The 112,314-nt window shown below is 50.2% G+C and overlaps 1 protein-coding gene across 1 annotated transcript; it reads left to right on the plus strand.

Moving 5' to 3' along the window:
- Window positions 1-350: 350 nt before the first annotated feature.
- On the plus strand, window positions 351-111,432 carry ARK2C (arkadia (RNF111) C-terminal like ring finger ubiquitin ligase 2C). The gene is made up of 8 exons (XM_047764186.1): window positions 351-459; window positions 96,192-96,507; window positions 98,658-98,768; window positions 104,525-104,654; window positions 107,770-107,874; window positions 108,345-108,440; window positions 110,015-110,121; window positions 110,622-111,432. Exons 1-8 carry the CDS (start codon window positions 399-401, stop codon window positions 110,737-110,739), a joined length of 1,044 nt encoding a protein of 347 aa, XP_047620142.1. The 5' UTR covers window positions 351-398; the 3' UTR covers window positions 110,740-111,432.
- Window positions 111,433-112,314: the final 882 nt, after the last annotated feature.

A 112,314-nucleotide genomic window follows, 5' to 3' on the forward strand; every position in this document is an offset into this window, starting at 1 on the left:
CCCGGCCGCGGGCCACCGCGATTGGCCGCCGGCTCCTTCTCAGCCGTCACCCCTCCCTCCCCCCACCACCCGCGCGCCCGCGGTCCCCGCTGTCCCCCGCGGTTCCGGCGAGGCCGCGCCGCGCTGCGCTCCGCTCCCATTGGCTGCGCGCGCCTTTGTGTGGCGGCAGCTGCGGCCCCAGCGCCTTTGAATGTCGAGAGGGGCCGGGAAGGGAGCCTTTCCATGGGCCATCTGTCTCCCCGCCAGCCGCCGCCCCACCGCCGCCCGCGCCCCGCGCTCCGCCTCCCGCCCCGGCGGCTCCCGCAGCCCCGCCGCCGCCAGCGCCCGCGCCCCGGAGCCGCGCCACAAAGGGCCCGCGCGCAGCCGCCGCCGCCGCCGCCGCCGCGCGAGGAGCCAGGATGGTCCTGGTCCACGTCGGCTATCTCGTGCTTCCAGTGTTTGGCTCTGTGCGAAACAGAGGTATCGCTTTTTCCTTTCGGGGTCCGCTTCCGAGCATGGATCGCTGCGGGACCAGGGCGGGGGCGGGCGCCGAGGGCGGCGGGGGGCTCAGGGTAAACCCGCGAGGACGCAGAATGAGCGGTGGCTTCTCCCCTCTCCCTTTGGGGGGGACCTCCGAGTGTGGAGGTGGCCACCCTCGTGGGAGCTTTTGCGGTGAAGTTAGGGTTTGGCGGATTGAGTCCCTCCCTCCCTCCCCAGCCCCATTTTTTTTTTTTAATTCTTTGCGGCGGACGCGGTTCCCTCAAATCATAGCCCCTTCCCCCCAATACCTAGCCCTGTGTGAGCGAAGGACGGAAAGAGATACAGGACTGTGTGTGTGTGTGTGCGCGCGCTTGTGTTTGTGTGTGTGAACACACTTGGCTTTCTGTGATTTTTTTTTTTTTTTCCTTTCAGGTGTATGTGTGTTTCGTTTTATTTGTGTTTGTGTTTCTCCGTTATTTGGTCATTGATACCAATGGCTGGTTAACTGGGATCTGGCATCTGCCCTATCCCGCGCCCCAGCCCCCACATGCTCGTGGGCACTTGCACGACTTCCCGTCCCATCTTTTCCTCCTCTTTAACCCTTTTTGTGTATCGCCCTTGTACTCCCCATCCCACACCATGGTCTTTGTATGACAGTTGCATTTTTGGGTTCAAGATGCATGCGTGTGTGTGGTGTGTGTGTGTATGTGTGCGCGCCAGCCGGTGTGTGCGCTCCTCGGAGAGTCAGACATGCACTGCTGTGCACCCCTTGGGCGGGCCGGAGAGGGGTGCCGGCCCTTGGGTGTTGGGCTGTGTGTGAGGATAAGGTGGGACGCTGCCCCCAAGCCAGGCCTTTGCCCCGGGCAGGCGGGCAGGCGTTGACAAAGCAGCAGGCCGGCGCAGGCTTTGTTTTTAACTGTGATCTACGGGGTGTGTTTGCACGGTCCCCTTTCCCACATCCCCTTTTCCTTACATTCTGCTCCAACAGCTTAATTTTCCCCTCTTCTCCCCACCTCACATTGCTTCCATTTTCTTTTAATCAGAAACTCCCACCTCCCAAAGCAAATCCGAGATGCATTTAGATTCATTTTTTTTTTTTCTCTTTTTGTATTCTGCCTCTGGACTCACATTTCTCTTCTTGGAAATGTTTCTGTTATCCTCTCCCACTCCACGTCTGCTTAAATCCCTGCTGGCTGAGGCCCTCCCCCACTCCCCTCCCTCACGCACAGAATGATGTCTTCCCTTTGCGACCAGGGCTGCTGCTCCACCAAGTCCGAGTGGGGGGTGGGGTCGCGGGCCAGCGCTTTAGTGCACCCCAGGGGCCCTATTGGACAAGAGAATAAAAAGCCCAGCCCTCTTTCTTCCAGCCCAGCTGTCCCCAGCCCCTCGCCTCTCCCCAGAGCCTACAAGGCAAGGTTGGCCCTCTTAGGCCTGTTTGAACTGCAGTTTTTTTTGTGTGATGATAGAATGATGACATTCTGCATTTATCAAATCTTTTTTTTTCTTCATTGTGTAGCTCAGTGAATGGTCAACTCGCTGCTGTGTGCGCTGTGACCCTTCTGCCTCCGCATTTAGCTGTATTGTGACACCCCTCTTAACCATCTCCTGTCTCCATCTGAGGAAGGCATTGCTATTTAAGCGGCAGTATCCCCTATCTCAGGCCAGCTTAGCAGTGGGGGGCCGCGGGTGGGGTGGGTGTGTAATTATAGGAGTAGGGAGGGTTGGGTGCACTAGCCCCTGAAATGCCAACCCCTCCCCAAGACACAATTATATCTTATTACTTGGCATTTCCTTTTAAAACGGGTGTGGAACATTACACTAGGCAGAAATTCAAAAATGATTAAGAAGGATGTTGAGCCTGAAAGTATAATTATCCTGATTAAATCATTATCATCCTCATTAATACCACCGATCTCTAAATACCATTGCAGGATGCTGATTCCATGTTTTGAAATTCAAATTGCTCAGCTGCCTTTAAATTTTATTTTTAATAACTGCCCCCCCCCAAAAAAAAAACCCGCCACCCAACAAAGCAAATTCTGCCAGTCAGTCAAAGTTTACTTTCATGGCAAACACGCCCATAGGAAATGTAAGAGCTGAGGGTTAGTCGGGCTGTGGGTAAAATTTAGCAGCATGTGATAAGAATTCATGACCTTCTGATAGAGGATACTAATGCTTAACCCAACAAGATCCTAAATCACAATCTTCTTGTAAAACTATTAGGTAGCTTGCCAGCTTAAATCTGTTCTTTTTAGTTTCCATTGTAGTAGTATAGGATGTAGGCCATTTCAGAATAGATGTAGAGAAATAACCATTTTTGTATCTTCATCTTGTTTAGCCGAGTACATTGCACTGTAAATCCCTGTTAAGTGGATTCCTTTTGCTTTGGCTTGGAGGCTGTAGCACCCCATTTCCCACTTATCTGGGTGGCCATCGGCTAGCTTCCGGGCAGCACCCAGGCATAAGTGAAGAGGTTACCTTTAGTCAGGGGCCAAAAAAAAATAAAAAATAAAAAATATATATGTATATATATATATATATATATATATATATATATATCTCCACGAAAAATTGTGATGAAATGACGGTTGCTGGTACCCTGAAAATTTGATGCAAGCAGGGTCCTTGGCTTAAGGGAGAGCCATGGCCGTGGTGTCTTAATTGTTTAATTGTGCAATATCAAGAGCATCTTTGGACATCCGCCCTGGCCCTCAGAGCTGCCCCTTTAACAGCCGGCTCCCTTCTGCTCCCTCGCTGGCTAGACCTGCTTGAAAACTCAAACAAAACAGCAGCAATAAAGAAAGACTAAGGCCCCTACTTCGAGGGCCCTTCCAAAATAAAGTCCCAAGTGGCCTCCCCAGATTGCCATTTGGCAATCTGAAAAGAAAGAGAAAAGGAGAAAAGAAAAGGAAAAAAAAAAGATTCCCCAGCAAAATGGTTTTCCATTAAACAGGGATAGCGTGTTCTGCTGTGCTGAATTACTTCCTGTTCTTATTTTGTGGGTAATTTTTTCTGTATCAGATATCCTTTTGGTTGTGTATCTTTTCACCTTTTCTTGTACTAAAACTAAAGCATGATCTGTATTTTTTTACATCCCCCCAGTTGACAATGTACAGCGCTCGGTTAGAGATGTTACTCTGCTGAAACGTACTGTGCTGTGTAGCCCGGGCCATCTGCTCATTGTACGCTGCTTTTGTTCTGTTGCCCTTCGGAAGCATGGTGGGCCCAGCCTTTTTTTTTTTTTGTATCGTGTGCATGACGACATTGTTACACACAGAATCCACTAATACTAATATACAATCTCTCAATAAAGAACTAGTTTCCTATATTAACCTAGTGTGCTTTTTCTCTTGCTGTTTTCCCATTTATTGTCGTATCCTGCTCTTTAGATTCCCCCCTTGCTTTTCTATCCCCACCCTCACCCACCCACCACTCCCACCTCCCATTGTAAGATTTGAGTGAATGCCTTCTGTTTTGTTTTTTTTTTTTTGTATTTTTTTTTAAATTTTTTTTCGTGGCACAGATATGGTGACTTTAATCTCATCTAGTCCATATCTTTCTATAGTAGGTGTCTTGGGGCCGTGAGTTGGGGTGGTCAGTTGTCCTGTTACACTGAAATAGCTCTCCTGCATAGAAAGAACTCCTATCTTTGGCCACTTGGGTTCCCACCTAAGAGCCTTCACATTTCATCCTAGCTTCCAAGTTACTTGGGCACTTGGTTTATGATGCTGGCGAAGAGATGGGGATCTAACACTTAGGTGGAGAAAAGGGATACTGTTCTTAACTAGCAATCTTGTTGCATTTCAGACTGGCATTAAAAAACAAACAAACAAACAAAAAACCCAACCATTTTTAGTTGTGTTTTAACTTTTCTTTTTATCGTTTCATTGATTTACCGTCCTTAGAACTCATGCTGGGGGTGACATGTTACATGTTCCAGTTGAAGCTGTGATCTGGAATTTTAAAGTACCCTCTTCTATGTGCGTATCTAAATGGTTGAGACCTGCAGTGTAAGTTTTGCTTTGAGATCCTGCATAAGGAAGATGTTTGAAACAGAAACCAGCCGAGACCACTCCCACATTCATCCCAGGGATAGCAGCCTGACCTGCTACTGTCGGAATAAGAGGGTCTGTGCCCTCTGCAGACTGTGAGCCAGTTAAAGCTGATTACAGCCTAGTTTCCTGACAGCTGCCTCATCTGTGGCTGGCAGTTCCCCTCTCGAGAAAGAAAGCCAGATCTCTGCCATTGTCAAAGTGTGTGTATGTGTATGTTTGGTGGCGAGGGAAGGAAGTCAGGACCTACCCCAAAATTGAATTGGAAGAAGAGCCCTTAAAATATATCTTTTCCCATAATTACGTTTGAGGAGCCAGTGGAGAGGCATTTTTTTCCCCCAGAGTGGCACCCAAATTCAAGCATTTGTCAATTACACCTATTCAATTTCAGCCTAGAACAAGCCTTGCTAAATGAAGCATTTTAGTCTCTGAGGAAATTAGTTGATGAAAGAAATTCACGGTTCCTTCAAAGGGTCATCATTTTGGAGCCTCTCTTCCTTGGGCCAAGGTACCTCCTCCTGCTCCCGGGGGCTGTCTCTCAAGCTTGCCCCTGCCCTCTGCCTGAGATCCTGCCCCAGGCAGGGGCACCCCAGCCTGACCACAGTGCTTCCTAGACTTCTTTGTGGTTTGGTGCGGCTTTCCTCTCCCCCATGGCTGCCCCTTTCTGCTCTGGCCCTTTGTTCTCATGCTCTCTCCAGCCCTGGTGGGAAAGCTGAGCTGATTTACTGTGACACATGGACATCCATGCGGGTTCCCAGCAGAGGAACTGCATGCTGTAGTTTGTGCAGGAAGGGATATGCAGGCCCTCGAGGATTTGGTTTCTCCCTGCTCCTTCTCCTCCTCCTCCTTCTTTTCTTTTAGTTTTCATGAAACTTTTAATTTGGTTCTTTAGTTTGAGAAAGCAAAATAAACCATCCCTCAACCAACCTCAACAGTAAGGAAAACTACTCCACATCAGGTGATGGCCCTCATTTTTGTCCTAGAGAGTAGGGACTCACTAGATTGCTATTAACCAACTCTAAGATTTTATTTCTTTAAATTAATGTTATATGTGTTGGAATTCTTTGGTCAGGACATTTCGAGGATGGTTTAGTAACCTGGTAATAATACAGAAATTTAGTGGGTTGGAGTTCCCACTGTGGCATCATGGGTTAAGAATCCAACTGCAGCAGCTTAAAGAATCTGGTGGGTTAAAGGATCCGATGTTGCCACAGCTTTGGCAGAGGTTGCAGCTGTGGCTTGGATTCAGTCCCTAGCCTGGGATCTTCCATATGCAGCCATTAAAAACAAAAAATTAAATTAAAAAAAAGAAAGTCAGTGCATTAATGGGAGTCATGTTTTAGCAATTTATCAAATACATACTATATTTTTGCCAGATTGTCAGAATAAACATATTTATCTGAAGGAGCCTTTCCTCTGATGGATGGTCCAGTCATTACACAGCCATGGTACATTATAATCTGCTCTCTCAGCCAACGGACATGTACATTTAACTCTAAGATTTTGGAAAAACCATCTGTTTTTATACCAGACTTTGTAATAAGGTGGAATGCAGTTCTTGTTTATAATTCTTCTTTATGAACAAGAGAACTTCTCTCCTGAATCTAGTATCAAATAAGGCTCAGTTGATTGAAGAGCTTTCTTAAAATTAGTGAGCTTTCTATAAATTAGTGAGTACTATTAATCACTCAAGGTTAAGGTGGAAGGCCACCAAGATGCTCCAATATGCAAATAACAGAGGAGTTCCCATTGTGGCTCAGTGGTTAATGAATCTGCCTAGGAACCAGGAGGTTGTGGGTTTGATCCCCGGCCTTGCTCAGTGGGTTAAGGATCCAGCGTTGCCGTGAGCTGTGCTGTAGTTCACAGATGTGGCTTGGATCCTGAATTGCTGTGGTTCTGGTGTAGGCTGGTGGCTACAGCTCCGATTGGACCCCTAGCCTGGGAACCTCCATATGCTGTGGGTTTGGCCCTAGAAAAGACAAAAAGACAAAAAACAAAAACAAAAACAAAAAAAAACAGAGACTAGACCATCTCTTGCCTCTCTTCCTTTTGTAGTTTACTCAGCTCCTGCATGAACTCCCACATACCCCCATCTTGAAACAAGTAGTTGGAAAACGTAATGGTTTTCTGGGCTAGGGAAGCAACAGCTCCTTGCTGGATCCAACTTCAGTGTGAAACCCTGGCCAGGAGACACAGGCCCTTGACTGTGTCACTCAGGGAGTGACTTCGGATGTCTTAGTCCGACCTGACCATGGTTGCTCAAATATGCCTTGGTTTCTCAGTGCATCTGAATAGCTCTTTAAAAATTCTTGGCTTAACATGACATGAATGTGAACTAGCATTTATTGGTATGGCTTGGCCACAGATAAACCAATATACTTCTAAGAATCAGAGGCGAAGGCTTACCTTAGAGAAGCTTGGATTTTCTGGATCATTTAAGAACTGAAAGCAAACATTTATAACCCCAGAACTGAACCACTTGAAATGTCTGCATTTTCATGTATTCGGTCATTCATTCATTCACTGACTCACTTGTTTGTCCATTTAGTTAGTGAGTGCTCATTGAATATGACTTGGGTCGGAGGGAAGGGGGATGTGAAAGCAGTATAGGACCTGCATGCCTGCCCTCCTGAGGCTTATGCTGAGGCTAGGAGATGAATGCATGGGAAACCAGATGCTATTGAAGACCTTCTGTGCCATGGTACCCAAATGAATGGCAGGACATCCTGATTCACGGTGAGGTGGGAAGAGCTTGGAGCAGTCCAAGGGTTGAGTCCTGGCCCAGTCTTGACCCGACAGAGTAAACTTAGGCCACTGCTCTGAGCATCATCTCAACAATGACTGTCCTTATCCCTACTAATAGGGTGTGTGTCGACTCAAAGGCACTTGGCACAGAGCAGGTGCCTAAGGCCTGCTGGGTGGCTGCCCTTATTTCCACAACTGTGGGAATTTACTGGCCAAGGGATTTAAAGTCAGGAATGACTTACTGAGGAATTGGGGTTGAGATGTGCCTTGGGGTTGAGATGTGTTAGGTATGCAGGAGGAAGAGGACTGAGGACTCGAGGTGGGGCTGGGGAAAGAGTGAGGCTTTGGTCAAGGCTGGGTGGCTTCTGCTGATTTAGCAAGAACAGAAAGTTCTTATGAGGAGACATGTCTGTGTGTGTGTGTGTGTGTGTGTGTGTAGGGCTATGTGTGTAGGCCTATTGCCTTGCACAGCTACAAGAGGCACTGGGCCCACTGTTCTGTCTTTGAATGATTCGACCAAGAGTACAACTCCAGGAGCTAAGCAGCATGAGGTTGGGAGAATATGGGAAAAAAAGGCTGGAAGATATTCTGAAGCTAGTTTCTGAAGACCTTCGGAAGCTCCAGTGGAGTTTGGATTTGCTCCTTTGGCCGCCAGGGGCTCTCTGGGAAGAGTGGTGTTTCCATGACTTATTCTGGCAACTGATGACAGAGGGGTAAGCCCAAGGGGCTGAGCCAGGGAGGAGGCCGTGGGTGGGCTTCCAGGAGTGTTGGAAGCCCAAACTAGGGATCTGGGGAAGGAAAAGGGAAACTCACAGGAAGGGCTGTAGTATAAGAGGAAGTAGGCAGAACTGAGTCCATGTGGAGTGGCTGAGGGGCAGGGGGTGTCTGCGGGTACCTGGGACAATGTAAGACCATGAAGACCAGCAGGGAAGATGGGAAGAACAGACAGTTTTGGGGAGAAGTTAGGTCCATGTGCAGATAAACAGAATTTGGGATGCTGAAAGTGGCAGAGGGAAGGGGTCCGTGGCAATGTCTTGGGATTTCAGACCCCTAGTACCGGGATGGAGTAGGAAATTAATTCCAATAACAAAAATTTCTCATGTTTCCATGACACACCCTTATAAAACTCTCTGCCATGCCTTATTTGGCTCTGCCCAGGTAGCTTTAGTCATGCAGGCCATATACTCGGCAACCTCGCTGACAACCCTGACCCTCCCTCCCTGAAAGCTGTGTCTCCATATCTCAGTTTGAACAACTTTGATCACATTCTCCTCCTGAAAGACCCCAAGGTAGGCAGGTGGCAGGATTACTGCCTCCACAGATTTGCAAAAAGGTCAACCCTATCCACATGAGGAGGAGATGGAGGGAGCCCCCTTGGGTCGCCGAGTAAGGGATAAGGGTGGGGCAGGGGTGTGGCAGCTGGGGACCAGGGCAGGGATTCAACGTCAGGATGGGTCTCTTCTGCAGAGAGCAGACTTCCCCTGATTCCAAGCTCTTTCTCTTCTCTTCTCTTATTTCCTCTTCCACACAGCCTGGGAGGAGGTAACTGGGGACCAGAGGAGGCAACTGAGGCCAGGGGTGGGGAAAGTCGCCCCTTGCGCGCCCCCAGCTAGGAAATGGCTGAGCCAGAAGTGGACACCAGGTGACTGGCTGGCTGGCCGCATCCCTGTGCTGGCTGAGGCTCCCTGCATTGTCCACCACGGCCTGCACACTGGTAGGAATCCTCTTGAAACCAAGACAAGCACTGGAAAAAAACCCCTACTCTTCCTCCATGTCTGGGGGTGGGGGTAGGCTCCAATTTGTCCAAATTGGGAGAGGCCTCTGCGCAGCTGGCAGCCGGCCAAGCAGCAAGGTCGGTTCCACCCCCAACCTGGCGTCCCCACCTCCTGGAAGGGGAGGCTGAGAGACAGGGCAGGTGCATGGGGAACCAGAGATGCCCCTGGGTGGGAAATGAGCCGGGGCCAGAAATGAGTGAGTCCGTTAGCCTGCAGACTCCGGCTCTGAGGATGCCTGGCTGGCTTAACCGGGATGGGGGACTGAGGACTGTGCTGATTGCCGCAGAAATACCCAGTTGTCACTGCGCCTCAAGGTTCTCAAGTCCTCAGCACGTCTCCCATGCCTTCTTAGGTCATCTTGATGTCTTCGTAGATTCTATCTAGGTTATATCACAAAGTAATAGACTCGCATTTTGGAAAGTTTAGAAAATCAACCAAAACGGGCAAAAAAATCGCTTACAAGTCTTCAGTGATCACTTTAGTGAAAGGCCCTCCACGTTTTTGTTCAAACACGTACACGCATTTTGTGCAGTGCTGTAAACACAGCAATGTATACTTTTGCATTCTCCAGCTTTAAAAATTTAGCAGCCGGAAAGCCTTTCCATGTTTTGCTAGTTGTCTTCACGAGCATCACTTTGAATGGCTGCACCATATTCCACTTGAAGGGTGGCTCTGCGCTCAGGCTCAGGTGGTGTGATGCAACCAGCCATGCCTGCTGGTCTCCTTGCCACCTCCCCTGGGCTGCTGTTTGGCTCTGAGCGGGGAAGGGGAATTAGTGGAATCTGGCAGCTCCCAGGCCTCCCTGCTCACTGCCAGTCCCCTCCATCAACAGGCCCAAAGCGGGGAAAGGCAGGACAGAAAAGAGGACCAGAGGAAGGATGATTTGAATACATTCTTCTGAGAGCTGGGTTCTGGCCTTCGTTTTGCTACAGACCCACTGAGATCTTGAGTAAGTCAGTTTCCTCTGCTGGGTCTCAGTTTCCCCATCAGTCAAGAGGGCATTGTTTCCACCTTACAGGCTTGTCACCTGAAGCGAGAAGCCAGCCAGAGGCAGCAGCAACAACAGTTTTTTAGGAGCTGGTGCTGAGACAGGCCGAGCAGGACCCTGGGCACAGCCCTGCTTCAAGGCACCTCTGCCCATAACACCCCGTGGGCCTTGTTGGCCAGTCTGATTGCTCTGGGCCTGAGCTTCCTATCTGTCAAGGGAGATGACTGGCCTAATTGCCCCTTCCTGCTTCAAAAAAACTGATATCCTCTTGATGAGGGGAACTTATTTTCACCACCTTTTTGCCTTTTCCCTGGGCAGCAGCTGAGTGCTCACTCGGTGCTCAGTAGAAGGACCCAGACGCCCTGTGCACGGAAGGGGACAACCGTGACTCCTGGTGGCTCCATCTCAGGCAGTGAGCACAGGGAATTCTGAGCCTCGGTTCGGCTGCTTCTTGGAGCTGCTCGTGTTCTTGCTTGGCCTCTGAGCGAGAACTTCCCTGGGGCTTCACTGCTTACCAATGCTGTCCTTTCCTTTAAACACCTCCCTGAGGTGTGCCACCATGGGGCAGCAGGAGAGCCAGCCCTCTAGGAAGTCACCTGTGTGTTGCGTGTTCCATGGGGCAGACCAGTTCCTGCCCTGAGCAGGGCTCAGCCGCTCCCCCAGGAAGGGGGGAGGTGGTGGCCACTGTTCACCCCGAGTCTAGAAGAGGAAGTGGTGGCTGCTGACTCAGCACCAGCCTGCGGAGTGGAGAGGGGGTGGAGGAGCTCTCTGAGGCCGGGAGGAAGTCAGAATTCAGCCAACACCTGTCTCAAGGAAGGGCAGGAAGCTTCTGAACAGCTGCTCCTCCTTCTCTGGGGCTGTGGGTGGGAGGGAGGGGGGCGGAGGCCCTCTGGAGGCTTCCCCTCCCCCCATAGCCACCATGTTGGGCTCCAGCTCTCGTCCCCCAGCTGCCAGGGCCTCCAGGCCACCCCCTTTTCATGGCTCCGGGCCCCCCACAATGCCGCCTGCCCCTGCCGCCCTGCACGTGACTCCCCTCCTAGAACAATTACTCTGCTCCCAAACTCTGTGGGTGCTAATGGGTGAATGTTGCTACCTCCCAGGGCTGGGGATCCTGGCCTTCCTTAAGCCAAAGGGTGGGCTTCCTGTGGCGCCCTCAGTCTCCATGTGTTTCTCTGGGAGGCGGGAGCTGGCCTGCGCAGGCCTAGCCCTCCACCAGCATGGCCCTGCCCACCAGAGCTGAGAAGTCCAGAGTCCCCTCCTTCAAGGTGTTTGGAACTGCTGGTCACTCCTGGCCCAGCAGCGTGTGTGCCCAACTTGTCACTGAGGGAGGGAGACAAAATAGGCAGCTGGGCAGAGCCTCAGCCCTGTTTCAGGGTGTTTGTCATCCGAGACCCTCGTGGACACCAGGGCAGGGGGCCCAGGCTTGGCCTCACCTCTGATGGACGCCCACCTCTCGGGACATAGGAAGGAGTTGGGCAGGAGGACATAGGAAGGAGTCGGGCAGGAAGATGGGTTCAGCCCGCTGGTCTGCAGGGAAGCTAGGCCAGGGGGCAGCTCCTGCCTGATTTCTTTTGACTGAAGGGCAACGGAGGCTGCCCCAAGCAGGGATGCTGGGAAGCAGGGTGGCCCAGAGGCAGAGCTGAATTCAGAAGGGAGGGAAAGCATAGGTAGTAAGAGGCCTTGGGAGGCAGCTGGGAACCCTGGGCCCTGAGGAATTCAGCCTCACCCCACCCAGGAGGAGTAGGGCTGCAGGAGGGGTGAGGGGCAGAGAGGTCACAGGGTGGGGGGTGTGTGTGTAAAGGGAGCAACAGCCATCAGCCCTCACATGGGCAGGTGAGCCAGGAATTGATGGAGAAGGCGGAAGAGGAGCCCAGACACAATACTGGGCTGACATTTCCCCAGCCCATCTGCATCCCACTCTGAAGGGTCTCTGAGCGGAGAGCTTCCCCCAGGAGAGAGGTGGAGGAAAATGGGGGCAGAAGGATGGGAGGGTGGGAGGAGGAAGTTGGGGACATGCGCTCTCATCACTGTCCCCCATATCTCAGCAGGAAGCACCCATCTTTTAGGCCCTCACTAAGTCTGTGCTTGTGCCTGCAGAGTCCTGCCTTGTGCTTGCCTGGGTGGGTGGGCCTGGCCCTCCCTCTGGGAGCATCCAGACTGGTTGGGAGATGCACAGATGTGCAACAGACAAAGGGAAGAACCCTTGACATGGGGCAAAAAAAGTCCTTGCCACACGCAGAATAAACAAAACAAGGTTTTCAGGTTTTTTTTTTGCTAAATTTGGGTAAAAGGAAATTTTTGTATAAAACTAAACAAGGAGTTCTCATGCCACCAGTTATGAATTTTGCATTAACTTTTGCGTGAAAACATAGGACATCAATGACAAATTTCATTGGGGCCGTCCAGGCCAGGCCACATGTCCCTATGGCTGGGAGGCTGGGGTCATTTCACACCCCTCTGACACTTAGGAAGATTGTGAACCATGCTCTGGGTGGTCCACGATCTCCTATTTGCGGAAGTGGAACCCAAGCCTGTGCAGTGGCGAGTCACAAAGCCAGCTCCTAAAGGCCTCTGTCAGGACTAGGACACAGGTGACTTAACCCTGAGGACCAGTGCTCTTCTTGGGTCTTGATTCAAGGCCACCTGGAGGTGGCCTGAGCTCCAGCAGGATGATCAAGGGGCACTTTGTTGGGGGCCGGGGGCATGACTGGGCAAGGCTGAAGATAGCATGGCATTTAAATGGGCCCAGGGAGGAAGGGCGGCATTTCAACACAGTGGCCGATTCACATGTGTCCCTAGTCTGCAGAATCAAAGCCAGGAGTGGAGCCATGGGCTGAGAGAGGAGGGCAGCAGACTGAGACGAACCCCATGAACAGATGTGGAACGGGGGCCTTCCTGTGGGGGACATCAGCAGGGGGCTGTCCCTGATATTGTAAGGACTCTGTATTTCCCATTGTGGTAAAATATATGTTGCATAGAATTTGCTACTTTAACCACTTTATAGTGTACAGTTCATCATGTTGTACCACCATTACTGCCTTTTACTTCGAAAACTTTTTCATCACCCCCACAGCAGAAACTCAAGGCCCCCTTGACCTTGAGGTCTGCTCCCAGGCCTCCTCCGGGATGATAGGGGAGACTAAGGGGTAGCAAGGAAGGCACAGGTTTGGGCCTCAGGGCTCAATCCTGGTCTTGCCACCTCATTTGGATGACCTCTCTGACCTTCAATCTCTTTATTGGAAAAAATGGAGATACTTATTAATACCAGTGTCATGGGGAGGTAAGGGTGAAAAAGACAGTTAGGATACACAGAAAGTACAAGACACATGAAACCCTAGGAAGCGCTTAGCAAAAGATGGTCATTCTCCAGATGAATGGGTTAAGAAGATGTGGTACATATACACAATGGAATACTACTCAGCCATCAAAAAGAACAAAATAATGCCATTTGCAGCTACATGGATGGAACTAGAGACTCTCATACTAAGTGAAGTAAGTCAGAAAGAGAAAGACAAATACCATATAATATTACTTATATCTGGAATCTAATATATGAACCTATCTACAGAAAAGAAACAAACTCATGGACATGGAGAACAGACTTGTGGTTGCCAAGGGGGAGGGGGAGAGAGTGGGATGGACTGGCAGTTTGGGTTAATAGATGCAAACTATTGCATTTGGAGTAGATAAGCACTGAGATCCTGGTGGATAGCACAGGGAACTATATCTGGTCCCTGTGGAACATGATGGAGGATAAGGTGAGAAAAAGAATGTATGTAGATGTATAGCTGGGTCATTTTGCTGTACAGCAGAAATTGACTGAACATTGTAAATTAACTATAATAAAAAAATCTTAAAAAAAAAGATGGGGAGTTCCCATCATGGCTCAGCGGAAATGAATCTGACTAGAATCCATGAGGATGCCTGTTCCATCCCTGGCCTCAATCAGCAGGTTAAGGATCTAGTGTGCTGTGGCTTGGTGTAGGCCAGTGGCTACAGCTCTGATTTGACCCTAGCCTGGGGACCTCCATATGCCGTGGATGCAGCCCTAAAAAAAAAAGGTCATTCCCAGCCCCCCCACTCCCTTGTCCCCTCTGAACACACGGCCTCTCCCTGTTTGTTTGGGCCTGAACAGTCTAAAGTGTTGAAAGGAGCACAAAGGGGACAGATGAGAAAGGGCCGGGCATGTTTCAGCTTCACTGGGTAAGAAGTTACTGACCATCAACTTTGGCCTGTGGGCAACCAAGGCACAGACAGCGTCTGGCCCGCACCCTAGCTAGGGAGACCCCTGCGCACCCCTGGAGGGGTTGGAGAATTCACAGACTGGGCTGCACTGGGAGTCAGGCCAATGATCTTGCTGGCTGGAAAGCATGGCTCAGCCTGGAGGCAGCTGGCCAGAATTGGTGCCTGAGTATGGGGAGTCACTGGGGCCTGGCAAAGTCAGGAGGGCCTCCTGGAGGAGGCAGATCTGAAGCTATTCCCTGAAGAGGGAGTGAGCCGAAGTTTGCTACTGGGGGAGCTATCAGACCAGCCTGCCTCCTGAACCTCTCCCATGGAGGCCCAGATCTGATCCAAGAGGCGAATGTTCAGAGTCCTGTGGCTGTCACCTTGTCTGATTTTTTTCTTTTTTTTTTTTCCAGAACATCAGGCCTTCTCATCTCATTGTCATCCCACCCATGCCAGTCTCCCTCTTCCGTGCTATCCCTTGGTCCCGACCATTTCCTCTATAATCCGCTGCCCCCTCCTGCCCTCTGCCCAGCCGGACTGCCTGAGTGCTCCCACAGGTCAACCTATCATCCACAGGGAGGGCCACACAGAGGGGGAGGCTGCCCGCAGGGGGCTGGGGGTTCATTGCCTTCGGGAAATGATTCTGCTTCCTGCCAGGTGGAGTGAGGGTCAAAAGGGACAGTGGATGGGGCACACCCACCATGACTCCTGGCACAGAGCATGGAGCTACGCTTATTAGCATATGTGGCTTCCTGCTAGGGTGTCGCCACATGCAGAATCCCCTGACTGCTATTAAGAGGCACTTTGAATTTGATATGGAGAACAAAGGTTAGGGGAAGAAACTTCTCTGAGCCTCAGTGTTCTCATCTGTGAAATGAGAACAGTCCTAGTAACCCTTGCAACAGGCTTATAATGAGGGTCACGCATGATCACAGATCTGTTCAGCTGACCTACTGGACATGCACCGAGTGTCTGCACTGGACCAGGCGCCCTGCCATGTGCTGGAGACTCGGGGATGAGAACAACATGAGCAGCAGCAGGTGCACAGGTAGCACTTGCTCTGTGACAGGTGCTCTCATCAGCACTTTAAAGAGATGGAGTCTCGTGGGAAACAGACATATGAACCATTGGGAAAGTCTGATTTGAGATACATGCTGGGTGTTCTCACAGGAGAAGCTCAGGCTGAGCTGAGTCTTGACGGATGTGTGGGGCTGACCAGGAGGGGAGGCAGGGGCAGGCTATCACAGGCCAAGGTGCTGAGGAACTGAGTACTGCAGAGGGGATGGGGGGAGGTGGTGAATGTCCTGTGGGGTAACTGGGCCCTTGTCATTCCTAATTGTCCACAGAGCAATGTTGCCTGTTGATCAGCATTGCTGGGGGCTGATTGGCCTTTGTCAAGAATGACAGGCAGGGAGTTCCTATTGTGGTACAGTGGAAACAAATCCAACTAGTATCCATGAGGATGAGGGTTCGATCTTTGGCCTTGCTCGGATCTGGCATTACCATGAGTTGTGGTATTGGTTGCAGATGCAGCTTGGATCTGGTGTTGCGATGGCTGTGGCTGTGGCTGGCAGCTGCAGCTCCTATTCAATCCCTGACCCGGGAACTCCATATGCTGCAGGTGCGGCTATTTAAAAAAAAAAAGTTTCTGCAAAAGGGTTATGTATTCCAACAACTTGGAAAATGCTGCATAGTAGACCCCTGACTCAGGGAGTCTCAATGTCTATTAGCTTATTAGCTCCTAGAATTATGTTTTGAACTGGGTGCACAGTTTGGTAAATGCTGATCTGGAGGCTGGGTCATCTAGCTCATGACTGGCTAAAAGCAACACCTTATACTGAGGGAACATCATCTGAGATGTCTGAGTCTGAGAAAAAGGCCCAAAAGAAAAAGATGGGTCATCAGTGGGTGACTGTTTGTCTCAGATTCCCCCCCCTCCACCAGTCCAGCCTTCCCCCCAGCAGTGCCATCCTTACCTGCTAAAGAGAAGGTGCTAAGATCAGGAGGTCACTGGGGAGCCGGTCACTCACTCCCAGAGACACCCTTGCTGGCCACCCAGAGAACCTCTGCCAGTAGCCAGGTAGCTGCATTCCCTGGAGGAACTCCGGCCCCTGGAGGGCCTGGGCCAGTCTGCTCAGGACTTCCCTCCCACCTTCTTGTGTTTATGACCTTGTCCAGGTTCCTTGGGTGGCTTTCTGCCAGTCCTCACCCCCACCGTGAAGCCACAGCTACATTTGATACCGCACATGGCACTCGATGTGCACGTAATTGTGTATCTAGGTGCTCAGCCCAACATATGCCCCATCCCCACACAGTCCCGTGCCAGACACCATTACACACTCTCACACAGGTCTGCACACACTCGCTTACGTCAGCAATCCACACACTGACACTTGTAAACCTCTGTGCTGGACTAGAACATGCAGCACAGCACAGATGACAACAGAGGCACACAGCCACTTGCCACTCATGTGAATACACACAGGGACAACTGTGATACCCACACACGTTATCTCCGGAAACACAAGCTTATGTGTCTCCAGATGGAACTCCTTCCCCTTCTTTCTACTGACATGTCTTCTGAGCCCCAGGAGGTGGACACCGTCCCTGAATTCACACAATTTATGTCCCAACAAGGAGGAGTTCCATTGTTGCTTAGAAGGTTACAAACCTGAGTAGGACCATGAAGATGTGGGTTCGATCCCTGGCCTCTCTCAGTGGGCTAAGGATCTGGCATTGCTGTGACTGCAGTATAGGTCGCAGACGCCACTCGGATCTGGTGTTGCTGTGGCAGTGGCTGTGGCTGGCAGCTGCAGCTCTGATTTGACCCCTAGCCTCGGAACTTCCATATGCCGCAGATGCAGCCCTAAATAATAATAATAATAATCCCAACAAAGAGATGGAAGCCTTCAGCCAGGGTAACACCATCTGGCCTGAGCATAGTCATGTGCACCACCAGGCTGGCCGAGTTCAGGAACGTATGCCTGTGTCCTCAGTTGTCACAGTCCTCAGGCTCTACTGTCTCCACAGGCCTTTGTGGCCCAGGAGGAGCAGTGGCCTGTGTGGGCTACGGAGGGAGGCACTGTTGATTTGCTGTGGTCTCCACTGGAGCTGCCCAGTGATGGATGAAACTAGTGTCACATAGCTCCTTTGGGATGGGATGCCAGGTGGCCTGGGGGCTTTGTGTAGGAGGCCAGGCTCCAGTTGGAGTCGAAGGCTGAGGTCCAGGTCAGTAGGAGGTGAGAAACCGGAGGGTACCCAGGTAGGAGGCCAAAAGGGGGGCACAGAGGAGAGAGCACAGCTCGTGGCCCCCAGCCTGAGACCCAGGGCAGTGGTTAAGGGGGCAGCTTAGGCAGAGGTGGAAGAAGAGAGGTGGAGACGGGAAATGGCCAGCAGCCCTGCTTAGCTGGGGTCTCCACCCTGAATGTGGTCCTAACGCCCAGAAGACTCCTCAGCCAGGGCTCATCCTCTGTGTGCGGGTGGCTAGGGAATTAAATAGACCATGTGGTATTAATGGTGCCGCCCCGTTTTATAAAGGGCCCTAACAAGCTGGTGAGCCAGGCACACTCAGTCTTATTTACGGCCGTTATTATTTCTCTGACATTGAGATTAATTTGACGATAGCTGTTTATAAGCTCTTCTATCATCAGATGGGCCCATTACCTGGGAGGAGAGGAAGGCTGGATTTAATTTGTGAATAGTTGCTGGATTCTCCTGTTCCTGGAGTGCGTGTGGGTGTCACAGCCATAAATCATGGAAGGCACCAGCAACACTGAGACCAGAGGTCCGGGAGGTGCCCGGATCGCAGTCTGCTGGAAAGGGATGTCCCAGCAGGTGGCTGGGTCTGTAGACCTGAGCGGCCAGGTGGACACACGTCATCCATACTGGGAGAGACCTGGGACATCACCTGGCCAAGGAGCTTCAGACTCTAGAGTCTACACCAAGTAAGAATCAACTGGAGGCTTGGTAAAACAGATTCCTCTAGATCTACAGGGTCACCGTCTCTTGGGGCTGGGGTTTGGGACTTTCCTGAGTCTGGAATTTTCTCAGAGGAGGCCTGCCCGGTATAGTCCTGGCTCCATGAGCCTTACCTGGGTTCCCCCTGCTCTAGGCACAGCCTCCTTCCCTGGGTGTCCACAGAGAAAAGGATGGGAGAAGGGCTGGCAAGAAACAGACCCCAGGTGAAAAGCTAAGCGGTTGGGTGTGAGCAAAATGGTAACATCAGCAAATGCTGTCTTTTTCCTCCCACGGAGCACAGCCCCACCCTGCACTGCCACCTGAGGCTGTGAGACCTTCCGCATCAGCTCAGGAGGGGCACGTTGGGGGCTTCCAGGCACCGTCTCTCTGTCTCCTTATGTTGATCTTTGGGTTACTTTTAATTAATTAATTATTTTTTTTGCTTTTTAGAGCTGCACCCGTGGCACACGGGGGTTTCCGGGCTAGGGGTCTAATTGGAGCTACAGCTGCCAGCCTACGCCACAGCCACAGCAATGCGGGATCCGAGCCCGCATCTGCAAACTACACCACAGCTCATGGCAACGCCGGATCCCCAACCCACTGAGAAAGGCCAGGAATCAAACCCATAACTTCATGGTTACCAGTTGGATTCGTTTCCACTGTGCCATGATGGGAACTCCTGGGTTACTTTTTATTAAACCCAGTTGAAAGAGAAGAAACTGAGGCTCGGGAAGGGGAAGTTTTAAATTTCACGGCCTGGATGAGTTCCTGCTGTGGCTCAGCAGTAATGAACTTCACTAGTATCCATGAGGATTAGGGTTCGATCCCTGGCCGCACTCAGTGGGTTAAGGATCCAGTGTTGCCATGAGCTGTGGTGTAGGTTGCAGATACGGCTCGGATCCCACGTTGCTGTGGCTGTGGCTGTAGCTGTGGCCGTGGCTGTAGCTGTGGCCAGCAGCTGTAGCTCCGATTCAACCCCTAGCCTGGAAACTTCCATATGCTTCGGGTGTGGTCCTTAAAAAAAAGTAAAAGTAAATAAATAAATAAATTTCATGGCCTGGAAACTGAGACTGGGTTTCAATTGAGCTGGGACACCAGATCCCGTGTATGACAAGAGGCAGTATTCCCACCCTGGGGACAGGGCCTGGCCGTCGAGCTGCACACACTGGACTCTGCATCCCTCCACAGACAGTGAGTCTATGGTGTGTGAGGGGACAGGGTCCTTGAGAACTCGAGGTAGTCAAGGGGTGCCCCTGCTCCTGAGTAGTCTTCCTCCATGGGGGCTGCCTTTCGGGGGCCCCTAGAGCCCAGTGCCACCGATCTTTATCCACTTGCGCTCTGGCAGACCCTGCCACTGCAGGCGGTGGGGGAGATGGTCGTGGGGTAGGGGGGACTGACTCACACACATAACACCTGTCCTGTTGTCATGGAGGTTGGGGCCATGGCCGTGACCTTGCCCCTTGCCGTTCCTTGCAGTCTGGAAGGCAGTCTTATGTCCTCTGCCCTCCCAGAACCTGGCCTTTCCTCTCCCATCACTGAGTCACCTCTGCAGGGATCTCTGGGCACTTTTGAGCATCCTTTAGGCCAAGCATCCCCAGTTCCTCTGAGGTCTTTAGTTCCATCCAGCTGCTGACCTTGATAAACTCCAGCTTGCCAAAGCCCATAATATGGGAAGGAAGCCAGTACGGACTCCCATCAGATGCCCTCATTTCTTAGAAAATGCACATTTCTGCTGATGTAGCCCAAGTTTGCCTCGGATGTTTTGAGCACACATCTCCTTATTATTGAGGTCAATTTATGCAAACCTGAACTCTCAAATCTGGTAACACCTGTTTGGAGACACTATGTCTTCACCTTGTGGAGTTAATTTATTTGGGTGGGTATAAGTCTGGCTCTGGTGCCAGAGACTCAAAATAAAAGTGGCTTAAAGGGGGTACCAAGTGTTCTCTTGTGACACAGTGGGTTAACGATCCAGCTCTGCCACTGCAGTGAATTGGGCCACTGCTGTGATCTGGGTTCAAACCCTGGCCCAGGAACTTCCAAATGCTGTGGGCGTGGCTGGGGAACAGGTCCCAGCTGTCTCAGAATGGCCTGGAGTTAGTAGTCCTGGGTAGGCATGGGGGGCAGGTGTTGATGTCAAGGATGCAAGAGCCTCTTCTCTTCTTGCTCCACCTTCCATGGGGTACAGCCCTTTTCTGCATGTCCAGGATGGTTCACCCCACATCCACTTTCTAAGCAGCAGGAAGGAGGAAGAAAGGGCAGGAAGAGTATAACAGATTGCTGCTTGGCCCCCCTGATGGTTACCCATTGTCCAGAACTTGGTCATATGACTGCACATGTTTGCAAAGGAGGTTGGGAAATGTAGTTTTTATTCTGGAAGGCCATGTGCCCAGCTAAATTTGAGGGTTCTCATACCATAGAAGGAGAGAACAAATATTGGAAGACAACTTAGCATCTCTGCATCAGTTGGTTCTTAGTACCTACAGATGAAGCCTTATATTGATCCTATTTACATATTATCCTATGAGAGAAACTTATGGTCTCACAAGCAAACACCTTGCCTTTGGAAATGAAAAAAGGATTATCCTTGTGTCCACTCCACTGAGTTTAGTGTCGCAGTGGGTGGGGCTAGCATGCCCTCCATGGCTTCACTGAATAGGCAAGGACAGGTGGCAAGGCAAGAAGTAAAAAGCCAACAAGGTCCAAACTGGTGTCAAACCACTGACCTGTGTTGATGTGATGTGCTCATTCATTTACTTACCAAATTCTCCTTGTTGCCCTGGTAACTAGCTCCCGTTTTCCATCTTGTCCACAAGAATACAGTAGCATTTTCGTGCTAAGCATGAGATTGTAAGTGTGAATTGGCCAGGGTGTAGCCTACAGACCCTTGACAGACACTGTGTGTCCTTAGGCCACATATGTAACCTCTTGGAGCTTCAGTTTTCTTACCTGAGAAATGGGGCTGTAATCATGACCCATCCCTTTGTTGTGGAGGAGATTCAGTGAGAATCCACAGGCACTCACAGGGCCATGTCTGGAGTAGGAGTGGAAGCTGCCACAGGGGCAGGTTGGCCTGGGGGTGCAGAGCACAGGCTCTGGGTCAGGCTGCTGGGAGATTGAGGCTTCATTGTGAGTGGTATATGGGACACATACAGCTTTAGCAGGTGCCTGGCAAGGGATAGGCACTTGGGGACCGCTGGTCTGCTCCCTGTCCCCTCCCCTGCTGCCACAGGCAAGGAATGTCACCCCATCCCTCCACAGATGGCTGGTGGAGGCATGGGGGAGGACTCTGAGAATCAGAGCAGAAGTGCCTGCCAAGAATACCGGAGATGCTGGTGGTAGGGAGACCTAGGACTCTGGCCCCTCAGGCCAGCACGGTACCTACTGTCCCAGGGTCCTGCCTCAGGTGCTCCCTGAGGGAAGATTAGAGAAAGGAGATTTGCTCTCCAGAAGTGATAAGCAGACAGGGAAATCCCTCGTGGGGGGCACAGAGGCCTGAGGCTGGGGGCCTGGCTCCTGGGGTGCCTGCTGCGTAGCCTGGCTGGGCCCTGGCCACCAAGACCCAGCTCTTAGAGATTTTATTAGAAACCCAGAAAGGCAGGGCTAGAAGGAACCCCCAAGGTATCCAGCCCTTCCAAGCACCCCCATTTTACAGGAAACAGAGACCCAGAGAGAAGAGGTCATGGCCAAGGGCACTGAGTTGGGGGGAAGACCCAGGCCCCCACCTGAGTCCCTACTCTCACTCCTGGACCAGGTGCAGGGACCAAAAATTCTCTGTGCCGCCCACGTTCTATTCCTCCTCTTCCCCCAGTTAGGAACCACTCTGTTTCTTCCCATTGCCCTCCTTGCATCCAGTCCAGGAAAGGCCAGAGAGGGGCAGGGTTAGCAGAGACAACAGCAGGGGGCTGGGAGACAGCTTAAGGGACTAGCTGTGATGGGGAGGGAGCCTCACAGGGTCAGCAATGGGGCCTGAGCTCCCATGTCAGTCCTGAGGCTCCCTGGTGTGTGCCGAAGGGCAAAAGTAGGCAAACAGAACCAGCTCCCAAGGTTAAGGTGGAGATTAACTGATATAAATTTGTCAGCTCTTCAGATGCAAAGTTCCATTCACTCAGGCTGAAAAGATGAGGTTCTCATGCCCAAAGCATGGGACAGGAGGGAATGATCCGGGTGCGCAGGCATCCAAGTTCAACAGACAATACAGAGTCTCCTTGTATCTTACAAACCAAACAAGAAAAATCCCTTTTTTTTTTTTTTTTTTTTTAGGGCTGCACCTGTGGCACATAGATGTTCCCAGGCTAGGGGTTGAACAGGAGCTGCCAGCCCACGCCACAGCCACAGCAATGTGATCCGAACCACGTCTGTGACCCACACCACAGCTCATGACATCACCAGATCCTGAATCCCCTGAGTGAGGCTAGGGATTGAACCTGTGTCCTCATGGATACTAGTCAGATTTGTTTCCAGTGAGCCACGATGGGAACTCCCATGTAGGAGAAATCTTGAGATGTCTTCATAGCTGTTCAGAATATTTCTGGGGCTTCTGCCTGACAATTAAGGGTTTCACAGAACACGTCATGACCATTGGTCTCAGCATCGGTAAGATCCAAGTCTCAGACCCTTGCTATACCTACATGTTTCCCATCTCTGAAATGGGGATGCATCTCCTAAATGCCCATGTGTCCCAGTTTAATTACCTTTAAGCAGTCTTTTGGTGGTTCATAAAATGATGGTGCACGTGAAATTGATGGCATCTAGCATGCTTTTTATCTGCTTCCTGTACACAGAGCTTTGGGGGCTGAAGCTAAGTCTGTGGAACCATCAAAGGCAAACCTCATGCCAAGTTTGGGATTCATAAGATCTCAGTTTCTCTCTCACCATAGACATCCCCCTTTATCTTGTTTTTGACATTTCACGATCTCTCACACTGAAGGACTCAAGGGGGTAAACATATCCTTGAGGACCTGGAAGTCAGTGAATCAGTAGCCAGGAGTCCCGGGACCGCTCTGAGCTTTGTTACCCTCTCTGGGGGCCTTAGGCTCCTGGCTAGTCCAAGGGGAAGAAATCTTTCTGCCTCCAGAAAGGAGTTCAGGGGTTGGTGAGCACCTCAGGGAAACTTATTGTCTGAATAGTTTTGGAAAGAAGAGATGTGCCCTGGAGTTAATATTCTAGGAAAAATGCTAACTTCTTTAGCCTTCCCTCTCTCCCCAAACCAACTGTACAAACCCCCTCCCTGTGCTTCTTCGAGGACCATCAATCTTCTAGACACTCAGTTGACCCTTCTAGAAGGCCGAACCCTCCTTCTCCCACTTTTCCAGCAGCTACAGTCTCCTGGTACCGCAGGATGTCCCTTCTCCTGGTACCCCAGCTGCTCCTGCATTCAATGCCTGCCTGGCCTCCTCCCCTCAACTGTGCTGCCTTCAAACCGTCCCTAAACCCAGCTTTGCACACCTGATCCAAAGCCTTGCATGGCCCCACTGTGCCTGCAGGACCCCTGCATCTAAATGCCTCATACTGCCCCACCTGGGCATGGGTGGTAATGACATGATGAGGATGACACAGAAGGACCTCTGTGTTGATGGAAACATGGCCAGGTGATAGGGGCTGCTGAGCCAAGGCCGCAAGTCTTGTCCTTGGCAGAGTTGTCACGGCCCTTGGCCCTAGGCCCAGAGGAGGTTTGCTCAGGGCAGGACCCTGGTCCAAATTGCTACCCCTCATTCTTTCCTTATCTATTGCTTAAATATTTATTAGGCCTCTACTCTGTGCCAGAAACTTCTGAGCCAGGATTCAGACCCAGGTAGGGGACTCCAGCATCTGTGCAGAAGCTGAAAAATTGGCTTTACCTTCCCTCCTTTCATTCGTTTGTTTATTCATTCACTTATTCACAAATGTTGATTGAATGGCCCACCCTGCTCCAGGTGTATCCTAGGCACTGAGGTCACAAGAGTAAGAGGACAGTCAGGACCCCTCCTGCAACTTTAGGGAGCTTACATTCTAGTGGGGGACAACAGCAGTCAGCAAATAAATAAGCAGGTAAATAGATAGCATGTAGCAGGTGACAGGGGCTCGAGGCAGAATAGTGCAGGGCAGGGGGCCAGTGATGCTGGGGTGGGGACAGGGGGAGAGAGAGGGGGAGCTTACATTATGTCCACACTCAGGAAGAGCCCTGTTGTCTGTGATCTGTTTACCAAAGCCTTGAACTTGAGGGCAGTGAGCGACGGAGCCCAGAGGATGGAAGGGGATGAATCCTGCCTCCCTTGTTGTGGCTGGGGCTTATATGGCTGCTTCCTGTCTCCTGATCAAGGACACTTTTGGTCCTCCCTCTGTACCAGGCACCCTCCCACTAGCTCTGGGAGGTAGAGATTCTCATGATCCCCATTCCATAGATGAGGAAGCCAATGGCTCAGAGAGGTCACCAAAGGTGACAGAGTTGGTAGAGGTGGAGTCTGGATTCAGACCCAGGACCCTGGCACTCTGTCACCCTGGCCCTAGATGCCTCTGTCACACCCCTGAGCCCGGTGGGTCTCTGAGCCCTGAGACCAGGCGCTGCCTCCCCTCCCCCACCCTTATCCTTCAGTAGGGGTGCTGACTGGTGATAAGGCATCCAGCACAGCCTTCAGAACCTTCTCGATACATTATCTCTCCGCGGCCCTTCTACATGGTAGGAGAACTGACTTACCCAAAGCTATTTACTAATTAATGACCAAAGAGGTTTGATGACTCTCCTCTTCCTCATCTTCCTCCCTCTGTCTGATTTCTTTGCCCTGAAGCTTCAGGGCTCCTGGCAGGGCCATTGTGGGGGCTGGGAGGAAGTGGGAGCACAGTAGCACTGTCCATCTTCTCAGAACCACCTCTAAGGACAAGGGGTGTGCGTGCAAGCAAGAGAGTCTTCCTGTGCATGTGTGTGCCTATGTGTATGTGAGTGCATGCAGGTGTGTGCATGGGCGTGCACAGGCGTGTATATTTAAATTCCACCAAGGATGTCCATGACATGGGCAATTGAGGGTTGAGAGGGTGCCCGGAGGGTCAGCATCCCCTGCCAGGGCTCTGCCACCCCAGGCCCTTCTCAATGGCATTGCCATTTGCTCCTCTCACAGTGTCAGCTCTCCGCCCCCTGAGGCCCTGACTCTATTCTAGACCTTAGTCACATCTGGTCATGGTGCAGCTGTCAGAGGTTTTACACTCAGAGAAAACTGAGACCCCAAAGATTAAAGCCTTCCTCCAGAGCTGGACGGAGCTTTGGGCAGAAGGTCATATTCTGTGTCTTTGGGCTGCAGCATTGATTTCAGGTGGGGACCACTGGCTTTGAGTAGTTTATTTTTTTACTCTTATGGCCACATTTGCAGGATGTGAAATTTTCCAGGCCAGGGGTGGAATCTAAAAGGGACCCACGCTGTAGCTGTTGCAATGCCGGATCCTTTAAACCACTGTGCTGGGCTAGGGATGAACCTGTACCTCCACAGCAATCCAAGCTGCTGCAGTTGAATCCTTAACCCACTGCACCACAGTGGGAACTCCCAATGGTTGCCTTTCTGAAGTATGAATCCGTATCTATAAAAATACAGATTTGTACATTTTAAATGCAAGTTAAGTACAAGCGAGTGGTTTTGTCATTAAAGAAGAAAGACATCCAGGAGTTCCTGTCATGGCTCAGTGGTTAACAAATCCGACTAGGAACCATGAGGTTTCGGGTTCGATCCCGGAACTCGCTCAGTGAGTTAAGGATCCGGCATTGCCGTGAGCTGTGGTGGAGGTTGCAGAGGGGGCTCGGATCCCGTGTTGCTGTGGCTCTGGTGTAGGCCGGTGGCACGGCTCCAATTCGACCCCTAGCCTGGGAACCTCCATATGCCACCGGAGCGGCCCTAGAAAATACAAAAAAAAAAAAAAAAAAAGAGAAGAAAGACATCCACATGGGGGCAAATTAAACACTGTAGACGACTCACTGCTGAACAGTATGTGTTTCTCTCCTGCTCCCCACCTGGCTTTTGCCCCCAGGCCCATCCCCAGAGGCAATGGCTGTAGTACTCAGCTTTGATCCAGTAGCAAGTGCTGCACTAGACCCGGCATCTGTGTGCCTGTACAGTGTTGAACAGAACCCATTAGGTCTCTGCCCTGTGGAGCTTATGGTCTAGTGGCGGCAACTGGGAGTAAAGAAATGACCCACAAATACATGCATAATAGCAAAATGTGACAAGGTCCAGGCATGAGAAGAATGGGATGTTGGGGGTGGGGGGCGGGGGAGGAACAGCAGCAACAATGTCCTTTGGGTGGGCTGTGCCGGAGGTGTCGGTGGTGGAGGGATGAGTCCCAGGAGATGCTGAAGGAACCCTTGTCAGGTCCGGGGATGGGGGCCGGGATCTCAGGACCCTCTCCACTCACTTCTCACTTGATGCCTGAGGCCCAGAGAGGAGCAAGACCCTTCCCAATGTTTGGGGGTCATCATCCAGTTAGAGAGACCGGACATGATAAGGACTGAGTTGGCTTCCCAAGGCGGTTGTGACAAAGAAATGGGGGGATCTATTTCTGCACAGTTCTGGAGGCTGGAAGTCTGAAATCAAGGTGTTGGCAGGGCCAGGCTCCCTCAGAAAGCTCTGGGGAAGATATTTTTCTTGCTTCTTCTGGCTTCTGGTGCTTGCTGGCCATCTTTGGCATGTAGATCCATCATTTAGACCTCTGTCTCTGTCGTCATGTGATGTTCTCCTGTGTGTCCCTGTCTCCACGTGGCCTTCTTACAAGGTCATCAGTTCTTGGGTTTAGGACCCACTCTGACCCAGGGCAACCTCATCTTAACTGGATCACAGCTGGAAAGACCCTATTTCCAAAGAAGATCCCATTCACAGTTACCAAGGGATAAAGACTTCAAGGTCTCTTTTTGCTGGGACACAATTCAACCTACAACAAGGATGAGGCAGGCAGGTCCAGGGAGTGGGACAGCCTGTGAGGGCAGCGAGGAGTCAGGGAAGGGGGATGGGCTGGGCAAGGCAGGCTCCAGGGCTTGGGAGGATCCAGGTATACGGGTAGGAGGGCGGAGAGTGAGCAGGTAAATGAGGAAACGAAGGCCAAAGTGGGATGCACAAAGCACACACAGAGCACAGGGAAGAGGCTCCCAGGACTGGCCTTCTCGGACTGTGAGTCCAGAAAAAGGAGGCTGAGGTGATTATGAAGCCTGCAGCGTATCCTAAAGGGAACACATTGTTCCTCCCCTGATGGAGGTGATGGGGCTCCCTGTATTCTCAGCTATCCTCTGTGACCTTTTTCCTAACTTGAGCTGGCTCTGGCTTTCAGGTACAGTGGCTACAGGAGGAAGAGTGACTGTCATCTGGGCTCTGGGATGAGCTCACACATGTCCCCAAAGCCCGGAGCCTCTGGCCCTTGATTGCCCCTAGCAACCAAGACGGCCCCTTCCTCCTATTCTTACACTCACCCCAACCAGCTTTTTTTTTTGTCTTTTGACATTTTAGGGATGCACCCGCAGCATATGGAGGTTCCCAGGCCAGAGGTCTAATCAGAGCTGTAGCTACTGCCCTACGGCACAGCCGCAGCAGTGCCAGATCTGAGCCACAGCTGCGACCTACACCACAGCTCATGGCAACACTGGATCCTTAACCCACTGAGAAAGGCCAGAAATCAAACCTGCAACCTCATGGTTCCTAGTTGGATTTGTTTCCACCGTGCCATGATGGGAGCTCCCCCAATCGACTCCCCCTGCCCCCTTTCCTGCTCACACACTAAGACGGAAGCCTGAAGGTGGGATGACCTTCACCTTGTCATCACTGTGTGCCTAGAGGGGTACTGTTCAGAGCACGCATGCAAGAAATATTCTCTGACCTAAAGAAAAACAGCGGTGAGGAGTTCCCATGGTGGCTCAGTGGGTTAAGAACCCAACATAGGATCCGAGAGGACATGGGTGCGATCCCTGGCCTCACTCAGTGGATTAAGCATCTGGTGTTACTGTAAACTGGAGTGAAGGCCACAGACATGGCTCTGATCCCGAGTTGCTGTGGCTGTGGTGTAGGCCAGCAGCTGCAGCTCTGATTTGACCCCTAGCCTGGGAACTTCTGTATGCTGCGGGTACAGCCCTAAAAAGAAAAAACAAGAGAAAGAAAAAAAGAAAAACTGCAGATATATGAGAGAGAGCTGACAGTCACATATTCAAGTCTTATCCCTGTGGAGAGCCAGCTCCCCAGCTGTTCTCACACACCCCACTGTGTCGGGGCGACTGGTCCCAGGTCCCATCACCACCACTGAGCTGATGAGATGCTTGGGTAAGGTGCCTCCCCTTCCTGGGCCTCAGTCACCCTCTCAGTAGTGTGCAGGTGGTAATACCCACTTCACAGGGCTTACATGTGAACAGCTGTCCACTAGAATTATGCAACTTATTTCAGCCCGGCCATCTGCGCCCTTGCTCTGCAATCTGAGCCCTATGCTAGGCCAGACGGTGCACAGTGGACCCTCCACTGCAGAGGGTCTGGATCCTGCACAAGGAGTTAACAAAATGAGGAGCACTATAAAGGTGGGAGTTGTGCAGGCAGCCCTGAGAAGGCATGACTAGGATTTCAGCTGGTTCAAGAGTCAGTAGAGCCCTCCTGAGGAGATGGCCTATGAGGAGGAGTTAGCAAGGCAGAGGGTGGGAGGAGAATTCTCAGCAGGGAGACTAGCATCTTGGAGGCTAGAGCTCATGGCCTGTCCTAGAAACAGGGAGCAGTCTGATGCAGCTGGAGCAGAGAGAGCAAGGAGGATGTGAGGACTGAGGCCAGAGAGCCCAGATGGACTCCCGTGGAAAGGCCATTTTATTAATTGCTTAAGAATTTGAGTGCAGGAGTTCATGTTGTGGCTCAGTGGTTAACAAATCTGACTATCATCCAAGGTGACACAGGTTTGATCCCTGGCCTCGCTCAGTGGGTTAAGGATCCTGTGTTGTCGTGAGCTGTGGTGTAAGCTGCAGACATGGCTTGGATCTGGTGTTACTGTGGCTGTGGTGTAGGCCAGCAACTACAGCTCCAATTTGACCCCTGGCTTGGGAACCTTCATATGCTGCAGGTGCGGCCCCAAAAAGCAAAAAAAAAAAAAAAAAAAAAAAAAGAAAGAATTCAATTGCAGCAGGTCAGGTTGCTGTGGAGGTATAGATTTGATTCCCAGCCCTGTGGAGTTGGTTGAAGGATCTGGTGTTGCTGCAGATGTGGTGTAGGTCAGAGCTGCGACTTGGATTCAACCCCTGGTCTGGGAACTTCCATATGCTGTGAGCATAGCCATTAAAAAAAAAAGTGGTAACCTTGCAGTTCCTGTTGTGGCTCAGTGGGTTAAGAACCTTACTAGTATCCATGAGGATGTGGGTTTGATCCCTAGCCTCACTCAGTGGGTTAAAGGATCTGGTGTTGCCTGAACTACAGTGTAGGTTGCAGACACAGGTTGGACCTGGCATTATTGTGGCTGTGGCATAGGCCAGCAGCTGCTGCTCTGATTTGATCCTTAGCTTGGGAACTTCCATATGCTGTGGGTGCAGCCCTAAAGGGGGTGGGGGAGAGCCTGGCAGGAGCAATCCAGAGTGTCAGGCAGCCAGTCTGCTATTAATTGCTCTCCCATTCATGACTTCCATTCTCAAAGTCATTCATGGCCCATTATGGCCTCTAAAGCTCCAGCCTTTGTGTCTGCATTCCAACTTATACAAAGGAGGAAGGGATGGGAATGCCTTCTCTAATTAAGGCACTTCCTAGAAATTGCACATACCATTTCCATTTAAATCCTATTGGATTTAAAGATCTTAGTCATGTAGTCATACTTAGCCTCAAGGGAAGCTAGGAAAGTGTCTTTATTCCAGACAGTCGCAAACCAGCTAAGAATGAGGGAGTCTGTTGTGATGGAAGTTGGATATTGGGGATAACTCAGTATCCACCATAGTTACCACGTTTAGTATTTCAATTGATGAGGGCACTCTAGGCCCAGCATATCACAAGATGCATCACGAATCCATATGCTGTCTTCACAGAGGGGCTTCCACCTCACCCCTCCAAATAGATTCCTTCTCCCTCCCACTAATGAGGTTCATTCAAAGCTGTCCTCTTCTCCTTCATGGACCCTCCTTCATTACCAAGGATGCTGAAGCTGTGGCGGTCTTCATGGCTGCTGAGATGGGAGGAGGCTGGGTGAGACACTCTTGAAGATCCTTTTTAGCTCAAGTTTCTATGATCCTATTATCTACTTCATGCCCCGTTTCCCCACTTGTGACTAGCCATGGAGGAATAGAGGCTGTCCTATGGACAGTGCATTCGGCTGGCAGTGAGGCCCAACTGGAAGAGTGGTCTTCCTGCTTCTGTGGGAACCTGGGAGCCCAGGGTTCCTTAGGAAAATGCAACTGGCATTCCAAACAGATTGTTTATGAACACACTCTTGAGACCAGGTTGCTTGTTTCTTTTTCTCAAAGACATTTCCATGGCGATTCCTGGAAAAGAAGCCTTCCTCTTCTCTTTTGGGACAGAGGAACCAGGTAGCACCAGGCTAAAGGTCCCTGCATTAGGAAAGTTGTCAGAGCTGCCCCCGGGGGGTGCCAGAGGTGGGGGTGCACTGGGAGGAGACCACCCTGCCCACCGGGCTGCCTCTGATGAGGTTGGGTGTGGAATTCTGTGGGAGGTGGTGCTGGGCAGGGTCAGGCACAGGAGGAGTCAGGCTAGGCCCAGGGTGCTCAGGCTGGGAGGGAGCTGAGTGCTGTCCAGGATTGGGGTGTTCAAGCCCCAAGGGGACTCCTTGGGGACATCTAGGGACTGCAGAGCTGTAGAGGAGGCTATAGGAGAGCCCAGGGGCAGGTCTTCGGCCCCATAGCAGGTGACCTCCCACTGGCTTTTAAAGTGGGCTTCCACACACATTACCTAATTGGAGCTGCGGCAGCTGGCCTATGCCACAGACACAGAACATGTGACCTATGCACAGCTCAGGGCGATGGCGCATCCTTTAACCCACTGAGTGAGGCCAGGGATGGAACCTGTGTCCTCATGGATACTAGGTGGGTTTAGTTATCACTGAGCCACAACAGGAACTCCCCACAGACATTACCTTTGAAGGAAGGTCTCTGTAACTAGAAAGCACAGGACTCCAGCGGGCCCCTCCGTGAGCAGCTGTTTGGATACAGGCAGGAAAGAGGACAGCCATTTGCCCCAGATCCACACTGCTCACTACTGCCTCTGCCACAGGGCATGGCCTGGGTGCAAAGTCCTGACAGCCCCCTCCCCTACCCAAGTGCAGCTAGGAGGCTCTGGATGGAGGCCCCTGTCCCCGCCCCTGCTGGCTTGTAGGCAAACTAATCTCCAACCTTCCCTGGACCTCAGTCTCGTGCACTGGTAAGTGCGGGGGCTGGGTGAGACACTCTTGAAGATCCTTTTTAGCTCAAGTTTCTATGATCCTATTATCTACTTCATGCCCCGTTTCCCCACTTAAAGAAATTAAGAAATAGGGCAGCATTGAAGATAATAGCTCATTTATGGCCCCGAAGGATTTCAAAGGCATTTACAGTGTGCAAGCGAAATGCCGCTGGAGATTGGCGGTAGTTGGCCTGCCTCTGGCCCGGCTCTCACCCTCTCCCCACTCAGAAGTGGGTGTGCAGAGGGGGGGCCCCAGGCTCTAGGTCCAAGGGGATAGGAGGGTCAGTGGGCAGTGGCTTCCCCCTTCAAGGCCAGTCTTTTCTCCAGCAAGCCGTGCAGTGCAGCCCATAACCCTTGGGATGAATTCTTGAGGAGGTCTGGTTTTCCTTTAAAGTTTTTGTGAAAAAACTGGTTTCTACCCAAGATGGCCTGGGTTTACTTACTTACTCTTAACCTTGAGCCAGCTGGACAAGTCTCTCGGGGCACTCCTAAAGGAATAACAGACTTTTCCCAAGAAGCTTGTCTTCCAGGAGAGGGTGGGGGCTGTGTGTGACTAGAGGGTTCCCCTGGCTCCAGGGACTTGGCGCGCTCACTAGCACTACCTGTGGCTCCATCCTCCTATCTTCCTTTGACTCATGCTCCAATCTAGAAAAGCCTGAATGCAGAAGCAACCAAGTAGATGTGACACAGCTACCCCTCACTCCATACACAAGGCTTTGGAGTGTAGGGGTGGGGCTGGATGTGATGGGGGCGGGGCGGACCGTGATGGACAGGTCTAGACAAAAAGCGCTTAGAATGCATGAAGGGAGTTAGAACAAGTGGGCAAAGCTAGCACAGAGGGGCTGGCGTTGGATGCAAGGGCTCTGGGCTGCCCAGAGGGTGTGTGAGAAAAAGGACAGCCTCACAGCTTTGCTACCTACAGATGCAGGGTCATGTGGCCTTGGCCAGTGGAACTTTGGGAACCTGCTTCAGTGAGCAAATAAGAGGGATCTGTGATAACCACACCAAGTTCAAGTGAACATAAGTTGTTGTGTTCAAAGTGCCTGATAAATTTTTCTTTCCCATAGTACCCTCTGGTCTTTAAATGACAGACACTCAGCACCCCAGAGTTGAAAGGAATTCAGAAGAGTGTTCACTCAGCCCCTCCATCTTTTCTTGAAGGGGAAAACATCACAGGATGAATTAATAGCAAAGGGCGAGTCACATCCAGGGCTCTTGTGTCAAGTTCACAGAGATCTTTTCAAACCTGCAGAACAAGCATAGAGTTAGACAGAGGCTGGCCTCTGCTGCGCCCAGGATGGAGGCTCATGAGGTCCTGGGCCTTGCCTCATTGTTCCCTGCTGCATCCCCTGTGCCTGGCTCAGGGCTGACAGAGTTAGTGCTCAGTATATATTCATTGACGAAATGAATGGGGATTACAACACATAAGAGGGGTATGAATAGCTGTGGCTTTGCTGTGCTGTCAGCCAAGAAATTCCTGCCTTCTCTGGGCTTTGTATGTAGCCCTGAAGATAATTACTCTTAATTCTTCAACCTCTTTTGGCCACAGAGGAAGCCAAGGCCCTGTGTTCTATCCTGGCAGAGTGGATTCTATTCTAGGTCTTAAAAAGGTTGAAAGGCACACACCACAGTGCCCCAGGCAGATCTGCTGTTTGCAGAGCTCCAACTTTCATGCGAGCCATGCCTGCCCAGAAGTGGTGCCTGGATCTGACTTTTCTCAGCACATTTGCTGCTCCCCGACTTGAGGCACCCCTGACTCAGGATTCATCTTTGGTCCCTGGGTCCCTGACTCACCCCTGCACATGCTCCTCCTGTGTGCTGGTCGATATCCATTCTGAGCACAGCTCCTTTGTGGGCCCAGGAAGGGGACATAGAAGAGCAGGTGGTCAAGTCACAGCCCAGTCCATGGGTGTCCTGATGGCAGGTGGGGGAGCTATGACTGTCATTGCCATGGGGAGCTGGCCTTGTCTTCCTGGCCTGGCTGCAGGCTCCTTGACGGGGAGAGAACATGCCTCTATGCCTCCCATTTCCTTAGACTATCTGAGTGGAAATAAAAATATCACACATGGGAATTCCCATTGTGGCTTAGCAGAAACGGATTTGACTAGTATCCGTGAGGATGCGGGTTCAATCCCCGGCCTCGCTCAGTGGGTCAGGGCTCTGGCAGACATGGATCAGATCTGGCATTGCTGTTGCTGTGATGTAGGCTGGTAGCTGCAGCTGTGATTTGACTCCTAGCCTGGGAATTCCATATGCTTTTTAGGTGTGGCCCTAAACACACACACACACACACACACACACACACACACACACACACACACACACAAAACAAAAAGCCCTCAAGAATCACCCAAAATGAGTTTTGGGATGGTCTAATACACACTGAGAGGAATAGTTACAAGGTCATAGAACCCATATTCTAAAGTGACTGCAGAGAGGTGCTAGAGGCCCCTTGGGGATGCCTTCTTGCACAAAGCAGAGGTAACAACTGGCACCTGTGATGCAGGTCATTTCTTTGTGAGACACCCTCCTCCATCACCTGCTTGGTTCCTAGGTTTGGGGATTGGTTTACAATTGGATTTTGAGGCCAAAAGAGAGGCTGGAGGTGCTGTGGAGTCTCCTTTCATGGTTTCACATGGTTGGCCTTGGCTTTCTCTGGCAACCCGGGCTTGTGAGCCACCTGGGGGCCCTCAGGAGCATAGAAGCACCAGGATAAGCAGGGTCAGTGGGTCTCTCCTTGTACCTCCTGGTTGGGTTGCAGGCTGGAGACTCAGGAGGTTGACTGGCCATGTTTCCTGGCCCTTTAGAGTGATTCTGAAAGTGGGAAAGAGACCCCAGCTTGGGATTCAGGAGAGCTGGGCCCTCTGGTCCCTGCTGCATCCCCCAGGTTCTCAGGGCTCTGTCTCTGACAAGAGAAGTGCAGATGGATTGGGGGGGTCTCTGGGATTCCCCTTGCTGCAAATGCTCTACAAGCCTCTGAGTCTTATCCCTGCTTTATCACCTTCTCCTGCTTATCCTGCCATGTCCTCTACCAGCTGCTCCCTGCCTTTGTCAGAAGAGAGGGAAAGGAGGAGTTCCCTGGTGGCCTAGTGGTTAAGGATCTGGCATTGTCACTGCTGTGGCTCAGGTTCTATCCCTGGCCTGGGACTTTTACATGCTGAGGGTGTGGCCAAAAAAAAAAAAAAAAAAAAAAGAAGAAGAAGAAGAAGAGAAGGGAGGGCATTGCTCTTTGGAAACAGACCTGGATGCTGAGTGGGGTGGGGGCGGCGGGGGGGCTTGGATGACATGTGGCCTGAGCCTAGGACTCTTCAGAAACCCATCCCCTGTTTGCCTTACCTACTCCACACCCTGTACTCAGGTCACGTAGGGTCAAGGTTTCAGGGGTTCTGTTTTGTGATGATCAATGTCCTTCTCTAGAAGTCTCTGGAGGAGATTTTCTATCCAAAGAGAACATATGTGGTTGTTTCTTCACAAGGATGTGGGCCCTTGAGCTGTAAAACTGGCCAGGGTAACTTCTCTTTTGTGACCTTGGACATCTGTCTTTGCTCTGGGGTTCCATCTCTTCACTCAGTAATGGGGACCTCTAACTTCATGGCTAGCTGGCCCTGAGGGTGCAGGGTGAAGTCGAGGGATAAGAACAAAGGCAGAAGAGGTGTGAGGCAAGGGGATGGCCCTGAAGGAAGTTAAAATTATTCGCCAAGCAAATGTTCTAACTCGTGAACCAACCCAGGGGGATTGGTACAAGTTGGGGTCTAACAGAGAGATAACTCTTGCAACACAAGCTTAAGCCCTCTGGAAGATTGGGGTGTGATGCACTGAGAGCAATGCCGATGTTACCACATCCTGGTCCCCAAGCCCGGCACAGCCCTGGAGGATGTCCAGTTCTTCCTAAAAGCACTTCAGACACTGTAGGTCATTCTGTGATAAGCCCCTGAGAACTTGGTAGGGCCATGGAGAGTTGTTCCCTGATTTCCTTATGCTCTTGGTAAATGGTGGGCCCAGCAGTGCCTTCTGGGGGATCTAATTAAGCATTGGAGCACTGAGAGAAAGAGTTGGATTTCTGAAAAGCTTCTGAACTGAGAGAAAGGTTCAAGGGCTCAAGTGTAGCTCTGCCTTGAGACAGTTCTCTACCCTTCTTAGTCCTCAGATTAGGTTAAATTAAATCATTCATTCATTCACTCATTTATTCACTCTTTTGACACACACATATGAACTGTCCTCTATATGTCAGGCGCTGTACAAGAGGCTAGGGAAATAAGAGTAAGCAAAACAGTCTTGGAGAGTGAAAATGCAAGTTTAGCAAAAAGGCCTTCTGTGTCCTGCTGGAGAGAATGGATTTGCTGGACCTGGCCTAGGGTTCAGTCCTCCTGTTGGGCTTCTGGGAGTCACACCAAGAGGAAACTCATCATATCCTTCATTTCCAAGAAAAAGCAAATAAATCACCGAGCAAAACAACACTGCAGACCTTATAAAGCAAACACAACAGGAAGACACTGGGGTTGGATGGATGCAGGGCTCCTCGCAGGCTGCCTGTCTGCTGGGAGATGTGAGATCTCTCCTTAAAAACGCTGAGTTTTGGGGGTTTTCCAGGACCTTTTGGGATTTAGCTTCCGATTCAATTGGTTTAACCCGCTCCAGAGGTAGGGTAGACCAGATGACCCTTGAGGTCTCCATCTGCTTTACAATTCAACCATTCAGGGATTTTTCAGGATCTGCGCTCAAACTGGAGGATTGTATTAATGTTTGGCTCAGGTAGAGGGGAGTACCTTGTCCATAGTAGTGACCTGGAAAGAAAGTGGGTTCCTGCTTGGAAGAAAAGTAGCTCTCTGTTCCATGCATCAGAGCCAAAGCCTTGTGCTGATTTTCTCCGAGGCAGGGTAGGGTTTGTTCTTGAATGACATGTGTCTATTGGAGCCATTGCCTGGAATCCTTTGAATCAGGCAGTTTCAACAAAAAGGTGGCCCCCAACCTTGGCCTTAAAATTTCCATTGCGTAAAGCTTCCAGCATGGAGCAAGATGTGTTTGTATAACCTCTGGCAACACACTCTACCAAACTGGCCTTTGTTTTCTCCCTGCCAGCAGCCTGCAAATTTGTGCTTCAGCCAAGACCAGACCCCAGCTCCCCTGAGTATCAGATCAGAGATAAGCTTCTCAAGTCTTCTTGAGCATTAGCATCTTCAGTGCTTTAGACAAATCAGATCACTGGGTTCTCCATCATATCTATGGCAGCTGGCCTGGGGTGGGACAGGCATCCATACACTATAACCATCTTCCTAAATGATTTTGATGCCCAATTAGGGTTGAGGACTCAGGACCAGCAAGTCTCCAAGTGTCGCCCCCATAGCTGTGCCCTCACCTGGGGAGTTTGAACATGCAGGTTTCTGGGTCTCTTCCCCAGAGCTACTGAATGAAGAATCTACTCTTAGCTCTGATGCACACAAACAGTGGAGAACCACAGCATGAGACCTTTTCTGCTTCCCTAAATTTTTTTTTTCCTTTTTTGGTTTTTTGGCTTTTAGGGCCGCACCCACAGCATGTGGAGGTTCCCAGGCTAGGGGTCCAATCGGAGCTGTAGCTGCTGGCCTATGCCAGAGCCACAGCAATGTGGGATCTGAGACGCATCTGCGACTTACACCACAGCTCAGGGGAACGCCAGATCCTTAATCCACTGAGCAAGGCTAGGGATTGAACCCATGTCCTCATGGATGCTAGCCGGGTTCGTTAACTGCTGAGCCACGATGGGAACTCCCCATGAACTTCTATTTGCCCTTGTGCTCATGCAAGGAATTTTATTAGAAGTCCACTGTGGGTTCATCCCTGGAGATGCTGGTTATGCCTGCCTGGTGTTGGCTGAGACTGGCTTGGGGCATGAGGTCCTGAAGAGAGAATAATAATAATTGGTTAGATCACTCACTCTCCCCCATCTGCCTCCCCCCGCCCCAGCCCTCCCTGTGTACATCAACACCTAAACTCCCAGGGCTACCTGGTGGGAAATCAAGACTTTTGGGACAGGACCTAGTCACAGAATAGAGAAGCAGGAGGAAGCCTGTGAGTGTCTCCATCTTCCTTAGGGATGGGGGACCCAGGTCACCTTGGTCACAGCTTTGTCCATGGTGCCCTCAGCTGTTCAGTAGAAGCCAGCAAGACCCTCTCCTGAGACAACTCTGGTCCGCAGTCCTGTTCTCTTCAGGACAACTCTATGGAGCTGAGTCTTTTCAGGCACACAAGGATCATGAAGCACTTACTGTGTATCAAGGCCTGGCTGTGAATAAAGAAGTGATCAGCCTCCAGAGTCTGGAGTGACAACTCCACCATTCACTGGCCGAGTGAACTTGGGCAAGTCACTGAATTTTTCTGAACCTCATGTTTGCTCATATCCATTCAACCAACAGCTGTTTATGAAATACCCACTCACAGCGAGCTGCCCTTGGGCATATGTCATTTCTGAGAGCTGGGCGCAGAACCCTGGATGGGCCACATCAAGAGGAGTCCTGGGGACAAGGGAGAGATCCTTTAGGGTAGAACAGGGGACTAGTATCTACACAGGAGAGAACCAGAGGGCAGGGCTGGTGGGTGGAGGGTTGGCTGGCAGATCCTTGCAGGCGGGACTGCCTGACATGTTCATGGAACCTGCTCCAGAATGCACCAGGTCTTGCCTGGGATCTTTCAGAGCATGCTGATCAGGGCGGCAGCCTAGGTTTTGGGAGGGAGCCTGGGTGGAGGATGGGGAGCTAAGTTTCGCGCTGACCCTGCCTCTCACTTGCTGTGCATTCCTGGGTAAGCCACTTCTTTTCTTTGTGTCTCAGTGCTGGGAGTCATAAATCTGCCACTGCCCCTTCCAGAGGCCCACGTGGGGACCCCCCAAAATAGTGCACAGGACAGCCTGGAAAGTGTACTTTGTGATGTCAAGAGTGTCATCCTGGTGTGGACCACCTGTGTGAGCTCACCTCCCTCATATTCTAGCCTGTTTTGTCCTGGAAGAGGGGGCCACCATCTATAAACCAGCCCACATTACCATGGCAACAGGAAGCTGGAGCCTTGGGAGGGGCTGGCCTGAGGGGCAAGGGCTCTCCTGTTAGGACCTGGTGGAGGGAAGACAGGCCTGGGAAGCCCAATATCTCTTGCTCTGGCTCCAGGAACAAAAGGTTCTGCTGCCTCTGGCTGAGCTGTTATATCCATCGTTTTAAAACCCTGTACATTTTGAGAGGGACAAGATCAGTGTGTTTCCTTTATTCTAATCACACTGCAGTGCTATTATGTAAGGGCTGTGTGCTGTCCAGAAAGCCTCGGGGGCACAGGGAAAAGGAAGTTTCTCACCTCTGCACCCTCTACCTCTCACTTCTTTTCCCATAGCCTCCTGGGCACCGCTTGCCCCACTGAGGGAGGGGGAGACTCATGCGCTGAAACAGGAATTACGCTCATGTGCGCGCGCACGCACGCGTGTGTTTGTGTGTGTGTGTGTGTGTGTGTGCAGGAGGATGTGCCTTCTCACACACACTAATTAGAGCAGAAGGGCCCTCTGCCCCACTCATTCGGCCCCTGTGAGACTGTGGTCTCCTCTAGGGCCTCTGGGGCTGTGACCTTGATGCCAAGGCTCTTGGTCTGGTGTGACTAGTGCTCAGCCTTGGGGAATGGTGAAGCCTGCCAGAGCCTGGAGAGTCTAACAGTGCATGTGTCCTCAGAGCTTCACCCAAACTTTCTAGGCTTCTATTACTCTTTCATCCTGACAAGAACCTGTGAAGATGGCTGGCCCACTGGGTAGGTGAGGAAAGTGAGGCCCCCCCCAACCCAGGGGACTGAGGGACCAGGGGCATAGCCAGCCAGTGGAGGGCTTGGTTCAGGTCTCCTGATTCTCCAGTGGCCCACAGTGTCCTGGCTGGGAGGACTGGCCGAGTGGATGCATCCTACAGAATAGGTCACCGCAACGGAGTCTCTTGCTGTTGATGACCCAATAGACAATGATATGGTGATGAGAGCAAGCAGAATGCTGGGGACGTGGAGAGCTTAATAAACCCTTACTGTTGCTAGGGATGGGCCTGAGCATTCTTGCAATGGCTCACCGGCTCCATGACAGCCTGCAGTGACCGCCCAAGCAGATGCAGGTGTCCCCAGCCCTTTGGGTTCCTCCCAGGACTGGATCCTCCTCTGCATCCAGGGCACAGGAGGAGTTATCTGTATCACACATGTGGGAAGCGGGGCTCAGAACGGCTTTGGCCCCGAGGCCAGTGGTCTTGAGTGTCCTGGCAGCTATCTGCTTCTCTGAAGCAGATGGACAGTTGCTCCCACAAAGGGGATGTGTGGTGCCCGTGCTGTGGTTCCCATGGCAAACTCAGGCCCCTCCTGTTTCTAATTAATCCTGGTGTGCTTTTCTCCCCTCGGTGCAACCCAGCCAGGTTGGGGCATTCTCATCATCCTGGCTTCCCCCTACCCCAAGTGCCCCCCAAAATAACTCCATTTTAACCATTTTAAGTGCACAGCTCAGTGGTGTTAAGTACATTCACCTTTTTGTGCCACCATCACCATGTCTGTCTCCAGAAGTTTTTCACCTTCCCAAACTCAAGCTGGTCCCAATAAACACTCACTCCCAGTCCCCTCTCCCCCATCCCTGGCAACCTCTCTTCTACTTTCTGTCCCTATGAGTTTGCCTCCCTAGGAACCACACATTAAGTGGAATCATACAGTATTTGTCCTTTTGTAACTTAGCTTCTTTCACTTAGAGTGATGTCTTCAACTTTCATCTGTGTTTTACCATGTGCCCCAATTTCCTTCCCCAAAAAGCAGGTCTTTTGCCTTTTCTTTTGCTCTAATTCTTTGGTTTTTAAAACAAACAAACAAACAAAAAAACCCCAGGAGTTCCCATTGTGGCTCAGCGGGTTAAGAACCCGACTACTATCCATGAGGATGAGGTTTGATCCCCAGCCTCACTCCGTGGGTCAAGGATCCAGCATCGCTGTGAGCTGCAGTGTAGGTTGCAGATGTGGCTCAGATCTGGCACTGCTGTGGCTCTGGCGTAGGCTGGTGGCTACAGCTCCGATTCGACCCCCAGCCTAGGAACTTCCATAAGCCGCAGGTGCTGCCCTAAAAAACAAAGCAATGGAATCTTCCTCCAGCTATTTTCCTCCCCAAACAAAATCTTACTGGAGGCCCAGTACATTAGGCACACAAAGCAATGGTGCTCTGGCTGAAGGCGGGGAGAACCAAGGACCCTGCACCATGACTTTTGTGTCCCTGAAGCCCCTTTCCAGGAGCTCCTGGGCATACCACAGGGCTTCTGCCCCCATTGCAGCTGCACATCCCAGAAAGGGCGTGGCAATTTGATTGATGGTGGACCCACATGATGGGGAGGGGGACCTGGACCTGGGTGCCTTCTTGCCTCCTTCCCTTTCTTCCTTACCGCCTCTTGGTGTCTCTGGGCCCCAGCCAGGACCTCTGGACACCTCTAACATAAGTGAAGTTCAGAGAAAGTTAAAGGCATCATTCATCTGGGGGATTTGGAGTTTCTTGCAAACCTCCTGGGCTGGGTTTATCTGTGTCTCCTGGTGGGAGCCCTCTGCCTCCTCTCCCCTCTGACCCCACTCATCTCTCTTTTCCACCCATCTCTCCTTATCTTCAGGGTCTTTGAGCTCCCTCCAGGCTGCCCTGGCCCCATTCTGTTCTGCTCCCACCAGCCTCATCTATATACGAGCTCTAGACAATGCCGTACCTTTTCACCAAACATTTCACGGCCAGAGTTCCATTTCCTTAGCATCTTGTGAGTATTAATTAACTGTAGTATTAATTGCAGTATTAGTTGCTGCATGAGTTTATGCACTCTGGGGAGCTCTACGTTTGTCAGATGACTCTTGGTTTCCCTGTAGTTTTATGAGGTCTGGAGCACACAGAATTTCAGACGTCAGGGGCCATATTTGGGAATAGGAGCCGCACACGCAGTAGAGCACCTTTCAAACATCCTCAAATCCATCGCTGTAACCATTGACTGCCACATCACACAGTGGTGTGTGGATCACCTACTACGTGCCAGGTCCTGGGCTACGTGCCTGGGAAACAACAAAATGAGCTTAGACCTGCCCTCAATGATTTGGGGCGATACTTCGACTCCTTTTGATTTTCTTTCCTTATCTCAAAAATGGGACAATAATCTCTCCTATCGCTATACGGGGATTATGTGAGAGGGAGCGTGTGGAGTGTTTCAAAGGGGACCACACAGTCACAACCAGCGCTGGCCACTCTGGGTATCACCCTTACCTGCAGCTGAGGGGCCAACAGGCTCCTCTGTGTGCCTGCTCTTAGGGTCCTGGCTTCAAGGGGCAAAACTGTCCTCTGTGCTTCCTGTCTACTTTATGTCCCTTCTAAAATTAACATACAATAGGCAGGGAACTGATGTTAGTTGGGTACCTCCTCTGTGTCAGAATCTCTGTGAGGTGTGTTAGCATGCCCACCTTAATGACGAGGACAAGGAAGTTCATGATGCTTCAGAGCATGTCCAGGACGACATGGTCAGGACACGGTGGTGGCCACAGCCAGGCCCCGCCTGCCCAGCGTTGAATGTCATTCTTGGCAGGTGAGGAGGAGGAACATAGGCATAAAGCAAACAGTAGATGCAGCCCTTTGGGGAGATATTTTTGTCAGGGGTGTCTTTTTTTTTTGTCTTTTTGTCTTTTTAGGACCACACCCGTGGCATATGGAGGTTCCCATACTAGGGGTCAAATTAGAGCTGTAGCCGCCGGCCTATGCCACAGCCACAAAATGCCAGATCCGAGCCACATCTGTGACCTACACCACAGCTCACAGCAATGCCAGATCCTTGACCCACTGAGTGAGGCCAGGGATCGGACCCGCACCCTCATGGTTCCTAGTTGGATTTGTTAACCACTGAGCCACAATGGGAACTCCTTGTCTGGGGTCTTTTGAAGTTTTTCCTGGGTGTGGGACCTCACCTAAGTGCTGGAATTTTAGACCAAAATATGTGGGATGTTGCAAAATCATGGCCCTGTACTTGAAAAGGAATTTCTTTGGGGGCCTCGATCTAGCTCATTTGAAGTTAGTTCAGCAAGCACTATTCAAAAATCTTTTATGAAACTTTCCACAGAAAAGAAAATCATGAACTTGGAAAATAGACTTGTGGTTGCCAAGGGGAAGGAGGAGGGAGTGAGATGGATTGGGAACTTGGGGTTAATAGATGCAGACTATTGCCTTTGGAATGGATTAGCAATGAGATCCTGCTGTGTAGCATTGGGAACTATGTATGGTCACTTATGATGGAGCATGATAATGCAATAAAAAAGAATGCATACGGAGTTCCTGTCATGGCGCAGTGGTTAACGAATCTGACTAGGAACCATGAGGTTGCAGGTTCAATCCCTGGCTTGCTCAGTGGGTTTAGGGATCCGGCGTTGCCGTGAGCGGTGGTGTAGGTTGCAGACGCGGCTCGAATCCTGCGTTGCTGCGGCTCTGGCGCAGGCCAGCAGCAACAGCTCCCATTAGACCCCTAGCCTGGGAACCTCTATATGCCGCGGGTGCGGCCCTAGAAAAAGCAAAAAGGCAAAAAGACAAAAAAAAAAAAGAAAAAGAAAAAAGAATGTATACATGTATGTGTAACTGGGTCACCATGCTGTACAGTAGAAAATTGACAGAACACTGTAAACCAGCTATAATGAAAAAAATAAAAATCATTATATATATAAAAATTATTACATATATAAAAATTTTTTTTTATGCATAGGAATTGGGAGAGACTCAAAGGTGCTAAATCTAGCCCCTGTCCCTAGGAGCATCTAGGCTCCTCGGAGGTGGCGGGGAGACCCAGGATTTGCATGCCATTGCCTCTCAACTCCAAGTCAGCACACGGTCTAACAATGGATTATTTTGAATTGTGAATATATTTACAGGCAAGATCTTAAGAAGGTATAGATTGTATCACATTTCATTACATCTTGAGTAGATAACTTTTAATGAAAAGAAGAATGTTTCATAAAACCGCGACTGGAAATTTGACTTTTAACATCATCCCTCCTTCCCTCCCTCCCTCCAACAGTTATTTATTGGAACTTGTTATGCACTAGACACACAGTGAATAAGGAGCTTTCAGGGAGCTGAGGGAGACAAATAAGAGGCAGCATCAAATCTAAAACTAAAAAACGTCTATTAAAAAAAAGCAGGAGTTCCCATTGTGGCTCAGTGGTTAACGAATCCGACTAGGAACCATGAGGTTGTGGGTTCGATCCTTGGCCTTGCTCAGATCCTTAGATCTGGCATTGCTGTGAGCTGTGGTGTAGGTCACAGATGTGGCTCGGATCTGGCATTTTGTGGCTGTGGCTTAGGCCGGCAGCTACAGCTCCAATTTGACCCCTAGCCTGGGAACCTCCATATGCCACAGGTGTGGCGCTAAGAAGACAAAAAGACAAAAAAAAAAAAAGCACTATCAACATTGCTCCAAAATCACTATGCATGGAAATGTCACAAGAGCCCCCCAGATGGGTACTCAGTCAAATGTAGGACAGGGAGAGGTTGGAGGAAATTTTTTGGGAAGAAGTAGTGTGGGAAAGACAATAGTGTTTTGGCAGGTGAAGGGGTGGAGGATGGGAATGGGGGCTGGAGAGAAGGTACCAGGTAGAAAGAAAACTCTACAAATCAAATGTATGGGAGATTAGAAGCAGGTGTAATTAGTTTTGCTGGTGGGCAGAAGCATGGGAGATAGACAAAGGCTTTAGGGAGGGGCAGGTTTTTGGGACTCTGTGGAATAAGTAGGAGTTCAACAAGCAAAAGTTGAGAGCACTCTGGACAGAGGAAGTAGCCTGAGCCAATAAATGCATTGCATATTAGGTTGTGATGTTCAGGCCACCACATCTAGGGCAAAGAGTACAAGAAGGTGGGACCCAGATGATCAGACATCTGAGAGGAAGATCTGGGGCAGGAGGACTTCCAGGTGATGGTGGGCTGCACGAGGGAGGTTATGCAGGAATGGAGAGGTGGAGTGGGTTCAAGAGGCATGTGGCGAGATGGTGGGAGGACTTGGCAGCTGGTAAGTCTCAGTCGTTGAGAGGTGAGGCCAGTGAAAGAGAACCCAGGGTTTTCATTTTAGCTAGTTGCTCTGCCAGATCCCAGTGTGGACTTAATGCTCCAAGGGACCCCCAGCCATTTATCAGTTTGCATGGAGGGAGCAAGCAAGAAGGCATGGTGTTGGAAAGTGAGATAAGGACCCCACATGGTCCCCTGGGCGGCCCAGCTCCAGTCTGAACAGTACCACACGATAGTTTCCCCCTTTGCCCACAGTACAGATGAGAAAACTGAGGCTGGGAGTCTGTGGAAGTCCACGTAGCAGATAGGGTCAGCGCCAGGCCTAGCCGTCAGGCTCCAAGGGCACATCCTCAAACCACACACACACTACTTCTTCCCAAAAAATTTCCTCCAACCTCTCCCTGCTGTAGATTTGACTGAGTACCCATCTGGGGGGCTCTTGTGGCATCTCCAAGCATAGTGATTTTGGAGGGGCAGGTTGAGAAGTAGCTGCCTTTTTCTTCTCTTTCTCTAAATCACCATCCAAATTGGAAAGGCTTCAGGGAGCCTGGGGGAGGCCTGAGGGTATTTTGCTGCTGGGTATCTTAACTTCCCTCCCCTCCCCTTCCGCTAGTGCTGCTCAGATGGATAAAGAGCTGAAACTGGTCCTATGACAAGTGCAGGGACCCTGGTGCATGTATGTGGCTCTCCTGCTCCTAATTAGGACTGGAGTGATGGGGGGAGTGAGGCCCTAAAGGGCGGCAGTGGCACCTGGTTGTGCCACGGAGGTGAGGGGAGGTAGGGAAGGAAAGAGAAGGCTCTGGGGCCCCATGTCCTTGCTGGGAGGCACAGTCACCCCACCCTGCCCCCTGGTTCTATCCCGTGATAAGAGAGGATCTGGAAATGCTATGGCCCTAGCAACATAGGGCCATAGGGTCATTCAACCAAGGAAAACCCTCTCCTCTTCCTTTGGGAGGCATCTAGTTAGTCTAGATGATTTAAAAAAAATACTGGCTATATTCTCTGTGCCATCCACTATATCCTTGTAGCTTATTTATTTAGGCCACGCCCATGGCATGCATAAGTTCCCGGGCTCAGGATCAATCCTGCACCATAGCAGTAACCCAAGCCACAGCAGCGACAATGCTGGATCCTTAACAGCTAGGCCACCAGGGAACTCCTAGTACAGATGATTTTTAAGCTTGTTAATTCCACTTGATCCCACTTTGACAAACACAAAACTGCCTTTTTATATTTAATTTGAAATTTAACAGAATAAATCAATTTCACAGGAAAAAGTGCTGGCTTCTTTTCAGGGCTGATACCTCATCCTCTAGATTCTAAGAGGCCTCTTCCTATTTGTCTTCCTCCAACCTTACCCCATGCCCTATCCTTCACAATCCATTTTACAGGTGAGGAAGTCCAGAGAGGTTGAGTGACCTACCTGAGGTCACACAGTAATTTGGCCTCTGGGCCTGGACAACAGCACCAGTCCTCATCTTCTTCTCCTGAGCCCTTCTCTTTTCACCAGGCCCCCATGGCAAGCTTCCTCCTTTAGACCACCTTCCAGATTCTTCTTCCGGCTCAAGGCCTGCTAACTGTAAAGGTCTGACCTCTCCAGGGGTGGCCACAGTTTAACTCTGGGGAGCTAAAGTGCTTTCTGAATCTAAAGGATATGACTCAGGTAGTTCTTTTTGTGGCTCAGAAGGTTAAGGACACTATGTTGTCTCTGTGAGGATGCAAGTTCAATCCCTGACCTGGCTTAGTGGGTTATGGACCTAATGCTGCCGTAAGCTGCAGTGTAGGGGCAGATGCGGGCTTGGATTGGATCCAGTGTGGCTGTGGCCTAGGCTGGCAGCTGCAGCTCCGATTCCACCCCTAGCCTGGGAACTTCCATATGCCTCAGGTGTGGCTGTAAGAAAAAAAAAAAAAGAAAAAAGAAAAAAAGGAGTGTGACTTTGGACACAGATGGGGAAGAGGAGCTTGATGTAAAATTTCTATTTCAGGGTCGCTATAACATGTTGCCCTGTGAGTACTGTTACTGAGCCAACTGTAGGAGGAGTTGTTCTCCCCAGGGGTCCTTGGTCTCTTGTGAGTTCCTGCCAGCAATCCTGCTTGCTGACCTCATCTCAGATGGAACGGGAATATGAGGGAAGCAGAGTAGGGGTCCAAAGGTAAAGACCATCCCACACTGAAACTCCTCCTGACCCTTGGTCTCAGGTTCTCTTTACCCAGGAGCTGTGTTGTTTGCTCGCTACAGATTTCAAAAACAGCTTACTCTCTGCCACTGCTTCCTTTCAGGGGATGGAGGGGGACAGCCTTGAATCTGGCCTCCCTCTCCATCTCTGCTTCTGAGTGTTGGTCTCCTCCTCTATAAAATAGGAGAGAGGGGCTGGAGAGTCTTTCCATTGCCTTTGGCTCTACTGGTCCCTCTCTCAGTGACTCCTGAGGAGAGGGAGGGGAACAGGGACAGGGAGAGGCCACCAGTGGGAGTTCAGGAAACTCTCAGGAGACAGGGGCTGCCCTTGGGCGGGGCTGCCCTTGGGCAGAGATGGATCCCTGAGGAGCTTGTCCCCTGGACTGCCTACCTTGTTCCCCCACTGACCTGGGTAGAGGTGTGCAGAGACATCCTCTGGTGTGAAGACCCAAAGGACCCTGCCCGAGGTTTCACTGTAGTGATGACAGTGACAAACCCAGGTGGAGACTAGTAGCAGTATAATCTCAATAATGGGCGCTTTCATGGAGCGTAGGGCTGGCAGGCACTTTACTCAGTGCTTTACCAATGTGAACTCCGGTCAGGGGACTGTCAGTCCTCAAGCTGGATGATTCTGAACCTGCTGCCTGTTGTGGCAAATCTCCTGTGGGTAGGAGCTGGGGACCAGTGACTTCTGAGGTACCCCATTTCCAGTATCTGGGATCCTGGAGCTCCGAACCCTGTCTGGTACCTGGGGCTGGTGCTTGTGGGTGGTGCCCATTAGCTAAAGGGGAAAAGGCTGGAAGGCAGAGCTGCCCTCCTGGGTCAGGACCCAGTCACACACTCTCCAGGTCTCCTCTCCAGATCCTGGGTGGAGAAGGAAGGAGAGGGACAGAGGGCCTTACACAGATCACAATGCCAGTTGACTTGCCCTTCTTTTTCTCTGAAACAACTTGTATAGAACATCTTTGATTCTTGAGTTTCTCTGGCCATGTGTGGGAATGTGGTGAAGTTTTGGGCTCCACACATCATTGGGTCTCAGTCTCCACATCTGTAAAATGGGGACAGGGCTATCGCTCTGCCCTCCCCATCAAATGAGCGCAGGGAAGCCAAGCTGGTCTGAAGTCACTGCCAGGCTAGGCACTTGTTATGCTATCCACAGCTGCCACCAGTTTTCCATCCAGACTTGCTGCTCCGGCTCTTGTCTCCAAGGAGCCAGGCTCTCCCATCTCAGGCCACAAGGGTAGGTCCAGCCCCAGGAAATAGTGTCCTGTGCTAAGAGAATGCTGGGCTTCTCAGCTCCTCCCTTCTTCCCCAGCTGCCTCTTGCCCAGTGCTCCCAGCGCTCTGACCGCATCAAGGTTTAGACCCTCTCAGGCCCCTCCCAGTTCCAAAGAGGGCTCTTGGTGGGAAAGAACATCCTATAAGACTCTTGGGAACAAAACTCTTGTGGTGGAATTCCAGGTACCAGCAGGGAGAAGGTACTTTTGGAGAAATGTACTTTCCTTGGCTCCGGTTTTAGGATTCTGCTCAGGCACCTGCACTGCACTGAGACCCTTTCCCTCAGGTCTCAGGGCCAAGGGGCTCCTCAAAGTCTCTGGAGCTCAGCTTCCAGAGGTACAGGGAAACACTTGTGTGGATGGTATAGGCCCTTCTTGGTGCAGCCTCAGTCTGTGGAGCCAGCCGGCTTTCGGAGGCTTGGTTTTGAAATAACAGGCTATGAGGATTTTCAAAGGCAAGGTTTGGCATCTGAGCAGCTGGGTCCCTGGCACCACAGGTCTCTTCTGGACCAATAGCCTCCCCTCTTCCCCAGAAGGGCAGGCCTTGGGAAGGCAGAGGTCCTTCAGACCTGCAGCTGGAGAGGAAGTCAGACATTGCAGTTAGGGCCTCACCCCACAGGCCAGGTCTGGCTTCAGATTCATTGTTCAGCTCGGAGCCCTGGGCCAGACCTCTGCTGCAAAACTGTGTCTTTTAGAAATGAGATGAGGAGTTCCCATCATGGCACAGCAGAAACGAATCTGACTAGAAACCATGAGGTTGCGGGTTTGATCCCTGGCCTCGCTCAGTGAGTTAAGGATCAAGCATTGCTGTGAGCTGTGGTGCAGATGTGGCTGGGATCTGGCATTGCTGTAGCTATGGCGTAGGCCGGCAGCAACAGTTCTGATTAGACCCCTAGCCTGTGGTCCTCAAAAGACAAAAAAGACAAAAAATAAAAAATAGAAATGAGATGAGAATTTTTTTTTCTTCCAAAGAAGAATTCCTCCCCTTGTTTGTCATTTCATGTTTTAAAAGGAATTAATTAATACACCTGTTGAGTGTCAGTCATTTTCCCATTGTTTGTTTTGCCTACTCCTGAAGGTAGGATCCTGTCTACCCATGAATCCCGGCAGGCTCTGCTGACAGTTGCAGACTTAAGTTTCAGGCTTTTCAAACTATCCTCCATCTATTGTCCGGCTCCTTTGATGTCCCTCAGCCCTGGGAGTTGTGAGAACCTCTGTGTGCAGGAAAAGAAGGAAGCTGATGGAGTGTCAGCATGGCCAGGTGGACCTGGGCCAAGATACCTCACTCTCTCCACCCCAGGGCTGGCGCTTCATGCACGCTCCCTCCCATGGGCTGGGTTGGTTTGTGGCCGGGCTAGGGCTGGGAGCCCAGCTTGCACCCTCCTTCCTCTCATTGTGGATGCTCTCTGGATGAGGCTGAGGGTCCAGCCCAGCCTGGGAGAGGAGCTGGTGGGTGAGACAGACCTGGGCTGGACAATGGCTGCAGAGAGGGAGAAACATCAGACCCTGTTCAGCTGTGGGAGGCAGATGGCATTGGGGGCTGAAGACACAGGGTCAGCCCAAGATTGTGTCGAAATCAAATTTTCAAAATGTTAAAAATACGATTCTCTTACAAATATATAGTGAGCATGAGCTAAAGATTTATTATTTATTTATTTATTTATTTATTTATTTATTTATGTCTTTTGTTGTTGTTGTTGTTGTTGTTGTTGCTATTTCTTGGGCTGCTCCCGCGGCATATGGAGGTTCCCAGGCTAGGGGTTGAATCGGAGCTGTAGCCACCGGCCTACGCCAGAGCCACAGCAACTCGGGATCCCAGCTGCGTCTGCAAACTACACCACAGCTCACGGCAACGCCGGATCATTAACCCACTGAGCAAGGGCAGGGACCAAACCCGCAACCTCATGGTTCCTAGTCGGATTCGTTAACCACTGCGCCACGACGGGAACTCCTAAAGATTTATTTAAGTCATTATCGAGGGAGCCAGCAGGATGATCTCTCTCTCTCTCACACACACATGTACATGCACATGCATGTGTTAATGGAAAAAAAAGAACACTGAAATAATATTAGATACACAAAATTAGATACAAAACTGGTATGTTGCATTGGACAAAAAATTATTTCACCCTTATCAATTTCCTAATAATAACATCTAATTTTAGTAATTGGACTCTACCCATAGTAAGTAGTAAGTCAAGTGCAGTTATATTTCCCTAGAAAGCCAGACGACTCAGGCAGGCTTGTTAGATAGTGATCTCCAATGACTTTGAAAAGATGCTTCTTTTTGCCTTATCCAAAATTTTGGGTATTTTTCCTTGACAGCAGACAGACACAGGAGGTGAAACTGAGGGGTGGCTACCTGAGAGAGCCCAAGACGAAGATGGCCCAGCAGGTTTTTTTGGTCCAGGGCTTTCACCCTCCCTTTGGGCCCTACTCCACCCTCCCTCCATCCAGAATCCCACTGTGGTTATTAGAACAGCATAGGCACTTTATGAGGGACAGGAGCTGGGGATGCTCAAGAGCTCACTTGTGGATCCCTGTCGATGCCCAGATTCCCCGTGGTCCCACAGGTTGGGATGTGTGTGCGCCTGTGTGTGTGTGTTTGTAGGATTCCATTTCCTTTTGTCACAGGGCCCTTCTCCTGCAGGGCCCAGCCTCTGGGCTTGGGGCTCAAGGGCCTCTTTTTTCTTGAAACATTTCAGGCCCCTAATTTTTATCCTCTTTCAAATCCATTGCTCTTTCTTTGAATTTTTCCCATAGACATTCCCTGCCACCCTCCTCCTGCTCCGCTGCACAGGTCCACACATGATGTCTCCTAAATAAGCAGACACATGTACTCAGATGCCCTGGGAAGCAGCAGGGCCTCCAGGAGAGAAGGCCTGTCTCTGCCTTCTCCTTCTTTCCCTTGGGACTAAGGCTGGCCCATTCCACCCTTTTGCATGAATTATAAGGGCCAGGCACATACAGATGCGTCAGCCATCCCCCACCCCCCGCCTCCCGCCTTGCAGGACAGCTCTGTGCCTGGCACAGATGGCACATCTGCATAGAGTGACCCCACTGCCGTCCCCCCTCCCCATCCCATTGGAGATTTCCAGAGCAGTGTCCAGGGTTCCTTTTAACTTCTTGGGAAGCTGTCCCAACGGGAGATCATCCAACTCATACTGGCATATGTTCCCCAAGATCCTGCTCACCACACACGTGCCAGTTCTTTTCTCTTGGGTTGGAGACTATGGTTGCTGGGGTGATGTGATGTCTGGGGCCAGGAGTGCACATCCTACCCCACCAATTACAGTTTCTTCCTGTCTCTAAATTAAATTGCACAGAAATGAGAGTAACATGGTGTGTTTTCTTGGGAGATGGAAGCAGTGGCGCATCTTCATGATGGGGTGTGAATGACTGATGACACATGGTCTGGTCTGGAGGGCGCTAAGCACTGGGAAGACTCGTGTGTGTATGCATGCATGCTATACATGTGCAGGGAGAGGTCTGAAGAGGAAGCGCTATACAAAGTCATTGAGGCTGATACTGGGACTTTTCCAGGTTGGCTCTGCTGACCCTACCTAACAGGGAAATGCCCCTGGAGCCACTAAATCCCTAGGCTGAAAGCACTGCTCCTCTCTGATGATGGCTGGAAGGGAGGTGAGCCTTATTTTAGAATGCACAGAGAGGAGTTCCCGTTGCCGATCAGAGGTAATGAACCCAGCTAGTATCCACGAGGACACAGGTTCCATCCCTGGCCCTGCTTGAGTTGCTCTGGCTGTGGCTGTGGCTGTGACTGGCTGCTGCAACTCCGGTTTGACCTCTAGCCTGGTCATATGCTACGAAAATAAAATGCATAGAGAGGGAGTTCCCATTGTGGCTCAGTGGGCTAAGAGCCCAACTAGTATCCATGATGATACGGGTTTGATCCCTGGCCTCGCTCAGTGGGTTAAGGATCCAGCATTGCCACAAGCTGTAGCATAGGTCGCAGATGCAGCTTGGATCCAGTGTTGCTGTGGCTGTGGCTGGCAGCTGTGGCTCGGATTCGACCCCTAGCCTGGGAATTTCCGTATGCCGTGGGTGTGGCCCTAAAAAGGAAAAAAAAAAAAAAGCACAGAGAGAAAATCTAAATACAAGTCCCACAACCCCTCTGCGTGGTGACTGTCAACCCTCACCCTCTGGTGTGTGAGCTGAGCACCCACCACGTCCTCCCTGATCTTTACCACCACCCAGTCCCCAGCCTCTTGCTCCACTCCTGTGGTTTTGGCAGGACCCCCTGGAGGTAATTAATAGATAAATAAGTGTTTGCTTTCCTCTTGGAAAAGTTCTTTCCTCCCTCCTTTGTAAGTAATAAGTGTTTCAGCAGAGCACCAATGAGGTGTCTGGGGCTGGAGGAGTTGCTGATATTAATACTCACCAAGAAGACTGTAATCTTGTCTCTAGAACATGAAGGATGAGCCAGATGACATCATGATGGTATCTGCCTGCTCTGACACTCTGGCTCACTGGACCCCATGTCCACAGGAAGGAGCTTCCCTGTCATCTGGACCTGCTTCTCAGTGGTTTTGCCAAAAAAGAGGTCTTGGGGGTCCACCCATCTCCTTGGCAGCAAGCACCTTGGCCCATCCGTTCAGGAGAAATGTTCTCATGGGTGAGAAGGAAACGGGTAACCCTGGTGCCAGGGTTTATCCTCCTTCTCCTGGCTACCTCAGGGTCCACACTGGCCAGGACATCTGAATAGAAGGCTTCCCCATCCTTGTACGAGGACCTGGAGACTCTGCAACACTGGCTGCTCTTTAAAGTATTTATCCATCTTGTCATTATCATCAGCATCACCTCTGGCATTTGTGTAATCTGATGGTCTACCAAGTACCACCATAGATGCGGTTAGAGGCATAAACTCCCGCTATGATGGGGTTGTGGCCGATGTAACCATCATTGTTCAATAGGAAGCAGTAGCTCAGAGAGGTTAATATCCATTTTCTTCTAAGGCCAATAAGTCCTGGGGCCAGTTCTAGAATCCAGATCTCTTTCTATGGCATCATATGTCTTGATCCCAAATCCACCCATCTTCCATTCATCCATCTACCTAACCAACCACCTAACCATTCATCCATCTATCCATCCATCCATTCATTCATCCATTCAATAGAAAATTATTAAAAGCCCATCTTGGAGTTCCCATCGTGGCGCAGCGGAAACGAATCCTACTAGGAACCATGAGGTTGCAGGTTCAATCCCTGGCCTTGCTCAGTGGGTTAAGGATCCAGGATTGCCATGAGCTGTGGTGTAGGTCGAAGATGCGGCTCGGATCCCGAGTTGCTGTGGCTCTGGCGTAGGCCGGCAGCAACAGCTCTGATTAGACCTCTAGCCTGGGAACATCCATATGCCACTGTTGCAGCCCTAAAAAGACAAAAAGACAAAAAAAAAAAAGCCCATCTTATGCCAAGCATGTAGGATAGAGTAGTAAACGAAAACAGGCCTGCTCCCTGCCCTTCATTGTTGCCAGTTAAGTGCCAGTGCTCTTCTCTGTAGACAGAAAGATCCAGGGTGTAGGGTGGGAGCCTGGACATGAAGACCTCAGAGGAAGATTTTATTTCCCTTCCTACACTTCCCCTTCCTTCATCCACAGCAGACTGGATCTAGGTCCTTTGGGGGAGCCCTGGACCTTCTGCTTTCTAGAACCTTTGGCAGGTGAGCAGCGTTTGGGTGGCAGAGGAGCAGCTAAACACTAACCGAGGGGAGGAAGAATGCTGATGGGCACCTCTGGGTGCTGGCGTGGACCAGGCACTTTGCAAACACGACTCATCAAATTGCATTCATTTTTCACTGCATCCTTGAGTGCAGGCCAGGTCAGGGAGGCAGGGGTGGGACCCAGTGGTCTTTCGCTGTGATATCCTGCCACACCTTGTTAGCATAGGGCCACAGTTTGGCCAGCTCAGCAGACAAGTTTCCTGCTGTCTTGGTTGTTCTCACCTTCAAGTGTCCACCTGAGGCAGGTGTGAGAAAAGACAGACAACCAGGCCCCACCTCTCAAGGGTTCCACAGTGGGCATGAGAGGTTAGCATAGGCCCCTACATTAAAATAAAGCCACTATCTTGACCCCTGTGTTATGCTTCCTTTGTGGTTCTGAGGCCACCCCTGGGGGTGGGAAAACAGCTTTTCTCAGGACAATGGATGTTTTTGGAAGTAAATCCACCAGGAAAGCAGCACTTAGCTCTGGGGCCAGAGAATTTGTACAGAACTTGTGATATTCCAGGACTTGCGGGGGAGAAATTTGGCTGCTCTTTGGTGCCGAAGTCCCCTTGAGGCTTTACAAAATGTGGAAACTCCTGTGCTTCCAGCTCCACCTCAGTGCAGATCTGAATGGTGGGAAGTAAGGACAGAATCACCTGGTAGGGGGTGTCTGGAGCCCAACTAGGGGGTCACATGGTGGTGCAAGGGCCCAGTGGAAGCAGACAGAAACCCAGGCAACTTCCCTTGGGGTGGCCAAGGCCAAGGGAAAGCCTTCCATCCCCACCAGCGAGGACTTCTGAAACCCAGGGTCAAAGTCCCAAGAGCAGACTCTTGAAGCAGAAGGTGACCTTACATGTTATGTAGTTACAGGGACAGCCACGGTGGGGCACACAGGCTGCCAGCCAGGCTCCCAGGACAGGGGCAGATATCTTAACTGACCAAGGCAGATTTCCCCCCAAGCCTGGAGGCAGCATCAGAATTCTTAACAGAGCACCGCAGGCCAGGATGCTCCAAGATCCGAGTTGGCACATGGGTTTCATACAAGTCTCTTTGCCATTCCTGATCTAGATCACATCTCCCACTTGACAAAGAAGAACGGGAGGCCCGGAGAGGGAGAGAGGCTTGCTCAGTGGTCATTAGAATGTTGTTGGGAGGTGAAAGGAGGTAGCTGTGTAGCAAGGTGGATTGTCGAGGGGTTCTTGGGTCCTGGCTTGGTGAGCTTGACATATCCTGGAGGTAATATCACCTCTAACTTCAAAAGTCACTACTCACTGTTGTATTACAGGCTTGGAACTTTTTTTTTTTCTTTTTAGGGCCGCACCTGTGGCATATGGAAGTTCCTGGGCTAGGGGTCAAATTGGAGCTGCAGCTGCCGGCCACAGCCACAGCCACAGCAACACAGGATCCAACTTGACCTACGCCTCAGCTCATGGCAATGCAGGATCCCTAAACCACTGAGGGAGGCTAGGGATTGAACCTGCATTCTCATGGATATTAATCAGATTCTTAGCCTGCTGAACCACAGCGGGAACTACAGTCTTGGAACTTTTTTTCAACCCACTGTTTCCTAGATGCATTTGGTTGCAGGACATTTTTGTGGCATAGAAGCTGCCCAGTCCTGCAGAACAGTTTGTTTCTGAAACAAAGCATTGGCATTCTGGAAGCTGCAGTGTAGGTTGAAGATGCAGCTTGGATCCACTATTGCTGTGGCTGTGGTGTAGGCCAGCAGCTGCAACTCCGATTCAGGCCCTAGCTTGAGAACTTCCATGTGTCACAGTCGTACAAAAAAAGAAAAAAAAATGAGTGGCTCTTTTGGAAGGTGGTTTTAAGGGGAAAAAAAGAGAAAGCTCCATTTCCCAGAGTGAGGAGTAAATCTAGAGAACTCCAAGAGAAATGTTTGTATGGAGAGGTGGGGGTGGGTGAAAAGTTAACACCCTACTTGGGGTGGTCAAAAACAGAGCTAAGAACACAGAGGTTAAGAAAAAAGAAATGAAAAGACACAAACCACTGCAATAGCTATCATGGAGCTCATGTACTTAACTCTGGGGTCCAGTTCCTTACATTTCTTTGTAGTTTATATAGTTTCTGGTCCACAATAGATTGGAAACCACCAAGGGGCAGGGGAAGGATTGGCTTAGGGAAGGGATGGGGACTGAGACATCTTGTCCCATTACTCACCAACAGGTGACTCTGACCCAAGGAAACAGGGAGGGGAATGTTATATTTAATCCCTAAGGAGCTAGGAAAGCTAAGTGTGTGAGCCTTGAGGAAAGGTTTCCATCCTAAATGACGGAGACTAAATGGAGACATTTCTGTTTTGGGAAAATTCCACTTAGGCGAATTGTTCTCAACAAGACTGATAAATGAAACATGACTGGAAGTTCTCAACACTGTAGATAAATTCCTATGGGCCATATTATGAGCAGACACATCATGTTGCAGGAAGCAAAGCATGTCGGAGTCATCTGGTTCAAGCCCTTTGTCTCGTAGGCGCAGAAAAGCAGGTGCAGTGGGAGGAGCCACAGTCAGAGACCTACAACTGATGGAGGCAGGATTGTCTAAATCTCCCCCATCTCCTCAGCCAATGAGCCCCTCAACCTTCCCTCGCATCTTCAGACCCTGTAACCTTCTTTCCTTTTCCTGCCCCCCACCCCCGTCTCCCCAGGGTGGGGTTGATGCAGGAATGGGGAGATAAAGCCAGGGTAGGGGGTCTCTCCAGAAAAGGACTCCATCAGCTATCACTGGTCCAATGAAAGATGACAGCGATTGGAGCTGGGTCACTTCCTCTCTGTCCTCTGTGTCCTGAGGTGGTGTGACTTGTTTCATAGAAGCTTTGGCACGTACATTCTATTTCCAGTAGAACGCAAGTGTCTTAAAGCAAGTGAAGCTCCAGCTTTTTACACTAACGCTTTTCCAAGGGATGGGGATAGGCCAGTTTCTCCTATTCTACCTCACCCTCCCCCCAACCCCGTATAGGGCAATGAGTCCATCCGTCCCATCCACGGTGCTGAGACTAAGCGGAAACAAAGGGAATACCGAGGGCAGGGCTCAGAATTGCAGACTGACCTGTGGCTCCACAGGGGTTTCGTAGGTCCTTTCCCCCACCTGTAGACTGGGGACCTGTAGAATGCCTCGTGGGGCAGGAGGATGGAAAGAGTCTATGAATATAAATCATTAAGGTAGCACTCAGCTGGAATGGGAGGGATTCTTCTATTAAAGGGGTTCTTTATTGACTTGAAACACCACCATTCATGAATGTGTCATTGAAACTCTTGAAAGCAATGAGCACAATGGAAATACTTCGCATTTCATAATGGTCTAAAAGTGTGATGGACTGGGTTTGAATCGGGCTCCGCTTGGGCCAGCTGGTGGCTGTGGATGGGGGCTTCTAGCTCACGGGGCTGAGGACAAAACGGGGGCCACCGCTTCTTTATTCATTTTGTTCCAGGTTACTGTTCACAAGCGCTTCCTCGGGTGTTGTATTCACATGAATTGTCTCATTTAGTCTTGAGGCAGTTCCGTCATGAACTTGCAACAAGTAAGCTGGAGCCATCGTTTTGGTGGCTGTGTGTGTGGCCCGCTGTCTGTCAGCGGGAAGGACATCACAGCTCATGGCCAAGCAGAGAGGCTGGCTTACCGTACGCTCTCGCTTCAAGGTGGGGATGGCTCCAAGAAAGGGCAGTGTTTTAAAGTCTGATATTCTAGAAGATACTCGCACGGCTATAATCCTGACAACATCTGGTTATGTTTGAGGAGAGCTTCTTGGTGTGAATTCTCCCAGCTCTTGTTCTGAGCGATGGAGGGCAGTCCTGGGTGAGGGGGCTGCATCAGGGCCCTGGAAAGGTGAACAGGTGACATCCTCCTCTTTGTCAATAGCTGCCCAAACAGGGTCTTCCAGAAGGGGACCCCAGGCTGTACTATCTCTCCCTCCCAGGGTTTTAGAAACCCAGTCTTCTGCTAGAAACCTCTCTCCTCCTTTCTCTGAAGCCTCATGCTCTGCCTGGGCCACACCCCCTCCTCACAGTCCTGGAGCTGGACCTTAGGCTGTTTAACTCATCAAAGTGTCAGGTCTCCCACATGTTGTCCCCTCACTCCAAATGCTTCACCAACCTTGATGTATCCTGCAGGTTCTAGGGCCTTCCATCCAGAGGAGTCATGTGCCCAATCCCCAGGAGTCTTGGCTACAGTGCAGAGGTCAGCGGGGAGAGAGATGGTCCAGTAAGCAGAAAGGACTGTGGAGTCATGGTCTGGAGAGTCTGGAAGTCCTGAGGATGCATCTTGCTTGCCTGGGCTGTGGTGTCTGCAGACCAGGGTGCAAGCCTGTCTTTGCCCCTTACTAGCTGGGCAATCACTTAACCCTTCTGAATCTTGGTTCATGTGCGGCTGGTAGGGATCCAGGTGGGAAACGGGGAACAGCACCCCAACTTTCCTCTTTGGCTTCCTGTTGCCCTGGGTGGGGGAGGGGGGGAGTTGGGAGGTGGGAGGTGGGATGCACTCCTCCTGCAAACCAGACCTCCAATGATTTCCTTCTTCCAGAACCTTCTTCTCACTTAGAAGCAATCAGTTCTCACTTGGAAATGACTAGGGGTGGCGAGGCAGATGGGGGCCCTCCAGCAGAGGATAGACTTTAAACAGGGTGAAACATAAACCTAAAGTGATCAAGTGCATGCCTGCTTTCACCGTGGAAGCACAATCTTTCTGGGGCAAGCGTCAGAGATCCAGCCTGGCCATGGAATCCGTGTCCCAGCCCCCACACCAGCTCACTATCAAGACTGAGATGCCTCTCCTTCCAGCCTGCCAGGTGTCGCTGACATTGGATTAGTCACTCCTGGGAGGCGTGTCTTTCCTCCTCCCTCCGAAATAGTTGGCTGACTGACCCCCAAGTGATGCTCTGAGACCTCAGCTTCCGTGGGTCATGGGTCATCGTCGTTCCCTCCCCCATGCCCATGCTCACTCTCATTTACTGTTCAGCTCAGCTCTGCTCCCACCGCTACAGTGGAGGGGGTTTCTGCAAGACCCAGTCTGATCAAATGGAAGGTGGTTTCAACCGGCTTGAGGTGTATTCATAACAAACTAAGTACCCCCTGTAGGGGCGGTTTTTTCCTACTTATTTCTTATCTGGGTTTAATAGGCCCTGCCACAAACTATCCCAAATCCAAACAAGCAGTAATCCAGAGAGACACAGCTGTCCCTTCACATCCCCAGTGCTGCACAGGGACAGCCATGGATCCTGATACATGGCCCTATGGTTGTTTCCGCAGGATGAAAGACCTCTGAATCAACCATGTAAAGTTCCAGTGGATTTTATTATAGGCTGGGTCTTTGAAAACAGGCCCTAGGAGAGGATGCAGGGCAACTGTGTGAACTTGCAACATTCAATTAACATGGAATTTCATGTACAAGGGGCTCAGGCAAAGCCTCTCTTAGCTCGTGGGGACAGCTACCCTTGGGCTACAGAAACTCAGAAAGGTCATTCTCCCATTAGAACACAAGCTGACACTTAAAATCAGTCCAGACTAGGTAGACTCCTATTTTATGAGTCTTTAGGGCAGATGGACTCAGACAGAATGTAGACCAGCTACCCACCCAGTTTGCTATCGCTGTTTTTACTTGAACCCCAAGGAAGGGCACAGGGGTCCTAGGCCCCTGCTTCTCCAGAGGTCTGTGTGACCATCTCCACTGCTGCTTGCTTGCCATGTGCCAGGGACTGGGGCTAAGGACCTCGGGGTTTCTCTGCTTTGGCATCTTGACATTTGAGGCTGGAGAACTCTTTCTCCAGGGGCTGTCCTGTGCTTTGTAGGATGTTTAGCAGCATGCCTGGCTTCTATCCACTAGATGTCAGTAGCAGAACCTGTCCCCACCCCCACAACCCCCCACTTTGTAACAAGCAAAACTATCTCCCCATATTGCCAAAGGTCCCCCAAAGGGCTAAATCACCCCCTCCTGAGAACTGCTGCTTTACCTATGCCATCTCATGTAATTCTCAGAGCTGTCCTTTGAGGAACCAGCTTTGCCATCATCCCCACTTTACAGATGAATCTGCCAAGGCTGAGTGATTAAAGTGACTAAGCTGAAGTTGGTAAATGGCAGAGCTAGTACTCAAACCCAGGTCTGTCAGACACCAAAGTCCATGATTTTACTATAATTCCTGACTTAGAGGATGACATCAGGTTTACTCTCAATGGCGCTCAGGATCTCAGCTAGCATTTACCCAGGGGAATGCCCAAGCTGGGGTTTGGGAGAAGCGAGCTAATAGGTGGCACTCAGCACAAGGATCCCAGCCCTGAATTCTCTCCCTTTACCTGTCTGGGGCCAGGTTGGAATGGGAAGTAGCTGAGGGGTAAACCTGCTTTTTGTCTGCAGTAGGTTGGCTGGAGGGGCGCGGGGGCTTGTGTCAATATCTAAAGCCGTAATCTGCTGTGTAATGTCATCCAACACCCAGTGGCTGAGAACAAAACCATTTATTATAGCTCGAAGTTCTCCTGGAAGCCTGAACATAGTTCACCTGGCCTCATGGAGGCTCAGTGGGGCTTCTGCAAGTGTGGTTTCCCACTCTTAGCCTGGGCTCTCCTACCCAGCTATGGTTCTTGGCCAGGAGCACTGGGCTGCTTTGTCCTCTGAGATCTCCTCATCCAGCAGGTTATCTCAGGCTTGCTTACATGGTAAGCAAGAATTTGAGAGAGACAGAGAGAGGAAATGTGCAAGCCCCTCTGAGGCCCAGGCTTTGGACCAGAAAAGTTACTTCTGCTGCTTCCTATTGGCCAAAACAAGTCATGAAGCCTTGCCAGTTCTAGGGTAGGGAAATCGACTCAGCCTCTTCCCTCACCCCCATTTTTTTTGGCTGCCCCATGGCTTATGGAGCTCCTGGGCCAGGGATCAGATCCAAGCTGCAGTTGTGACCTAAGCGGCAGCTGCTGCAATGGTGGATCTAGCCCACTGTGCTGGGGGATCAAACCTTCATCCCATTGCTCCCAAGCTGCTGCTGATCCTATTGTGCCACAGTGGGAAGTCCTCAACTCAGCCTTTTAATGGGAGTGGCTTCAAAGCCACACTGCAGCTGCAAAGACGGCAGCTGAGGCCATCTTTGTCTTCCTTCTCTCTGGTGCTCAGCTGGCATCCAGCTCAGCTTCTGGAGGCCCAGGCCCGTCAGTGAGAGAAGAAGGGGAATGTTAGCAGGTTCAAGCCCCAGCAGAGAGTCTAGCTGTCTGGCTCACCTCTCAGCTTGGTGAGCGCTTTGAGGATAGGGAGTTTGTTCACTCCCGAGTTCTAAGAATCTAGCATGTGCCTGGCACCCAGTGGGTTCTCAGCTAATAGGCTGTTAGATATGAAATTAATTCAACGACTACACATCAGCTCAATTCAACAGAACTTGATTTCAGGCATTTTTTTTTCAAGCACCTATTGCTGGTTGAACTCATACCCTATTTAAGCCAACAGAGTCAGAAGGCTGTCCAGTTCTCAGCCTGGCCATTAAGACCATGAACCAAAGGTTGGCAGGATTGAGGGGGGGTCCAGAGAAGGGATGCAGACAGCCTTGGAAAGTGTTCCTTGTAAACTGTATCCCTGTGACAGCCTGGGCGATCCGAGGAAGGGCATGGTGGAGGCCTGGGGTTCTGGAAGCTCTTCCCAGGTCTTGGCACTGGGTGGTTTGGGTGGATTTTCTGCTGCTTTTCCAAATGGCTCAGTTTAGTCAAATCCAGCGGGTGTCTCAGCAGCCTGCTGGCTTCCCGTTTCCTTTGAAGGTCTGAGAGCTCTGGGAGGGAAATCTGAGGCTGTGCTTGAGATTCACCGCAATGCCATCTGCATGGGGAGGAGGGCAGAGGAAGAAGATTGTTTCAAGGCCCAGGTTCTTAGAAACAGGAAGCCACCTCTGCCAGGAGTCACCGAGGTTCGCCTCAGAAGTGTCCCTCCTTCCTGCCTGCCAGCTTGGGGGAGGAAGGAAGGGACCTTCATTAGATGTCACTCTACCTTCGACCTTGCCCAGGGTCAGGAGTGGGTGCTGGAGGTGAGAGGTAAAGTGGGATTTTTCCAGATCAGGGAATAATCAGACCAGTGTGCGTGGTTTCTCAGTGGTGACTAAGGGCAGATGTCAGCAAGTCAGTCACTTGGGGTAAGGTGTGTGGAGTGTGTGTATGTGTGTGTGGGAGTGGTCATGGGGAGGTGGCAGCATGGGAGGAAGGAGGCAGGGAGAAGGAAGAGCAAGTACCAGACCAGGTATTAGTTGTTAAATACCTTCAGGGCGCCTGAACCTTTGCCAGAAGCTGTGGATGGCCCCATAGAAGGTACCCAGCTCCCTGCCCTCAAGGGGCTCACCACTGTGGGCACATGGATCTGGTACAGGTGAGACCACTGGATAGCAATAATGGACCATGTCCCATGAAGTGTCAGATGGTGTGGCCAGAAGGGACACAGAGGATGGAGATCAGGGAAAGTTGGAAGAAGAGGAGGGTTTGAGCTGGAGAGACAGTGTAGGGTTGGTGGGTCTTGAATTGCAGGGGGGGCCACCTGCTATTGAACTGAAAGCATCTCTTCCAGCCCCAAGACTTTATGGAGACTAGTGGGCTTAAAGCCGCTGCTACCAAGGGGTCTGAGACAGGAGAGGCTGAATATTCCCTCCCTCCTCCATCAGTGCTCCTGGGTGGGTGTTGCTCTGGCTTCTGTCCTTCCTCCTTGGATCCCCATCTCACATGAGACATGTCTCCTATATCTAGTTGCTGCATAGGACACATGTGAAGGGCAGTGGTTCTGAAATATCACTGTGCTAAAGCAGCTCCCAGGAGTCGTGTTGGGGCATGTGGGCTCCAGAGATGCCCAGTGAATCTACCACGGAGCCTGGGAACCTGCCTTTTAACAAAGTCCCTGGAGGCAGTTCTGACCTCTGGGAGGACCACCAGAGCCCTTGGAGTCGTAGACTGTTCCAATGAAAGGCATCGCTTTACAGGTGAGGACGCTGAGATGCAGGATGAGGACATGACTCGCCCAAGGAGCCCTGATTAATAGCCCCTCAGAGCGCATGCGCAGATTTTGTGTTCACGTCTCCAGCTTCTCGTCCCGGTTCCCGTGCGTTCCTCCTTCCTGTCCAGGCCCAATTCTTATTCTGCTCACCCACCACTGACCGTTTCTCTCATTTTCTCTCAAATTCCCTGATACCAACCCCTCCATTCTACACCGTGGTTGGCTTCTCCAAAGCACGTTTGTGTATACCTTCCTGCAAGGTGGCTGGGACAAGCGACTTCACTCCATTTGACAGATAAACTGATGCTCACAGAGCTAGTGAGGGGCAGATATAGGATGAGACTCCAGTGTTCTGATCTGCAGATTCCTGGGCAGGGGGTGGTGCTAGGCCCTCTGGCTCCCAGAGAAGGCAACCCCAAACCTCAGGCTGGACCCCCCATTTCTTTTCCTCACCTGGCTTCATTTCTGGTGGTTGACTGCCCTGGCCTGACTTTTGAGAATGGGCTGGATATTTCTCCCTTCACAGCTCCTCCTTTCCGATCCTCTTATTCTGCCATGTGGGTAGTCTTTGCACTTGGGCTTGGCCAGCGTCTTTGTGGAGAGCCAATCATTTACTTCTCTGGGTCCCCACATGTGGGACCGGGAACCCAGCAGGGTCCCAGAAAATGGCTGTGATTTTGTTATGGACTCTGCTGGCTTCGTCCTGACCTGCTAACAGAGGGTTGTCATGGCCCCCATCCCCTCTCTGACTCAAATCATATGGGGACAAGGAAACAAGGAAAAAGGGCTCCTGTATAATGCTTTTTCTAGTTAGACCCCCTGTTCTCACAGACCTCAGCTGTTCAGAACACTCCTGTTGTCTGTGAGAGTGGTGCCCTGTCTGCCAGGAATGCTCTGTCATCTCCCAGGGTCTCAACACAGCCTAGATGCACCAGCCTGACAGCAGCCTGCCACTGCTCCTGTGATGCTTCTTCCTGCCCCTCCACCATTTGCATTTCCCCTCTTGGTCTTCTCGTAGAATAAAATATGCTGGTAAGGGGCTCAGGATTAGGCTTGGAGGCATTTAACCCCCCTCCACTTTTGGAATTCCCATTGTGGCTCAGTTAAGAACCAAACATAGCATCTTGAGGATGTGGGTTCGATCCCTGGCCTTGCTCAGTGGGCTAAGGATCTGGCATTCCTTCGAGTTGTGGTGTAGGTCTCAGAGGAAGCTCAGATCCAGTGTTGCTGAGGCTGTGGTACAGGGTGGCAGCTGTATCTCTCATTGGACCCCTAGCCTGGGAACTTCTGTATGCTGCAGGTGGGTCGTAAAAAGAGGAAAAAAAATCCTCTCCCTGGGTTTATTAGGAGAGCAGGTTTGGGATGGGCAAGTGCATGGGTGGGGGATGGGCTATAAGAGAAACCAAAGACAATGGAGACAAAGATTGTCACCATCAAAACTGAGCCTTTGGAGTTCCTGTTGTGGAGCAGCAGAAATGAATCCAACTAGGAACCATGAGGTTGCAGGTTCGATCCCTGGCCTCGCTCAGTGGGTTAAGGATCCAGCATTGCTGTGAGCTGTGGTGTAGGTCATAGACACGGCTTAGATCTGGCATTGCTGTGGCTGTGGCATAGGCCAGCAGCAACAGCTCTGATTGGACCCTTAGCCTGGGAACCTCCATATGCCACGGGTGCGGACCTAAAAAGACAAAAGATTAAAAAAAAAAAAAAAAAAACCTGAGCCGTACATTGGAAATGCTGGTAGGCCAGATACTCCTACAAGGCAAGGAGGGGTGTACTGTGCAGGCTGCAGGCTGGGAGTTCCAGGGCCATGGGACATGAACCTGGAACCCTGAGGAAGGCGAGGGCACAGGAAGACTGGGCCCCCAGGGGTCTGCTTGGTCCTGCTCAGGGGTGAGAGCAGAGCCAGCTAGTAGGCTGTGTCTGAAAGTGAGGACCTGGGGTGTGGGTCCATTCCCCAGGGAGCCACCACCTCACCTGCCATACCAGCTCAGGCCTGGCCCAGGGCCTCCCAGTCAGCTCTGTAGGCTGCACCAAACACAGCATAACCAGACTCTAGCAGAGGTGGTTGGAGCGTTTCTCTCCACCTCCACTTTTCCAACCACTGTCATTCAAGGTCATTTTTCCCCTTACTGTGGGATTTTTCAGATCTCTCCATGTCATTCAATTAAGAATATGAGTTCTGAGAGTTCCCTTCATGGGAACCCCCTCAGTGGTTAACGAACCTGACAAGGATCCATGAGGATGCAGGTTCAATCCCTGGCTTTGCTCAGTGGGTTAAGGATCTGGCATTGTCATGAGCTGTGGTGTAGGTCGCAGACATGGTTCAGAGCTAACATTGCTGTGGCTATGGCATAGGCCAGTGACTGTAGCTCCAAATTGACCCCTAGCTTGGAAACTTCCATATGCCTCATGTGTGACCCTAGAAAGCAAAAAAAAAAAAAAAAAAAAAAGAATATGGGTTCCTTGTACTTAAATTCTGTAATGGAGGGCGCAAAAGGACCTGAAAAAGCATCTCATCCTCTTCTAGATGGGACAGTGACTGGCCTGGGGCCACCCTACTATTGGGGTGGCTGGGCCTGGGCCACATCTGGCTCAGGGGCCAGAGCGAGGCAGTTGTGAAAGAGCCGGGTCTCATCCCATCTGAGATCTTCACACTAAACGTTCTTTAACAAATGCCAGGCACCTGCAGGTCTGCCATTTAATTAACCAGGAACCATGGCATCGGCCCAGTGGAATTGGACTGCTATGGGACCTTAGAATCCAGGAGGCCTTGGAGGGGTCACCTCCTCTGGTCCCCAAATAGGTCAGGAAGACCCATACAGGGTCCAGGAGTCTGCCTGACAACAGAAGTCTCCTGCCAAAGTGGGGCGGGGGGGAGGAATTTACACTGTGGGGGAGGCATCTACTTTTAAATGCTGGAGTCAGGGTGGGGGGCTCTTAGTAAGATCTATTTACGCAGAAAATAAATTGGAAATTGTAAATCTGATGCAAACTCAGAAAAATCTCTTCTTGCTACCCAACAAGAGACACTGGATAGAAATTTAAGAAAAGTGTCCCTAGTTCCCTGTGACTCAGCGGAAACAAACCCAATTAGTATCCCAAGTGATGGGGATTTGATTCTTGGCCTTGCTTGGTGGGTTAAGGATCCAGCATTGCCGTGAGCTGTGGTGTAGGTCGAAGACTCAGCTTGGATCTGGTGTTACTGTGCCTGTGGAGTAGGCCGGCAGCTGCAGCTCTGATTCAATCCCTAGCCTGGAAACCTCCATATACTAAAAGTGTGCTCCCTCTTGCCCATACCCCAAAAAAAGATTGTCAAGCCTTTTCAAGTCAAGCCCTATGGCTCCTGTTGAGTTCATCACACTCAAACCCATGGCTCCGGTTCTCTTCGGCACCATCAGGCAGGCCTCCCCTCTGGCCCCCGGACAGAGGTTTTGAACAAAGCCTTGGCTTTTTTCCATCTATGGCAGTGATATTTCATCTAGTTGGTTTATTCATGCTTCTAGGCCATTCGACTCTAATTAAAGCCAGAGTTCGTCACCTAGTAAAAGATCCATCCCTCCCAGATTAGAATATATTCAAGCCCGATGAGCTGACTACAGAGCTTCAGTCAAGCATCTGGTAGAAATGTGGACAGGCCAAGGCTGAGCACAGATGCCTGTGGTATGCCCTGGGGAAAACCCACCTTCCCTCTTGCCCCCCACAACTACGCCCTTCCATAACCACCTCCCCACCTTCCTATAAATTGACATTAATCAACGCTCCTTGAGCCAGCTCACCTAAGTGTACTATCTACAACCGAGCTACATTTCTCGTTGTTATCTACCAACATTTCATAACAGTCTAACTCAGTTTTCTCACTCATTTACTTCAGTGGCTATTTATTGCATGCTTCCTTGTACAATGTGTCAGATGCCCAGTGAAAATCAGACCCATTACCCTCCGATGTTCTTTATCTCCCAACCCCATTAACCCTGTCACAAAAAATCATTCTTTAGGGAACTTACTGGCCCTTGAGGATGATCCGTCCCCTCTTGATGCTCCTTAAAATCATCACAAGCCATTTTAAAATCCAAAACACATTTGTTCAAGGTGTTTTATATTCTAATTTAAAGTTTCTTTCTTTTTTTTTTCCCTTGTGGGAGAATTTAAACACAATTTACCATCTGAAATGGGTGCCCCTCTGCTGAGATTCTTGGTTCCTCAAAAATTGCTCAGGAGTTCTGAGGTTATAAGTTCTGAGGTCACATCTGTCAACTTGTGCTGCCCGGTAATTAAACATGGTTGAACGACGTAGTTCAGTGAATGTGTTGAACTTCACCAACTCTTTTGAACTTAACCAAATGAATTCTCACTAAGTGATTTGATGGATGTAAGTCAAGGACAGGAGAAAGGGTGACAGAAGGAAACTAACAAGTATTAAACACTTGTTTTGTGTCAGGCATACAACGCATTGAGTACTCATCGTATTGTTTCATGCTTACCAAACTCGATGAAGGAGAGACTGTTAACCCCATTTTTGTATTGGAGAAATAGGCTGAGAGGCTCAGAGAAGTTAAGCGGGGTGCTCAAGATCACACAGCTGGTATAGCTATGTGATGCAACTCCGGTTTTGTTTAGCTTCAAAGTCTGGATACTGATTAGCAATGAGATCCTGCTGTGTAGCACTGGGAACTCTGTCTAGTCACTTATGATGGAGCATGATAATGTGCAAAATAGAATGTGTATGTGTATGTGTAACTGGGTCACCATGCTGTACAGTAGAAAAAAAATGTATTGGGGAAATAACAATTAAAAAAATAAAGGCCAAAAAAGGAAAAAGGGTCTGAATATTTTTTATGATCTTGTAGAGCTGAGCTTAACTTTAAGTATAATACGATAAAACCCCTTTTTGGGGTGGGGTTGTGGGGATGAGGTTCATCATAGCATTCCTTTTTCTGTACGAGCCAACTTGTACAATGAGCTCATTATTTTGGAAGCCATTTACTGTGTACAGTATGGCGGACACAGACATTGAGTGACTGGTTGAGTGTCCCCAAGCAGAATTTTTAGCAGACAGCTCAGCTTGCCTTCAGCTCCGTGGGCTTCCCAGCAGTACCAGTGCCTGTGGGAGGTGCCTGTGGCAAGAGAGTAGTCAGGACTGCTGCTGGGAGGCTGCTGCTGGGAGACGCCAACTGGGGTGTGCAGGGCATGGAGGCCTGATGGGAGAAGGGGCTGGCCAGGGCCAGAGCAGTGGACAACAGGGACAATGAGAGCCACAGGCATAGCTGAGGCATCAGGTGGGAGCAGGGGGTAGGAAGGTGCCAGTAGTCTGCAGGAGCCGTGGAAACAACCGAAGTGGGTGAGGGATTGGACAGAAAGGTTGGAGGAGAGAGCCAGAGAGAAACCCTTAGAAGTTTCCTGGGACCCTGACCTTGGCTTTGTGTCGGGTGAGTTCTGCCTACCCCGAGGATGGAGGCTCAGGTGGGAGGAGAAATCAGTGTTTTGGAGGAGTGGAGTCTGAGGTGTACTTGGGACATGCCAACAAAGGGCTCTTAAATTCTGGGCTGGCAGGAGAGATTTGGGTTTACTGTTATGCGGGCGAATGTTTTGTAGTTATTTGTATGGATGACCTTCCCCGCAATAAGCCTCCCACAATAAACCAGCATTCTGTGAGCTGCTGCCTGGAGCTGTGCACATGTGTGCACCCTTGTACATGCACCATGCACAGCTCACACATGCATACACAGCCACACATGCATACACACGTGCGCCATTACACACTCATGCACGCGCACACACACACCAGCACATTGGTGCAATTCCCCCCCACTTTCCTCACACACTCACCTACTAGAACACATTCCCACACACTGTGTACACCCTCACACCTATCCACACCCACATTCCCCTCAGCCACGCTTATACACTCCCTTCCTATACATATCACACATGACCGGACACTCACACAGCATGTACACCCTCACCCATTCAGGCGACCTATTTACACACTCATCCACACCCGCTCACCCCACTCATTCACTCGCACACAGGTAGCATTACTCACCCCCTCCCCCACCCATGAGCTGCTCCTGCTATGTCAGGCCAGCCCCTCCCCAGCCTCCTGGGGGTTGGCTGCCATCTGGGCACTGAGTGCAGGGCAGAGGGACAGCTCTGTAGTCAGGGTCCCACTTGGGGTGGCTCCCAACCCCTAGTTGCCACTGACCCCATGGGAGCAGGCTGAGGCTGGCTAACTGGACTTGAACCCTCTAGGGACTCATAGCCCTTCAGTCCTTCTTAATCCCAGGCCTCCAGGAAATACGAGACAGGGTGTCCCTGGAGTGAAACAAAGTGTGGGAACTAGAATTCACCAGGAGCCTCTTGGCTGGCTCGTTGGATACGAGAAGGCTGGCTTGCCCAGGTCACCCTGCCCTCGGTGGCAGCTTAGGGTCTTAGAGCACCAGGTTGTGGGGTGGGTGTGACCTGGCTGACAGGGTTGGTCAGGGAGGGATCAGAGCTGAGCCCAAGTTTTGAGGTTGGCAAAGGGCCCACATACAGCAATGAGCCCCTCAGGTTCCCATCCTGTCCCCACTGGCTGGCCGGGTGTGGGCAGTGAGGGCCATGTCAGGCAGCTCCAGGCACTGGCCTGTCCAGCCCAGAATCCTGATGCTGACTGAGCATGGCTGTTTTTCCTGACATCATCCTCATCCTGTCCCCGAGCAGCCTAGTTTCCCTTTAAAAATGACTATTTATGGAGTTCTTATTTTAAGAGTTATCTAAAACCTCGAACCTGGCTTTTGCCTGCCTCTGCCACCTCTGGGGCGGGGGACATGAGGACTATAAATTGCATCCTACCACATACAGCTGGGCCTCCTTTGATTTGCCTCCAATCCCCCAGTGTTTGAGATCTATTTGAAGTCCTAGGATCCATGACAAGGGCTACGGCCTCCCTTTCCAGGGCGCATGCGTCCCTTACCTCACAGGGCCCAGCATCTAGCAGCTGATCTACCCAGCCCTTCGGAGGTACCAGGTTTTCTCTCCCAGCCAGTCTCCTGCCATCCCCTGCAAGCGCTGGTGGTGGTGGGATTAGCTTATTCTTTCTTTCTTTCTTTTTTTTTTTTTGGTGGTCTTTTTAGGGCCACACCCATGGCGTATGGAAATTTCCAGGCTAGGGGTCGAATTGGAGCCACAGCTGCTGACCTACACCACAACCACAGCAACAAAGATCTGAGCTCTGTCTGTGGCCTATACCACAGCTCACAGCAATGCCAGATTTCAACCCACTGAGCGAGGCCAGGGATCAAACCCGCATCCTTATGATTTCTGCTGCACCAGATTGATTTCCGCTGCACCACAACGGGAACTCCCCACAGATGGATTTTTAAAATTAAGAGCAGGGAGGCACTTGCTGGGAGCTGGCACTGAGCTGGATGCCTTGAGGCATATCAGGTAATTCCTGCCTTGAAGGAGCCTACTTTCCAGTTGGGGTGACAGGATCCACCCAAGAAAAAGCTAGGTGACATCACAGGTGTTGTGTCATCACTGGCTGCTTAGGAGAGCCTTGCTTACTGAGAAGCACAGAGATGAATGGTCTTTTTAGCCAAAGGGTGACAAAGACCCAGTGGGGGAGGTCAGAGAAGCCTTCCTGGGAAAGGTGGGGTGGTGGCTGAGCTTTAAGTCTTTGTAGATGGATGTTGGGGAGGGGTTATGTTTCAGACTGGGGAAACTGCCAGGGGAGATGTTTGGAGCAGGGAAAAGCTCCCGTATGTTTAGAGGCCTGGCAGTAGCTTGGTGAGGTAGGGGTGGTGGGCTTGAATCAGATTTGAAGGGTAGCTTCTGACCTGGAAGGAGTAGGGACCCAGGGAGGCATCTGATAAAGATGTTGCCATGCAGGCTGCTGATTCAGGAGAAGGTGAGCAGATGGAATTGCAGGTCTGCTTTGAGGAACAATGAAAGGGCCACAGGAGATGGATGTGGGGAGTCTGCTAAAGAGCAGGACTTGCCTCTCCATCCCTTGGCCCCATCTCCCTCCTACCCAGAGCCAGAGCTGATCTTGGGTCAATATGACTGGTATCTCTAATGAAGTTCAACTTCCTAGGTTCAAATTCCAGGTCTATCCCACTAAAGCCCACCAGCCAAGACCACCAAGAACATACCTTTAGCCAAACAAACCAGGTGTATTAGCCTGCTGCAGCAAGGGGGGGCATACACCACAAGAGACCGTGGGGCACCTCAAAAGGAAGCATTAAAGAAGGGCCACTTATGGAGTTTGGGGGCTGGCATTAATTATGGCACGATCTTGGTCAGAGTTGCTAAATCAGGGCCCAGGTGGAATTGCCAGAAGTCATATCTTTAGAACACACAAGCCTGTTTGGAATTGCTGTCAGATCAGTTTGTCTGTGGTCTTATCTTGGAACATATGGGTGTGAGTGAGCTGGTGTCAAAAGAATTTGAGCTTAGATAGTCTGCGCTGTGCCATTTATCTGTTTTATGAGTCACTGCACAGGCCTTTTTTGCAAGGGGTGGTTTCTGTTTCAAGTCTTAGTTCCCTATTCACTGCCTAGCAGCCCTCAGGCCCATTTCCCACATCAAGTTTATCTGAGGGCAAGTTTCTTGCCTTTGCTGTGCCTAGGTTCCCTCACTAGTTAAGTGGGAATTATAACAGGAGTTACAACATGGAGTCCTGAAAATTATAGGAGTTATTATATGGGAAGCACCTACCAGAGCCTGGCACACAGCGTGTCCCATATAAATGGGAGCCATCATTATAACCACAAGCCTTTAAGATGGAGAAAAAGATTTTTTTCCCTCTTTTTATGGCTACAGCTGTGGCACATCGAAGTTCCCAGTCTAGAGGTTGAATCAGACCTGTAGCTACCAGCGTACACCACAGCCACAGCAATCCTGGATCTGAGCAGCAGCTCATGGCAATGCTGGATCCTTAATTTACGGATGGAAGCCAGGGATCAAATCTGCATCCATCCTCAGGGACACTATGTCAGGTTCTTAACCCACCGAGCCACAACCGGAACTCCAAGAAAAAGAATGTTGATGCCTTCAGGGCCCCCAAAGAAAAGATAGTCTGCAAGTTCACTTTGCTCTTAAGGGCACAGGGGTATGAGATATTTTGACTGAACGGAGAGGTTATCACGATCTAAAAAAAAAAAAAAATAAGTCTTCTTTGACTGGTGTCATCTGAGTAGGTGGGAAGGCAGGAGATTAAAGAATGCTTTGAGAAGTTCCTGTCGTGGCTCAGTGGTTAACGAATCTGACTAGGAACCATGAGGTTGTGGGTTCAATCCCTGGCCTTGCTCAGTGGGTTAAGGATCCTGCGTTGCCGTGAGCTGTGGTGTAGGTCGCAGATGTGGCTCAGATTCCGCACTGCTGTGGCTGTAGGTCTGTGGGATGGGCCGGCAGCTGTAGCTCCAATTGGACCCCTAGCCTGGGAACCTCCATATGCCGTGGATGCGGCCCTAGAAAAGACAAAAAAAAAAAAAAAAAGAATGCTTTGAGATTAGAGGCACACTTAATAGGTAGAAATTACAGTGCAGTGGAGGGACTTCTGCCCTGGGTCTCAGGAAGCCTGTGTCCCTGGGCCCCAGCACAGAACTCCACTCTGCCACTCATTCCTCGCCTTGCATCTTAGCCTCTGCACTTATGAATGAAGGGTTCAGAGCCCTTACTGTCTTCACTTCACGGCATCCTGGAGATCACGGTCATTCTTTCTCATGACTATACAATATTCCCTAAATACAGTTTGCTATTGATGAATGATGGGTTTTTTTCAGAAATTTGCACTTCCAAACAATTGTGCACATTTTGGGCACATATCTTTAGGAGTTGTATGTATTGACCTGTAAGATGACGAGTGGAGTATCCTGTTGACAAGGTTGTGCATTTGTGATTTTCATGGCCATTGCCAAATCACTCTCCATAGAGGTAGCACCAAATTAGAATCCTACTGCCAAGTTGTGGGCCCTGCTGTTTCACTTATATGGTGAAGGGCGGTGGGTGGGGTGTCTTGGTGATTCCTCCCATACTATCCACCTCTAAAGTTACATGATGTCAGGCTCCTGCTCTGCTTCCATCCCTATTTCTCTCTCTCTCTCTCTTTTTTTTTTTTCATTTTTTAAGGTTTTATTGAAGTATAGTTGATTTACCATGTTGGCATCATTTCTGCTGTACAAAAAAGTGCTTTCGTTATAAACATACATACAGCCATTCTCTTTCAGATTCTTTTCCCACATAGATTATTATCACAGACTATTAGCTCTCTGTGCGATACATGCTCCCATTTCTTGAGGCACCAAATGCTTAGCTGGGCCTGGCTTCATGCTCTCCAGCTGGTCCCAGAGAGAGAGGGAGAGAGGATGAGAATGAGAATGAATGAATGAGAGAGTTCCAGGGGCTCAGTGTCTCACTGGTGATGTGCCAACAACTGTCATCATTCCAATTTCTGTGTCCATGCACCTGGTCCCCACAGTCAGGAAGGAGGAGGAGCAGGCCAGCCCTCTGTGCATGTTATGGTGAAGGTCAGAGCCCCTTAGGAAGTGAGACTGAAGGGTAAACTCACCTCCAGGGTTCTGCGCACCGACTTCAGGATCAGGCTCATCACTTGTTAGCATTACTCGTCAGACTCCAGATACTTGGTGGAATTTTACCCCAGGGAGGTGCTCATGGGGCCTAGAACTTGGTTGTGACCTGGAGCCCCACCCAGAAACACTCAAATCTGTCACCAGTAACCATCCCTGGGCTTAGCTAGGGGGAGGACTTCCTTGACAGACAAAACAAATGGAACTCTGTCACAAAGGAAGTGTAAACAGACCCAAAGAATGGAAGTGCTACTGTCCCCTTCATTTTCCTCATTGGTGTGGCGTGTGGTGAGGTCACTTCATTTCCTCTATTGTCTGGTCTAATAAAAGTGATCAGGAGTTCCTGTCGTGGCGCAGTGGAAATGAATCCGACTAGGAACCATGAGGTTGCAGGTTCGATCCCTGGCCTCATTCAGTGGGTTAAGGATCTGGCATTGCCTTGAGCTGGGGTGTAGGTAGCAGACACTGCTCAGATCTGATGTTGCTGTGGCTATGGTGTAGGCTCTGATTGGATTCCTAGCCTGGGAACCTCCATTTGCTGTGGGTGCAGCCCTAAAGAGCAAGCAAACAAACAAACAAAAAAACCAGTGATCAGCAAGTAAGCCCTGGGTTTTTCATACATGCCTTTGTGATCTTTACAGGACCCTTCATGTGTGCACATGCATACACACACTCATTAATCAAACATCTCCTGGGCACCAGTGTGTGTCAGGTGGCAGTCGTGTGTGGGTGGCAGATGACCAAGACCCTGTTTCCACTCTGGGGAGGGTGCTAAGATAAGGCTCGTTGTGACAAAGCACAGGGTGGAAAGGGACAAGTGTCATAGGTGGGACATGCCACACGTCCCCGACGGTTCCAGGCACTCCCCTCCTCTCCCAGCCATAGCTTGATTTGCATTCTCTGAGCATCCAATAATCCTGAGAGTTAAGGAAGGGAGAGAACTGGAGTAGAAAGGAGAGGAAGCTCCATGTAGAGGGTGAGGTGAGGCCTTGCAGGAGGGCTAACTCAATAGGGTCATTGGCAAGTTGCTTTGGTTGGGTGGGTTTGCTGAAAGACAACAGCAGTGACATTGGCTAGAGAAGGAAAGAGACATATTTCCTAGAGGCCCCTGCACTTAGCCTTTGCGGATGAGACATGCCATGTGGCTGTCATTAATAGGACATGTGGAGTTCCCACTGTGGCGCAGTGGAATCAAATCCGACTAGTATCCATGAGGATGCTGGTTCGATCCCTGGCCTCGATCAGTGGGTCAGGGATCTGGCGTTACAGTGAGCTACGGTATAGGTCACAGACTTGGCTCAGATCCTGACTTGCTGTTGCTGTGGCTGTGGTGTAGGCTGGCAGCTGCAGCTCCAATTTGACCCCTAGCCTGGGAACTTCCATATGCTGCAGGTGAGGCCCTAAAAAGCAAAAAAAAAAAAAAAAAAAAAAAAAATAGGACACGTGCTTCTGGGTCAGTTGATTACTTCTCACTCTTGCAGGAAGGGGGTTGCATGGAGCCATTTTCATTTTCCTGCCAAGCTTCCTTTACTACTGATTTATTCATTTCAATGCCCCTTTGTTAAGTACATACCGTGTGCCAGCAGTGAACTAGACAGCTGCAGACTTGCTTCATGGAGTTGGCATTCTGGGGGTTCCCAACTGCAGTCAAGAACCCATCCTAGGGGAGTTCCTATTGTGGCATATCAGGGTAAGAACTTGACTAGTATTCACAAGGATGCAGGTTTGATCCCTGGCCTTGCTCAGTGGGTTAAATATCCGCATTGCCATGGATTGTGGCAGAGGTCATAGATGTGGCTGGGGATCTGGCGTTGCTGTGGCAGTGTCAGCTGCAGACCAGCAGCTGCAGCTCCAATTCAACCCTTAGCCTGGGAACTTCCATATGCCGCAGTGAAGCTGTAAAAATTAAAAAAAAAAAAGGACGATCCCAGGGAGGGTCACTTGGATCTTCGTGAGACATCCTACTAGTGGAATCTCAGGCATGGGTCAGATGCTTAGGACTGTTCACCCAATGTGAACAGAAGTTGGAATCAAGGAAACCAGATTCAACCAAGTAGCTGTATGTGCCCTGATGTTGACCTTGGGCTAGGCTGTGTGTTTATGTGGTCTTTGCATCCCCTTGGTCCCTTTCTTCTGGACATTTGCATGCCCCCTGGAGAAGGAGGGGCTGGGGGACCATGGTGTCCAGCCCCCTGGAGTGGCATTCAGGACGCCAGGCTCCCTGGGCTAAAAGCTTCTTGTCAGCAGAGTAATTGGATCTGACTTACAGCAGGCGGGGAGCAGAGGTATTCGAGTCAGTCACGCTATTTTTAAACGCCCTCTCTCCCCCAAGTGCAGATCTCAAGCTCAGTGGGAGAGACGGCTCGTCTCATCTTGGAGCCTTGGGAATCAAAGCACAGCCCCCTGTCCCCAGGTTTGAGTCTTCCCACCCCCATCCTTCAAAATCAGATCTCCCACTGGATGACTGTCTGTGAACCCTGCCATGACCATGTGTCCTGGCGGGGGAAAGGTTGGACTCCAGGGGTCTCCAGGTGGCAGGGGACACCTCCTAGTTTGGGTGGACTGCTCAGCTGGCTGGAGGCAAGCCAGCCATCCTGGTCTCTTGGTTGCCTGGCAGCCTCAGAGGCTCACCACTAAGCTTGCAGGCAAACATGTCCCTGCCCGTCGGCTACTGTCTTTGACTCTCAGTAGCAGCTCACAGCTGCCTGTCAGGCTCTGAAGACAGCAGGAGTCAGCAGAGAACAGGCACCCTCCTGTCAAACCTCCCTCTGGGAGCTGAGCTCCATCCTGTGTGCAGCCCAGGGTGTGGAGAGGGATCCCGGGAGCATGGTGCTCACTCATGTTGCTGGTGAGGCTGCCTCATTTATCTGCTGCTTCAGGGTCCGCCCTGTAGCCGGAGCCCCTAGTTGAGGGGTCTCTGGACCACAGGTTGGCTGTGAATTGTTCCCCATCCAAGACAGGAAGGGTGATTGCTGGCAGGCCTGGCCTCCCCCCAGCTCTCAGAGGAGGACAGGCCATCTCAGGCAAGAGCTGTTGTGGAACCACTTCATGGGACATAGTGGCCAAGCACACTCCTTCCGTGCTTCAGACATCACACCCCGTGGGCTAGGTGTTATGCAAAGGCCCCCAAGAGAGCCCCTGGCCAAGGTCACTGACAGGTCCTCCTCATCTGACAAGGGCTTTCAAACCTCCCAGAATTCCTAAGGCCTTTGGCTGCAAAAATTGAGGGATGCTTCAAGTTGAATGCAGCCCTCTCTCTGAGAATCTGGAGAAATTTCAGTCCTTCCCGCCTTAGTCAGAGGGCCTGCAGGGAGTAGGGTAGGCTGGGCAATACTCTCCTAGAGCTCATTGCTTCGGGTGACAGGTCTCAAACTCAGTTTTTAAAATTGTTTGGTTAAAACATTGCAAGCTGGGAACCCCACCAAGGCCTCTCCTCTCTTGAGTAGAATTCGAATAAGGCGGCTGCCTGACCCTGTCCAGGGGCCCTGATTCCCAAGTTCACACTCCAAGCACCTTTTATAAGGCAGCATCGAGGGAGCCCAGTCTTATTCTGAAGTAGACATGTGGTGACCTCCAAGGGGCCCCAGGAAGACCCTTTCCACCGGAGGGTAAAACTGCTGTGGCTCTAGGGCCTCCTCCCACTTTCTCAGCAGATCCCAGTTATAGGTTCAGAGTGGGACTGGAAGGCACTCTATGGAATCCTACAGAGCTCTACAGAACTGACCCCTAAGTCCAGCTTGGAGTTAGTCCCTTCACCTGGGAGGTGTGACAGCAAGGCATTTACTTTCTTTGTGCCACAGTTTGCTTGTCTTTTAAGTGGAGAGAGACAGAGTTGAAATTTGGGGAGGAGAGGGGGAGACGGTCATAGGAGGTCCTGGGAATCTGGGTGAAGACAGGAGGACGAGGAAGGGGACAGAGCAACCCTGAAGGCTGACCACCTCTTATTTTGCTATATGGACATTTTTAATTTTATTAAAAATAAGCTGCTCTGGGAGTTGCCATTGTGGCGCAGTGGAAACAAATCCCACTAATATCCATGAGGATGTGCGTTTCATCCCTGGTCTTGCTCATTGGGTTGGATGGGGACCTGGTGTTGCCGTGAGCTGTGGTGTAGGTCGCAGACATGGCTCAGATGCCACTTTGCTGTGGCTGTGGTGTAGGCCGGTGGCTACAGTTCTGATTTGAACCGTAGCCTGGGAACTTCCATATGGCTTGGATGCAGTTCTAAAAAGCAAAAACAAGCAAACAAACAAACAAAAAAACTACTCTGTATTTTAACAACCACATAATATATACAAGTGGCACAAAGGGATGTATATAGACAGAGAAAAAATATTCCTCTTCCTCTTCTGCCTCCAGCCACCCAAATTCTCTCCTCATGATAACCAGCATTGGTAGACTTCATAGGTCTTTTCAGAAATCATCTGTGTATTTATGTTTGCTACACATGTGCTGTCATCTAAACCTCACAGTGTGATTGGAGCCATTGCAGCAGATTCTCCTCATATATGTGCTTGTTGTAACATTTTTGATGCTAGGCTTCATGTGTGTAGGTAATTTTATAATTTCCAAGGTACTTTATCCCAGGGAATATCAAATGACTCCATGACCATCCTGGAGGTAGAACTAGAAATATCCCTACACCCATTTTGGGAAGCTGAGATTCAGAGAAGCTAGGCTACTTGCCTAAGGCCACACAGCGAGTAAATGATAAAGGCTCCCTGAAATACAACTTGCCTGATCGCCAACAAAGGAATCCCACTGCTTCTTTCAGGGAAAATATTTCACTCCTCCTATATTATTTTGGATATAAAGCAGGTGATTCATAAAAAAAAAAAAAATTGACCTGGTAAATCAGGACTGTGTGTAGGCATTGCTAATAGGTAGGCCTGATTAATCCCAGCAGGCCTTGGGGCAGGTTGTGGGTATTAAGGCCACAGTTGTCCTCTACAGGCAAGCATGAGCACACATGCACTCACATTCAACCCCCCACCCCCTCCCCCAGACCCCAGAAGGACAAATAACATGTGAAGTCCCTTGCTCCTCAAGCTTCCCTTGTCCTGGTATAGAGGGAGGGGTGCAGGGGTAGCTGGGAAGGGCCTCCTGAGAGGCTGTTTTGCCCCCAGTAAACATCTTCATTTTGTGTCGTTACCGCCTTACAGATGGGGATTGTGGGTGGGATCCCTGAGGCCTCTAAAGAAGCTGGGGAGGTGGGCCTTTACTCTTGGCTCTTGGAATCCCATCCCCCCCACACACACACACACTAGCTTCAGAGGACAGCTGGAGCCCTGGAGATGGAGACAGGTGCAATTTCAGGGCCTGAGAGAGTTCCTGTGTCTCTTCAAAGTGCCCCTTCCCCGGGCCTGGATGAACTTGGCCGGAGTTTAACTGACATTGGTAAAAAGTCCATGTGCGACCTGGCCTAAAATCACCAGCAATTTGCCTAAGGATCTCCCCTCCTCAGTGTATTTGGCCCTTTATTGAGAACGTATTTTGATGACGGTGAAAGAAAGGCAGGTTTGGAATCAGAAAACCAGGCTCCAAACTCCCAGCCCTGGACCAAGTGATGTTGGGTTAAGCCTGCCTAACCCTCTGAGCCTCGATTCATCCATCTCTAAAATGGGGATAGTCTCATAATTCACTGAGCTGGATGGTGGTGGGGCTGGCTGAATTTGCGAAATGCTTTGTAAGAGGTGACATGATGATGGAGTTCCCATTGTGGCTCAGCTGTAACAAATCCTACTTTTATACATGAGGATTCGGGTTCCATCCCTGGTCTCGCTCATTGGATCGGGGATCTGGCATTGCCGTGAGCTGTGGTGTAGGTCTCAGACTCAGCTTGGATCTGGCGTTGCTGATGCTGTGGTGCAGCTCTGATTTGATCCCTAGCCTGGAACTTCCATATGCCACAGGTGCAGCCCTAAAAAGTAAAAAAAAAGAGGTGACATAATGGACTAACATTACTAAGCGCATCCTAAGGGACCTAGAGCACCCGGGGTGGGAGGAAAGACAAGGAGGGAAGTAGAAAACAGTACCCAAGGCCCTGGAAGTGGACACCTGCCCTGGGTGGGAAAGTCAGGACACCCAGTGCTGCACCAGCTGGCTATTCAGGGCTAGGGATTGTCCTCAGCCCTTTTGACTTTGCTGTTGGCATTTCCCCTGTTAATTAACATGTCACGGGGGTGGAGAGGAAGAAAAACTCAAAACAATTGATTTGTCTATTTGCCAGCACATCTGGGAAAAGGCTGGATGTGGGAGGTCAAAAGAGGCTAAAAATCAGTGCTTCGTGTTCTAGGAAACACACGGTTCTGTGGGTTTCAATTCTCTGTTACTATCACTGATGAAAGCTCTAGGAAGCAGAGGTTTGACTGCAAACTCTGGAGGGTGTAGCAGGCTGGGTGGGGATGGGAGTGGGCTGAGGGGGTGGAGGAGGGGCATTTAAAGCTCTTCTGGCTTTGTCATTGGAAGGGTGACTTGAGGACCTGGCTGGTGCTTGAGGAGCCAATTAATAAGTCATCTATCAAATGAATCCATCCATCCGTCCATCCATCCACCAAGTATTCCCTGAGCATCCGGATTCCATCTAGCCCTTTCCTCAGGGTGCTCTGAGTGTTGCCAGGGAGAGAAGACAAGGATTTTGCTCTCTAAGCATCCGGACTCAAATTCAAAACAATTACAGCATAATTAAAAATTGAGTCTCCACCTCAATAAATGGCAACATCATCTGTATCCGTTAGCAATTTTCTGTATAATAACCATTCCAGACCTTGGCTTTAAAACAACAATCATCTACTCAGCTCAAAATTTAGTGGGTTGATAATTTGGGTTGGGCTCAGCTGGGAGTTCTTTTGGTCTTATCTGGGTTAACATATTTTTGCAATCAGCTGGGACAGACCAGTCTGAGATGGCCTCAGTCGGGAGTTTAATCTCTGCTTCTCCTGGTGGCTCATCCCCAATCGGTTGGCCTGGGCTTGTTCATGTGGTAAGACGCAGGGGTCAGAGTAAGAGTGGAAAGGACAAAGTTCCTTGAGGAACAGGCTGGGGTGCTAGCATGATGTCACTTCCACTATATTCTATTGGCCAAAGTCAGTCATAGGGCGAAGCCCAGATTCAGGAGGTGGGTAAATAGACTCCACCTCTTGATGGGAGGAGTTACAAAGTCATCCTGCAAGGGGTGTGCTTATGAGGAAGGAAAGATTGGGGCCACGTTTGCAAACTGTTTACACACTCTCTTGCTAGTTGCTCAGGATAAAAGATCTAAGTCCTGGTTCTGTGCATTTCACGTTCTATGGCCAATCCATCAGCAAATCTGGTCTCCTCTACCGTTGACATATGTTTCAGATCTGACTACCTCTTTTTCTCTGCTCTTCCTAGTCTGGTCCAAGGAACAACCATCTCTTTCTTGGTAACTACTTCTTACCTTTTGTCCTTATAGCCTGTTCTCAATACAGCAGCCAAAGTCGAGTCAAACTGTCATTCTCTGCTCAGACACCTTCCTTTGGCTTCTAATGTCCCTCGGAGTAAAAGCCAATGTCTTATAATGACCAATGAGGTCCTGCACCATCTGTTCCCCTGAGCCCCCAATATTTATCTCACCTAAACTCCTAGCCTTTTCCCTATCTCTCTCTGCTTCAGCCAAACTGTCTTCCTGATATTCCTCGAAGTGCCAGGCACGTGCTCACCACAGGGCCTTTGCACTTGCACTTTGGTCTGCTTGGAACACTCTTCTCCTGATATATTCATTCTCTTTTAGCTCTTCATGCAAAAGAGTCAGTGAAGGCTCTTCTGGCCCACCCTATCTAAAAATTAAAGCCTTCTACCTCCTCTGCTCCATCTTCCAATCCTGTCTCAGTTTCTACATAACTCCCTTTTTTTTTTTTTTTGGTCTTTTCTAGGGCTGCACCTGCAGCATATGAAGGTTCCCAGGCTGAGGGGTCTGATCGGAGCTGCAGCCGCCAGCCCACGCCACAGCCACAGCAATGTGATCCGAGCTGCGTCTGTGACCTACACCACAGCTCATGGCAACACCAGATCCTTATCCCACTGAGAGAGGCCAGGGATTGAACCCGCAGCCTCATGGTTCCTAGTCGGATTTGTTAACCACTGAGCCACGACAGGAACTCCCTCTATAACTCTTATCTTCATCAATAAATGACATATTTTATTTTTATTTCTTTAAAATATATATATATAACAATTCAGATTTGTTTTACTTTTTTATTTTTTATTATAGTTCATTTATAATGTTCTGTCAATTTCTTCTATACAGCAAAGTGACCCAGATATATGTATATACACACACACACATTCCCTTTCTTATATTATCTTCCATCATGGTCTATCCCAAGACTGGATATCATCCCCTGTGCTGTACAGCAGGACCTCATTGCTTATTCATTCTAAATGTAAAATAGTCTGCATCTACTAATCCCAACCTCTCCATCCATATTTTCTTATAAACAAGTGTCTTCTAGACACTTACCGTCTAGATCAGCACTGTTCAATAGAAATATAATGTAAGAAATAGAGTTAAATTTCTCTAGCAGCTACATTAAGAAAGTAAAAATAAATACATGAAATTTATTTTAATAATATATACTATTTAATTCAATATATCCAAAAGGTATCATTGCAATACATAAGTAATTTGCAAAGTTGTTAGTGTTTTTTTTTTTTCCCATTATTTTGTTTGCACTAAGTATTTGAAGTTTGGTTCCTATTTTACACTGGCAGCCTATACCAATTTGGACTAGCCACATCTCACATTCTGGAGAGTCCTACGTGGTGACCACCCAGGCCAGTGCAGGACTAGACCATCATCCCACCAGGGCATGCATTTTTGACTGTAATGACTGTAATTCACAACTGCATCCCAGCACTATGACAGTGCCTGGTATGTAATAGGCCATGCAGTAAATACTGGGTGAGTGGATAAGTCAAGTTTGAAGTCAAATGCATGTGGCCAGATAGCATCAGACCCAGAAAAGACTTGCTATCTGGCTGTCTTCATTCGCAGAGCTGCTGGGGCAGAGCTGCGCAAGAGATAAAAAGTCAGTCTTTCTCTCCTGGCCTTGCTATCTCACTTGGTCACTTCCGTGATTTTTTCCCATGCCATCTGGACAGACGGAAGGCCGGGCAAGGTCATCCACACCCAACATTAGGGATTCAGTGTGCTGCTGTCCTGGGGATATTTTGCGTCTTAAAAGCAGGTGTAAAGAAGAGCAACGCTTAATCCAAAGCAATGACCCCCTCCAGGAGGAATCTTGGCTCCAGTGGGAATGCTATGACTACTGACCCATGAGTCTCTCTTGTGCCCCCAAGTTCACCCCAGGAGCAAGGGGCCAGCTGGGGTGCTTCCGTTGGTTGGGGGGGGTCTTGGGTGGTCTGTTGCTGGATGCCCTGGCCACTGTCCCCTGACTGTCATTTCACTGTAGACCGTGTTTGGGGCTTGATGGGGAGCAAGGGGACCTGGGAGAAGTAAGTCTTCTCTGAGCTGTTCTCAGCAGCCAACCTGGTGGATGGTGAGAGGCACTCATCCTCTGAAGGTGGCATCTTGTAGTTGTCACCCTGTGGGTGACAAGGTACGGTGAAATGCTATGCACTCATTTTACAGATCAGAAAGGTCCAGGCTGAGCTAGGAAGTAGGGGCCTCAGCTGCTCTCTTAGGCCCAGTCTTGTTCTGTGGGGGCTCTCAGTCCAATGGGGGTAACGTGGTCAAAGGGACACTGGCCTGAAATGATAACTATGCAGGACACCAGGTGATGAGCCTAGTGGACCGGAACAGAGCTGGACCTGGCCTGCCTGAGGAGGGCTGGTCATGCCGAAGGAGGCAGATGTCATCACAGGCCAAGCCACAGACACTGGAAGGGCGAATAGGGTGAATGAGGTGACTTGAGGGGGGCTTTGCTCTTTTAGATAATGTCCGGGGGCTGCTAGTTCTGAGGTACTGATGGCTCAGCCTTTTCCAGGCATCTTTTCCCTTCTGCTCTCCTCTCTGTCCCCTTTCCCCCTTTAGATGTCTCCCTCTCTCCTGCATTCCCTCCCCCCACCCCCACACTCTCACACACAAACTCTCTCTCTCTCACACACACACACACACACACACACATGCATACACACACATTGTGCACGCCCCACGTCCCAGGGCGCTAGACCAAGATGCCCATGGGCAGTAATGGTTGGGAATCTAATAGAATTGCCTCTGGCTCCCTCTGAAAACAAGCAGACACCCACTCACTGGTGGAATTTGATTTTGGGGCATGGGGAGGCCGGGAGCTCCCCCAGTGCCTAGACTCACTGGCTGCCATCTGAAATCCCATTATTAGGACTTCATGATGTGATCTTGCTCACACGTGACTGCTCCTGGAAAAAGCCATCATTACACATCCGTCATTGCCTGTCACTGTGAGCAGGCCCTGAAAGCTGGGCTGGGAGCAGGGCAGAGCAGTGTGACAGAGGAGCAGGCAGGAGAACATGGAATCAGAAGAAGGAGATTTTCCTGGGGGAGAGGGGAGGCGGGAGGGATGAAGTTCCCCTCAGCCCCACCCACAATATCCAGAAGGCGGGGCTTTGTCCTGCAAATCTCAGTAGGTGGAGTCCTGGTCGAAGTGGTTTTCTGAACTTGGTCTGTCTGTTTGGGGCACCAGGCAATGCCAATGTGAGATGAGCCCAGGAGCCACCCTGGCACAAAAAAGTTATTGGGGGAGCTCTCGTCATTGCTCAGTGGTTAACGAACCCAGCTAGTATCCATGAGGACATGGGTTTGATCCCTGGTCTCACTCAGTGGGTTGAGGATCTGGTGTTGCTGTGGCTGTGGTGTAGGCTGGTGGCTACAGCTCCGATTAGACCCCTAGCCTGGGAACTTCCATATGCCGCGGGTGTGGCCCTGAAAATACAAAAAGACAAAAAAAAGTTGTTGGGGATTGGGTTTTTTTTTTTTTTTATTTACTTTAATCTTTATCAAGAATATTAGAAGATTCCTTGAACTCTTGACCTAGGATTAACTCTATATGGTTTACAAGAAAGCTAACCAATGCCATCAGCAGTGCAGACCCCTCCTTCCTCGGCCAGGAATGGCAGGGGGCTTTCTGTTCTGGGTCTGAAACCACTTCTTCCTCTGGGTTTGTTGGTTGTGAGTCCCACTGACCACCTGGTGAGCTGGACCAACCAAGTCCATGCTGGACGTTGCAACTAGGTCCCTACAACACATTGAAAGGATCCCCCATCTTTCTGTCTGCAGTATGTACCATGTCAGTCTTTGACTTCCTTGAATTACATTTGTTCCTCTGCTACCTTGCAAAGCCTCCAGGGCAGAAATGCTGGGAGGCAGCTGTTTTGCATACTCCCAAGATTTTTAGTAAGGTGCTACCTCCCATATGTTCTACGGTTCATTTTCTTTCTTTCTTTCCTTTCTTTCTTTCTTTCTTTCTTTCTTTCTTTCTTTCTTTCTTTCTTTCTTTCTTTCTTTCTTTCTTTCTTTCTTTCTTTCTTTTTCTTTTTGCCTTTTCTTGGGCCGCTCCCGTGGCATATGGAGGTTCCCAGGCTAGGGGTCAAATCAGAGATGTAGCCGCCAGCCTGTGCCATAGCCACAGCAACGCCAGATCCTTAACCCACTGAGCAAGGCCAGGGATCAAACCTGCAGCCTCATGGTTCCTAGTCAGATTTGTTAACCACTGAGCCATGACAGGAACTCCCAATGGTTCATTTTCTTCCCTTCTTTTCTTTCTTCCTTCCTTCCTTGAGTCCTTACTATGCATTAAGATCTGTGCCAGGCACTAGGAATACAGGTGCATGACATAGAGCCAGCTTCTGCCCTCATAGAATGATGCTTTCTGTCCATAGACACCCTCTTAAAAATGCCCTATTATGACTATAATGGAAATGTTTTAATGGAGCTCCTTGGCATTAGATAGAGAAGAGATATCTTCTGGGATGAATGATGCCCGGAAGACTGTCCCATTACCCACAGGCACTTTCTTCTTTAATTGCGTCCTGTCTCTAGCCAACCTCCCGCTTCTCTTCTCGGCTACCTTCCCTTACTCCTGGTCTGTGACCACAGTGGAGCTAAAAACTGGCCCTTTGCTGCTTGCTGGAAGTTTGCTATTGAATTGTCTCATGCCTATGGGCAAGTAGGCTTCCTAGGGATGGAAAGCCCCCTCCCATCAGTGCTTTGAGAGCCAGGAATTCAGTTCCTCGGAAGAAGCTGAGCTTTTCATTAGAGATCAAAGGCTGGCCCTGGGGAAGCATTCACAAAGCTGCTCTTGGCTGTAAAGAAGCCCTCTGGGCATATCATTTCCTTTCTAGGCCCCTTGTGTTCTCTGTAGGTCAGGGAACCAAACCTTGCAGAGGGAGGAGGAAAGCAGACCTCTGGCCGCTCAAAAGCTGAGCCAGGGAATAGGCTTTTTTGGACTCATCAACTGGAGCAAAGAGGTTAATTCTATTTACCTGGAGTATGTAAGGAAGCCAGGAAGAACATCTTAGGATGCTGGGTTCTAGGAAGATGACCCACTGGGTTCTGGGCATATAACCCATTTTCCATATTCATCACCTGTTATCTCTGTAGTTGACTCAGAAAGTATACCCCAGCCTCCTGGTCCTGCCATTCAGACCTCCCACAAAATTTGTCCCCTCCTCCACCTTTCCTGTATCACTTCTCCCAGCATCCTGCATCTGAGTGGCTCGCAAAGAATGCATTACCCAGCAACATGAAACTTGAATGTGCCCCCAGCTGGAGAAGTCCATAGAGGCCCTTGGGGGGCTCAGAAGATGCAGGAAATGAAGTTCTGAGCTGCATCAATGCAGAGGGGAGAAGAGGCTCCTGGGGCCATATTGAGTAGAGGAGGGACTCTGTCTTTGGACTCCCGCCTGTGGCTTGTTTTCTGCTTGCTGCCATGTTCCTTCCTCCTTTCGCCATCACCCTAACCAGTTTCTATGTCTTCATGAACCAGTTTGCTGGCCTGTGCTCAGCAGGGCCTGTGCTCAGCAGATGATACAGTGAATTTACATCATCTCCTGGGGGGCATAGGAGGGGCCCTGGAGGTGCTCCAGGCCACCTTCCCCTCTTCCACTGGGCAGCTAGACAGCCTCTGCATGGACACCCCAGTGGTGGGGAACTTTGGAGAACAAAGTGAATTCTAAGAAATGTCTTCCTTATGTTGACTTTAATCTACCAGAAGAGCAAGTCCCTTTTCCTGGAGCTGTTACCTGACTCAGAGTCTCTGCTCACACCAGATCCCTCAGTGGTTCTTCCTCTCAGACAGCTCCAGTCCCCTCCCAATCCTGGTCTCCCCATCAGACTCCAGGTTATCCATGTCCAGGTTAACATAAGGTCCCCAGAATTGGTGCCAGGACCCAGAAGTTTCCTCTATCCCTCCTCATCAGTTAAAACCTATGAATCAGAGAGCCTAAAGCCTTCTGCATCAGGATTGCCAGAAGCTCTGATGGGATTGCCTTGCAACAGGAGCACCCAATACCAGAAAGACCTTGCCCTACCCTGCAAAGCTGGGTCTTGTCTGTGGCATCTTCTTAGGTGGGGAAGAGGCCTGGGCTGCTGGCCAAGGTGGCTTGGGCAGAGCCCAGGCAATGTCACCCACCATGGCCATTGCTCAGCATCTCTCACAGAAGAGGTTCAGACTGCTCCCCATGGGCACCAGTGGTTGGTCCCTTGTCACCACATAGCCACTTCCTTAGGAAGGAAAGGCTTTCTTTTGGGGGGAGCTGGTGATGGGGATGGGGTTGGGGAGGGGAGGGGAGACTGCCAAATCCTGGGCAGGTGGGTTACCAAGTGTGGATGGGTGGTGTGGGCATTGAGGAACTGGGTGCTGGGAGGGGGGACTCTGAAATGGCAGCACGGGGATGGAGCACACTGTACGAAGATAGAGGAAGCCTGGACACCAGTCCCAACTAAGCCATAACTACCTGAAAGCACCCTCCCCCCCAATTCCCAGCCTCCTCGGGATCCTCATCCTGCAGAACAAAGGCTGTGTGAACTCCAAGCCTCATTTAGCTTGAATATTCAGTTTCCATGATGAACTGTATTTCCTTACCAGCTAATCTAACACTTAGCTTTTCTAAGATAATGAAGGTTTTCCTTCTCCATTTCTTCCCTCTTTTCTTCCCACTGCCCTGCCTTTTTCTCTTCACTTCTCTCTTCCATTCTCTCATTCTCCACCCCACTCCCCCCACCCCACCCCCCGCCGTCGTCTCTTGGAAGTTTTCTAAATCCTTCTAAGAACAAAGGACTTTTACTGCATGGAATTTATCCTGAAATCACCCTCTTATTGCATTATTGGAGCTAAAGTTCATCCACAAATAAAATGCCAAGTATAATAAGCAAAACAACCAATTCAGTGGCGAGACAATGCTCTCATCCGTCTGGGAGATTCCATCCAGGAATTAATATATGCCCTGGGTGGTTGAGGTTGGACAGAATGTGACAGCCCTAGGAAGAAGGGTATGAGGCTGGGGGACAGGCAAGGGCCCTGGGTCTGGGAGGGGGGTGAAAAGGAAGGTCATAGGGAACAGTGAGAGAGGGAGAGGCCGGAAGGGGCCTTTAGGCAAGGGATGAAATGCTCAGACATGACATTAAGGTGATGTGGCCACCATTGGAAGATGGATTTTGAAGGCAGTCCTGGTCTACCTGCCCGTCCCTGCTTTGGGCTCACTTCAGGTGCTGGACACGGCACAGAACACAGGCTTACTCAGCTGCAGGTGGGACAGGAGACCTGAGCCTGGGCTATTCCACTGGGGAACCCTGGTGGCAGTCACAACTCAGTTTGCAAGGTCTTCCTTTCAACTTGGCTTCCCTGAAAACAAGAGGAGGGGCTGGGTCAGAAGAGGCCTGCAGCTGAGAGACGTCAGCAGGGTGTGTGGGATCAGGGGCCATTCCAGTGGGTCACAGTCTCAGAAAGTAAGGCCAGGAGAAGCTCAGTGTTGCTAGGTCTGACCGAAAGGGGAGGCACCCTGGCCTCTGGGATGGCGCCCTTGAACCAGATGACTCTGCTCGGCTTCGAGAGCCTCTTGGGGGTAGAAATCTGCTTTCAGAAGATTGATTTTTCTCTGCAGCTTGAGAGCTGGCTTTTCAGAAAGGAGCAGACTCTGACTCCAGCCTTAGGAAGCACTCAGCAGGGACCCTCCCGGCCTCCCCGCTAACTGGCTATCCCTCTACCCTAGAGCCTTGGGGAGGGAGTCTCTTTGGCTCTCCCCTTCTTTCTGACCCTGCCACCTGCCCCCACAGCACACACACACACACCAGCATCCCTTCCCCCTCCTGCCTTCTGTTCTGCCCCCACCTCTGGGGGAGACCGAAGCCAGTCAATGAGCTAAGGACAGTGGGAGCCTGACACCTGCGAAATGGCCTGGGAGGATGGGACCCTCCAGCTTTCCTGGAGACCTGGGAGGGATCCATTCCCATCCTGCTCTCCTGGGGTCCTGCATCCCCAGGCAGAGAGCTGGACGTTCAGCTCAGTAGACTGGTGGGACTGCAACCTTGCACCTGAGGTCCCTGTTGGCAGGAGGTGGTAACAACCCGGGTGGGGCTGGAGGCAAGAGGCCCACCCTTGTCCCTGTCCTTGCACTGCCTGCTCTTCCTCTTTCCTCCTCCTCTGAGGGTTTGAAGGCAGTGCCTTTCAGCCCTGGAGTCTGGAGGATGAAAACCCTTTACTCGGGGTGACCATGTTGGTGCAGATTAAAACACAGCTAGATATTCCTCCAGCTCAGGATGCTGCCTGCTCCAGAGAAGCCTGTCAGACCACATGGCTCTGTTGTCTCTACTGCTGTTTCTGGCTTTCTCACTTCTCAGCCTGTCCTGACTCCTGCCCAGCCCTGAGGCCCCTCTGGCCCCCTTGTCGCCATTCCCATTGTCCCCAGGCCAGAGGAAACCCCGACTGGCCCAGCGTGCCCTCCAGGTGGCCAGGCTCTGTTTCTGCCCTGCTCTCCTCCTCAGAGAGGGTCCTTCACAGCTACCTCGGCTTTATCAAGCCTGCTGCTTCCCTGGCTCTGTCTTTCCCTCCCACTGACAACTGGCTTTCAGGAAAGACCTCAGTTCAAACCTCTGCTCTGTCATTTACAAGATGAGCATCAAGAAACCTTCCAGAAACTCAGATCTCTGTCATCTCCACCCACCTTGCCCACAGCCCTTGGGCTTCTCTTTTACCTTCCCCTCCCCATGGGGCTGTGTGGTTCCTGCTGTCCTCTGATCCACCCACTCTCCAGCTGCCAGCCTCTTTGGCTCCCTGCCCAGGAAGCACGAATCAGCCACCAGTCTTGTGGAGCGCCTGTCGTGTTCCATGTGTGCCAGGTGGCCATTAGGCGAGCCCCGCAAGTTGCCCTCCCCCTGCCCCAGCTGTGCAAGGCCAGACGTGGGTTTCCTCCCGCCTCGCTCAGGCCCCAGCCCCTGCTTGAAGGTGCTCCTAGCTAGGTCTCAGGGGTCCTAAGAGCATCAATTTCCAGAATTCTAAGAGGCACCTGTTTTTCTTCACATTTCTAAAACTAATTTGTGTCTTAAACTGGCTGTATTTCCTTAATGTGGTGCTTCTTTTTTCTTCTGAATGACCCCTCTTTTTCCCCACTCCCTAAAAATGTTATTTAGTTCATGATGAATTTTCCAACTGATGGCATTTTGGCTCTGGGGAAATAAGATAAATGCATAGCATATTCAAAGACATCTGGAGATTATTATTATTTTTTTAACCCAAAGGAGTAACTCTGATGGGAAAAACTGTAGGTTGTCCATTGATGGTGGCCTTTGGGGACGTAAGTGTTGTTCAGATGTCACTGGCCATTGGCTTGTCACAGGCCCAAGGTGACCACCCTCAGAACGTCACTCCTCTGGTTTTAGAGCCCAAATACAGCAGCTGTTAACCTGCTACTTTAGACCCTACAGGACAGCTTGCTGGGGAAAGTCTGGGGCCCCAGAAGGGGTGTCTTCTGGCATTAATTCCCTCTGGGAAGGCAGGGCTGAGGACCCTTTGGGGATGGATATGGCAGGAGAAAGGGCCACACAGTCCCAGAACAGAAGTCAAAGGACATTTGCAGGTAGAAACTACTTGAACTATTACGAGACAGAGACTTCTGCGGACTTTTCTCTTGCCACCCATCCAGGAAGGGGCAGCTGTTCTCACTGCTCAGTGCATCAGCTGGTGGGCACAGATGTCAGGAGAGTGGAAACTTCTCCAGGCTAGGCTACTGGTCAGTTGTCTCCCTCATAGGCCTCCATACAAACTGGAAGGACCACCCCCCTTGCAGGGTAGGCGCCATCATGCAGAAGGGGCTTGTAGCAGCTGCTGTTCCTGGCAGTGGGAGAGGCACTCAGTGCCCAAAGGGGACGATGCTGGCCATCTCTACCGGCCCTGCCCTGGGTGCTGCAGCTTTAAAACCCAGAGCTCACCCAGGCCCTCCTTGCCACTCTCTTTCCCTCTCAATTCAAACCAGCCAAACTCAGTGATCAGTCCCGTTGAGGCACCCCTTCTCCCTCAGTCCCTCCAGTAGCCAGTCAACCAGGTAGACACTGAGTGGCAGTGCCAGCGAGGTGCGTGGGGGATCCAGAAAGAGTAGAACATGAAACTCAGCCAGCTGGGGGTGGTGAGTGTGAAGAGACAGCTCAAGGTAGCTACTGCCAGGTGCCAAATGAGTGGTAGCAACAGGGCGTTCTACAGGAACGCAGAGGAGGAAGGCATCCTTGGGGGTTGGCGGGCAGGGGAGGCATTTTTGGAGGAGCTGAGAGATGACCTTTAAAGACGGCAAAGGCAGCCACAAGCGTGAGCAATGGCTCCTGGGTGGGAATGTGTGTGGAGTAGCTGGAGATTCAAGTGGACCGATGTGGATGGTGGGGGGGGGGGGCGGTGGCAGGCTTGGCAGGGCGGTGGGGATCAGGAGGATGGAGCTTGAGCATCAGGCTAAGGGGTGTGCATCTTAACAGTGAGCAATGCAGGCTCCCCATCTGAAGGCAGACCAGTGACCAAACTTAGCTAAAGTGCTTTGCTCTATGTACGGAGGTGGCCTTTTTCCTTTAGAGCTGCTGTGTCCAACATGGAAGTCGCTAATCACAAGTGGCTGTCCTAATTAAGAATGTTGTAAGTGCAGATATACATTGGATTTTGAAGACTTAGGTATGACAAAAATGTAAAATAGCTCAATGATTTGTTACATTGTTTTCATGTTGAAATAACATTTTGGATATACTGAGCTATATGCTACATATTATTAAAATTAAACTCGCCTGTCTCTTTTTACTTCTTTAAAGGTGGCTACTAGAACATTTACGATGACGTATGTGGCTCACGTTGTGATTTAATAGACAGTGCTTGATCGGAGTCCTTATAGTAGCCTTTTTCTCTTTCTTTCTTTTAGTTTTATTTTTTTAATTACTCAATGAATTTTATTACATTTATAGTTGTACAACGATCATCACAACCCAATTTTATAGATTTCCATCTCACACCCCCAGCGCATCCCCCACCCCCCAACCTGTCTCCTTTGTACAGTAGCCTTTTTTTCAACACTGGGGATGAGCCAGAAATACTTTTCATTTCTACTTGGTCTTGCAAACACTTATCTTTAAAAGGTTTTAAAAACATCTATCACTGGAGTTCCCATCGTGGCACAGCAGCAACTAATCTGATTAGGAACCATGAGGTTGCGGGTTCGATACCTGGCCTCACTCAGTGGGTTAAGGATTTGGCGTTGCCATGAGCTATGGTGTAGCTTGCAGAGGTAGCTCAGATCTGGTGTTTCTGTGGTTGTGGTGTAGGCTGGCAGCTGTAGCTCCAATTAGACCCCTAGCCTGGGAACCCCCATTTGCAGTGGGTGCGGCCCTAAAAAAAGACAAAAGATAAAAAATAATAAATAAAAGCATCTATCAGTGACATGCATGTCATTTACCAAGTCAAATAGCACCAATATAAGACACATTTGGTAAAACAGCCATTGTCCACCCCTCGCCCTCCCACTCCAGTCCCATTCCCTGAAGCTCAACACTTCCAACTCTTCAAGCATTTACTTCCTGAAATACATAAATTTACTAAGTAGCTTTCTAAATAAATTCTGATATGGCTATTTGTTGATATTTCAATTTTAACCTTGTCTATTTTCTTACTATTATGAAAGAAATGGCCTTTTTTGTTTTTCTTTTTTCTTTGTCTTTTTGCCTTTTCTGGGGCCACTCCCGTGGCATATGGAGATTCACAGGTTAGGGGTCTAATCGGAGCTGTAGCCACCAGCCTACACCAGAGCCACAGCAACATGGGATCTGAGCCTCGTCTGTGACCTACACCACAGCTCATGGCAACCCTGGATCCTTAACCCACTGAGTGAGGCCAGGGATCAAACCTGCAACCTCATGGTTCCTAGTTGGATTCGTTAACCACTGAGCCACAATGGGAACTCCTTTTTTTTTTTTTTTCTTTCCTTTTTATGGCTGCGCAGCAGCACATGGAAGTTCCTAGGCTAGGGATCGAATATACAGCCACAGCAATGCTGGATCAAAGCCATATCTGCCATCTATGCCGCAGCTTGTGGCAATGCCAGATCCTTAACCCACTGAGTGATGCCAGGGATCGAACCCGCATCATCATGGAGACTATGTCGGGCTCTTAATCCACTGAGCCATTATGGGAGCTCCAGAAATGGCCTTTTCTATTCTAAAATAGTTTTTTAATGCTTGATGTGTTATTAATGTGTAAATATTGTTCACTGCTGAACCAAGTAGTGCATAATCATTACACTTTCTTGCCCAACTTTTTCTCTTCCTGGAGGTAATAATGGACTGCTTACTATGACAGCTTTACAAATTCTTACTAAATTCTTCATAAAATTGGAAAATTCCTTTAAATACTATTTTCAAATGGTCAAACCTAATGATGATCCTATATTTTTTATCCCCCCTTCCAGATACTGCCTAAAAACTCCCTCCCTCCTGGCCCCTTGAAATGGTTGCTTGGAGGCCCTGCACAGCTGTGTGCTTGGGAAACCCCCTCCTCCAAATGACAGTCTCTATTTCTTTGCTCCTTTCTCTTGGTTTTCAACAGTACCTCTTTGAGAAAGGATGTCAACAAGGTTAAAGTATTTTTTGAGACCCTCCTTGTTTGAAATGGCTTTAGGAATTCCCATGGTGGCTCAGTGGGTTAAGAACCAGACTTAGTCTCCATGAGGATGCAGATTCGATCCCTGGCCTTGCTCGGTGGGTTAAGGGTTGGGTGTTGCCATGAGCTGCAGTGTAGGTCACAGATGTGGCTTGGATCCTGCACTGCTGTGGCTGTGGCTTAGGCCTAAGCTGCAGCTCCAAATTGACCCCTAGCCTGGGAACTTCCATACGCCACAGGTATGGCCATTAAAAAGAAAAACAAATGCTTTATTCTATTCTCGCACTTGATTAATAGTTTCGCTGTGGTGCAATGGGATAAGCGGCATCTCTGGAGCACCAGAACATGGGTTTGATCCCTGGCCCCCAAAGCGGGTTAAAGGATCTGGCAGCAGTTGCTGCAGCTGTGGTGTAGGTCACAACCATGGCTTGGATCTGATCCCTGGCCTGGGAACTCCATATGCCACAGGGTGGCCAAAAAAGAAAAAGAAAGAAAGAAAAAAATAGTTTGGCTGGGCACAGAATTCTAGATTGAAAATTCCACTCTACCTGGAAGGCATTTGCTCTACTGTTTTCGAGCTTCCAATGTTACTCTCAAAAAATATCAGGCTATCCTGCTTCTTGACCGTTTGAATGGGAGCTTCAGAACTGCTTTCTCTCTGGAAGTTGTCAGAATCATCTCTGTCCCCACTGATGGACATTTCCCAGTGAGATGCCTTGGTGTGGGGTTCTCCCCATCCCTATTTTGCTGACCAACCAGAGGGCTTTTTCTATCCAGAAACTGAGCTTCAGCTCTTCTTTTTCATGATTTTCTCCTTTCTTTCTTCTCCTTTCTTTCTCTCTCCCTCGTCAAATGTGGAATCTTCTGACTGAATCCTTTCAACCTTGGCATCTTTTTCTTCATCTCCTTGTTTTCTTTCGCTGCTTCCTGGGAAATTTCCCCAGTGTTATCTTCTGTTGACTTTCAGATTTCACCTCCTATATTTTTAATTTCCAAGAGCACTCTCATTTTCTCACCACCCATCTGAAAGGAGCTTGTTGTTGGTTCCTGGACCCAACATCTTATTTTTCTGTGGATATTAAGTATAGTGTTTTGAAGTTTACTTTTTTTTTTAACTGATCCTTGCATTACTTCTGTTCCTCTGAGTTTACTTTCTTTTTTCGTTTAAATTTAGTATATTTTCTCACTCATTTCATCTTGTAATCTTCCTCAAGAGACCAGTCATCCTTGGCTGCCTGTTCATATTAGAAGTTGAACTAGGAGTTCCCATTGTGGCAGAGTGGAAACAAATCCACCTAGGAACCAGGAGGATGCAGGTTCAATCCCAGGCCTCGCTCAGTGGGTTAAGGATCCGGCATTGCTGTGAGCTGTGGTGTAGGTCGCAGACGCAGCTTGGATCTGGCATTGCTGTGGCTGTGATGTAGGCTGGCAGCTGTAGCCCCAGTTAGAGCCCTAGCCTGGGAAACTCCATAGCCACGGGTGCTGCCCTAAAAAGACAAAAAAAAAAAAAAAAAAAAAAAAGACAAAAAAAGAAAAGAAAAAAAATTGAATTAAAGTTTCTAGAAGCTCTGTGTGTGTGTATGGACCTTTCAAATTATGGGCTTCATTATGGAGTGGCCAGTAGGGATCCAAGCTTTTTACTATGGTCCTCCCAACCAGAAGGATCTGTAAAGCTCTTTCTGGGACCAGATTCCAGCCTGGGGCTGTCGGGTGTGCAGGGGAGGGGCACCTGGATGGCAGCATCCTCTGAACCAAGTGGCAGAAGGAGGCAGGGGTTTCCAGGGTTCCATGTAGACTTCCGCTTAGCCCCCTGTTTGAAAACAGTGCTGCTCCCCTGCTCTCCTCTAATGGCTCAGTTTCCCTGCAAAATGCCAGGGTGAAGGAGGGGCAGTCATTTCCCTGCATGGGTCTCTTCATGCAGACTCGCAACCAGCCTCCCTGTGCTCAGTGCCAGAATCGCTCCTGCCTTCCAAAGGAAATGCCACCTCAACTCCTGACCCTTCCAGCTCGTGTGGCAAAATCTGTCCACTCCTTATTGACGGCTCCTTCATTCCGAGCTTGGTTTCCAATTTCTCAGCTCTGCTAATTCCTCCATCTGCTTTCCATCTTCCAAAAATCTGTTGACATGTGTTGCCTGCTGATGTCACCTCTCTTGTTCTCTCTGTCCTTGGCTGTTTATGTCCTTTGCTCTCATTTCAGTGGAGTTAGAGAAGGAGCAGGTATGTGTTGAACTTGCTTCATTTAGCAGGAAATCTCTGTAAACATTTCTGGGGTCCACTTTCTTGCCTTATTAAAAGACTACAGTGGGTTAACAGTCTGGTGTTGTCACAAGCTGCTATGTAGGTCCCTAGGCTGCAGATGAGGCTTCGATCTGGCTTTGCTGTGGCTGTGGCACAGGCCGGCAGCTGCAGCTCTGATTTGACCTCTAGCCCAGGAACTTCCGTATGCCACAGGCCCGCCCCACCCCCACCCCCCAAAAAAAGGAGAAGAAAAAAAGAAAATAGTAAAAATGTGGAGGGGTCAATAAAGTTGATGGGAGAAGAGAAATTCAAGAAAGCCAAACTCCCTCCAGGAACCTTAAAATTCCTTTAACACCTGTGTTAATTTTTAAAAGGATGCTTAACTATTTTTTAAACAAAACACTCTTCCCTCCTCCAACACAATGTACAGAGCCTTTACTAGGCAGCACTGATGATGACCATTTGTATATAAAAATGACATTGCTGTGTTCTAATGGAAGTCTTGAGTTGCGCCGGCTGCAGGGTGGGGGTGGGGTGGGGGAAGATGGGGTCTGTGGGGGAGGGGAGCAGGGCTGGTCTTCATGGAGTGTTTGTCATTGCTTCTCCAGGTGCCCCCTTTCAAAGGTCTCAGCATCCTCACGCTACCTCCTGCCGCCACTTCCACCTGGGCCCCCCGCAGCCGCAGCAGCTCGCTCCCGACTTCCCCCTGGCCCACCCCGTGCAGTCGCAACCGGGCCTCAGCACCCACATGGCCCCGGCCCACCAGCACAGCGGCGCCCTGCACCAGTCGCTGACTCCGCTGCCCGCCCTGCAGTTCCAGGACGTCACAGGTCCCTCCTTCCTACCTCAGGCCCTGCACCAGCAATACCTCCTGCAGCAGCAGCTCCTGGAAGCCCAGCACCGCAGGCTGGTCTCACACCCCAGGTGGGTGCTGCCTGCGGGGGTTGGGGGGAGGCGCGAGGCGGGGCCTGGGGGTGTGGCCGAGGGCTGGACCTCTGGCTTCTTCCGCGCTGGCTTGGGCCACAGTCACCGAATGGGTCTCTGCCAGAGCCAGCTTTCGCTCCATTTAGAAGCATGTTTCAGGCAGTGAGCGCTGCCTTAACCCGACCCGGGTTCCCTCCGTTGTTAGTGTGTGTCCCTGTCACGTTGCCCAGGTGCGGAGACAGGAGCTAGGAATCTGGTGGGCTAGGATGCTCACAGTGTGGGAGACTAGACTGGGGACATCTCGGGTTCCCTCAAGCTTCATGATCACCTGATTCTTTTTCTTTTTTCTTTTTTTTTTTGCCTTTTTGTCTTTTCAGGGCCGCTCCCGCAGCATATGGAGGTTTCCAGGCTAGGGGTCGAATCAGAGCTGTAGCTGCCGGCCTACGCCACAGCCACAGCAACGCAGGATCCAAGCCACATCTGCGAGCTACACCACAGCTCATGGCAACACCGGATCCTTAACACACTGAGCGAGGCCCGGGGTCGAACTTGTGTCTTAGTGGATTCTGGTCGGGTTCGTTAACCACTGGGCCATGACGGGAATGCCTCGGGACCATTTTTCACTCTGTAAGCCTCTGTTCACGTGGGTTATGAATAGTGATACCTATTAGAAATAAAAACTGAGAAATTTAAAAATACTTATGAGTTCATTTAAAAATAACCATAACAGGAGTTCCCATCGTGGCTCAGTGGTTAACGAATCCGACTAAGAACCATGCGGTTGCGGGTTCAATCCCTGGCCTTGCTCAGTGGGTTAAGGATACGGCGTTGCCGTCAGCTGTGGTGTAGGTTGCAGACGCGGCTCGGATCCTGTGTTGCTGTGGCTCTGGTGTAGGCCGGAGGCTAAAGCTCCGATTGGACCCCTAGCCTGGGAACCTCCATATGCTGTGGAAGCGGCCCAAGAAATGGCAAAAAAAAAAAAAAAAAAAAAAAAAAGACAAAAATAACCATAACAAAGTTACATGTTAATACCAGTAATGTGTTTCTTTTTAAAATATCTGTATGTAAATGCAGTGAAAGAGTGACTTCTTTTAAAAGTGACATATTCACAAATCTCTTTAATGCTTGGTTTAATAGAAGATAGCTATGTTCTAAAGTCTGCTTCTGTATTGAAACTGGGACCGAATCACAAGTCATATAGTTTCTGGAAAATTCCATTGTTCGCTTGTGAGAGAATGAAAGTGAAAAAGCGAATAACAGGAGTTCCCACTGTGGTTCAGCAGGTTAAGAACCCGACATAGTTTCCATAAGGATGCAGGTTCTATCCATGGCCTTGCTCAGTGGCTTAAGGATCAGGCGTTGCTGTGGCTGTGGCATAGGCTGGCAGCGGCAGATCCAATTCAACCCCTAGCCAGGGAACTTCCATTTGCTGCAGGTGCAGTCCTAAAAGAGAGAAAAAAATTTAAAAAGCAAATAACATAGTAGTATTATTATGAAAATCATTTTGACCTCGCAAACCCCATGAAGAGGTCTCAGGGACTGTCAGGGGGGCTTGGAGCACACTTTGAACATCTCTAGATTTGATGATCACTAAGACCCTAAACATCCAGGTCTGTAGATGTTGGGGTGCCAGGGACAGAAGGTGAGTGTTGTAGGTCAGAGGGAGGAGAGACTACCACATCTGGAGTGTTCAGGAGGTCTTCCTGGAGGAGGTGGCTTTGCCCTGGGCCATGAAAGCTGGGAAGAGTGTGGAAAAGGGTGGAGGAGAAGTGAAGAGCATGGTGGGGGCCAAGGGAGTGCCCAGATGTGGGAGAGCCTGCAGGAGGCAGATATGTACATCTTAAGGACAGAGGGGAATGGTAGGGGAAGGCGTGGAGGAGGCAGAAATCCTGGGTGGGACAAGTGACCTGCAGCAGTGACACCCAGGGAGAGGCCTTAGTCTAGTGGGCAGCCCGGAGACAGCAGCAATGTCTGAGTTATCTGCTGCTGCCAGAGTTTGCTGCTTCCTTGGGGTTTGGGAAGAGGGCCGAAGGCCAGCTCTCCACACACAGGATGTGGGCTTCGGCAGTGGGGGGCCGCTCAGCACTCCTGGGAGCTGGCCTGGCCCCGGGCAGTCCTAACACCATGGGCCCTCCTCCCTTCCCGTGCAGGCGGAGTCAGGAGCGTGTGTCTGTTCACCCCCACCGCCTCCACCCCAGCTTCGACTTCGGCCACCAACTCCAGACACCTCAGCCCAGATATCTGGCTGAGGGCACTGACTGGTGAGTCTTTGGTGTCCCTGGGGGAGGGAGGAGGGTCTTGCCTGATCCATGGAGTTCCTATTTCCTTCACTTTAATGATGTAGGAGGCCTACTCCTTACGCCCCAGCTTTTGCCCTGTCTGCCTCCACCCTCGAGGCCAGATGGCCCTCCAAAGGGCCTGGTTCAGGGATGAGCTCAAATGTGGCTGAGTGCCATCATGTGCCCGACCTGGCAGGGGTGGAGGGGACAGGGATACAAAGCATTTCCCCAGCTCAAGTGAGGGCTGAGAGCCAGGGCTCCCTGGGAGGAGGACAGAAAGGAGAGCCTGCCAAGCTAGGGTGATCAGGGAAGGCTTCCCGGAGGGGGTGGGCCTTGAGGAGTCCAGAGAGAAGTGCCAGGACATGCCCACCAGGCAAAACAGGCCCACAGAGACAGAGCCAGCTGCACTGGTGGCAAAGACCAAGGAGATTGGCTGGGGAGAGGGGCTGAGGGCTTGGATGTGGTGTCTCTGTGGGCAGTGGGCCCCTGTGAAGTCTTCCCATGATCCTCACACTCAGGCCCAGGGTCTTTGTTACCCTGGGATGCAGTACCAAATCATGGATGTGGTACAGTTTGGTTTTGGATCGCTGGTTCTAACTCAGGGGAGGGCTGGCCTAAACCAGTATTTGGGTTTAATCCAAATACTCCACACACTTGAAAAAGACATGTAGTGCACAAAAGTATTTAGAGGTAAAGGGCATCATGCCTGCAACTTATTTTTAAATAGTTTAGGGGGGAAAAATCCATGGAGAATTGTGTATCTGTATATGAATGGATGGATGGATGGAGAGAAGTAAATAGAAATGCAGTAAAGTGGTAAAACTTTAACACTTGGGGAATTTGAGTGAACAGGTATCCAGGAATTCTTTGTGCTGTTCTTGCAAATTTGAGGTAAATTTAAAAAAAAAAAAAGAATGTAAAAACAAAAAAACCTCAGCAGAAAGGAATGGACTATTTAAAAAACAGATGTGCAGTGGTGTCATTACTCAGCCATTTAGGCAAGCTGGCATGGGCAAGGGTTGCTCTGGAAGTGGCCCAGGACTGGACACCCAGGAATGGTTCAAAAGGGTAATTCTGGTTGTGCGGTGGCTGAAGGGGCTTTGAAGTGCAGGAAATGGTTGTTTTAACAGGTTCCGTTGTCTGCAGCCCTCCCTAGTGCTCAGGTTTTGTCTGTTAGATTCAACACTCCCTCAAAAGACAGACTGCAAGGTGGCCAGCTTCAGCCCAGCCTTTTTCTAATTAGCAGATTCAAATTCAGAAGATTTAATTGTTGTTTGGATGAAATTCTGTCTCTCAGCGGGCAAGTCAATTCGATTTCATTCACTCCAGCCCACAGAGCACCCAGGGTCCTTGTGAGCGGCTGAGTGACCTGAACAAACACACGGGGTCCAACATGGCAGGTGGGACGGGATGGGTGATGTGGGTGAGGGTGGTCCTGATGACATGTTAGGAGGAACTGTGGCCCCTCCAGCTTGCTTTATTTGGCCAGATCTCCTGTTCTTCTCACTCATCTCAGTGTTTCTGCATTCCTGACCCCTGCTTGCCCCGAGAAACATAAAAACTGCTTGAGGAGTTCCCGTCGTGGCTCAGTGGTTAACGAATCTGACTAGGAACCATGAGGTTGTGGGTTCGATCCTGGCCTCACTCAGTGGGTTAAGGATCCAGCATTGCCGTGAGCTGTGGTATAGGTCGCAGACGCGGCTTGGATCCTGTGTTGCTGTGGCTGTGGTGTAGGCCGGTGGCTACAGCTCCTCTTGGACCCCTAGTCTGGGAATCTCCATAAGCCGTGGGTGCGGCCCTAGAAAAGACAAAACAAAAACAAAAACAAACAAGCAAAAAACAAAACTGAGGCTTGAGAGCCCCAGCAGGAGACGATGGGAGGCCCCTGCCCTGGGCCTGCCGGGTCCAGCCTGGGCCCTTTCTGCTTGTCCCGTCCCCACTTCCCAAGTAGGAAACCCTTTTCAGAGGAGGAGGCAACAATTTCTCCTCCCTTGTAAGGAGCTCTGTTCCAGCAAGTGCCAGCCTCGTGGTGACGAGGGGCTTTTCATAATTGTGATCGTGCCAACCATGTCCCCACTCAGTTCTTTTCCAGGGAGGTCTCTTCTGCCAGGATGTGCAGTCTGGAAATTAGATGACAGGAAATGCCTTCTAGGAGGGGCTACTCTCATCCTCTGCAAGGATACCCCCTTTTCCCTTTTTTTTTTTTTTTTTTTTTTTAGGGCAGCACCTGCAGCATACGGAAGTTCTCAGGCTAGAGGTGAAATCAGAGCTGCAGCTGCAGGCCTACACCACAGCCATGGCAATGCCAGATCATAACCCACTGAGCGAGACCAGGAATTCAACCTGTGTCCTAATGTATACTATGTCAGGTTTTAAACCTGAGACACACAACAGGAATACTCCCTCACCTTTCCTTTAGACAATCATCAGAAACCACTGAATTCTGCCCTAGTCATTCCAGAAATTGGCACACCCAAGTGCCCTTGTCCAGCCCCAGGCCCGAGGCTGCCTAGTCTTCCCCTCTTAATTTAGGAGATTCTAGCCCTACCTCAGCAGCAGCTCTCAGCGGAGCATTCTGGCTTGAGAGCGTGTGGGAGCAGCAGGCCTTGGGGGATAAATCCCCCTGACACATGTCCCCTTTTCTGACCTTGGTTCAATAACTTGACCTTGACCTTGAGCTCTTGCTCTAGTGTCTTCATCCTCATCGTGCTCCTCTGACTCAGTGCTGGCTTCACAGTTCCAACTCTGCTCCTAGTGCAGACCACAGCCTACTCTGCCACCCAGCCCTAACCTTGCCCGGACACACGGGATATGTGAGAGAGGGTGGTGGATGCAAGAGCCTCCTACCAGCCTCCCCCTGCTGGCATCTCGGCAAGAGCAAAGGATCCTTGTTTAGGGATCATGGGTTTGGGAAGAGATTTTTCAATGAGATGATAAAAGGAGGTCCCAGAGCCCACCCAGGCCCAGCGCAGACAGATCACCCCTCTCATCTGAGGACTGAGGTTGCTTTGCCTCTCAGTTAGCAGTCCTGGAATTAGAGCAACTCTGTTCCTAGTTCCTTGGGGCTTTGCTTTTGGTAGAATTGCCTGGACATCCCTCTAATGCTTTTTTATCCTTTCATTGTTTAAGGTTTTATTGAAATACAGTTGATTTACAAGGTTATGAAAATTTCTCCTGTACAACAATGTGATTCAGTTACACATGTACACACATTCATTCTTTTGCAGATTCTTTTCCCACATAGATCATAACAAAATATCGGGTAGAGTTCTCCATACTATACAGCAAGTCCCTGTTGGCCAATCATCCACTATACCTCAGTGTGCTTATGTCAGTTCCAACCCCCAGTCCATTCCTCCCCCCTCCCCAACCTGTCCCCTTCATTAACCATAAGTATTTCAAAGTCTGTGAGTCTGTTATGCGAATAAGTTCATTTGTATCCTTCTTTTTTTTTAGATTCCACATATAATTGATATCATATGATGTTTGTCTTTCACTGCCTAACTTCACTTAGTATGATAATCTCTAGGTCCATCTGTGTTGCTGCAAATGGCATGATTTAATTCTTTTTTATGGCTGAATAATATTCCATTGTATATATGTACCACATCTTCTGTATCCAATCCTCTGGTGAGGGACATTTAGGTTGCTTCCCTGTCTTCGCTATTGTGAATAGTGCTGCCGTGAACATTGGTGTGCGTGCATCTTTTTAAATTATGATTTTCTCCAAAGAGATGTCCAAGAGTGGGATTGCTAGATCACATGGTAGATCTCCATTTCGTCTTTTGAGGAACCTCCAAACTGTTCTCCATAGTGGTTGTACCAGTGTATATTCCCACCAACAGGGTAAGAGGGTTCCCTTTTCTTCACACCCTCTCCAGCATGTATTATTTGTAGACTTTTTGATGATGGCCATTCTGGCTGGTCTCTCTGCTGCTTTCAGTCTGCTGGGTTCCCTGGAACTGTTGGGCAAGTGCTAAGAATCAGATCCTCTACTTCATAAGGTGCCCTGTGGAACTCTTTTCTCTGAGGCAGGTCATAGGATGAGCCCAGGCAAGGGTCAGAAACCCTGGGTCCCCTAACGGGCTAGCCCAGGGCCATGGACAAGACGCCCCCTTTCAGGCCTCTACTGGGACCTGCAAAAATGAGGGCTAGACTAAGAGGATTTCTAAGTTTGCTTCCAAGTGGCTCTAAGAGTTACCTCATTTCCCACATGACAGACTCAGCAGGAGTTGTTTCAGGGATCCAGGATGGAAGCTGAAATTCCTTTAATGCTATATAAAATGTCTTTTTTTTAAATGTATTTGTTGAAGAAATCAGGCTCTTTCTCCTGTAGTTTCCCTTTATCTGGATTTTGCTGGTTATGTTCTGGAGGTGTCACCTCAGACGCCCCTGGGTTTGCGATGCTCCCGGCGCACTGGTGCTCAGATTGCAGCTTGAGCCAATTCAGCTTCAACTTTCATTTTCCGGCAAAAACACTTCACACGTGGTGCTGTGTTCTCCCAGCAGAAAGCTGGTAGTCACTCCTGTGTGAGGTTTGTAGCAATCGATGATCTTGGCCCAGATCCTTTATTTTTTTATGGGATGTGAAAAGGTCAGAACAGAACAGTCAATGATTCCTTCTTCATTTATTAGCTAGGATACTTTTATAACAAGGCAGGATAAATGTTTAGTCCTTCTTCTCCTTCTTTCTCTCCTTCCCCTGCCCCTCCTCCTTCTCTTTCCCCTCCTTCCCCCTCCTCTTCCTCCTCCTCCTCCTCCCCCCTTTTCTCCTTCCCCTCCCTCTCCTGCCCCTTCTCTTCCTCCTCCTCCTTTTTCTTCTTCTTTTGGCCAGGTCCAGGGCATGTGGGAATTCCCTGGTCCAGGATTGAACCTGTGCCACAGCAGTGACAATAGCAGATCCTGAACTGCTAGGCCACCAGGGAACTCCTTTATTAGTTTTCAAAATGAGCATCCTGGCCTAGCATCCCTAGCATCTTTCAAAGGTGATGGTTTTCTTCAGCATCATTTCATTCTCATGGATGTGAACCTATTTGATGTATTTTAAATGACTGCAGTTGTGCTAATTGCTACAAAAATGCCCAAACTCCGCCAGTGGAAGCCTTTTCAGAATGGTTCTCGAATCCTTTTCACCTGACCTTGATAATGTCCTTGCCTTCAGTTATGACTAGATGCTTAAATCTCATTTTGAACCTTTTTTCTTAGTCCTGGACATGAATGTGGCCCTTTTCCAAAGAGCCCTGCTTCCTTTTCCATCGCATTACTAAATTTTGAGGTGAAACGAGTTTTCAGTACATTTCGGAGTGGGGGTGGTTGTCCAGGAGAGCTTTCCTGTGTCCCTCTTATTTTCTCAACATGGTAAAAGCAGGGCCTCCCTTCACTTTATCTGGACTCCGTCCTTCCTGTGCTCTGTGCCCATGCCTGGCTTACTGGATTCTTCTTTCAGCATCTCTCTCCAGAATGGGCTCGGTCTTGGAAGGGAGCATTGGAGCACTCATCTCAAGTAGTCTGAGACGTGGACTGGTAGAGTTATTTCTGCTCCCTCTCGCAGAATTCTTCCTTTCCTGAGTCTCACTTTCCTTGGCCATAAAGACAGGGGAAGGGCTAGGGAGATGGAGTCCCTAGGTGCTCTGGCAGTGTGACTGATTCTACTTGATGGTCTTGATGTCTGAGGTCCCCTCTGTGACCTGATGGCTGAATCACCCTTCCTGTGCTTCACTGTGGCCATGTCCCCACAGGGATCTCAGTGTGGACGCCGGCTTGAGTCCCACTCAGTTCCAGGTGCGGCCCATCCCTCAGCACTATCAGCATTACCTAGCGACTCCTCGAATGCACCACTTTCCCCGAAATTCCTCCTCCACGCAGATGGTGAGTGAGTGGCTCTGCCTGAAACTGACTCCCTTGCTGCCTGTTGGTGCCAAGGGTGGGCTAAGGCCTGTGGCTCCCCTGTGCCTTGTCCTCCTGTACCCTGTCCCCCGTGCCCTGCCCTCCTGTGTCCTGCCCCCCTGTGCCCTATCTCCCTGTGTCCTTCCCACTGGGCCCTGCTCCCCTGTGCCCTGTTCCCCTGTGTCCAGTCCGCTTGTGCCCTGTCCTCCTGTGCCCTGTCTCCCTGTGCCCTGCCCCCTGTGTTCTGTCCCCCTATGTCCTCTCCTCCTATGCCCTGCCCCCCTGTGCCCTGCTCCCTGTGTCCTGTCCCCCTGTGTCCTGTCCTCCTGTGCCCAGTCCCTTATGGCCTATTCCCCTATGCTCTGTCTCCTGTGTCCTGCTCCCAAGCAAGTCAATTGCCACCCTCCCCTCCTAGCTCCTATTCCAATCAGACTTGAAGGGGAGAGAAAGGAAAGCTGCTGGCCTAGAAGCCAGTGCTCCTGAAAGGGGTGGGCAGGGGGCTGGGGGAGGCAAAAGGGGCTGCATGCCCAGCTGTGGCTGGGGGGGAAGGTTCAGGGCTAAGAGCAGGCAGGGTAGTCTCATTTAGTTAATTTCTTGGGTCAGTTCCTTCCTGGGTTTCAGTTTTACTTATCTGTGAAGTGGGATGAAGATGTGTGGTGTGGGGGACACAAGAGACCCCAGAGGTGGCCACTGGGCTGGCCTGCTAATTCAGTGCTGCTTTGTACAGAGGATGGGCTTTCAGGGCAAGGGGACCTCGAGGATCAGGTTGGGGCTTGGGGCCTTAGCATTCTTGGCATTGGTGAGCAGTGTGGAATGAAGCTGAGGATGTTCCACTAAAGCAGCAAAGACTGATTGAAATTCTTATTTCCAGGCGGCTTCTTCATGCTGCTGCCCTAGGGCACAATTCCACCCTCCCAGCCTTGCCTCTGCCCTTTAACTATGCAGCACCTCAGTCTCCTCGTTTGTGACATGGGAGGCTTGGATGTGTAATATCAGGTCTGAAGTTTTTTTTTTTTTTTTTTTTTTTTTTTTTTTTTTTTTTTTTTTTTTAGGGCCACACCTACAGCACATGGAATTTTCCAGGCTAGGGGTTGAATCGGAGCTGTAGCTGCCAGCCTACACCACAGCCACAGCAATGCCAAATTTGAGCCTTGTCTGTGACTGTACCACAGCTCATGGCAATACCGGATCCTTAACCCACTGATGGAGGCCAGGAATTGAACCTGTGTCCTCATGGATACTAGTCAGCTTCGTTACCACTGAGCCACGATGGGAACTCCCTCAAGTCTGAAGTTCTAATGTTTGCCGTTATGATGCACTGTCTCCTGAGAATAAAAGCTAGCAGTTATTAAGCACTTGCTCCATACCAGGCACTGTTCTAAGCACTTTACATGAATTATCCTGCTCGTAAAAACCCCATGATAGGTTGTGCTGTGATTTTTTGTTTTTAATTTTATGGCTACTCCCACAGTGTATAGAAGTTTCTGGGCCAGGAATTGCATCTGAGCCACAACTGCTGTCTTCACCAGATCCTTTAACCCACTGCGCTGGGCTAAGGGTTGAACCTACACCTCTGCAGCGACCCAAGTCACTGGAGTCAGACTCTTTTTTTTTTTTTCTTTTCTTTTTTAGGGCTACACCCGCAACATATGAAAGTTCCCAGGTGAGGGGTCTAATCAGAGCTGCAGCTGCCCATCTACACCACAGCCACAGCAATGCCAGGTCCGAGCTGTGTCTGCATCTGCGACCTACACCACAGCTCATGGCCATGCTGGATCCTTTAACCCAATGAGCCAGGCCAGGGATCGAACCAGCATCCTCACGGATACTAGTCAGATTCTTAACCCTCTGAGCCACAACAGGAACTCCTGTAGTCAGATTCTTAACCCACTTCACTGTGGTGAGAACTCCCCCATGATAGGCTTTACGCCTATTTAACAGAGAGTCATACAGAGGTTCACTAACTGGCCCAGGATCATGCAGGAGTAACTGAGGGGCTGTGATTCACAGCCAGAGTCAGGTTGAGGTGAGTGAGGCAGGGCTGTGCAAAGATAGGAATAGATCTTGTTTTGATTTAAAATTTTGATATTTTTATTCATTATGAATTTTTGGCATTAATTTTGATTTTTAAAAAATAGCATTAAAATATCTTTTATTTTGTGTATTGAGTCATTTGGTGGCTCCTTAAATTTTGTGCCCCCACTTGCCCCACCCTATCTGGGCAGCACAGAGCAGAGGGGAAGGAAATGAACTTTGCCATCCAACTGCCTGGCTTTGAAACCGTGGTCCTGCCACTTACTTAATCTGTTTGGGTCTCATTTACCCTATCAGTAAAATGGGGCTAGTATTTGCACCCACATTATAGATCAGTTGAGATAATTAAATTAAGGGCATAGAACAGTGCCTGCCATGAAATAAATGCCCATCCAGGCTAGCTGTTTCTTTACTGATTTGCTATTCTTTCTGGGCTGGTTTGGTACAGGTTTGGTTCTTTTTTTTTTTTTTTTTGGCTTCACACTTGGCACATGGAAATTCCCAGGCCAGAGATCGAATCTGAGCTGCAACCTACACCACAGGTGCAGCAAAGCCAGATCCTTAACCCACTGCACCAGGCTGGAGGTCAAACTTGTGTCTCCAAAGTGACCTGAGCTGCAGTAGGATTCTTTTTTTTTTTTTTTGGCCTTTTTAGGGCCACACCTATAGCATACAGCATATGGAGGTTCTCAGGCTAGGGGTCAAATCAGAGCCAGAGCTGCCTGCCTACCCCACAGCCACAGCAATGCCGGATCCCAGCTGCATCTGTGACCTATGCCATAGTTTGGGGCAACGCAGGATCCTGAACCCACTGACTGAGGTCAAGGAGCGAACCTGCGTCCTCAAGGATACTAGTTGGGTTCTTAACCCACTCCGCCACAGTGGGAGCTCCAGTCTTGGTTCTTGATGAGGACAGGGACACAGGAGGAAGAAAGACAGTCCCTCCAACCCCCCACAGCCCGAAGCAACTCAGGGGTGAGCTAATTGGTGGTTATAGGAGGAAGAGTCAGAAGCTGGGCTCCTGGAGCCTGGAAACCTGTCTGAGGTGTTTTCTTTCCAACAGGTCGTCCATGAAATCCGAAACTACCCTTACCCTCAGCTTCACTTCCTTGCTCTCCAGGGACTGAACCCCAGCAGACACACGTCCGCTGTGCGGGAGAGCTATGAGGTACGTCCTGCCACCGTCTGGCTCCTGTCCGGCGAAGAGGGCGTGGGTGGTGGTGGGAGCCTAAGGGTTGAGAGTGAGAGAGAGGGAGAGAGAGTGGAGATAGGCGGATCTTTCAGCTTTTCTGATGCTTCCTGCTGACGTCACTCAGTGCCCTTCCTGTGCATGTATGTGCGTGTTTGAACATGATGAGTGCGCACATCCACATCCCCCCCCCTTTTTTTTGTCTTTTTAGGCTTGCACCTGATGCATATGGAAGTTCCCAGGCCAGGTTGAATCAGAGTGACACTGGCCTACACCACAGCCACAGCAATGTGGATCCCAGCTGCGTCTGTGACCTACACCACAGCTCAAGGCCATGCCAGATCCTTAACACACTGAGTGAGGCCAGGGATGGAACCTGCATCCTCATGGATCCTAGTCGGATTTGTTACTGCTGATCCACAATGGGAACTCTTGTTTTCCCTTTGCAGGAGCTGCTGCAGCTTGAGGACAGGTTGGGAAATGTGACTCGGGGAGCTGTACAGAACACCATTGAAAGGTTCACCTTCCCCCACAAGTACAAGAAGGTGAGTCGCCGGGCAGGTCATCCTATGTGGTTGTGGGGTGGATGGTCCTGTTGATCTAAGCCTGGTTTTCCACAGAGGGTACAGTCTAAAATCTAGAAACACTTGCTCTAGTTAGATGCTCTGAGGCTCTGCTACCTTCCCAGGGTCTTCTCCCTTGTCTCTGCCAGGTGTTGACCAGGAGAGAAGATGGGAATGCCCTCTGTACAGGAGGGGAGCCGGGTATGTGTGTGTGTGTGTGCATGCATGTGGACTTGTGCGTAGGTGCACTGGTGGGTATACAGGTGGATGAATGCTTGGATCTGAATGCAGAGGGCAAAGGGAACACCCGCACTGCAGGCTGAGCTCTGCCTCTGAAAAACTTCCAAGTACCATCTTACACATGGACAAATGGGCAACTAAGACTTCAGAGTGTAGTTTCCAGTCCTCAGTAAATGTCAAATTCATCAGGGGTTCTTTGAAAGCCACAGATTCACACCCTCTACCCTAAGCCTGTGGAGGTAGACTCTCCAGGGTTATTGCTCAGGAATCTGGAATAGGATTAGCGCCCAGGTGTTGGAGTTAACATTTTTTAAAACTCAAATAAATAAAAAATTGGGGAGTAACTGAGATGTCTTTGAATAAGTAAATGGATAAACTGTGGTCCATCCATACAATGGAATATTATTCCATGATACAAAAAGTAAGCTATTAAGTCATGAAAAGATGTGATGCAGAAAATATGTACTAAATGCATATCACTAAGTGAAAGAAGCCAGCTTGAAAAGGCTGCATTCTGTATGCTTGCAAATATATGGTATTCTAGAAAAGATAAGAGTAGACTGTAAAAAGATCCTTTGTGGCCAGGGGCTTTGGGGGAGGGGTAGTTTTTAAATTAAATAAAGTCAAATTAATAACTTAGGACTTACATTATCTATATATTGGCTATTTTAAATGATAAAATCTGAGCAAAAGAGGTATGAAGTCCCATTTTGAATAAAGACATGAAACAGAACAGAAGCAAAACTTAAAAAAACACTGTAAATTAAAGCCATAAATACTAAATAAGATAACCATCAAATGAGTCATACTAATTACAGTATTTTAAAATCGCATTTACTACTATCAGCTTCTACTAATATGTTATGATAAATATGTGTATATGTATATAATATTATATATTTTTTTATATATGTATAATATATATAATAGAAATTTCCCTCATGGTTCCTAGTCAGGTTCATTAACCACTGAGCCACGCCGGGAACTCCATGGGTACCTAAGTCCTTTCTAAACTCTACACACCTAGAACAGTATAAAGCGAATGCCTGGGACATGGATTGCCCAGAGCAACAAAAATAAAGTGCACTTGGCTTCTTCCTCACTTGGTTTTAGCCCTCCGCATCCTGCAGCAAGCGGCGGGGGGGGGGGGGGGGGGGGGGGAGTGGGGGGGAGGCAGGAAGTAGGGTCTGGGAAGTGCACACAATTCTGGGTGTTGCTTAAGAACTTTGAAAGTGACTGACTCAGAGGGAAAGGAGAGGCTGTGGATGAAAGACTATGGCCACCACAGAACAAATGCTCCTGTCTGCCTCTCACAGCGAAGACCCCAGGATGGCAAGGGCAAGAAGGAGGAGGGGGAGGAGTCAGACACGGACGAGAAATGCACAATCTGTCTGTCTCTGCTGGAAGATGGAGAAGATGTGAGGTAGGAGCTCCCCTTTTGAGTCCCTTCGCCTTCCTTTGTGGGGATTGGTGATCCGTCCTGCGCCGTGAGTCTCTTGTGCTTCCTTGTGTCCCTGTGTGAGGGAGGGTGCCAGGGATGCACTGTGTGCTTGGTTGTCCTTTAGGATGGTGGGGTGTGGAATATTCTAGATGTGTGGTGCCCAAGGTGTAGACTCCTGGACACAAAGCTTAAGACAACAGGGTGCTGTTTGGCCTGAATGGATCTAAGACAGAGTCCTGGCTTCACTTCAGGCTGATCTGGAGGATCAGGAGGTGGGCACCTGGGGGCTATCCCTCTGGTCATGAATTCCCATCCCAGCTACAGCCTCGCTCTATGGCAGGGCCCCCAAGACCCCTCTCTGGCCAGTCCCCCAGTGGTCCTGGGTATGAGTCTCCCAGTGCCCCGAGTAGCCAGTGTCTGTCAGCTCCAGGCATGGCCCGGGGCCCCCTTCCCCTTGACCTGGATTCTCCCTTCTCTTCCAGGCGCCTACCCTGTATGCATCTCTTTCACCAACTCTGTGTGGACCAGTGGCTCGCCATGAGCAAGAAATGCCCCATCTGCCGAGTGGACATTGAGACACAACTGGGAGCCGACAGCTGAGGGAGGAATTAGCCCAGTGGACGCCCCATTTTCCTTCACCAGGTCCCCTCACGGCCATAGCCCTTGCAGCCAAACTTTGCCTTCTGAGCCATTTGATGTAGAGGAAAAGCCTGCAAGCACATTTTGTGGAAAGAGGAGCTGGTGGTAATCGGGTTGGAGGAGAGGTGGGGGTGGGGGAGGGCCCACCCATCCAGAGTGGTGACCACCCCGCCTGCTGTGCGGGAGGGAGGAGCTGGCGCCCGGAGCAGGGAGGGAGGGGGGGCCCATGCTGCTGAGACTCTCCACGTGATCCTGCAGGTCTAGCTGATAGCCCGGCCCCTCAATCCTGTCCTTTGAAGGATTGTATATATACCTCTCGACCACGTAGAAACCATGTAGGGGTCTCTAGCTATTTCTGTGGATGGCAGCCAGAGCATGTTAGCTTCAGAAAAATGTCGTGTGTGGTGCTCTAGTCATCTGTGGTGGACATGTCGCTATTACCGAATCCGCACCAAATATTTCTCATTGAGTTTCTTGTTTTGGTGCCTGACCGAACCAACCAACGACAGCCCAAATCTCCCCGTCTTTATGAGAGAAAAAGAAAAAGGACTCAAAGGTGAAAAAAAAAAAAAAGCCAAATCCTGTTTAAGGTGAAAAAGAATTTTTTTTTTCACCCCAGGTTGAGAGGCGGGAGGGGGGGGTCTCGTTTTTTTTCTTCTTTCTTTTTTTTTTGGTTTTTGTTGTTTTTTTTTTTCTTGGCTTTTGTTTTGCTCATGTTTACAGTGCACGGAGCGTGGAAGGGGGCATCTGAGAAAAGGGGGCGGAAGGGGGCTTAGATGGGCCTCTGAGGGGTTCAGCCTGGGTTGGGAAGGCAGCATTTGAGTAGGTGAAGGGTAGAATTTGTCTTGAAGAGGGGCTCCCCAGTTCCAGAGCCCATCTCCTTAGCTCCAGCCATCCTCCCTCCCCTGGTTCCACACTGAACCAGAAGGGCTCAGCCTTGGGCTTAGCCTTGCTTCAGTTCCTTGGAGCCAGGACAGCCCTGCTCATGCCAGCTTCTTCCTTTCGGCTGTGCTCATACCCTGTTACAGAGAGGCAATCTGGCCACTGCCTCCCTAATGCAAAAAATTACCCAGATGCTAACGATAAAGTAACATAGGTGATGGCCACTCGGTCTTGGCCAAAGTGCTCTCAGCTAGCATGCACAGGCTGAGGCTAAACACTTTGAGGAGGACCTTGAGCTCCCTTTGGGATGTCTCAAGCCCTGATGGAGTCCCTCAGAGATAGCCCTAGCCCTGAGACCAGCTTGGCTGGGTGGGGAAGGCTTTGTGTTCCTAGCGTCGAGCTCTCTCTCTGACGCTTTGATAACCTTGGTCGAGTCCTTTTCTTTCTCTGTGCCTCAGTGTCCTTCTCACGGTGGGGAGAAACAACAGCCCATCCCCACTTCCACTTCCTCTACCTCACCTAGACCTTGTGAGGATTAAAACACTATCTGCCGGACACATTCTGTGGTCTCTCCTGGGAACCTCCTTGAGGGGTTGGGGGTGGTGGAAGACGAAACTTACAAGTTCTAAGGGACACCATAGAGCCTGTCTTTTC

Source organism: Phacochoerus africanus, chromosome 2, assembly GCF_016906955.1.
Source record: "Phacochoerus africanus isolate WHEZ1 chromosome 2, ROS_Pafr_v1, whole genome shotgun sequence".
Taxonomy (NCBI): Eukaryota; Metazoa; Chordata; class Mammalia; order Artiodactyla; family Suidae; genus Phacochoerus; species Phacochoerus africanus.

Coding starts and splice junctions, on each gene's coding strand:
- ARK2C (XM_047764186.1), top strand. CDS start 399: ATGGTCCTGGTCCACGTCGGCTATCTCGTGCTTCCAGTGTTTGGCTCT. Junction 460..96,191: donor TGGCTCTGTGCGAAACAGAG/GTATCGCTTTTT, acceptor TTGCTTCTCCAG/GTGCCCCCTTTCAAAGGTCT. Junction 98,769..104,524: donor CTGGCTGAGGGCACTGACTG/GTGAGTCTTTGG, acceptor ATGTCCCCACAG/GGATCTCAGTGTGGACGCCG.